Source organism: Arachis hypogaea, chromosome 19 (assembly GCF_003086295.3).
Source record: "Arachis hypogaea cultivar Tifrunner chromosome 19, arahy.Tifrunner.gnm2.J5K5, whole genome shotgun sequence".
Lineage (NCBI taxonomy): Eukaryota > Viridiplantae > Streptophyta > Magnoliopsida > Fabales > Fabaceae > Arachis > Arachis hypogaea.
The window spans coordinates 59,489,818-59,633,996 of NC_092054.1; the positions used below are offsets into that span (position 1 = coordinate 59,489,818).

The window sequence follows — 144,179 nt, forward strand, 5'->3', positions numbered from 1 at the left end:
GAAATACGGGTATCACGTCTTCACTCATCTAAACTAACAAAATAAAAATCTATCACAACTTAAACAAGCAACGAAGACATTACAAAAACATTAAAACAGAATCCAATTTTTTAACACCCACATTGGTAATGTTATTATGAAACGTCACAAACTAAATCACTTTACAACTCTGACTTAACCTACACTTGCAAAACAATGTCTTTGATCTACCCTACACATGACATGCATGTTCATCATACTTGAATTTTCGCCTCTAAATTAATTCAGAAAAGAAATTAGAAGACTTACCTCCAACAATGGCGATATGCACGACACACCACCGCCACCACCCAGTTGCCGTCAGCTTTGTCAAACCACTATTACAGACTTCAGTCAACGTTAATGGATTTGAGGAAGATGAAGGGTTACCTTGTAAAATCTGGGTAAGGGTTTGGGGTTTCAGGTCATTTAACAGAGCCAAGGGAAAAGGACGTGCATTTTTATACTAGGTCCCTATTCACAACGTTGCCGTTTTATCACATTGATTTGATAAAGCTTGGGGACTAATCTGTCCCACTCAAAACAACGTCGTTTTGAAAAGCCCTTAAATGACGTCGTTTTTGCCACGTGTACAAGGACCTACGTGTCCTGGAAGCCTTTAACCTGATACGTCATACTGATCACCTCCACGTAGGAGAGAGAGTGTTCAGTTAACCGGCTAAACTTGGAGCAGGGACGTATATGGCACATATTTAACAATTTCGGGGACTGGGGACTTAGTTAATTTTTCTGGGGGACAAATCTGTCGTACGGCCAAATCCTTGGGGACCTATTTGGGGTATTACTCATTATTTTATTTTTGGACGGAGGCCTGTTATGTTTAATAGAGAGAAACGTTGGGATTGATTTGTACATTAATTTTTTTGGGAGACTAAAATGTTAATTTTTAAAATCTTTGGGGACTGATATGGGTAGTTACTCTGCAGGAAAATGAACTGGGGACTGATTTGTCTACCGGAGTAAAACTTTAGGGATTGATCTGTGTATTAATTTTTTTAGGGACTTAAATGTCCGTTTTTAAAATCCTTGGGGACTGATTTGGGTAATTACTCTATATATTAGGTTTGGGCTCAATTTGGTCCGGTCCAACCCATTAGCATTTTAAGTTCGTTTAGCCTAATATCGGACCAAAATCTTTTAAAATTAGTGTCTGATTTTTAATTCTAAATTATTTTTAACCCTTCTAATTAATAAATTCAATTTTTTAAATATATTCACTCATAATTTAATTTGTTTTGTCACTCACAGTGCTAGCCCAATTAGAGCCGATACGCACTTTTTACGTGATAAATGAGATTTTTATGCTAAATTCTATTTTTTCATTAAATTTTCTATTTTAATATTCCTTATCATTGTCAACCTATTCCAAACAAATAAATTATATTTTTATTTTATTTTAATTATTTTCGGTTCTTATAATCCAATCACTCTTAGGTTGGCTATTATGGATGATGACAGTATTAACTTTAGGGTAGATGATAAGACATTACCACTAGAAGACGATGATATTTAAGAAGAAGTGATTGATAGAGATGAAGAAGAAGAGTTCGATGACCAAAAAAATTACCTTAAAAGAGGAGGATGCACCAGAGGAAGAACATGATGAATCTGAATAAGGTTAACCTAAATATAGTTTAAATAGCTTGTTGTATGTTTAAATTTTATTTGGTAAGCTCATATAATTACGACGCACACTACCCTTTGTTCTATCTTATATATTTCTTTGTCAAACTTTGATTAGATTATGATATAATTACATTGTTTTATGTAGGCATGACAATAGGTTGACGTGTCACGAGCAGGCCTTGTTTTGATTACGATGACAATGACTATCAAGCTTCATAGTCATTAAGGCTTTGTTTAGGGCTTTGTTTTGATTTGTTTAGTAGCATTTTATTCTTTTATGTTCTTATTCTTTATATTTGATATTTCACATTATATGTAAATTACTAGTTTATTCTTTACTAATTGGGAGTTGACTATTAATTATTAAATATCGGAGTCCATTATAGGTTCGAGAGAAAAAAATTAAAACTACCGTCGGATTTACTGTCGGAATCACTCGACGGTAACGATAATCCAATTTAATAAAAAAAATAAAAAGACTACCGTGAGATTTACCATTGGAAAATGTGGCGTGAAATCACAATGCGTGGAGCCAAATTTGCCGTTGGATAATTTTTTACGGTAACTGACATCAGATTTTCGTAACCTTAATATCATAATCCGACGTTAATTCTGCCGCAATTGCTGTCGAAAAAATAAATTCGCCGGTAATTAGTTATTAGCGAGATTTATGTCGGATTTAATTCGGCTCAAAATCTAACAATAATCGATTTACCGGTAGATTATTTTTGTTATTTCACTTGTAAATTTGACAGTATTTAATATTTTTCTTGTAATAAATAACAGACACATGCCATTGAATTTGACAATAGATTGAGAACATCTCTTGCAAACTTGCATCATCCGTGACGTATATAGCATGAAATTTAATAAATTCAACAAACATTAATATAAGACACTTAAATAAAATACTCGCTACCTTCTTTAGTATTTGAAAATCTATATTATGACAAATAACACTCTTCAGCTCCTTAAGTGATTTTACAAGAAAAACAACAAATATACATAAATTATGATCCACAAATATTTCGTCTTCAAGTGTTTGTGATAAAATCTGATTATTATAATATATTCTTTAAACTAGCATCATATTCAATTTTTTTCCTTCAAAATATTTGCTAGCTCTCACTTAGCACATAGGAATAAGAAAAAAAAAATTTGTAGCGACAAAGGTTGAATATTTAGCATGACGAAAAAAAAAAGGTGGAGAAGTGACGAATATAAAGACGAACGGATTTTCTTATACAGGTAAACTTTTAACAAATTATAAGCCGCAATCACAATTTATAAAACTTATGAAATTAGGATTCACGATTTATGCCTTTTTTTTTTGTTTTTTTTTTTTAATATTTTTTGTAAAATCGTTCATCACATTTTCAAGTTCATTTAATCATTCATGTATTAATGTATTTAACCAAAATAGTCTCCTATTAAAGTGAATCACACCTCTGTTTCTCAATATAAAAAAAAATAGCCCAATAATTGTATCTTTTAAAAAATGCTTAATTATTTTGTCAAAAAAAATAAAAATTGAATTGACTGAACAAACAAATTAAAATAGGTATTGATTTTGTTTTCCGAAATCCACAATGCCACTTGGCACGCCATCGTTCAAGTTGGTGGAAAAGTGCCAACATCATTATCAACAATTTGCGACGGGTACAAGGATTTTTTTACTCTTATAAATTAAATAAATACTAGATTTACCAAAATAAAAATTTTTGAGTATTTACCGTTTTAAATAACTCTATCATATCTTATTTATACTGTGAACGAAATTATTTTGCACGTATTTTGTTTACAGTGTAAACGAGATATGACTTGTATGGCTGGGACGTGTGTAAACGATATATATATATATATATATATATATATATATATATATATATATATATATATATATAAGACTTTACTAAGCATCTATAAAAGGGTGTATAATTTTTGGTATTTTTCACACACAATTAATATCCTTTTTCTATCTCGTTTCTCTAAAAACAAAGCTGAATAGACAGTAACAATTCATTTATAGTTGTGGAGCTTTATCCGAATTGTCGTATGAAAAATGGTGACAACAGGGTGACATTCGAGTGTCAGGATCCGATATTGTTTCGCAATCAGCGTGTGGAGACGTTGTCGGATTTGAAGAGTTTGATATTGAGCAAGCTTGGGAGGACACAAACCAGGAAAAAGAAAGGATAAAGATGTCGAGAAAGTGAAACTGGGGCCAGGAAGTCAACTGTAAACAGCTTCTATATATAGGGACGTACTGGCCATATCTCATTTACAGTGTAAACGAGATGGCATTGCACATATCTCGTTCACACTGTAGACAAGATATACACGTGTCACGCTGACGTGTCATATCTCGTTTACAGTGTAAACGATACGTGCAATCCCATCCCGTTTACACTGTAAACGAGATATGACAGGAAAATTTATTTCGATAATTTCTCCAAATATTATTTATTTTCGTAAATATTACATTTATTTTATTTATAAAAATAAAAAATTCCGTGTACAATGATATAATAATTATTAATTATTTTATATAAAATTTAATTTTAATGTACTTAGTTTGTAAAAAAATTTATATAATTATATAATTAATTATATATTTAAATAAATTTTTAAATAATAAATTTAAAAAATAATTATCTTTAGATAATGTAATAATATATAAATATTTGTATTTGTATAAATTTATCTATACTATTAGTATACAAAATTAAATCTATTTTATATTTATTATGAAAAAATAAGATATTAGTGTCTCAAATAGATATTAGACCACATTTGTTTAGAAGTACAAAATATTAAGATAGAGATACTAATATATAAAATCGTATTTATTAGATAAGGCAAAAATAGAAATATTGTGTTTAGAGATATTGAATTAATATATTTTGTATTTATCTTGATAAAAAAAATACAAAAATATGAACAAAAAATACAATTTATTTTTCTATTATTCTTATTAATCATTTATAATTATATAGTTATTATTATATTTTTTTCAAAATTTTTTGAATAAAAAAATAAAAATAAATTAGATTTTATGATTTGTTCTAATTTATCCCCAAACAAAATACAAAATACTAATTTTTTTATCTCTATTATTTGTGTCTTATTTTCAATATCTTATCTTATTTTTTGTCCTATTCTCAGAACCAAATGCGAAAACTACTTCTAATTTTTATATATCATAATAAATACAAAAAGAACTATAATTTAGTGGTTAAAAATCAATTAAATATAATTTAAAGGCTTTATATTAGTAATGTATCTAAGGAGAGGAAATTTTTTTAAATAAATAATTTAATTATTTTAATTATTAAAATATGTAATTTATAACATATAATTTATGTCGTTTATACTGTATACGAGATATATGTATTTGTAAATATAAAAATATAACTTTTAAAAATAATAAAAATATTAATAATTTAACAGTAAATGAGATATGTGTATTTGTAAATATAAAAATATAACTTTTAAAAATAATAAAAATATTAATAATTTAAATTGAAACAAACTTTTAAAAATAAAACGTTTCAAATAATAGAGAAGATTAGCGATTTCATATAATAGAAAAAATGGAGGGTTTCAAAATAATAAGAGAAATAGGCGATTTTAACTCTCTGATTAATAGATGACTAGGCATATCATGTAATTTAAAACTGCCTTTTAAAATAGGCACATTATTTTATTAAAAACTAATTCATTATTTAACTGTCAATAAATATATAAAAAATAGATCGAATTGGATTAATTTAAATTTAAAAAAAAAAAATTTAAGGTCGAATGACTCATTGAATTCCTAACCAATTCATTTCAGAAAGCATACATTCATGTTCCTTATCTCGGTGCTATTCATTTCTCAGCCACAAAATGATGCCATTGAGAGAGAGCTCTATAAGCTCATGACTATGCAAATTAGAGTATTTGTTGTTTACATGACACCCCGTCTTGTCTCTCTCTCGTCTCTTTGCCATTCGCAAAGACCTCGAGATGATGGATGAAGATGATCTTAGTTTTTTAAAAAATAATGTGCTAATTTAAATGAATAATTTTAAATTATGTAATATATTTAGTCGTTTATTAACCATTTAGTTAAAATCGCCCTGTAGTTTAGTCGCGGCTCCTCGTCGAGGATTCCTGAACCTGTTGCAGAAACAGAAGATCTGTAGATGGTGAGAACGTCGTCCTCACATGTTCTCAGTAGGAATAGTGAATGCCGTAAAAATACAGAATAAATACAAATAGTTAACTCATATCCCAAACACAATTTTCTTTATTAAACCCTTAAAATTCTTCCTAAGTCTTACTAAGTCTTACTTTAAGCTGTTTAAACCTTTCTTTAAACCACATTAGTAAGTTTGCCGCATAACAAAATAACCAATTAAGCATACAAGCAAGACACCAAGGCAAACAGCACAAGCAAACAACACAATCACAGGAAAATAAAATAAACAACCACAGTCAAATGCAAGTGTGCAAACAATTCATGATGTATGCCTGTTCCTAGCGCAGACCATCAGCTCATGCGTTGGTTGTCTACTCGCAACCCGATGTTACTCGGAGTGAACCCCGAATATGGTTCCTTTACTGTGTCAGTTAGACACCTTGGCATTACGGTTACCCGTGTCAGTTAGGCATCATCATAATAGCATTTTAATGTGCATCACAGTAAGTAATAGTGCTATCAATTAGATGAACATTCTCGCATTAGCAATCTCAAGCTATCAGTTAGACGGGCACTTTCGCATTAGTAGTTTAGCGCAAGGCCCGTTTAACATATAATTCTCAATTATTTATTTCATTCTTTACTTCCCTTTTCTTTTCATCTAAGTATCCTTTCCAATCTTTAATTCCCACTTTCTTTTCTTTCCATTATGCCTCCATTTCACCTTATATCTAAGCATACCTCCGCATCACCAAGAAACTTAAAAGTACCTCCGCATCACTGTGAAACTAGGCGTACCTCCGCATCACCGCTTAGCTTTAAACGTGTCCTAGGAATAACCTACACACCTTTGTTTAACTAAGCTCTTACATTCTGCCAAATTTGGACATATCCTTTGGGTCTAAATCAAGTTTTACCACGTTTGGATTAGAATTGAATCCGATAGCCAACTTAATAAAATCTGCTGCCGCACTAAAGAGAATTCAGAAAAAATATAGCAAGCAGCTCGGTTTTTGATAAATCTATAATAAATTCAATTCTAATCCATTACTTCTAAATTTTGGTGAGGATACACTCGACACCCCTAAGTTTTAGAACAAACAATTTTCAGATTCTTAGCGCCTTGTTTGGTTAATTAAATATCAATTGGAAGTACTGCCCTGTTTCTTTAATTTGGTTCTGAAGTTCCTGAGAACAGCCCAGCTTCCAAGAGACATAACTAACTCTACAAAATAGCTATGGACATGAAATTTGTACTCACTTAAAATAGGCTTTCAGATCTTAAAAATCCATTTGGAAGCAACTCAAAATTCCAAATAAAACAAAAGTTATAGCGGCTAAAAGTTGGTACTGCAAAATCAGAAAACCAGAAAATTCTACGGCAACCACTAAACTTCAAAAATTCATATCTTCCAAACCGCTTGGCCAAATTCTCTGAAAATTTTATGGAGAAATCTTGACTTGAAATTTATAGAAAAATGGATTGGTTCGAAAATCATGTCTAGATTGCTCCCAGATTTTATTTTGAGTTGCTGCCAATTATGCAGAAAATTCTGCATTAAGTAATTTAACAACCCTTCATACCAAACTATATATTCAAGCCTAAAATTCCTCTAAAACCACAATTCCGACTTTCTTTTGACTAATCAAAGTTGCAAAAGTGTTTAGCACAGCCCCAGGAGTTCAGACTCTTCCATTCACCCCTTTTCACAAGTGCACATATACTTAATTGAACATGTACTTAGTCATAATCAAATTCTCACTTTTCTGCACTATGTCAACCATAACTTTTCATTTATACATCATCATTCAAACATATAATAAGTCTTTATTCCTCATCAATCAAGCATATGATAAATTATTAATTCTCATCAGCAAGCACAGCCACAAAAATAACAATCTATCTGTCCTATTCCTTACTTCCACAATTTCAATTTAGCAAGCAACACTAAAATTATCAACATTCACAATCATCAATTCAATCATAGTAGCGAATCGTTCACAACCAAAATTCGAACTCAATAACAGTATAATTATTAACATATTTGCAATTATCTACTATACTTTTGAGTATTCTTAAATCGAAAATTCTTAATTTTAAAATAAAATCCCCTACCGTAAATCGACTCAGCCACGCGATTTGGACCAGCAGCGATAACCCATCTGCGGCAATGACAGCAGCATTCATTTCTTATTGCAACGTCAATGACCACAGCACCCGGAGGAAATATTGGATCTAAATTGAATGAAAGACAACAAGAAATAGTGCTGGAAAAATCCAAGGTAAAGCAGAGGCTCAATAAAGTCAGAATGGTAGAATACCGAAGTGAAGCAGATCCAAGGAAAAAGAGCGAACCAGAATAGTTCCAAGTTAGTGCCACCGGTGGTTCTAGTATTGTTTCTTCGGTGAGGAAAAAGGCAGGACATGGCTAAGCAAGGGAGTTACAGTGACCCCAAACAGCTTCAACAACAAGGACGATAGTTTGGTTCACCACCATCAGCGACGCACAGCTCAACAGCAGACTCCACCTGCGGCAATGGCGGTAGCAACGGCGACGTCAATGGCTCCGGCGGCTGACCGTAGCAACAGCAGCAGTGCTACCCTCCTTCCCATCATTCTCTCTTCTTCGTCATTATTCCTCTTCTTCTTTGCCCTAATCGGCGTCGACGGCAGCAAGGTGTGGCGGTGACGATGCGAGACAACGCCCCTTCCTCTTCTCCTCGATCGCGCCTTCTCTCTCGATCTTTGCTTCTCTTCTGCTCGATCGCCCCTTCCCTCTCTCTGTTTCTCTCTCTCGACGGCGACGGCGGCCCCTAGCCCTGCCTACGCTGTCCGCTCCCTCCTCTCCCTCTCGCGTTCTTTTGATTCCCCACTCTCCATCTCTGATTTCTGGCTGTTTCTTTTCTGATTTCTGATTTCTTCTTTTTCTGCTGTGTCGGATGGTGTGAGGGGTGAGTGAGGAGGGTGTTACCGTGTTTATGGTGAGGTTGAGGGAAAGACAAGTAAGGATATACGTGTAAGGGAGTGGTGTATGTAAAACTAAGGGAAGATGTTCACATGTACTGTTGTACTTGAGTGAAACATGCTATTCCATTACTTTTAGCCATAGAGATATATATTAAAATATGTAGATGGTGGAGATTTTGATAAATTTTATAGAGTAAACTCCATTTTTCTAAGTGCATGGAGGAAAAGAGATGCGTTGATTCAGTATCCCATTTTATAAGAGTAAAAAAGACACTTTTGTGCCACTTACTTGGCTAATGAATAATGACTGATGAGCCATGCGTTACTTTATTAAATAGAAGTTACAGCTTAGCTAAAATTTTAATGAGTCCTTGACCCAAAATAAAATAGTAGATAAAATAGATAAAATTATAAATTGTATTAATACAACTTACCGTAATAATAATCACAAAAAGATATAAGTCTTTTTTTTCTTTTTGATTGCAAAATAGAACTTGTTAATAACTTTATATGTCATGCATTTTTAAAAAAAATATTATAGATAAATATTAGAGAATTATTTAAAAAAAAATTCACTAGATTTTTTTAATTTGTTAGGTTGTGGTGAAAAAATTTAACAAACTTAGTTTAGATATTTTTAACATTTTATAAGAAGTAAAAAATATCTATAACAACTGAATTTGTTAATATAGAATTTAGGACATATGAAATTATATTTTAAAATAAATAATTGTTCATTAATTATATTATAAAATTGAATAAATATGCTATTTGTTTTCAATATTTTTATAATATAGAATTTATTACTTTCATATTATTTCAAGAATTTTGTTCAATGTTATTTTTGACTCTTTAAATATATTTTACTTATAACTTTAGAGATTGACAATACTAATAGAGAATTTAATAATGTATCAATACTAACATAATTTATTGTTTGGACAAGCCAAAACTAGAGTTTATATAAAGTTAGCATCTAAAAATATAATTAAAACAATTTTAAAATATTAGAGATAAAATTAATATTAGAGATACTTTTAAAGATAAAAAAATATATTTATTATTAAGTTTATTTTCATTTTTTTATATTATGATTGAATATCCTTAAAAATCATGCCATCTTTGTAAAGACTAATCATTTATTATAGTATGGTTTTCATTGAAAATAAATATGAGAATATGATAAATATGCCTCTTTAGACACCTACAAAATTAGATGGTTTGACAAACTTTGTATTAATACCTTTGCTAATAGGTTTAGCTTAAAATGTGATATAGAATTATAGATAATAAATTTTGGAAGTTATATAAATTTTAAAAGGATAAAATATATCTTTTGTCTCTAAAGTTTGGTAAAATTTTTAAAAATACTCTTAAGTTTTATTTTGTTTCAGTTTTGTCTCAAAAGTTTTTTATTTGCATTAAATATACCTTCGACGGCTAAATTTTCAAAAAATTTAAGACCAATCTAACAATAATGTATGAAAATTATGCTTGATTTGCTTGTGTTGAGGGTTACTCTTATGAAATTGTTGTTGAATTGACCTTAAATTTTTTGAAAAATTAGTCGTCAGGTGTATATTTGATACAAATTAAAAACTTTTGGACAAAATTAAAACAAATGAAACTTAGAAAATTTTTAAAACTTTTGTCAAATTTTAGGAACAAAAAATATACTTTACTTATTTTAAAATAATATTAATTTTATCATTTATTACAAAAATACAAATTTATTTTGCTTGTGGTATTTTCATAATTAAGTTCAATGCTTCATAATATAAAAAAAACTTATAATATAATACAAATTTCAAATTTCAGTCGCTCATCATTTTCATATAATTATATTAATAAAAAAATTATACTATACATAAGAAAACAAATTAAGTTGTACACTATTCAAAATTCAGTAATTATATATCAAATTATACCAACAAAAAAAATTAAAAAACAAAACCAATAAAACTGGTGCAATAATTAATTAAGCAAAAGCTACAAAAAATCAATATTCAACTGTTCTTTTTTATCTTTAGTTCTTTAACTAAAGGGATATTTTTGTCATTGAGAGATATACTAAAAGACAAAATTATACCCGCTACCTAATCGTACATCGGAATTTCATGTTCCATAAAAGTAAGCGAAACATGTGATAATTTTCCAAAACTAAGAAACTTAGTAATAAAAGCAGGTTGAGTTAAGCCTCAAAGTATTCCTGAACTTGCACTCAAGCCTTAAAGTGATTCCTAAACTTAATAATTTTTTAAATTCGTTTCCGAAATTGTACTCCGGGTAGGGGTGGCAACACTACCCGAACCCGCGGGTACCCACCCCGCCCCTACCCGCTCGGGGCGGGTAATTACCCGCCCCCGCACCGGGGCGGGTTTTAACGGGGCGGATTCTTCTGCGGGGCGGGGTGGGGTCGGGTTTAGGTTAAACCCGCCCCGGTATATATAATATATATATATAAATATATATATTTTTAATATATAATATATGTAACATATATAAAATAATTAGTAAAATGATTAATAATATTATATCATATATACATTTTTACTTTAATTTATGTTATGTATGTAAATGGTGGTTATATAATTTTTAAAATTTTATTTTATTTGTTGGATTTAATAATTATAGGGGCGGGTAGGGGCGGGGCGGGTACCCGCAGGGGCGGGTTAGGGTTTAACATTTTACTACCCGCGGGTAGGGCGGGGCGGGTTTCATGCGGGTTTTATGTCAGGCGGGGCGGGGTCGGGTAGAGCAAAAACCCGCCCCTACCCGCCCCGTTGCCACCCCTAACTCCGAGATTCATAGTAGTCCCTGAGACATTTTCTGTTCATCAGAACCTTAAAACGACGTCGTTTTGAACAAAAAAAAAAAGGTGCAGCGTAGACTCCCAACAAAAAAAAACAGAAAAAAAAAAAGAAAGTGTAGCGTAGAACCACCCCCTCCCCTCTCAATCCCCATCTGTTCCATCCATCCCCATCCCCAACCTTCCCCTTCCCCTTCCCCTTTCCCTTCTCCTTCTCCTTCTCCATCCCCATCCCCATCCCCATCCCCTTTTCCTTCTCCTTCTCCTTCCCCTTCCCCTTCCCCTTCCTCTTCTAATTAAATGGATCATGCAACTAGCTTCATTCCAAAACATTCAACTCATCTGTCTCAGAAAATCATTTCACAATTTCTTACTATCAACGACCACCACTGCAATCCAAAAAGAAATGGCAAATTTAATAACAAAATCCCTGAAATCAATAAAATTTCGATCACTACTCTTTCCACTCTCATCATTACTCTCACACTGTCTGCCGCTCAACCTCCGCCGTGCAGCACCAACAACCACCCGCTTCTGACTCCTCCTCCTCTTCCATCTTCACCTTCTCATCTAGCGGCGATAACAATAACAACCAGAACATATATGTGAAAGAAAAAGTCACCTATTAGGAAAGCAAAAGAGAAAGTGGACGGGAAAGGGAAAGGAGAAGGGGTTGGGGATGGGGGAGGGGAAGGAAAAGGGAAAGGTTGGGGACAGGGATGGGGATGGAACAGATTGGGAATTGGGAGGGGGTGGTTCTGCGCTAAGGGGAAGGAAAAGGAGAAGGGGAAGGGGAAGGGGAAGGTGGGGATGGATCAGATTGGGAATTGTGAGGGAGGGGGGAGGGGGTTTTCTACGCTATACTTTTTTTTTTCTTTTTTCTTTTTTTTTGGTTCAAATTGGAGGTGTCTACGCTGGGCTTTTTTTTTTATTTTTTTTTTGTTCAAAACGACGTCGTTTTTAAGTTTTGGTGAACGGAAAATGTTTTAGGGACTACTATGAGTCGCGGAGTGCAATTTCGGAGATGAATTTGAGGAATTATTAAGTTTAGGGATCACTTTGAAGCTCGCGTGCAAGTTCAGAGACTACTTTGAGGCTTAACTCAAACACGTTAGTATAGTATAAAAATTTTATAAAGTATTTGAAATAAAATTATAATTTAGATATAAACTATAATACCATGAAATTATTTTGGGAACACATAAAATTTAATAATATACTAATAAATTTAAATAATTATTTTTAATTTAATTTATAAAATAAACATACTAATCATATTTTATAAAATATAATTTAAATTCAAAATATCAATTATTCAAATTAAATCAGATAAATTTTTTATTTTTCTATTACCAAAATCTTAATTTTAAATTATATAAATAATTAATTATAATAAAATTATTCAAAAATATTAATTAATTTAAATTTGAAGTATTTAAAAATTAATTTAATTATTTTTAATAAATTAATTTTTGAAAATAGGGAGCTCAAATTAATGAAATAGATTATAAGATTTTTAAAAATACGGGTGTTATACTAATCTTCTTAGTCAATGAAGACTTTTGTCCTCTACAATCTTTTTGTAAAAATAGTTTAATTTTATAAATTTTTTATATCATAATTTATAATGTCAGAATAAAATCAACATAATTTTTAAATATTTATATTTCCGTAATGTAATTACAGGTAAAAATACTAGTAATTATATACCTTCTTTATATTTTAATATTTAATAAAAAGATTCCTGATATGAAAAAAAAAAATCGTATATGACTTTTAAAAGTTATTTAATTTTAGTTATATTTATTTGTTAAATTTTAAATAGTGATGCATTTATTTGACTACATAATAAATATATGTTTTTTTAATAACATTAAATTACGTTTAAAAAATTATATATAATATCAATTTTTTTGAAAATTATCATAAAATTTGTGTATCATTTATTTTTTGATGCAAATTTAACATCACTGGCGAACAGAAAACTTTTATTCAATTTCTGAACAAAAAAAAAAATTCTTGTAAGAACAACGTCAAAGGCCTAATTGACAGTCCATTTTAAACAAAACGAGTAATTAAAAATTTGTTCAACACCCGATGTATATTTATATTTTTTTTCCAAATCAGTGACAAATTTAAAATTACATATTTACTTGTTCGAACAAATCATAGGTCACAATTCACACGTAAATCTGACATATTGATACACGTGTCACGCACTTCACCTGTCAATATCACAAAAAGTACGAGAGGTGCTACACGCCTCATTTGGAGGCTCATTTTTTTGGTTATGGGGACCACGGTTGTGTTGTACATGGTTATGGGTTACAAGGGAACTAGACCATTGTGTGGGGCAACTTTTTACTCAGCTGCAGGTTGGAGAACTCAGACCGTGCGAGTTCTTTGCAACGAAAATAGGGTGATCAAATCAGAGGGTCCGATTTGAAGGGAGGGAAAATTTGAAAATTTAGCAATGCCAAATCGGACCGTCCGTGTTGTGCGTGTATTTAAATTTTATTAGAAATTCCTATAACAAGTCGTATTGTCCGATTTGAGTATTATAATATCTTTTTGAGTCAGAAGCAAGTAATCGCTGGGTCCGAGTATATATATATTTTTTAAATTTTTTATATCATAATTTATAATGTCAGAATAAAATCAACATAATTTTTAAATATTTATATTTTCGTAATGTAATTATAGATAAAAATACTAGTAATTATATACCTTCTTTATATTTTAATATTTAATAAAAAGATTCCTGATATGAAAAAAAAAATCGTATATGACTTTTAAAAGTTATTTAATTTTAGTTATATTTATTTGTTAAATTTTAAATAGTGATGCATTTATTTGACTACATAATAAATATATGTTTTTTTAATAACATTAAATTACATTTAAAAAATTATATATAATATCAACTTTTTTGAAAATTATCATAAAATTTGTGATATATATATATATATATATATATATATATATATATATATATATATATATATATATATATATATATAAGTGTGTGGGCTCGTGAAGAAGATTTCAGATTTGGTTCTTCTTCTTGCTCGACCTCTTCTTCTCCTCTCTTCTACCTGTGTTCTCCCTTCTGTAAAATGAAGTAAAAAATTTTGGTTTTGAAGTTTCTGTTCTTATTTAGGTGAGTGAGAGAAATGGATGATAGAGTTCTTTTAAAAGTGTATTACTTTGGTCAGATTTTGTTACAAACTTCTGAAGGAGTGAAATTTATTTGTGAAAATCCGTTAGATGTTGTTATTCTCTTCACAATCTCATTTGAAGAGCTCAAAAGTGTGATCTGTGAGAAGATTGATCTTGAGATGTCGAGAAAAGTATCTTGTATTTTATACAGATATCCCATACCGGTGTTTGGTAGATTCATCCAATTTGAAACCAAATATGTAACAGACGAAGCGAGTATGCAAGAGATATTTTCAATGTATATTGAAAGTCATACCTGAATCTCGTTCATCGAGTTGTACATTGAATTCGAACAATCTGAGGCGGACCAGAATATTGTACGAGAAGATTACAATAGTGACAGTGAAGAAGAGTTCGAAAACAATTATGAAGTTGTTGGTCCAGACGGAGATGAAGATCAAGGTGATGGCACTGTGGCCCCAAATGTGACAGACGTGGCAAATGTACTCGTGAATGAAGTGCCGTTTGAGGAGCCATCTTTCATGCGAGTGTTGGATTTGGATGCCATGCATGTTTCGGAGTTTCCGGAATATATAAGTGTAGGTACGTAATTGGCTATATTTATTAAAAAGATTAGAATTTTCTAATAATTTATGTGGACGTGAATGTTAGATGACATGTGAATATATACCCAATTAGCAATTTTTTATTGTGTTTATTTAGGTAAGTTTATGATAATAGTTTTTTTTAATTAGTTATTGGTTTAGTTAAATATAAATTAGTATGTAGTTAATTATTTAGGTAATTATGTGTTTAGGTTTTTATTTTGTTTAGACTGAGATAAAACCTGTTATAAAGTTTATTTATATCATAACTGATGCAGTGAATATTGATCTACCTTTAAATTTGGTTATTAAATATCTGTGTAATAATTTTTTTGTATGGTTGTCGTCGTGGCAGAAATTTTTATTATCGCAAATGGTGAATTTGCCGTCGGGATGGAATTCAGTTCTAGGGAAGTTGTTATTAAGGCGATGAAAGAGTATAGCATTCAAAGAAGTGTAGACTACCAGGTGTATGAGTCGGAACCGTTGACATTTTATGCGAAGTGTACACAGTATGGGTCTGGGTGTGATTGGCTTATCAGGGTTAGCATAATCAACAGGAAGCATTGTTGGGTTATACGGAGGTATAATGGTAGTCACACTTGTACCAGAGCTACCATTTCTCAGGATCATTCGAAGCTGGATTCAAACACAATTGCAGAAGCAATAAAGTCGTTGGTTGAGGCTGACCCCTCATTAAAGGTAAAATCAGTTATTGCAGAAGTGCAATCGAAGTTCAACTATACCGTCAGTTATCGGAAAGTTGGCTAAGAAAAAGGAAGTAGAAAAAATATTTGGAGGTTGGGAAGCATCATACGAAGCGTTGCCTATATGGTTTGAGGCCATGTGTCATAAGGAGCCATCAGTTGTCGTCCATTTTGAGACTATGCCTGCATATCAAGGCGATGACTTGGTGATTGATTTTCGGGTATTGCATTGAGTCTTTTGGAGTTATTACACCTGCATTAGAGCATTCAGGCATTGTAAGCCAGTTGTGCAGGTGGATGGGACTCACTTGTACGGAAAGTATAAGGGTTGTCTGTTAGTGGCAGTTTCACATGATGACAACAACAACATCGTCCCAATTGCATTTGCTATTGTGGAGGGAGAGACTTCTGATGCGTGGAACTTCTTTCTCAATAACCTGCGACAACATGTTGTCACTCGGGATGGTGTGTGACTGATATCCGACCGACACGAATCCATCAATGCAGTTGTGGAGCGGAGTAACGGAGCTTGGTCACCTCCTAGAGCTTTCCACATGTTTTGCATCAGGCATATTGAGTCGAACTTCCTGAGAAAATTCAAGGCACCGTACCTGCAAAAACTTGTCGTTAATATAGGTAACATTGAGTAATTCGAGGTTTGCTATTAATAGCGTTTCATTCATTAAGTGTATGTAATTCCCATTTTTTGTTTGTTTTTTGGTATTCTGCAGGATATTCGCAGACGGTGCGCGAGTATGAAGTGCATTACCAGTGTTTACGAGAACGGGGCGAGACTAACACTAGCTGGTTAAACCGAATCCCCCGTGAACAGTATGCATTGGCATTTGATGGTGGTTATCGATGGGGTCACATGACGATAAACCTAGTCGAATGCATTAATTCCGTGCTGAAGGGTGCACACAACCTCCCAATCACTGCACTTGTCAAAGCAACATTCTACAGGCTTAACGAGCTGTTCACCCGAAAAAGAGCCGAGGCGGAGGCTCGGATTAATGCTGGCCTTGTATTTTCGGAGCTTGTGACCACGAAAATGCATGCAAACCAACTTGCATCAGGAAACATCCAGGATAATTGCTTCGATAGGCAGAATGAGGTATTTGAAGTGCGTGAGATGCCTAGTGGACTGGAGTATGCCGTCGACCTCTGTCGGCATCAATGTGACTGTGGCAAGTTTCAGGTGGACCGGATTCCGTGTCGACATATTTTTGCATGTTGTGCAAATCAACGACTGGACTGGCAACTATATGTGCATGATGTGTATAAGATGGAGCAAGTTTGACGGGTTTACCGAGCTAGGTTAGGCCACTGGAAAATCCTTCTACGTGGCCTGCTTACAACGGGCCGTGATTCGTACCCAATCCATTCCTAAGACGCGTGACCAAAGGTCGCCGCAGGATGACCCGCTTCTTGAACGAGATGGACACGGGAATGTTGCGTCTTCCATGGCGATGTAGGCAATGTGGTGCTAAGAGATTGAAATACCTCAAATTGTATTGAATAGAAAATTGAATCTAACATGAAGAATTCATATATTAAATTGGGAAAATAAATAAACCAACAAGAGAAATAGATAAACTAAAGTGATAGAATAAATAAGAGTAAAAGAGAAACTAATTAAACTAAGATAGAATATGAAATTGAAGATAACTAAACCTAAGAATCCTAAAGCCTTAGAGAGATGAGAGAGCCTCTCTCTCTCTAGAAAACTACATCTAAACCTAAAATTATGAATAATGGGAAGTGTCAATGTGTGAATGGATTCCCCCACTCTATAGCCTCTAATCTGTGTTTTTTGGGTCGAAAAATGGGTCAAAAATAGCCCAGAAATCGCCTCCAACGGTTTCTGATATGTCCAGCACGTCGCTTTGTCACGCGTACGTGTCGTCCACGCATACGCGTGATCCACGCGTGTGCGTCTCTTAACAGCATGACAACTATGGCAAATTATATATCATTACAAAGCCTCAGATGTTAGCTTTCCAACGCAACTAAAACCGCCTCATTTGGACCTCTGCAGCTCAAGTTATGGTCGAATTAGTACGAAGAGGTCAGGCTGGACAGCTTAGCAATTCCTTCAGTTTCTTGTATTCCTTCCACTTTTGCATGCTTCCTTTCCATCCTCTAAGCCATTCCTGCCCTATAAACCTTGAAAATACTTAACACACATATCACGGCATTGAATGGTAAACATAGCAAATTTAAGGCCAAAGAAGCATGTTTTCAATCATAGCACAAAGTTAGGAAGGAAAATGTAAAACATGCGAATTATATGAATAAGTGTGAGTTTAGTGGATAAAATCCACTCAATTAAGTACAAAATGTACCACGAAATAGTGGTGCATCAGGGACATAGCCGTAGTAGATGCTGTCGGTCAGCTGGTGCACCTGCCGATCATAATGCTCAGTAGAATTATATATTATTATGCTCAGTAGAATTATGTATTAATATGCTATTTGAAACATTGTAACTTATATCAATATACTCTTATGACATATGCAACTTAAGATCATGTCCAGTAAATTAACAACATGTGAAACATTGTAACTTCTCCAAGTACTTATTAATCATGCATAGTAAGTTTACATGTCCCAGTTAACAGATACATAGATTCGTTAAGTAATACATTGAAAAGTTAACTAATACATAGAAAATGTTAACAATACAACATCTACTTTCTGATTGCCCACTTTACATCTTTCACAAGATTCTTGCATTTCTTGGCGGTCTTTTTGAACACAGATGGAGTGAATCGATTAGCGCTATGACGGGGCGGATCAACCCTGAGATTGTAGCCTTTGCCTGTTTCATCTGGAGTACGTGCCTCACCTGTACACAATTTAATTAGACAAACCATCGTAACATGAATATAATTACATAGACTGAGTAAACAAGATATGAGTACCATCAGTCTCAACAGAGATACCACACATGAATATAATAACATTAATTTACCAAACAAGTATATATGAGTCACGTCATATGAATATAATATAATCAATTGACCATAGAAATAAGGCAATAGTAGGACCTGCATCATCACCATCATCAGATGCATCATTACGAGATTCTTCATCCTCATCAGTGTCCTTATCTTCCTCGTCATCTGGTTCATCTACAAGATACTCATTACTCTCTTGCTCAAGTGTTTGGGCATTTTCTTCAATTAGACTCATTGAAACACGGTGAAGGTTTTGACTATTAAGAACTCCTCAACCACCTTCACTTCTACTAGAGTCACCAGAAACCAACCCTCCCGATGCACTCGAGGAAGTGATGCCCGGGTACCTCACGTCCAAGGAATACGTACCCGCCATGATATCATACTGATGGCCATATTGTGATTGGCCTGCATCTGTAGCCATGAACCCAAACAACTGGCTAAAAGAACCTCCTTCTCCTGAGTCATACTGTGGTACACTCCAATATTGCTGATAGATTGGGTATGATGAGGTAAACTGTGTCTGAGGTACATATTGGCTTGAGGACTAAGGTTGTTCTTGTGGAGGTAGAGGTGGAGGTGGTGGTGGAGGTGGCGGTGAATGTGATAACTGTTCTTCAGTCTCAGGATCATTCTCTTCATTTTCCTCATTCCCTTCAACCACATCATCCATGACCTGATCACCCTCATCATTCTCTTGAACCACACGATCTGACAACTTCAAGTGGTGGCCATATTTATTACGGTACTAGTGCATGTAAATATCTAAGGGATTCTGTGGAGGCATTGGAAGCTCTGTAAGAACGTGATTATACCTGTTTGTCCATTGCATAACCCAAAATGAATGACTCGTGGCTGTGGCCAGTTAAAATTCTTAGGCCCAGTTAGGACTTCACCGTGTGCCTTGTCTAGATTCCATTCCTAATAAGGAACTCCCTGAACAAAACCGAACTGTCGCCTAAACCGATCGGTAGCATGCCACTCAATGCATTCAAAAGACACCAATGGCACCGTAGCACTCCACACAACCGAATGCATGTAAATGTCAGTAGGAATTATGTCCGGATCCACGCGATCCACAGCATAAGCAACCCACACAAACTGGTGAAAATTAACGAGACTCATGATTACAATCCAAATAACAATAACATTAAACCAAAATCAGATACTTCTGAACCGAAAATATACCTGGCCTTCCTGAAGATCATCGAATGCCTTCCTAAAGTGAGCAAGTGTAAGATACCTAAATCGTCGGTTTCCACGCTCTCAGTTACGCCACCTAATATGACGCATTTCATTAATACCAATTGATTCTAAATATGAAGATACAGAGTCAACGTAAGATAATGTTACCTATTTACAAGCAGAAAACTGCAAGATTTCCTCAAAACCGGTGCTAGATACGGCATTCGGATAAAAGCCCAAACGAGCAAGAGTGTGAGTGGACCATCGATCTCCTTACAGTCATAACGAGATGCCCTGTAAAGGTGGGCTAGGCATGCCGAACCCCAACTGTATTGTCCGATACTGACAAAATCACTTAGCAAGGACAGAAACTTCCAGTGCACAGATACCCCCAGACTTGTCTCCAAACAATATTGTACCGATCAACAACATAATGTGGTACTTCACGTACCTCTGTATACTGTTTTCATCAATCAACTGTAAACGTTCTTTCAGATCACGAAGCCATGTCAGTTTTATGTAGCTCCCTCTACAGTCTGACTTTCTTGGTGCAACCCCAAATTGATGCAGACACTCCGCCTCTAAGGTTTCAAAACTACTAATAGTCATCCCTGTGACTGGAAGACCGTCCGTCGGAAGACCGAGAATTAAGGCCACATCTTCGAGCGTCACAGCACATTCACCAACCGGAAGGTGAAAGGTATGTGTATCTGGATGCCACCTTTCAACTAAAGCATTCACCAGTGCTTTCTGACATTGGACTATTCCAATCTGGGACGCATGGTAAAAATCAGTAAACCATAAATGCTCCTCTACTCTATCATCATCCGATCCAGGGGACAGGATGATCAGACGTCAATATCCGTAAACTCTACAAAAACATAAAGTACTAGTCAAATTATTAACAATTACTAATTTACTACTAAAACATCATAATTTTCTAACTAGAGCAACTAATTAAGTAAAATCACGCTAAATTTTTGGTTAATTACCAAATTTAGTCATTACCACCCTAACTTACTAATTAATTACCTATCATTATTAATCATTTATCACCAGTAACTCAACAAACAAATATTAAATCAAATCACACCACACAACTATCATACATAATTTTACTAAATTTAATTAAGACAAATAATTTTACTAAATCCAATTTACTAAGTAATAATATTTTAACTTCTAAATTTAATTGATTATCTGAAAGCTAACACGTTGTATTATATTTTACAAAGTCTAATTGTTAATCAAAATCCTCTACATTATTTCCAAAAATTCGGCACCCTATTACTTTCTTTATTTACTGTTACGAAAAATTTCTATCACTTATACTGTTATAACTTCTAAAATTAATTATAAAAGTTAAATAATTAATTATAATTTCTAAAATTATTACAAAAAATTTTATACATATATTTTTGATTAATCTATAATTACTCTAACTCAAATATTATGATTGATTAAAATATTCTCCAACCATATTTACATATTATAATAATAATAATAATAATAATAATAATAATAATAATGTCACACTCATATATGCTCTTAACTTGAACTACTAACAACAACAATTTTAATTAAATTTCTAGCAATAATCAGTGTATTTCTAAATAATAATAATAATAATAATAATAATAATAATAATAATAATGATGATGATGATGATAATGATAATGATGTCACTGACATATGCTCTTATCTTGAACTTCTAACAACAACAATCTTAATTACATTTCTAGCAATAACCAGTATATTTTTAACTAATAATAATAATAATAATAATGTCACCGATATATGTTCTTAACTTAAACTACTAACAACAACAATCTTAATTAAATTTCTAGTAATAATCAGTATATTTCTAAATAATAATAATAATAATAATAATAATAATAATAATAATAATAATAATAATAATAATGTACTATGTTAAAACTACAAGCAACAACTATAATTAACAGTCTAACAATTATAATTATAATTTTAAATAATAATAATAATAATAATAATAATAATAATAATAATAATAATAATAATAATAATAATGATAATGATGAGGTTGCTATATATCTCCTAGGCTGAATTATCTCCTACATTAACTATAATTACATTTCTAATAACAATAATAATGATTCTGAAATATAAAAAAAGATTAATAAATACACTTACATAATCATCATAGCTGAGATAATTTAATTACAATATAAAATTCAAGACGATCAACATCTCTATATTTTTCTTCTTTGACATCTTGATCTGTTTTGAATGAAAGAGTTCGAACAGACCTTGTTGAATGATGAAGAAGAAGGAAGAATGTGGCTGCTGGGTGGGTGGAGATAGATGAAAATGATGGCTTGAGTGGGATTTAGAGGTAGGGGGTTGAAGTAAAGGGTTCATTGCTGGTTAAAGGGGCATCGTGCTGGGGAGCAAGGGGCTGCGACACGTGGAAGCCACTATACAACTCGCACAGTCCGTGTTGTGTGTGCAAGTTGGACCGTCCGATTAGCCACTCCCCACTCGCAAGGTCCGATTTCTAGCTACACTGACACCACATACAGGTAAAGCACACCTGCTCCTCATAACGGGATCCTACCCCATTCTTTCCTCCATATGAAAATTAAAAACCGTCATTTGGATGCATGCATGTTAAAATTTACCGTCTCTCTTTCTCTCGCTGAATATATAGTCGCTTTCATCTCCATTTTCATGGTAAGTTTTAGGAAGCACCGGTTTAAAAGAGGCTTTCCATATGCCTGATGAGCGGATAATTTATACCCTTTTTGGCATTGTTTTTACATAGTTTTTAATATGTTTTAGCTACTTTTTATTATATTTTTATTAGTTTTTATTCAAAAATTATATTTCTAGACTTTACTATGAGTTTATGTATTTTTCTGTAATTTCAGGTATTTTCTGGCTGAAATTGAGGGACCTGACCAAAAATCTGATTCAGAGGCTGAAAAAGGACTGTAGATACTGTTAGATTCTGACCCTCTAGCACTCAAACTAGATTTTCTGGAGCTATAGAAGCCCAATTGGCGCGCTCTCAATTGCGTTAAAAACTAGACATCTTGGGCTTTCCAGCAATATATAATAGTCTATACTTTGCTCGAGATTTGATGGCCCAAACTGGCATTGAAAGCCAGCCAAAAACTCTCTAGCGTAAAACGCCAGAACTGGCATAATTCTTGGCATTAAACGCCCATTTTGGCACCCAGGGTGGCGTTTAACTCCAACTTGAGGCATATGCACGTGAAAGCTTGAGAGCTCAGCCCAAACACTCACCAAGTGGGTCCCAGAAGTGGATTTCTGCACTGTCTGCACTTAGTTACTCATTTTCTGTAAACCTAAGTTACTAGTTTAGTATAAAAACTACTTTTAGCACTACAAAAAAGGGGGTTAAAATGGCATTGATATTAAGGCGGTTTTAAAGAACCGCCGTAATATCGAGACGTTATGGCAATTGTTGCTGCTGCCGTAATTGGCTATATATATTTTGGCGGTTCTGGTGATTATGGTGGTTTTAACCGCCATTTTCACACACATATAAAAAGAAAAAAATTGTAATCCCTGACTCATTCAACGCCATTCTTTGTTCTAGCTAGGGCTTCTCCTCTCTGAAGTCTGAACAAACGACGCTCTCATCTCCTCCGTGTAAAGAAGCTCTCCGACAACGCCGTTCTTCCTTCTAGGGCTTCTCCTCTCTCCCCTGGTTACGATCTCTCCAGGTACCTCTCCCTCTCAAGTTAAATTGAAATGCTGTTTTATTTTGTTTTTTCTTTTGTGCTGTGGAGACGAAGATTCCGGCGAGAGGCAAGGTTCTGGTGGCTACTGACCTCAGCATTTCGATTCCAGAAGGCACCGATTTTTTTGTTTTTGTTTGGGTTAGGGTTTCAAAATCGCTTTTGGTGCTGATTTTTTGGGGGTTTTGTTTCTCTGCAGCTCTGTTAGGAATTTTTGGGTCTTCCGTTGAAGCATTGACGTTGGTGCAGGGTGATTGACGATGATCTCAGGTCTTCTTTCTTAACTTTACTCCCTCCTCTCTCCCTCTCTCTCTCTCTCTCTCTCTATTAAGGTGTTTCGCTGATCTCCGATCTCAAATCTTAGATCTCAGAAAAACTGCTCCAATCTCAATTTCTCTATTTGCCTCTTTGGTTCTTTTTTGGTTCTTTTAAGCAAAGCTATAAATGAGTAATCTCTGTAGTTGTTTAGCTCTACTGCCCTTGCTCTGCTCAATGTTTTTTGCATTAACTGAACCCTTGCTCTGTCCTTGAAACTTGCACGTACCTCGTTAGATGCATGATGCACACATGCACATTTGTCACACTCACATAAGATCCTCGTTTTATTTTACTAAAGAAATCAGGTTTAGTTTTCTATCCATTTGTATGTTTATTAAAAATTAAGATGTTAACATTTTTGATGTCTCAGGTTTTGTTTCAGCCATAAATCATATATAAGATTTTACTTGGACAATCATTTTTGGGAATTCTTTGAAGTTAAAGTTTTAAACAAATTTGTTCAATCTCTCAGGGGCTGGAACTATTAACACAAGAAAATATTTATATCAGCCATGTGACATTCATAATCATTGATAGATAGAGTGAGCTGGTTCAAGAAACAAGCTATCTTTGTGTGTAAGTTGGTGAATTTGCTAGACTTGGTTCTGGAAGTTTTAGTGTTTTCTTTGTGTGTCTTGCTCATTAATCATTAAGTTTTAGTGTTTTCTTTGTGTTTTCTAGATTTGTTTCCTGCTTTAAATTTGACCCCCTCTAAATCTTACGCTTAAATTTGACCCCCTCATTACGCTTATTTGCAGCATTCTAATATTGTTTTTGCCTTTGTGAATTTTATACACAGGCTGTTGACAAATTACCAATTATCCCTACTGCACTAGAATTAATTGGGATACTATTTACTACGGTAAATGAATACAGATTAAATCTTCTATTTATATTCTTAATGTGCTTAATGTTGTATAGTAATATAAACTTCTCTTTTTATTTTAGTGGTTTACATATCGATATCTCTTGTTCAAGCCCGACCGGTAAGTATTATTGCTTACCTTCATCTTGATATTGACTACATCATAATATTAATAGCATTGGTCGAAATCTACGTCAAAGGACTAATTAAAACCATGCAAAATTGGTTGATGATTAAAGCTACCTTGTAAAGAGACTAACCTGTCTCAATTATAGTGGTTAATGATTTTTTTTCTACAATACTTTCTTAAATCGGATCTTTTTTGCTTGTCCTTTGTGACAGAGATCTCAATAAATTGGCTAGTATTGTACCTAATTTGCAAGCAATTTCATTTGAATGTTTTTTACTTACACAGGGAAGAGCTCTTTAGAATCCTGAACAAGTCAGTATCAGATATTTGCTAGACTTGGTTCTAAAAGTTTTAGTGTTTTCTTTGTGTGTCTTGCTCATTAATCATTAAGTTTTAGTATTTTTTTTTGTGTTTTCTAGATTTGTTTCCTGCTTTAAATTTGACCCCCCTCTAAATCTTACGCTTAATTTAGCAGTGACTATATGTACCTCCTCACAATTCTTTATCATTCGATGCTTTGTGTATTTGTTTGATGTTAATTCTGTCATTCTTAAATTAGGTCTTATATTTGTTTCTCCTTTGTTCTAGCTGATTGGATTTGTTATTGATCAGGGCCTAGCTGCCTTAATTGGATTTGTGTTCTTGTGGTTTAATTGGCAACCTATAAAGTGAAAGATTCTTAATAAGGTAATAGCTTCGTGTTCTTTCTTATCAAGTTACTAACCATTTTAATTTGTTATTGCCTTAATTAGCATTAGCTGGTTCCCTTTTTCCAGTACAAAATATTTAGTTCAGAAACCGTGACCAATTTAATGGAGTCTTCATGGATTAGTTGCATAAGGTTTACTAGTCCAATCCCTTTTGTTAACCGATATTACATCAATCTTATTTTCTTAGAAATATTAATTATGTTAGTAGCTAGATTGGCATATCGTACATTATTTGGTGGCCTGGTGGGGGAAGAGATTTGGGAGGGAAAATAACTAAATCAAATTGAACATATATTTAGAGGCTTAAATACATTAGTAGATATTTGTTATCTATTTCTTCATCTTACCAAATACAACATTAATGTAATAATGTTGTTCCCTTCAAGTCTTCAACTAAGCCATAGCAATGAATGATACCTTTCTAGAATTAAAAGTACATGAATGTAGGGAGGGAAAAAAATTAGAAAGAAAGAAAAGAAAAGAAGCAAATTTTCATATATTTTTGTGTAAACACACAGCATCATTTCCAATTTTTAGTAGCTTGTTTTCATTAATTTCCTTCTTAATTACCTTTAACTGTTCCATTACTTGGGGCAGGGGCATTGACTTTATACATAGCTTAATAATTAAGAACATCTCAGATTGTATATAGAAATTCTATGAATATAAATTCATGTCTTAGATAATGTACATATTTATATCTATATTTAGATCAAAATCATCTTCATCAGCAGTCAAGTTATCATTATTAGCTGCCTCGGAGGGAAAATTCGCATTCGAAAAGATTACCGAAAGTTCCTGGATAGTTTAATAAAGTTTATTTTCATGCTAAGTTATATAAGTTACTTTGCAGTTTGCATATCTCTCTTTATATTATTAATTTTATCATCATGGACAATATGGTCACTTTGTTTTTAATTTGATCACTTCTGATTAATTTTAAAATATATGATGTCAGTTAGGCCAATATGTTATATACATGAACATGCTTGCGTGAACCACCTAGCTAGCTTCCTTGGGATTTCGTGTACATTAATTAGTTATATATTTAATTTAATTTATTAGGTATATTTATTTATTATACTAAATTATTAGATATATTTATTTATTATACTAAATAAAAAGTTAGGACTCTATATATAATGAATTATATTTTATAAATGTTGTATTAATTAATTCTTATTGTTCAAATTCGTTAATAATATAATTTGATATTAATCCTAAATTATCAAAAATACAACATTCATATATTTTTAGTTGATTATACATTTAATTTTAATAAATCTGTTAGATATTTAATTTCGTGTACATTAATTAGTTATATATTTAATTTTAATAAATCTGTTGGTGATAATTTTTCATGTGAAATAGGTTTTAGATCTTCTTCAACTCTTGCTGCTAGCTACTTTACTTTGAAAAAAGAAGAGAAATTATCATTTGAAAGAGGTAATTATAATTTTCTTATATTTTCTTTTAAATACTATTTAAGTTTTTAATATCTAATTTGCATATAAAAGAATAAATTTCTTGCCTTTAGAATATATATAGATTTTTAATGAATAAATTTTTTAAAATCCTTATTTGTAATCCCTCTTAGTCATGTCAATCGATAAGTCATGGATTGGAAAACCACGAACCACGCATGAGTATAAAGATGGTTTAAACAAGTTTTTGGATTTTGCTTTTGAGCATCGATCTCTCGCGGGTCGTCAGATTAAATGCCCTTGTCCGGTGTGTGGTTTTGGCAAGTGGCAAACAAGAGAGAAAGTTTTTGAACATTTAATAGTCAAGCCATTTCCAGAAAACTACAAAGTTTGGTATTGGCATGGTGAAGAAGTAGTTGGAGTTGGGTCACAAGTTCATCAAACTAGTCACATTGTACAAGATGATTCGACATCTCAGCATCCAATGGTAACAATGCTCAATGACGCGTTTGGAGTTGCTGGACCTGACTTGAATGAAGATGGAGATGGAGATGAAGACAACATAGAAGATGGAGACGGAGACAATGTAGAAAATGAAGAGCACAATGGAGAAAATGTAGAATTTTACAAGTTGTTAGAAGATGGCAATGAACAATTGTATGAAAGGTGCACAAAGTATTCAAAATTGTCTTTCTTAATTAGTCTGTATCACATAAAGTGCTTATATAGAATAAGCGACAAAGCCATGACCGAAATTCTCAAGTTATTAAAAGATGCCTTTGGAAATGCAGAGATTTCAAATATATTCTATGAGGCCAAGAAAACCATAAATAAACTAGGGCTTAATTATACCAAGATACCTGCTTACCCTAATGATTGCATATTATATTGGGGGAGGAGGAAGATTTGCAAGAATGCAAAAGATGCAAGACATCTAAATGGAGCGATGCTAAAAAGAAGAAACCAGCAAAGATCTTGCGATACTTTCCACTAAAACCGAGACTTCAACGATTATTCATGTGTTCTAAGACTGCTCAATCAATGCAATGGCATGCTTTGGCAGAAAAGAAAGATTCGAAGATAAGGCATCCGCGGGATTCTGAAGCTTGGAAGACATTTGATTTACTTCATGATAGGTTTGCCGAAGATCCTCGAAATGTACGTCTTGGTCTTGCAGCTGATGGATTCAACCCCTTTGGAGCTATGCGTACAAACTATAGCGTTTGGCCAGTGGTGCTTATTCCATACAATCGGCCTCCATGGGAGTGCATGAAGCCAACATCACTTATCTTGTCAATATATCCTGGTAAAAACGGCAGTTAAAAAATGCCATTTTAATCGAAAAGGATGCCATTAAACCCTGGTAAAAACGGCGGTTATAAACGCCATTTTAAACGAAAAGGATGCCATTAAATACAGGTAAAAACGGCGGTTATAAACCACCATTTTAACCGCCAAAAACCGCCGTATTATCCATTGGTTATTACGGCGGTTTTTGAAAACCGCCGTAATAACCAGAATGGCGCCCAGAATTCTGGCGTTTCTTGGGGGTGCCATTTTCGGTAATAATGGCGGTTGTAACCGCCGTAATTACCTTAAAAAACCGTCATTTTAACCCTTTTTTTTGTAGTGTAGAGATTCAGTTTACAACTCATGACATTTTACACTTCTTATTGTATCTTCTATGGCATGAGTATCTAAACCTCATAGGTGGGGGTGAAGAGCTCGGCTGTGTTTCAATGGATTAATGCAATTACTACTGTTTTCTATTCAATCATGCTTGATTCTATTCTAAGATACTCACTCATACTTCAATATAGAGAATCTGATGATCTATGACACTCATCATTATTCTCAACATTATGAACGCGTGCCTGACAACCACTCCCGTTCTATCTGAGCTCAACGTAGTCATTGGGCAACAGCTTGAGTGCGTATCTCTTGGGTCTCTGATTCACGGACCGAGTCCGTGAGATCAGAACCTTCATGGTAGAGGCTAGAACTAATTGGCAGAATTCCTAGGATCCGGAAAATATAAACCTTGTCTGTGGTATTCCGAGTAGGATCTGGGAGGGGATGACTATGATGAACTTCAAACTCGCGAATGTTGGGCGCAGTGACAGTGTGCAAAAGGATAGAGAGATGCTATTCCGACGCTAGTGAGAACTGACATATGATTAGCCGTGCGGTAGCTGTACCTGGTATTTTTCATCCAAGACGAGACATCCGACAGTTGATTAGCCGTGCAAAAATCGTACCTGATATTTTTCATCCGAGAGGATCATACAGCCTGCCATTGAAGGAAGCCATGCGTGTTTGGAGAAGAAGACAGTAGAAAAGCAGAGATTCAGGTGACAGAACATCTCTGGAACCTCAACCTGTTCCTCATTACTAAATCACAAGTACCATTTATTTCATGTTATTTACTTTTCATAAACAAAATCAATTTAATCATTAATCTCCTGACTAAGATTTACAAGATAACCATAGCTTGATTCAAGCTGACAATCTCCGTGGGATCGACCCTTACTCATGTAAGGTATTACTTGGACGACCCAGTGCACTTGCTGGTTAGTTGTGCGGAGTTGTGAAAAGTGTGATCACAATTTTGTGCACCAAGTTTTTGGCACTGTTGTCGGGGATTATTCGAGTTTGGACAACTGACGGTTTATTTTGTTGCTTAGATTAGGAAAAATTTATCTTTTTAGTTTAGAGTCACTAAAATTGAGTCTTCTATTATTGTTTTTGGTTAAAATCTCAAAATCCAGTAAAGAATGCTCAAAACTGAGACTAAATTAAAAAGCTTAGTAAAGTCCAGCTAAAGACAGTAAAGAAGCGCTTGCTGGGAGGCAACCCAGCCATTATAAAAAAAATTAGATGTTTATAACAATTATATAAGTCCATTTAATTTTTTTGTTCGTGTTTATTAATGCTTTTCAGTGAACAAGTCAAGGATATGAAGGTTCAGAACATAAAGCAGAGGAATCACAGAAAAAAAGGCTCACAGGCATTAAAACACCAGTAAAGAGAAAATTTGGGCGTTAAACGCTAGAATGGCTACCATTCTGGGTATTTAATGCCAGTAAAGGTATTGGTGCACGAATTGTGAATCACACTTTTCACAACTAGTACCACTAACAAGTGCACTGGGTCGTCCAAGTAATACCTTACGTGAGTAAGGGTCGAATCCCACGGAGATTGTTGGTTTGAAGCAAGCTATGGTTATCTTATTATTCTTAGTCAGGATGCCAACAACAGTGTTTTTCAACTTCAATTGTAAAGAGTCAAAGGGCATAAATATAAATACTTATTGTGCAATGATGGAGAATATGTTGGGGTTTTGGAGATGCTTTGTCTTCTTTATTTCAGTTTTTCTCTTGTACTCCTCTTCACACACGCAAGGCTCCTTCCATGGCAAGCTGTATGTAAGGTGTCACCGTTGTCAATGGCTACTTCCCGTCATCTCAGTGAAAATGGTCCAAATGCTCTGTCACTGCACGGCTAATCATCTGTTGGTTCTCGATCATGTCGGAATAGAATCCCTTGATTCTTTTGCGTCTGTCACTACGCCCAACAATCGCGAATTTGAAGCTCGTCACAGCCATTCAATCCTGGAATCCTACTCGGAATACCACAGACAAGGTTTAGACTTTCCGGATTCTCATGAATGCCGCCATCAATTCTAGCTTATACCACGAAGATTCTGATTAAGAAATCTAAGAGATACTCATTCAATCTGATGTAGAATGGAGGTGGTTGTCAGGCACATGTTCATGGATTGAGGAAGGTGATGAGTGTCACGGATCATCACCTTCTTCATAGTGAAGCGCGAATGAACATCTTAGATAGGAACAAGCGTGTTTGAATGGAAAACAGAGATAATTGCATTAATTCATCAAGACGCTGCAGAGCTCCTCACCCCCAACAATGGAGTTTAAAGACTCATGCCGTCAAAGAGTACAAAGTTCAGATCTAAAAATGTCATGAGGTACCAAATAAATCTCTAAAAGTTGTTTAAATACTAAACTAGTAACCTAGGTTTACAGAAAATGAGTAAACTATGATAGATAGTGCAGAAATCCACTTCTGGGGCCCACTTGGTGTGTGATGGGGCTGAGACTTAAGCTTCTCACGTGCCTGGGCTATTTTGGGCGTTCAACGCCAGGTTGTAACCTGTTTCTGGCGTTGAACTCCAACTTGTAACTTGTTTCTGGCGCTGGACGCCAGACTGCAACATGGAACTGGCGTTGAACGCCAGTTTACATCATCTATCCTTGAGCAAAGTATGGACTATAATATATTGCTGGAAAGCCCTGGATGTCTACTTTCCAACGCAATTGAGAGAGCACCATTTGAAGTTTGGTAGCTCCAGAAAATCTACTTTAAGTGCAGGAAGGTCAGAATCCAACAGCATCAGCAGTCCTTTTTCAGCCTGAATCAGATTTTTGCTCAGCTCCCTCAATTTCAGCCAGAAAATACCTGAAATCACAGAAAAATACACAAACTCATAGTAAAGTCCAGAAATGTGATTTTTAATTAAAAACTAATAAAAATATACTAAAAACCAACTAAATCATACTAAAAACTAAGTAAAAACAATGCCAAAAAGCGTATAAATTATCCGCTCATCAGGTATCATTTTGGGCGTTCAGAAAAACACCCAGTAAAGAAGGATTTCTGGCGTTTAACGCCCAAAATGGCCACCAGATGGGCGTTAAACGCCCAGAAATAGCCATTCTGGCGTTTAACGCCAGAACAGCAGAGGGGGAGGTAATTTCGTTTCCAATTCAAATTTTTTCAAATTTTCATGTTTTAATTCATAATTTTCTGCATAAAAATGTTACAAATATTCATCTTTCAATTTCCAATCCCAAAAATTCATAATCTTATAAATTCTTCTCAATTCTTTTTCAAAAGTCATTCATATCTTTTATCAATCATATCTTTCAAATCATATCTTTTTCAATCATATCTCCAGTTTCTTTTCAAATCTTTTTAACTCATTCATATTATCTTTTATTTCTTAGATGCATAAACAAAAATTCAGATCTAACTTCCTTATATCTTTTTCATATCTCCTAAATTTTGAAAACAATCTTCTCTTTTTCATATCATGTTTATCTTTTATCAATCATATCTTTCAAATCATATCTTTTTCTAAAATTTCGAACCCATTCCCTCCCTCCCCTTTATTTATACATTCGGCCATCCCCTTTCCTCCATCATTCGAATCCTTCTCTCCATCTATTCATCTTCTTTCTTTTTATTTTGCTTGAGGGTAGGCAAATCACTAAGTTTGGTGTGATTTCCGTGATCCCTGAGTTAAAACAAACTAATCTCATGGCACCCAAAGGAAGATAAACCGCTTCAAGAGAGAAGAAAGAAAGCAATCCAAAACCACGTTGGATGCATGAGAACTTCTGCACCAAAGAATATGCAGACCATTATTTCAAAATTGTGTACAGAAGATCAGTGATCCCGAAAGTTAGGTTCAATCTGAAAGAAGATGAATACCCGGAGATCCAAGAGCAAATTCAAAACAGGGGCTGGGAAGTCCTGGCTAATCCTGAGATACATGTTGGAAGAAATATGGTCCAAGAATTTTATGTAAATCTGTTGATGACAGAAAAGCAAATATTAGAGGGAACTGCTTTCTACTCCTTTTGGACTATGGTCAGAGGGAAGATTATTTACTTCTATTTTGACAAAGTGAGAGAAGTTCTCAAACTTCCTCAACTACAAGATGATCCAGAGTCCTTTAATAGGAGAATGGCCAAGGATAAAAGGCTAGCTCAAGTTCTAGAGGACATATGCCTCCCTGGAACCAAGTGGATTACTAATTCAAAAGGTGTCCCAAACCAACTAAAGAGAGGTTATCTCAAACTAGTTGCTAGAGTTTGGCTGGATTTCATTGGGCGTTCTATACTCCCAACCAGCAACCGATCTGAAGTCACTGTCAAGAGGGAAGTGATGATTCACTGTATTATGCTGGGGAAGGAGGTAGAGATTCATCAGCTGATCCCTGTTGAAATTTACATGTTTGCAAACAAGGAATCCACTGAGGCCAAATTGGCCTACCCAAGCTTGATTAGTCTGTTATGCAAAGAGACGGGGGTACAGATGGGTGTGGATGAATATATCACAGTTGAACGCCCAATCACCAAAAAAGTGATGGATGGACCTCAAATTCAAGATAACCTCATCAAGAGGGGAGGGGGAGGCGCATGAGCTCCTCCCAGAAATTCCTCAATTTGACTATTGGGCCCACTTAGAAGTATCTGTCACCAAGATGCAAGAAGCTGTGAATCAACTCAAAGAAGAGCAGCAGAATCAAAACAGCATGCTTTGCAAAATACTTATAGAACAAGAGAAACAAGGGCGTAAAATACAGGAGCTAAAACGTCAGAAGCTGTCCCTTGAAGAGTTGGACGTCCCACAGATTGAAGGAGCACCTACCCCTCAAAATCAAGGTTGTTGAGTCCTTACTCTGTGATAACTTTTATTATTAGAAACCTATTTTAAGAGTTATATAAGCATTAGTATTAGAGTCATTTATTTTTATGTCTTTAATTTCCTTTCTTTTAATATTATTTGTCTGCTTTTATGTTTATTTTATGTCTTATTTTTATTCCATGATCAATAAAGTTTAGAGTCTATGTCTTAAAGCTATGAATGATTCCATGAATTCCTCACCTTTCTTAAATAAAAATTGTTTTTAACTGCAAAAGAACAAGAAGTGCATAATTTCGAATTCTATCTTGAAAATGGTTTAATTATTTTGATGTGGTGGCAATACTTTTTGTTTTATGAATGAATGCTTGAACAGTGCATATTTTTTATAGTGGAGTTTATGAATGTTAAAATTGTTGGCTCTTAAAAGAATAATGAAAAAGGAGAAATGTCATTGATAATCTAAAAAAATCATAAAATTGATTCTTGAAGCAAGAAAAAGTAGTAAAAAAAACAAAGCTTGCGAAAAAAAGAGTGAAAAAAAGGCAAAAAAAATGAAAATAAAAAAAAGGGAAAAAGCAAGCAGAAAAAGCCAATAACCCTTTAAACTAAAAGGCAAAGAAAAAAAAAAGAGATCCAAAACTTTGAGTATTAATGGATAGGAGGGCCCAAAGGAATAGAATCCTGGCCTAAGTGGCTAAACCAAGCTGTCCCTAACCATGTGCTTGTGGCGTGAAGGTGTCAAGTGAAAAGCTTGAGACTAAGCGGTTAAAGTCGTGGTCCAAATCAAAAAGAGTGTGCTTAAGAGCTCTGGACACCTCTAACTAGGGGACTCTAGCAAAGCTGAGTCACAATCTGAAAAGGTTCACCTAGTTATGTGTCTGTGGCATTTATGTATCTGGTGGTAATACTGGAAATAAAATGCTTAGGGTCACGGCCAAGACTCATAAAGTAGCTGTGTTCAAGAATCAACATACTGAACTAGGAAAATCAATAACACTATCTGAGTTTTGAGTTCCTATGGATGCCAATCATTCTGAACTTCAAAGGATAAAGTGAGATGCCAAAATTGTTCAGAAGCAAAAAGTTACTACTCCCGCTCATCTAATTGAAACTAATTTTCATTGATAAGTTTGGAATTTATTTTCTCTTCTTTTTATCTTATTTTATTTTAGTTGCTTGAGGACAAGCAACAATTTAAGTTTGGTGTTGTGATGAGCGGATAATTTATACCCTTTTTGGCATTGTTTTTACATAGTTTTTAATATATTTTAGTTACTTTTTATTATATTTTTATTAGTTTGTATTCAAAAATCACATTTCTAGACTTTACTATGAGTTTGTGTATTTTTCTGTGATTTCAGGTATTTTCTGGCTGAAATTGAGGGACCTGAGCAAAAATCTGATTCAGAGGCTGAAAAAGGACTACAGATGTTGTTGGATTCTGACCCTCCAGCACTCGAAGTGGATTTTCTAAAGTTACACAAGCCCAATTGGCACGCTCTCAATTGCGTTGGAAAGTAGACATCTTGGGATTTCTAGCAATATATAATAGTCCATACTTTGCCCGAGATTTAATGGCTCAAACTGGCGTTGAAAGCCAACCAAAAACTCTCTGGCGTAAAATGCCAGAACTGGCATAATTCTTGGCGTTAAACGCCCATTTGGCACCCAGGGTGGCGTTTAACTCCAACTTGAGGCATATGCACGTGAAATCTTGAGAGCTCAGCCCAAAAACTCCCCAAGTGGATCTCGAAAGTGGATTTCTGCACTGTCTGCACTTAGTTACTCATTTTCTGTAAACCTAAGTTACTAGTTTAGTATAAAAACTACTTTTAGAGATTCAGTTTACAACTCATGACATTTTACACTTCTTATTGTATCTTCTACGGCATGAGTCTCTAAACCTCATAGGTGGGGGTGAGGAGCTATGCTGTGTTTCAATAGATTAATACAATTACTACTGTTTTCTATTCAATTACGCTTGATTCTATTCTAGAAACTCACTCGTACTTCAATATAGAGAATCTGATGATCCGTGACACTCATCATTATTCTCAACACTATGAACGCGTGCCTGACAACCACTCCCATTTTATCTGAGCTCAACGTAGTCATTGGGCGACAGCTTGAGTGCGTATCTCTTGGGGATCTGATTCATGGATCGAGTCCGTGAGATCAGAACCTTCGTGGTAGAGGCTAGAACCAATTGGTAGCATTCTTGGGATCCGGAAAGTCTAAACCTTGTCTGTGGTATTCCGAGTAGGATCGGAGAGGGGATGACTGTGACGAGCTTCAAACTCGCGAATGTTGGGCGCAGTGACAGTGTGCAAAAGGATAGAGAGATCCTATTTCGACGCTAGTGAGAACCGACAGATGATTAGCCGTGCGGTAGCTGTACCTGGTATTTTTTTTCCGAGACGAGACATCCGACAGTTGATTAGCTGTGCAGAAATCGTACCTGGTATTTTTCATCCGAGAGGATCATACAGCCTGCCATTGAAGGAAGCCATGCGTGTTTGGAGAAGAAGACAGTAGGAAAGCAGAGATTCAGGTGACAGAGCATCTCCGGAACCTCAACCTGTTCCTCATTACTGAATCACAAGTACCATTTATTTCATGTTATTTACTTTTCATAAACAAAATCAATTTAATCATTAATCTCCTGACTAAGATTTACAAGATAACCATAGCTTGTTTCAAGCTGACAATATCCGTGGGATCGACCCTTACTCACGTAAGGTATTACTTGGACGACCCAGTGCACTTGTTGGTTAGTTGTGCGAAGTTGTGAAAAGTATGATCACAATTTCGTGCACCAATGCCTTTGGCACTCTGGCATAAAAAGAAATGGTTTTAAGGGTTTCTTTTGCTTTTTGATATCACCTCAGTTGGTAAAATTTATTTCAAAAGTGATTACATGTTTTGTATTTATTGCATAAATAGGATTTTTAAATTTCTAATTGTTTACCATAGATTACTACCCTCGTTCATATAGGCCGGTCTAGTAAAAAGTTTAAATCTATTAATTTTTCTAATTATTTATGATTTAGAACAAAAGATAACTTTGAAAATTAGCTGATATTAGCTAAAAAATAGGTTTCTAATTAAACTCTTAATTAATATATAACTTTTAAAAAATATAATTTTATATCTTAAAATTTTAAACTACTTTATTTTTCAATAATATTGATCAATTTTTTTCAGGTAATTTTTTAAATTAAAATGTAAGTTTTACATTGCCAATGTATTATTTTATAATTTTTTTACATAAATATAAATATTTTTTAGTTAAATATAGTCTTTATTTGAATAAATATAAATATTTTTAAATTAAATTTAACATATATCATAAATGTTAGCTAGTATAAAATTAACAAATTCTCTCTCTCAGTCTTCATTTTTATCTTTCTCTTTCTTTTCTTTCATTGTCTATTTTTTTTTATCTTTTTGTAATACAAAAAATAAAATTAACAAATTAATATAATTCAAATAAAAATTATTATTATTATTATTATTATTATTATTATATACATATTTTTTAAGTTTTTTTATTTAGTTTTAAATTTTTACTGCTTATTTTTTTAATCTATATTTTCATTTTTCTTCTTTTAAATATTTATTAAATATAATTTGGAGAGAATACTAATGTTATGATTAAAAGTTAAAATCAAGATTTAATTGTTTAAAAAAATTAATTTTGAATTAATTTTATAACTATCAATATAATTTTTTATACTAATATCTAATTATATTTTTATATACATAGAGAGAAAAAAATATTATTTTAAAATAGCACGCATAAAAATGAATTATCTAATCAAAACTATACAAGTTATATCGTTTTAAATTTTAGATAACGAATATTAAAATTAATTATTCGTAATAAATTAAACTCTTTCACATAAAAATAATAACTAAAAATCTTATTATTTAATTTTTTCATCTACGGAGATCCTAGTCTTCTTAGTCGATTGGGACTTTTGTCCTCTACGATCTTTTTGTAAAAGTAGTTTGATTTTATAAATCTTTTGTGTTATAATTTATAATGTCAAAATAAAATCGACGTAATTTTTAAATATTTATTTTCCCATAATGTAATTACAGGTAAAAATACTAGTAATTATATATTTTATATACCTTCTTTATATTTTAATATTTAATAAAAATATTCCTGTTATGAAAAAGAAAAATCGTGTATGACTTTTAAAAATTATTTAATTTTAGTTATATTATTTTGGTTAATTTTAAAGAGTAATGTATTTATTTGTTTACATAATAAATATCTACTTTTTTAATAGTATTAAATTATATTTAGAAAATCATATACAATATTAACTTTTTAGAAAATCACCTTAAAATTTTTGCATTGTTTTTTTTTGTTTAAATCCAACATCGTTGATGAACAAATTTTTTTTCAGCATTCATCTTTTGAAGAAAAACAAAAATTTTTGCAAGAACAACACCAAAGACCTGATTGACTGCCCATTTTAAACGAAACGAACATTTAAAAATTTGCCCAACACACCATGCATATTTATGTTTGTTTCCCAAAATTAGTGACAAATTTAAAATTACATATTTACTAGTTTGAACAAATCAAAAGTCATAATTAACACGTGAATCTGACACACTGATACACGTGTCACGCACTCTGCCTGTCAACATCACATAAAGTATGAGACGTCCTACATGCCTCATTTGGATGCGCGCATGTTAAAACTTATCATCTCTCTTTCTCTCGTTGAATATACAATGGCTTTCATTTCCATTTTCACGGTAAGTTTTAAAAAGTGACAGTTTAAAAGAGGCTTTCCTGGCGCCTCTAGCACTCTATGTAAAAAGAAACGATTTTAAGGGTTGTTTTTTACTTTTCGGTATCACCTCGATTGGTAAGATTTATTTCAAAAGTGACTACATGCTCTGTATTTATTGCAAAAATAGGTTTTCTACATTTTTAATTGTTTACCATGGATTGGTGCCCTCATTCATATAGGTCGGCCCAATGAAAAGTCCACATCTATTAATTTTTATAATTATTTATGATTTAGAATAAAAATTAACTTTAAAAATTAGATGATATTAGATAAAAAATAATTTTCTAGTTAAACTCTTACTTAATATTTAACTTTTAAAAAATATAATTTTATATCTTAAAATTTTAAACTACTTTATTTTTCAATAATATTTATTAATTTTTTAATTAATTTTTTTAAATTAAAATGTAAGTTTCACATTGCCAGTATATTGTTTCATAAATTTTTTTTACATAAATATAAATATTTTTTAATTAAATATATATTCTTTAATTAAATATAGTCTTTATTTAAATAAATATAAATATTTTTAAATTAATTTTAACATATATGATAAATGTTAGCTAATATAATCTTCCTAAAAATTATTCAAAGAAGTGGACAATTACTAGTTACATTTCCTATAATAATTAACTTGCCTTTGACATCACTAATGCATTTTGGACCGCATGTAAGACAAGAAATTAATTGACTTGTTTGTTGTCTACAATAAGATTAGTATCTCTTATATTAATATTAGTTGTATGTATTATATATTACTAATTTTACAATTAAGATATGTCACATGTTACTTTTTCATTGTAATTGAAATTAAATCTTTTCTTTTAAAATTAAAGAGTTCTACTCTCCTCCCTACTAATTTTACAACCAAAATATGCTACATGTCATTCTCTTATTGCAATTAAAATAAAATTTTTTCCTCCAAAATTAAAGAATTCTTCCCTATTTTCTACTAATTTTACAATCAAAATGTGCCACATGTCACTCCCTCATTGCAATTAAAATAAAATCTTTTCCTCCAAAATTAAAGAGTTCTTCTCTACTTTCTACTAATTTTACAATAAATATGTGCCACATGTCATTTTCTCATTACAATTGAAATCAAATCTTTTCCTCCAAAATTAATAAACTCCCTTCCTAAATTCTATCATCTACCTCTCTCCATTTTTTCTATTTCTCTCCACCCTTCTCACTCTATATATAATTTATTATATATTTATGTATTATTATCTAATTTAATAATCAAATATGTCACGTGACATTCTCTTATTAAAATTGAGAAGAAATATTTTCCTCCCAAATTAATAAACTCCCTTCCTAAATTCTCTTATTTATCTTTTTCTCTTTTTCTATTTCTCTCTACCCACTACAAGAAAAACACCCATTCAGCCACACTTTTTTTAAGCTACATTTGAAAAGCATAGCCTATTCATAGAATAGTCTATTCATAGAATAGGCTACGCTTTTCTCCGTGTTTCCCTTTTATAAGAGAATAGGAAACACAATTGTGGCATCATTTAAAAAGTGTAGCCTTAGATACAATAGAAATCACTTATAAACCGTAGCCTTATGCTGATATCTATGGATACACTTTTCATACCAAAGGAAGAGCTTTTAAAGAGTAACATATTTGTTATATTTTGAGTGCACTTTAAAAGCGTAGCCTAATGTATCTAGGCCAAATGCACCCAAACACTTAGTAATTTTTCTTTTCCTTATCACCAAATCACACTCACCTTCGAACACCCTCACTTTCGCCATCTGATCAGGAAAAGTTTTGCCCCTCACCTTCGTAAATCACCTTCGAATTAATTGTTCAAAACCCTAACCCTAACACACCCACACACTCACACTTATTCTCACCATCACTCACCACCGCCACTACGCCCCCTTTCACACACACACACACACCCAGATCCGAGAGAAAGAGTGAACCAGAGGGAGGAGAGGAGGGAGACGGAGATGAGAGAGCGCGATCGAGAGAATAGAGAGTGAGAGGGGGTCACTGCCGCAACGTCGCTGCAGCCGCCGCCATTGCCGTCGCGGAGCAGGGAGCCCGGAGGGGAGAGAGAGACAATTTGCAGACGAGATGGAGAGAGAGGATGAAGATGCAACGCAAGAGAGGAGGCTGTTCCGCCATGCACTGTCATCGCTCCTGGGGTCGATTGAAGCCGCCGCCGCAGCTAGGGCTTGCCGTGCTCCTGTTCGTACTCCTAACCTCTATCTCTCTCTCTTATTCTTCAACTTTCATTTCATTCTCATTTCAATTTCAATTTTGATGTCTCTGCAGGCAACAATATATTTTAGAAGTTGTATTGGACTGGAAGAGAGGGAAGGGGAGCGTTTGAACTTTCAATTTCATTAATTTTTGTTGAATTTCTGTGCCTGTGGGTGAATACTGGATTGTGAAGGATGGTTAGGATTGTGAATGCAGAAGTTTAGACCTCTTCATATATGGTATCCCTTCTTTTTTTAATTCCCACAAGAGCTTAGGATTGGTTAAACAGAGCAAATTGAAACTTTGAATGTTCCCCTCATGCAGGGAACAATGTTGATCGATTCCTGAATTGGAGCACTAGGTTCCAAATTGTTCTAGGCGTGGCAAGGGAATTACAGTACTTTCATGAGGATTCACATCTAAGAATTGTTCACCGAGACATCAAAGCAAGCAACATTCTTCTTGATCATAAGTTTTATACCAAGATTGGAGACTTTGGCCTTGCCAGGTTCTTCCCTGAAGACCAAGCTTATCTTAGCACACAATTCGCTGGAACATTGTAAGTCCAATTATTAAATATTTTAAATTACTATGTATGCTAGCTGCATATTCACCATATTACTCGTGTTATATTTCAGTTTTCTATTTATGTTTTTTTTTGTCATAAATTGAATAGCCTATAATTTTAAGTATTATAATATCACAACACACACCTATACTACACACAGAGTTATACACAAAATATTAAGAGTTCTCATCCACTATTGACCCTAATCAAGTCTCAAACCTGAGTACGCAACACATATCATAGGGGAGTGGTGTGAGCTTATGAATGAATCTGGTTTGCTATGTTACCAGGTTTAGTTATTAAGTAATTGAGCTGAGCTGTAAGTTTGACAAATGAAATGGTTTCCTACCAGCGCCAAAAGGGCTGTTTTCGCCGGAGCCAGAACATTATCAAGGACCAAAGCTGAAAGTTTCCATCATTGGAGCTGGGCTTTCTGGCATGTCAACTACAGTGGAACTCTTGAATCAAGGACACGAGGTTCAGCTCCTTTAATCTTTAATATCACACTTCCTCCATTTCATATTTTATAAGTCATTTTGATACTTTGATTTATGAATATATGTGAAAAGTCAAAGCGACTTATCAGTATGGAACGAAGAAAATATTATTTTGAAATTAGATGTTATGGTGTACATGGTAAACTTGATTTTTGAAGCAAAGGGGAGTGATTTGGTCAGTTTCTTAACACAATTATGGTGTTAAATTTATTAGGATATTCTAGCTAATGCATTTTATCTAGTATGTTTACTTCTAATTGCTCTCGATTAGGTGGATATATATGAGTCGAGGACTTTTATTGGTGGGAAAGTTGGTTCTGTTGTTGATAAGAAAGGAAACCAAATTGAAATGGGATTTCTCTCAAATAGAAGTTGGTAAACTGACTTGATTGATCCTGTCTTTGAAATTCTCCAGCCCCTCTGTTTATTTATGGTCTGAGAAGTTAAAAAATATTAAATATATAACCCTAGGAAACTTTGCCTAAGCAAAATTGATCAATTTTTCATGCCCATTGTGTTTAGGGTTTAAAAAGCCATGCTTTATAGATGAATCCTTTGTTTTGCTTTTTTATCATATTATCCTTCTCCTTAAATCTTAATGAAATTATTCTTTTATAAAAAAGATAAAAAAATGTCTATTGTATTTAACTTATAATATGTTTTACTAATCCATCATATTTTTTCAAAAACTCTGCTGATCTGAGCTTATTTTCTAATGTGCAGTCCCAGAAGAATACACAGGTGTTGCAGAAACTGATTTTCTGGTATTTCTTATTAGAAAAAATACCATTTTTTTCATTTTCAAGTTTTCCCTTGTTGACTTTAGTAATATTAGTCTTTGTAAATTTATTATAAATTTTAAAATTTTAAATTTACAAACTGTAGATAAAGGTTGAAGACTTCTTTAGATACTTTTTCTCAGATGATGCTGTAAACTTCCATGAGTCTTTCCATAAAAAATGTGGTGATAAAGGTAGCCTGCATGAAACAACTATGAAACCTCTGCATTTGAAAAATTATCTTTAATTTTGTATGCTTTGCTGGTTGTGAGTATGGTTTAATGAGAAAAATTTAAGATGACTAATACCTGTCAATACACCTTAATGTTTTGTCGAGGATGATTTTTTCATTTTTTCTCCCTCCCTTTTAGACTTCAAGTGTAGTTTGTGGCGTCTTCAACAAAAATTTGGGTATGCTCGTGAACTATCTTTCAACATTCAATAAGACTTTATCTTGGTATGTTTCTGCCAGCTTTATTTTTCTTTTCTATCTGAGGTTCAACTAAAATTTTGAATGAAGCCAAAGTGAATGCCTAATATGGGGGCTTATTTACAGAGAAATATATGAACATATTGATGAGTTACAAAATTCCATTTCATGGAAAAAATGATTGAGCAGTGCATGCTTTAAGTAGTTAAGTTTGAAGTTATTAATTCAAATTAAGTAAATATAAGATAGAAAAAATTGTTAAATCCAAGATCCTGAGCATATGTCCTTTGATGAAGCAATAATAAGATCTTTGATGCGTCCCTATGATTTTTAAAAATTTAGTAAACTGTTCCTATGGAGACCTGCCAGTGGACATAATTGTGTTTCCTTTTCAGGAGCAAAATTTGGTGGCTCACCCAGCACCACCAGCGTCTACTGTCTTTGCCGCCGCTCCTCTGTTTCACAAATTCCTTTTCTTTGATTCTGCCTGCTGCTCTTCTGTCCTGTGCTATCCGGTTCTGCCCTAATTTTTACCTTCTTCTAGGTCGCCCTATTTTGTTGTTTTTCTGTTATCTCTTGAATGATTTAATTGCTGCTGCTGCTGCTGGGTCCCAAATCTGTTTGATTATATAAATTTAATTCTTGATAAATGATGATTGTGCTGAATTTGTGGTTAAATGGTTGCATATGTCAATTACAATTTTTTTTGTAATTTTTACAGTTATTTTGGTTTAGTTGTTTGAGCTGGTAGCAGTGTTGTGCTAACTGTTAAGAATCATTTAATACATGGATTAATTCTGGAATCTCGATAAATAAACCTATAAACAAACCTTTTCATATTTGCTCAGGGGCTGTTATTTCCAACAAGGTATGGAGGTTAAGATGGAAATGAAGGTGGAAGATGCATATAGGAAGTCAATGGAGACAGTGTTGAATTGGATACAAGATACTGTAAATCTTAACAAGAGTCAAGTTTTCTTTCGTATATATGCACCCGTGCACTTCAGGTTTGTAATTTGTTGCAACAATTGTTATGATTTATATTTTGCCTTCCAAGTTTTACATATATTTATCCAATAATGTATGAACAGAAGTGGAGATTGGAGAAGCTATGGAAGTTGTCATTTGGAAACACTGCCAGAGCTTAACATGTCATTGGTGCCTAATGATAACTGGTCACAATTCAAAATAGGCAATTCATTGCTATCATCACACAAAAACAACACTGAACTTGTCAAGTTGAAAATATTGAATATAACAGAGATGACAGCTCAGAGAAAAGATGGACACTCATCAATCTACTATCTTGGTCCGAATGGCGGCACGGCAGCACTCCATCGGCAAGATTGCAGCCACTGGTGTCTGTTGGTGTACCTGATACATGGAATGAGCTGCTTTATGCAATGTTCATGAAACATGAAGGCTTCTTATAGCAAGGAACTTCAAAGAGTCATGGAAGCATTATATACATCAATTCTTTTTTATTTGTCTTGGGCAGCAAGGACTCACAAATTGTTCTCAGCAGTCTCAAAAAGAGGCTAACATGTAGAATAGAATTATGTATTTATTTAAAGAAATTATTTAGTATAATTATGTATTTATTTTTATTTTATAATATTCAACTCATTCAAATAAAAATGCAGAATTATTATATATGTAATCATATTAACTATTATGTTGTATTAATAATTATTTTATATATATATATATAAACGAAAAAATGAGACCCAAGGCTATACTTATATACAATAGTTATAGTATACAAAAAAAAAAAAAAATAAGGGACCTAAGGCTACACTTATAAAAAGTAGCCATGGTATACAATGTGGCTACGCTTTACATGTGATGTAGTAGCGTTAAAAAGCGTAGCCTATTCTGGCAAAAATAGAAATTGAAAAGCGTAGCCTTTGATCCTGAACAGCTGATGCCAGGGCATTTTGGCCAGTTTCACTGACCTTTTCTTTACTGTTTTTAGGGTAGTTTCATGCATTTCCTTAGAAAATAAGCTAGTTTTGGGTAGATATTCACTTACATCTTGATTCAAGCATACATTGTGCACTTTACATGATTTCATGAGGATTTTGCATGAATTTAATGACAAATTGGATGTTGTACTTCCCATGACTTGGACTAGAACTTTGATGCACTCTATTGCTTGATTTCAGGACAAAAGAAGCAAGGAAGAACCACGTTAGCAGCCACGTTAATCTAATTAACGTAACTTCTAACGTGAAATGGGAGTAACTTGCAAAGTTAATGAGAAAAGTAATCGCCAATAACACTCTCGAAGCCATCATTGCCCACGTTAAGAGTCACGTTAACTAAGTTAACGTGAACTCTAACGTGGAGGAAAGGAAATGGAGCCAACGTTAGTGACACTTACCTTTGTCACTAACGTTGGACCAAGCTCATAAGTGGCCACGTTAACTTAGTTAACGTGGCCTCTAACGTTAAGAAGTAAAGGGGAAGCCAACGTTAGTGACATTCAACTTTGTCACTAACGTTGGCCAAGTCACAATAAGCCACGTTAACTCCCACGTTAACCTAGTTAACGTGGAAGCTAACGTGAAAAAAGTAGGTGATCGACAATATTAATGACACCAAACATTGTCACTAACGTTGGGATTAACCCACACAAGCCCCAATAAGCCACGTTAACTCCCACGTTAACCTAGTTAACGTGGAAGCTAACGTGAAGAAGGAAGGTGATCGCCAACGTTAGTGACACCTAACATTGTCACTAACGTTGGAAGGAGCCCACACAAGCTACAATGAGCCATGTTAACTCCCACGTTAACTTAGTTAATGTGGAAGCTAACGTGGATAAGGGAATGATGAGCCAATGTTAGTGACACTCAACTTTGTCACTAACGTTAGAGATGGCTAGCATGGCCACGTTAGAAGCCACGTTAACCTAGTTAACGTGAGAAATCGGGGCACATTGGAACGTTAGTGACAAAGGTAAGTGTCACTAACGTTCTCGAAGGTTGGCAAGCCTACGTTAAAAGAGCCACGTTAACTAAGTTAACGTGGACTCTAACGTAGGAAAGGGGGAGACTTCTCAACGTTATTGGGAAAGGTAAGTCCCAATAATGTGTGCGAAGGACAAAGATGCAACGTTAGTAGCAACGTTTGTGCCACTAATGTTGGAGTTAACGTGGCTCTTACTTTGGTGAGGAACGTTAGTAAAAAAGGTGATTGTCACTAACGTTCTCGAACCCACATTTCCACTTAAACGTTAACACCACTAACGTCTTGAGCTAAAGTCTCTGCCCACTTCACACTTTCTCTCTGCAAGTAAAACTAAGCCCAATGAAGAAGATAACTGCTTCAAACTCAAGATCCAAAGGCCCATACCCAAGACTTGAAGAGCCAACTAGAAGATCAGAAGAGTAGTATATATAGGAGTAGCTTTAAATTAAAATGAGAGTTGGAAATTATAGGGAACCTCTTGGCATAGAACTACTCTCTATATTTTACTTTCTCTGCACTTCTAGTTTCATTATGTATTCTCCATCTTTGTTTTCATTTTCCAGAGCTATGAACAACTAAACCTCTTTCATTGGGTTAGGGAGCTCTGTTGTAATTTGATGGATCAATACTAGTTTTCATTATTCTTCTTCTATCTTTTCTCTTGATTTTACTTGAAAGCTTTCGATCTTCATCCAATTGGGTAGTTATCTTGGAAAAGAAGCTATTCAAACTTGGATCTCTTCTGAACCTTGAAAGAGGAATGAAGAGATCATGCTAGAAATTCTTTCTCATGCTAGACCAAATTGGGTTTGGATGGATATGTGACTATAATCCTCTCAACACTTGATTTGGGAAATGCATGTGGTATAATCAGTGACCATACTTCATCTCTTCTCATGAGCAATTGACCAAGGAATTGGCTATTGATCAAGATTTGAGAGATTGAATTACAAGGAATTGTAATTCGATCACTTAAGATTGCCAAGGAGATCAATGAGTGCATTGATTGAGGAAGAGATGAAAATAAAATTGATCCGGAGAATGCAACATCTCCTGAGCCCAATGAACTCCCCATTTCTGATCTTACCCATTCTCTTTAATTTCTGTCATTTACTTTTATGAGCAATTACCCCATTCCCATTTAAGATTCTGCAATTTACTTTCCGTCATCTACATTCAGCTCTTTATTTCTAGCATTTACTTTTCTGTTATTTAATTTTTCGCCGTTTAATTTTCTGTAATTCTCAACTCAAATTCTGATTCGCTCAACTAGAACATTCCTCTAATTAAAATTGCTTGATCAATCAATCCTTGTTGGATTCGACCTCACTCTATTGTGAGTTTTTACTTGACGACAAATTCGGTACACTTGCCGAAGGAAATTTGTTATGAGACAAGTTTTCCGTGCATCAAGTTTATGGCGCCATTGCCGGGGATTGATTGTGCATCAACAATGATTAAATTGGAGGGTAACTAGATTGAGCATTTTATTTTTGTTTGATTTAATTTTCTGTTTGAGTAATTTACTTTCAGTTTTAGTTAATTTCTTCCCTTCCCCCTACTTTTTTGTTTTAGTTATTTACCATTCATTTCACTAACCCACTAACTGTTTGATATATTGCATCACTCACACTAACAGTCATTCTGATAGAAATACTTTCTGCATCTATTTTCCTTGCTTGTACTTGTGGGTTGTATGACAGGGAGAAGAAGCGGGGCTTCAACTTTCTTTGATTCTGAACCTGAGAGGACCTTCCTTAGATTAAGGAGGGAAGCAAGAGGAAAGAGAGTAGTTGGTGCTAAGGAAGAGGAGGAATACTTTGAACCAAACATGGATGAAAACATGGAAAACCATCATGAAGAAGAGACTCACAACCATGGCGGAGGAGGTCGAGCAAATCATGCTGGGGAGGATAGAAGAGTTTTAGGCTCTTACATCAATCCAAACCCAGGAAACTATGGAAGTAGCATTCAAAAGCCAACCATCCACACTGACAATTTTGAACTAAAGCCACAGCTCATCACCCTTGTTCAGAACAATTGTTCGTTCGGAGGAGGTGTCCAAGAAGACCCCAATCAACATCTAACCACCTTCCTGAGAATATGTGACATAGTGAAGTCTAATGGTGTTCATCCTGACGCCTATAGACTGCTCTTATTTCCATTTTCACTCAAGGATAAGGCAGCCAAGTGGCTGGAGTCTTTCCCAAAGGAGAGCTTGACAACTTGGAAAGATGTGGTGAACAAATTCTTAGCAAGATTTTACCCCCCTCAACGAATCAATAGGCTGAGAGCTGAGGTCCAAACTTTCAGGCAACAAGATGGTGAGACTCTGTATGAAGCATGGGAGAGGTTTAAAGACCTAAGAAGGAGGTGCCCACCAGATATGTTCAATGAATGGGTGCAACTGCACATTTTCTATGAAGGGCTCTCTTATGAGTCAAAGAAGGCCGTAGACCATTCATCCGGAGGATCTTTGAACAAGAAGAAGACCATTGAGGAGGCCATAGATGTCATTGAAACTGTAGCAGAGAATAACTACTTCTATGCTTCCGAAAGAGGGAACACGAGAGGAGTGATGGAGCTAAACAATGTAGATGCTCTGCTGGCTCAGAACAAGCTCATTGCCCAGCAGCTGGCTGACCTCACCAAGAAGATGGAGAGGAACCAAGTAGCAGCAATCACTACTTCATCAACAACCCAAGAAGGAGTGAATGAAGAAGCAGAGGGTAGTCAGGAGCAAGCCAACTACATTGGGAATTCACCTAGGCAAAACCATGATCCATACTCTAAGACCTATAACCCTGGATGGAGGAATCACCCAAACTTTGGGTGGGGAAATCAACAAGACCAAGGCATAGATCAAAGACGTTCAAATCCCAACAACAATGCAGCCCACCAACATTTCACATCTAGACCATATCAGCACCCACATAACCAACCCTCTCAACACCTTTACCAAGGCCAAAATAACCCTCTTCATCCTTCTACCTCTAATCCCAATCTACCATCATTTGATGACAGACTCTCAAGGATTGAGAATCTACTTGAAAGCATAGGCAAAGAGATTCAAGACAACAAGGCATTCAAGGAGGAAGTGCGAGCAAATTTTAAGAACCAAGGAGATACAATCAAGAGGTTGGAATCTCAAGTGGGGTATCTCTCTGAGCAGATTCCCAAACCCACAGATGGATTCCCAAGTGACTAACGAGAAGATTTTTACCAGTAAAGAGATTCATAGAAACAGTCGCGTTGTAGATATAGTCTCTAAACCGACAAAAATCCCTTCGTACAAACGTTTTGGGTGTCACAAGTAACAAACCCCTTTAAAAATTGTTAACCTCGGGTCATCTTCTCAAGGAACTGCGAGGAAGTATGTTCTTATTATTGGCTATAGAGGTTGTAATCGGGGTTTAGAAGATGAGAAGCAAGTAATTTGAATGACAGGTAAAGTAAATGGCAATTAAAAATAAATAAATACTGTAAAGCAAACTTTTGGCAAGGTAAGAGAAGTTGGAGGTCCAACGTAGTTATCTCTCTCAACTATAATGAAAGTTGAATCTAAACTCCACTTGATCAACCTGTACCAGGGCAAGGAAAGTCAAGGGACTAATTAAATTGACCTTTGAATCCTATTTATTTCCTAAGAAAAGGTTGGGATTACTTAAGTTCAGCTCAATTAGCAAGATAACGATTATCAATTATGTTGAGTTTAATAACTGTTGAGTTACTAAATTCTTAACCAGAACCAAAAGGGAAAAAAGTAAAATTGCTGGAATGATAAAAAATGTCCTTAGATGGGAAGCAATGGTAAGTTAAATCAAAGAGAACAATCATAAACTGAAAATACCTCAATTATCATTAATTCAAATAATAGTCTGTAACATGGAAGAATTCTTAGATCAAATTATAATAATCAATTCAAATGTTAGAATAAATAAATAGAAGTAAAACTAAAATAAAAGAACATTAAACCTGGGATCCAGAGTTACTCTTAAAACAAGAAGAAATCCTAAATCCTAAAAGAGAGAGAGAAGATCTCCCTCTCAACTAAATCTAAATCATTGAAAGGTAAAATATGCGAGCTCCCTTTGAATGGGTGCATTCCCACACTTTATAACCTCTGGTCTATGCTGTCTGTACTTGGATCTGGGCCAAAAAGGGCCTCAGAATTCGCTGGGGGCGTATTCTGTAATTTCTGGTAAGTGGCCTCTGTCACGCGTCCGCGTGGGTCACGCGGTCGCGTCATTTGGAGCTTTTCCTTGCCACGCGGTCGCGTCAGTCATGCGACCGCGTCATATGCGTTCTGCTTAAGGCGCGCGGTCACGTTAGTCATGCGGCCGCGTCGCTGCTGATTCGTGCTTGGCACGCGATCGCGTTATTCATGCGATCGCGTGAATACCAGTTTCCTTCAAAGCTCCGTTTTGCTTTCTCCTTCCATTTCTGTATGTTTCCTTTTCCGTCTTTTAAGTCATTCTGCCTTAGAAAATCTGAAACTACTCAACACACTGATCACGGCATCGAATGGGAATAAAGGTAATTAAATTAATTAATTTTAAAGCTTAGGAAACATGTTTTTCATTTACATCACATAATAAGGAAGGGAAAGTAAAATCATGTAATTAATGTGAATAAGTAGGTGAAGGATTGTATAAATGACTCAAATTAAGCATAAAAGAACTCATGAAATATGGGTTTATCAACCTCCCCATACTTAAACACTAGCATGTCCTCATGCTAAATCCAAGGTAAATAATTAAGGTTAAAGTGATGGAATGTCATGCAATGCAACCTAATTTAAATGCAACTACCTAAATGAATGATGCATCATGCAACTCTAATTTATTCACTCATATATAAAGCTTACATGTAGCCAAGTTAATTCATATTCTCAAGGAGTCATGTATATATACATAGCCAACCCTTAAATAATAAAGCAATTTAGCAAATGAGATGGGAAAGAAAACACTTGTATAAACTTGCAAAACAATTAGTAAATTAAGTACAGATATATGTTGATGAGTTATTGAACCCTCACTGGATTTTGTGTTTACTCTCTAGTCACTCAGTGTTTATTGGGTTTATTCACTCTATTTTTCTTTTTATTCTTACTTTCTATAGCTTTGTTCTTTATCTAAACAATCAACAATTATAGAATATAGTCATACCAAAAAGTCATGAGGTCTTTAATTGAGGTTGTAATGGGGCTAAGGTAAGGGTAAGGATTTATGTATAGGGTTAAGTGAGCTAAATAAGTGAATCCTTAATTAGACTAAGATATCACCTAACATACATATTTAGTAAAATAAAATCTTTTTTACCTATTTTCCCATATTATCCCACTTATTGTTACATGCTCATGTTTCACTTTTTATTTTTATCCCATGTGCATTGTTTTTATTTTGCATTGGGGAATTTCTTTTGTATCCCCTTTTATTTAGATGCTGAAAAATAACTCTCTTTTTTTTTTCAATGCACATGGTAATTAAATCACTTAGATTTTCTCATGAGCATGCTTCCCAAATTTTATTTTTATTCCTTTAAACTTTTCTACCCTTTTGTTTCTATTACCCATGTTCCCAAAAGGTTTTCCACATTTAACTCTATTCATAATTTTCTATCTTAAGCTAACTAAGGATTCACTTGGGATTTTCTTTTATTTTTCTGCTTAAGGCTAGTAATTTGGCTAAATAGAATAAAGGGGTTTTAAAAGGCTCAAGGGGACTAACAAGGGTGATGTAAAAGGTAGGCTAATTTGGGGTAAGTGAGTTGAAATCAAATGATGGCCTCAATCATTCTCTTGGTATGTATCTATTCTATATTCTATAATTGGACATATAGATTAAAGCAAAGGAAAGAACATCAGAATAAAAAGAAATGTAACACACAGAAATGAAATTATGGTTTGAATGCAACCATACAATTTAAACTCAAGACTCACAGGCTGTGTGTTCTCTAACTCAAGCATCATATATCATTTATATATTGTATGCAGGTTTAGTTAAAAATTCCCATTATTCTCATAAAAAAATTAATTAGGGTAGCTTTTAAGGTTTTAATGTTCCTCCTTGATGAAATGTTGTCGGCTTAACTACATCATGTAATGCTATATATAAGGTTTGTGGATTTAAATCTGTTATGTTCAATTTCCTAGCTTACTTCCTTTTTATATTTTTCAATTTTAAACTTATACTATCTTATGCTAAAAAGGGTAAGCTATACTAATTAATCCACTAATAAATCAGAATTGCAAAATAAACTAAATAACTAAAATAAACTAAATGGCTAAAGTATGAACTAAAGATGCAAAATGCAGAAAATAGAGTAAAACTACATAAAAGCAATGTATATAAGTACTCAGAAAATAACAGTAAAAGGAAAAATACAGAAAAATATCCAAAATAAAAGAAAAAGTATGTAGTGGTTCACCAAAATAAACGCCAGAGATGGCGACCTCCCCACACTTAAAAGGAAGCATCGTCCTCGATGCTCAATCAAGCCGGGTGTGAAGGAGTATCATCACTGGGAGGGATGGTAGCTGGAGTCTCAGTGGTGGTGGTGGGCTGAGGGTCTGGCTGCTGTGGAGGAGGGGCTGACTGGATCGGGATCTCAAGATCCGCAGCCTCAATCTGATGTGGGACCGCTGCCTGTGGTGCGGCTGGTGCTGCCTCCTGGGAATGGGTCTCTGCCTCGGGCGCATCCGCCTCCTCCTCAGATGCCTCGGATGGTGTGTCGGGCTCGGAGGGGATATCGCCGGATCGTATCATCAGCTTTAGGTGCTCATAGCGCCGCTTGTTGCGATGCTCCATCTGGTCAAGTCGTCGGAACAAGTGGTGCACCAGATGATAGACGGGCTCTGTGGCAGGTGGAGGTGCAGTGGTGGTAGCAGGGGTAGGTGGTGCAGCAGTGGAGGAAGAGGGTCTAGCAGACTGTGGGGCTGACTCATCAGTAGCAGTGAATGGTGCTGGTCTGTGGCCCAGGGCTAAGAAGTTCTGGCTGTGCGGAATGATCTTCCTGCAATCTGCCGCTGGTGGTCTCTCATCGGCATCCTCCCATGGCACGTCATCTCGATGGCCAAGCTGTGTAACTAGATATGGAAAGGGGAGGGTGCCTCGGACGTGGACCCTGGCCATATAATGCCGAATGAAACGTGGCAGATAAAGGTCCTTACCCTCCAGCACACACCAAAGGAGGGTGATCATAGCAGCCGGGATCTCCGTCTCATGAGTACTCGGCATCACATAATTACTCAAGATCTGATGCCATAACCGAGCCTCATCGGTCAAGTATGCTCTCTTGATCCCTCTAGGCATGGTAGTGTCCTGACCCATCTCCCAAGGGACTTTCGGGTCGAGAGCTATCCGTGCCTTTACGGTATCCCAATCAAACTTCATCCGGCGCATGTCCTCCTCAGCCTTTGAATAACCATCAGGCTGATCGGACTTGGCTGGGAGCCGGAGAATGTCCTCTAAGGCCTCCTCAGTGACCAGAATTTGTTTTCCTCTCAGGTTCACTGCATCTAGGGTGGTGAGGTAGTAGTTGCAGTAGAATTCCCGTACCCAAGATGAATTGACCTCTGTCAGTGTTCGCTCCAGAAAGAACCAGCCCCTTTGCTTAATTTGCTCAGTGGTGTACTGCTGGAGGGCTTCTGGAATCTTCAGAGTTCGTTCCAGGTATAGATTTCTGGAGTTTGCAAAAGCCAGGTACTTCAACTCACAGTACCGGTTTGCAAATTTTATAGGATCAGTCACAGGGAGCAGCTGGTCAGCTTTTTCCTGCTATGTGAAGTTCTTCTCCTGCCATGAAGAATCATGCATTAGAGCAATGATGGACTGGGAGGAATCTCCTCTCTTGCGCTTGCCAGTAGCCTTGCCTTTTCCTTTCCTCTGTGAGGTAGACATCCTGAAAAACAGAAAACCAGGATATGGATAAAATAGGAAAGCAAATAGGCAATTAAACAAAGGAAACTCAAAGCTGCAAGGGAGAAATAAAATAAGGAAAATGAGTAAATAAAATGTGATTGAATTCATGTTAAATGGAAAAATAAACAATATGCCATGGGTAGAAAGTTAGAGGAAAGTGAAAATAATCAGAAAAGAGATTAAAAGGGTTAATATGGTTAGAATTTGAAAAAGAAATTAGTAAATTAAAATTAGTGAGTTAGTAAAGTGCGGGTTAAAGTAAGTGGCATAGAAAAATTCCACATAACAAGGATTCACAGGTAAGAATAGAAGTACTCATAATCGAACAAGGAAAACAGGGCGATGCTGATTCGAATAGAAATAAAGAAAGTAAAAATTGGAATCAGTGAATCACAAATGCAGTTTATGAACCAGGAAATCAAAGAGGATAAGAATGTCTGCCATAGCATTCATGAAATGGTGTGGGTAAAGCAGAGTGAAACAGAGATCAGAAATTCCAAACCAAAACATGAATGAAAACAATTTTTTTTAAAAAAATTTGGGCAGCATTCCGGCTAAAATTGGATTATCCCGGAAAATAAACAGCAATCATAGCAGTTCATATGAATTTAAAAACTAGCTGCAGTTACCAGCAATGAATAGAAACAGGAAAATTTAGAGTAACAAGCAGCAAGTGCAAGAAATCATAGCATATGAATGAGGTCACAGGAACAGAAATTGCAGTTATGATAAAACATAAACAGGAACAGTGCAAGTAAACAGACCTAGATCCACTAACCACAGCCTAAGCTACCTAACAACCTAAAAATCCACTACAGAATGCATATCTATCTATCCTAATGATGAACAGAAACGGAAAAAGTACAGAAAAAATGATGAACAGAAAAAAGGGGGTTGCGTTTTACGGAACCTGGTAGGCGGAAGGGGTGGAACGGGGAAGAAGGTGGCTGCGGCGGCGTCCGGGGCGGTGGCGGGGCACGGTGTCGCGGTGGTGGCTGGTGGGGGCAGTGGCGGTGAGGGTTTCGGGTTAGTGATAGAAGAAGGGGGGTGCGGGTGGGTGGCGGAGAGAGAGGGGGGGCGCGGCTGGGTGGCCAGCGGTGGGGGCGGTGGTCGCGGAGGCAGTGGTGGAGAGGGGAGGAGAGAGGAAGAAGGGAGGGGAGGGGGTTGCGGCGGCGGCGTCCGGGGTGGTGGCGGCGTCTGGGTGGCTGGCGGTGGCGGCTGGGTGGTGGTTGGAGGGAGAGGGAGCAGAGAAGGAGAAGAGGGTTGGGGGTGGGGGGGGCTCGCGACTGATAGGGTTCGCGGGTTGGGGGGGTTATATTTTTGAATCCACGCGGCCGCGTGGGGCACGCGGTCGCGTGGTTGGGGTGAAAATGGGAGTGACGCGATCGCGTGGGGCGCGCGATCGCATGAGAGGGGGGAAGGAAGGGTGACGCGATCGCGTGGGTCGCGCAATCGCGTCGCTGGAATTTGTGCTAAACGCACGACTCCAGCGCCGTTTTAGCGCAACTCTCTGTCTCCTTTTGGGGTGATGTGCAATCCATGCGACGCGATCGCGTCACTCACGCGATCGTGTGGGATTGGTATTGTGCAAGTGACGCGGTCCCATGGGGCATGCGATCGCGTGGGCCAATTTGTGCGAAACGCACAAGGGCCGCACGATTCCAGCCTAACTTTCTGTTCGTTGGATCCTTACGCCGATATATATATCACGCGGCCGCGTGGGTCACGCGGTCGCGCGGGTGGCGTTTTCCGCGATATGGCGCGATCGCATGGGGCATGCGGTCGCGTCGTGCATCCCTTTTTTTTTATACATGAAAAATGCAGAATGCAATGACTAATATGAATGTTATGCATGATTCCATGTTTAATAAATTAAAATGAAAAAGGAAAAATAAAAGCAATTAACAAGAAATAAATTGAAAAAAAAGCGACCATACCATAGTGGGTTGTCTCCCACCTAGCACTTTTAGTTAAAGTCCTTAAGTTGGACATTGGAGGAGTATCCTGTTATGGTGGCTTATGTTTAAATTCGTCCAGAAATCTCCACCAGTGCTTGGAATGCCAATAGCCTCCGGGGTCCCAAACTAGGCACACAAAGCTTTCGAACAACTTTAAATATATTGTTAGGCTCCCGAGATGACAAATGTCAGAATAAACTCTAGGATTCCAAGCCTTGCTTTTAAATCCGCCTCCGTCTTGATCTACATGTCTCCATTCGGGCGGGTTAAAAAGTAGAATCTCACCTTGGTGACCAAACGTTTTCCGTGATCGATGTAATTGAGCATGATACTAATCCGTGTACTTCGAGGTGAAGCGTGGAACCTTATTGAACCTTGTGCACCAGCTCTGAGTACGAGCCATTTCCCTCTTACTCTTAAAGCCGCAGAGAGCTCTAAGCTGGCCATCTGTTTCAAGCAAACCATATTCAAGTGAATAAGTAAAATTACAAGTTAAGGATTATACCCACTTGAAGCTTGTATTAGGTGTTTTTGGTGGTTCTGCAAGTTCTGTTTCCTTGTGCTCTTCTGTGAATTCCTCCACTTCTTTGCAAAGATCTTCAATTGTATCTGTGTCCTGGTCAAAGTCTTCTATGTCTTCCTCACCACTTGAGTCATAGATTGGAGGTTGAGAGAAATCTACCTCTGCATCATCTTCATATTCACTTGGGAAAGATTCTTCTATCTCAGAGAATTCACTTGCGGATGCAAGTTCATCACTAAGAGAGCTAGACTTGTGACTATTATCATCAAGGGAATTTATTTCTTAGATTATTCCGTCTGATTCTTCATAAACGATTTGCCTTGGAGAAATATCCTCCTTAGCATCAACTGTAGCATCCTGGATGGAGTTTTCCTCAATTCTGGATTCCCATGGAGGTTCAGCATCTCCTAGATCTTCAACCAACTCTTCTTCTTGAACAAAGACAGCTTCTTCTAATTGTTCCAGTACAAATTCATGCTCTGTCTTGTCCACTGGAGTTTCTGGCACTTCCTTCATGCTCTGCTCTTCATTGGGCTGTCCACATGGAGCTGTGGTTGATCCTTGTATATTTGAGTGCCTAGAAGCCCATTGAATCATCGCTTGTTCCAGTTGTTTAATGGTTGTTTGGAATTTAATTATTGTTTCCCTTAGGCGATCCTCTACTTCTCGGGTTGCTGGACTTGGACATGCTACAAAGGAAAGTGGTGGTGATTGGGAGCGATTGGATTGGTATTAGGGTAAGGATGGATCATACGGTGGCGAATGGTGAAGAGAAGCTTGTGAGTGTGGTGGTTCAAGGTTATGTTGAAAGGGTGGTTTATATGCACGGGGTGGGGCTTGTTGGCAGTCACAAGGTTGTCCACCATGTCTTTCAGCTGGGTATGCATTGTGGAATGGTCTTTGTCAAGGATATCTCGGAGGGTGTTGCTGCCAAAAGGGTTGATTAGATCCTCTTGGTTCCATCCATCCTTGATTGGTCTGACCTTGATGCACATTCCTGTTGTAACTTTTATTTCCTTTAACAACATTAGAACCAAACTCAAAGCGAGAGGGGTGAGAGTTCATAGTAGCAAATAAAGGTAAAAAGGGAAAACAAAAATAAATAAACAAGCAAAAGAAAAATATTTACAATAACCAATAATAAGGCACACGTTAGCAGTTCCCCGGCAACGGCGCCATTTTGACGAGAAGATTTTTACCAGTAAAGAGATTCATAGAAACATTCGCGTTGTAGATATAGTCTCTAAACCGACAAAAATCCATTCGTACAAACGTTTTGGGTGTCACAAGTAACAAACCCCTTTAAAAATTGATAACCGAGTATTCAAACCTCGGGTCGTCTTCTCAAGGAACTGCGAGAAAGTATGTTCTTATTATTGGCTATAGAGGTTGTAATCGGGGTTTAGAAGATGAGAAGCAAGTAATTTGAATGACAGGTAAAGTAAATGGCAATTAAAAATAAATAAATACTGTAAAGCAAACTTTTGGCAAGGTAAGAGAAGTTGGAGGTCCAACGTAGTTATCTCTCTCAACTATAATGAAAGTTGAATCTAAACTCCACTTGATCAACCTGTACCAAGGCAAGGAAAGTCAAGGGACTAATTAAATTGACCTTTGAATCCTATTTATTTCCTAAGAAAAGGTTGGAATTACTTAAGTTCAGCTCAATTAGCAAGATAACGATTATCAATTATGTTGAGTTTAATAACTGTTGAGTTACTAAATTCTTAACCAGAACCAAAAGGGGAAAAAGTAAAATTGCTGGAATGATAAAAAATGTCCTTAGATGGGAAGCAATGGTAACATAAATCAAAGAGAACAATCATAAACTGAAAATACCTCAATTATCATTAATTCAAATAATAGTTTGTAACATGTAAGAATTCTTAGATCAAATTATAATAATCAATTCAAATATTGGAATAAATAAATAGAAGTAAAACTAAAATAAAAGAACATTAAACCTGGGATCCAGAGTTACTCTTAAAACAAGAAGAAATCCTAAATCCTAAAAGAGAGAGAAAAGATCTCCCTCTCAACTAAATCTAAATCATTGAAAGGTAAAATATGCGAGCTCCCTTTGAATGGGTGCATTTCCACACTTTATAACCTCTGGTCTATGCTGTCTGTACTTGGATCTGGGCCAAAAAGGGCTTCAGAATTCACTGGGGGCGTATTCTGTAATTTCTGGTGCGTGGCCTCTGTCACGCGTCCGCGTGGGTCACGCGGTCGCGTCATTTGGAGCTTTTCCTTGCCACGCGGTCGCGTCAGTCATGCGACCGCGTCATATGCGTTCTGCTTAAGGCGCGCGATCGCGTCAGTCATGCGGCCGCGTCGCTGCTGATTCGTGCTTGGCACGCGATCGCATCATCCATGCGATCGCGTGAATACCAGTTTCCTTCAAAGCTCCGTTTTGTTTTCTCCTTCCATTTCTGTATGTTTTCTTTTCCGTCCTTTAAGTCATTCTGCCTTAGAAAATCTGAAACTACTCAACACACTGATCACGGCATCGAATGGGAATAAAGGTAATTAAATTAATTAATTTTAAAGCTTAGGAAACATGTTTTTCATTTACATCACATAATAAGGAAGGGAAAGTAAAATCATGTAATTAATGTGAATAAGTAGGTGAAGGATTGTATAAATCACTCAAATTAAGCACAAAAGAACTCATGAAATATGGGTTTATCAGTGACACAGAGAAGAATCCGGGAGGTGAAACAAGGAAAGTAAGATGGGAAGATTGCAAGATGGTCACTATAAGTGATAAGGAGACTGAGGACAAGTCAAACGAGTTGGTAGAACAACCTGGAGACACCTCAATAGAGAAGGAGGAAAAAGATCACCAAGAACCAGAAATCTCACAACAGGAGCTGCTGAGGCTTTATGCACCCTTTTCCCAACTACTCAAGGGTGCTGTTGAGAAGAGAATATACTCAAGATTTCTTGACTTGTTTGCATCTCTGAATGTCAACATACCATTCATCAAGACCATCCAACAAATGCCTGCATACATCAAATACATGAAGGAACTGCTCCCTAGGAAAAGCTCACTCAAAGGAGGCCAAACTATAGTAATGAACAAGGAGTGCAGTGCCCTCATTCAACCACAGTTGCCTACAAAAAGAAAAGATCCAGGGAGTTTTCATGTCCCATGTGCCATAGGAGAAATAATGTTTGATAAAGCACTCTGCGATTTGGGAGTAAGCATCAACTTAATGCCCTTATCCCTGGTGAAGAGGCTGAAGATCAATGAGATAATGCCCACAGATGTAGTCATCAAGCTGGCTGACAAAACTCAAAAACAAGCAATAGGAGTGGTGGAAAATGTGTTGGTAAAGGTTGGGAAATACTTTCTTCCCACAGACTTCGTCATCCTGGACATGGAAGAGAGTCACACTCACCCAATCATATTGGGAAGACCATTCCTAGCTACAGCCAGAGCACTCATAGATGTTGAGCGAGGGGAGCTAATATTGAGGATCCATGATGAATGACTCAGTTTTAATGTCTTCAAACTCTCACAAGAAGCAGACCAAGAGAACAAAGAACCAAGCAAAGATCATAATGAGATACTGAAAGAGGAAGCAAGCATTGAAGCACAACCAGCCCAGCTGGGAAAGCCCTTGCTTGATGAACAAGGAAATAAGCAGTTGTCACAGCTCAAGGAAAAGCTGGAGGAACCTAAACCACCAGAGACATGTGAAGACAACAACAAAATTCCCTTAGAAGAAGAAGTCACAAAGAGCAAGGCAACATCAAAAGGAACAAAGAAGAAGGTACCAAGGAGGTGGAGGAACAAGAAGATCCCTACCGAGGACTTCTCTCCAGGGGATAAAGTGATCTCAGCTTACTTCCCAGATATCCCCCCTGATCTCCCCACTGTACCATCTCAGTTACCTAAGGTCTTCACTATCAACAGAGTTCTCTCCTTGGAACATGTAGAGATCATTGATACAACCAATGGATATAAGTCCAAGGCAAGAGGGGAGGACTTGAAGCACTATCAACCTCCCTGATGAAGAAGAAACGTCAAGCTAGTGATGCTAAAGAAGCGCTTCATAGGAGGCAACCCATGTTTTATATGCCTTTAATAGTGAATAAGTCAATATTCATGAATTCCAACCCAAACTTGACAAACACTTGGTGAAATCCTTATTATGCAGTATATAGTGAAGAACAAGTTTGGTGTTCAAAGCATGCCAAGAAAGCATGGATGCAACTCAGAGCATGCTAGTCTTGGAGCTTTGAACAAAACTTTTCATCACAGTGCTCCAAACTAAGTTTGGTGTCACCCAGGGTGCCACAAATATGCATATAAGGATGCACAGTTAGTTAGTTAGTTGGTGTTCATGAATAAACAACCTAATCCTTTTTCTTTACTATACTAGCCGTAAAGTTTAATTTTTATGATATTGAATTTTCTTATTTTATTTTTATAGGGAAAAGGAGAGGAGCATTGAAGGGGATTGATTGGACAATTAAATGAAAAAGGTTCGGCCACTCCATGAAGAGAAACTACACCCTTGTCTCAAGAAGGAATGCATTGGAAATTGTTGCCATGCAACATTGAAAAAAGGAGACCCTTGGAGACCGAACCAATAACCTTCATAAAGTGATGATCCTTGTCCTTTCTCCATGCACAACCCCAACCGTCCATCAAGCAACCATTCCATCAATCCACACCCTCCACTCACTCATAATCTCCCTATATAAATGAGTCCTAGTGCATACTTACCCCTCACATTCAAATTCCCACTCTCCACACTTCACACTTTCGGCATCCAAAACCCCTTCATCACACCTCGTCTTAACCAACCAAATTCCTCATCTATCCTTACCTTCCAATCCCCTCACACAGCAACTCAAATTCATGGCATCTTCAAGCTCCAAGAGGCAAAAGAGGAAGGAACCAATGGAGAACATTCCTTTCGATGAGAAGAGATTCAAAACTGCCTTCCATGAACAAGAATTTGAAAGGATCAAGATCAAGAAGATATTGCCTGAGTTAACCTTCCAAATCAATGAAGACGAGTGCCCACAGATTCGGGAGAAAATTGAACAAAGAGGGTGGCAAAGGCTCACCAATCCAGAGGGGAAGATCAATGCAAACCTCATCAAAGAGTTCTACGCAAATGTGGTTAGAGAAGACAAAACCAGGGCCCCAACCTTCAAAAGCTATGTACGAGGAAAGGAGGTAGACTTCAGCCCAAATGCTATAACAGGAACTCTTCACTTGAAATCACCACATTTTGATGAGTGATGAGAGGATATTTTATACGCTTTTTGGGGTTAATTTCATATAGTTTTTAGTATGTTTTAGTTAGTTTTTAGTTTATTTTCATTAGTTTCTAGGAAAAATTCATATTTCTAGACTTTACTATGAGTTTGTGTGTTTTTCTATAATTTCAGGTATTTTCTGGCTGAAATTGAGGGAGCTGAGCAAAAATCTGATTCAGGTTGAAAAAGGACTGCTGATGCTGTTGGATTCTGACCTCTCTGCACTTGGAATGGAATTTCTGGAGCTACAGGAGTCTAAATGGCGCGCTTCCAATTGCGTTGGAAAGTAGACATCCAGGGCTTTCCAGAAATATATAATAGTTCATACTTTACTCAAGGATAGATGACGTAAACTGGCGTTCAACGCCAGTTCCATGTTGCTGTCTGGCGTCCAGCGCCAGAAACAAGTTACAAGTTGGAGTTCAACGCCAGAAAAGGATCCAAAGCTGGCGTTGAACGCCTAAAACAGCCCTATGCACGTGATTAGCTTAAGTCTCAGCCCCAGCACACACCAAGTGGGCCCCAGAAGTAGATTTCTGCACCATCTATCATAGTTTGTTCATTTTCTGTAAACCTAGGTTACTGGTTTAGTATTTAAACAACTTTTAGATGTTTATTTCGCATCTCATGACATTTTAGATCTGAACTTTGTACCTTTTGACGGCATGAGTCTCTAAACTCCATTGTTGGGGGTGAGGAGCTCTGCTGTGTCTCGATGAATTAATGCAAGTATTTCTGTTTTCCATTCAAACATGCGTGTTCCTATCTAAGATATCCATTCGAACTTTAATATGAATGTGATGAACGTGACAATCATCATCATTCCTCCACGAACGCGTGCCTGACAACCACTTATGTTCCACCGTAGAATGAATGAATATCTCTTAGATCTCTTAATCAGAATCTTCGTGGTATAAGCTAGATGATGGCAGCATTCAAGAGAATCCGGAAAGTCTAAACCTTGTCTGTGGTATTCCGAGTAGGATTCAGGGATTGAATGACTGTGATGAGCTTCAAACTCGCGAGTGCTGGGCGTAGTGACAGACGCAAAAGGATAGTAAATCCTATTCTGGTACGATTGAGAACCTGCAGATGATTAGCCGTGCGGTGACAGCGCATCTGGACCCTTTTCACTGGAAGGATGGATGGTAGCCATTGACAACGGTAATCCACCAACACACAGCTTGCCATAGGAGGACGTGCGTGCGTGAATCAGAAAACAGAGGAAAGCAGAATTTCAGAAGACAAAGCATCTCCAAAACTCCAACATATTCTCCATCATTGCATACAAGTATAATTTGTGTTCTGCCCTTTTATTCCTTGCAATCAAATTTGATAAGTGAATTATTTTATTGTCTTCTTGACTAAGAGTTACAAGATAACCATAGATTGCTTCAAGCCAACAATCTCCATGGGATCGACCCTTACTCACGTAAGGTATTACTTGGACGACCCAGTGCACTTGCTGGTTAGTGGTACGAGTTGTAAAAAGTGTGATTTACAATTCGTGCACCAAGTTTTTGGCGCCGTTGCCGGGGGTTGTTTGAGTTTGAACAACTGACGGTGAATCTTGTTGCTTAGATTAGGAAATTTTTGTCTTTTGGGTCAGAGTCTTTTATTTTCTTTTCAAAAATTTTTCAAAAAAAATAATTTTTCTATTAAATCTCGTACCAAACTTTAAGTTTGGTGTTTTCTTGTTGATTTCCCTTTGTTTTTCGAAAATTTTATTTTGGTTTTCTAAAATTTTAAGTTTGGTGTTCTTTCTTCATGTTCTTGTGTTCTTGTGAGTCTTCAAAGTGGTCTTGAGTTTTCCTTGTGTCTTGATCTTAAAATTTTTAAGTTTGGTGTTCCTTGGTGTTTTCCCTCCAAAATTTTCGAAAACAAGGAGCATTAGATCTAAAAATCTTAAATCTTGGGCTATCTTATTGTTTCTCTCTTTCCTCTTTAAATTCAAAAATATCTTTTCTCTCTTTTTTTTTAAAAAAAAATTTTCGAAATTTATTTTAAAATTCAGACTTTTTTTCAAATTTAAAATCTTTTTCAAATCATATCTTTTTCAAAACTTCCTGACCACTTTCTCTCTCCTCATTTTTTTCGAAAATCTTCACCTATTTTTATTTATTTTATTTTAATTTATTTTATTTTTGAAATAAATAAATAAATAAAAATAAATTTTTTATTTTACATCATCTCCCTTTCTCCATCATGGATCTAAGTGGAAATGAACAGTCCAGGAGGACTCTGGGGTCATATGCTAACCCCTCTACTGCTTCATATGGGAGTAGTATCTGCATACCCTCCATTGGAGTCAGTAGCTTTGAGTTGAATCATCAGCTCATTATCATGGTGCAGCAAAGCTGCCAGTATTCCGGTCTTCCACAGGAAGAACCTACAGAGTTTCTGGCACAGTTTTTACAAATTGCTGACACAGTACATGATAAGGAAGTAGATCAGGATGTCTACAGATTATTACTGTTTCCATTTGCTGTAAAACACCAAGCCAAGAGGTGGTTAAATAACCAACCTAAGGCTAGCATAAGGACATGGAAACAGTTGACAGAAAAATTCCTGAATCAATACTTTCCTCCAAAACGGATGACACAGCTAAGGCTGGACATCCAAGGCTTTAAACAAGGAGATAATGAATCTCTTTATGATGCCTGGGAGAGATACAGAGAGATGCTACGAAAATGCCCCTCTGAAATGTTTTCAGAGTGGGTTCAGTTAGACATCTTCTATTATGGGCTTACAGAAAGAGCTCAGATCTCTCTAGATTGCTCAGCTGGTGGATCTATCCACATGAGAAAGACAATTGAAGAAGCTCAAGAGCTCATTGATACAGTTGCTAGAAATCAGTATCTGTACCTAAGCAGTGACTCTTCCATGAAAGAAGAGGCTAAAACAGTAACTGCTGAACTTAGTCCTGCAGAGCAAGCTGCTGAATTCAATCAGCAATTGGATTTTCTAACAAAGCAGTTAGCTGAATTCAAGGATAAACTACAAGAGACAAGGATGGCTAATATAAACATGGAAGTACAACTAAAGCAAACAAAGCATCAGCTGTCAAAACAAATAACAGAAGAATGCCAAGCAATTCAATTAAGAAGTGGGAAGCACTAAATACCCCACTTCAAGGCAGCAGGAAACCAAGAAATGAGCAAACCACCCAAAATCCATCTGAGGACAGTAAGAGCCCAGGGAAAAATAATTCTGGCGCTAAAACGCCAGAAGTTGGGTGGAAGGCTGGTGCTGAATGCCCAGACCATGCTCAAGACTGGCGTTCAACGCCAGAAACAAGCAAGGATCTGGCGTTGAACGCCCAAAAGAAGCTCAGTTCTGGCGTTCAAACACCAGGAATAGATGAGGAGCTGGCGTCTAACGTCACTCCAGCTTCTAACTCTGGCACTCAATTACCAGTGAGGGATCAGACACACACGAGTGCTGATAACAACCCATCTAAAAAGGCTTCTTCAACCACTTCTGTAGGAAATAAACTTACAGCAACTAAGGTTGAGGAATATAAAGCCAAGATACCTTATCCTCAAAAACTCCGCCAAGAGGAGCAGGATAAGCAATTTGCTCGCTTTGCAGATTATCTCAGGACTCTTGAAATAAAGATTCCATTTGCAGAGGCACTTGAGCAAATACCTTCTTATGCCAAGTTCATGAAATAGATCCTGAGTCATAAGAAGGATTGGAGAGAAACTGAAAGAGTTCTCCTCACTGAAGAATGCAGTGCAGTCATTCTGAAAAGCTTTCCTGAAAAGCTTAAAGACCCTGGGAGTTTTCTGATACCATGCACATTAGAAGGTAATTGCACCAAGACAGCTTTATGTGATCTTGGGGCAAGCATCAACCTAATACCTGCATCCACTATCAGAAAGCTTGGTTTAACTGAAGAAGTTAAACCAACCCGGATATGTCTCCAACTTGCTGATGGCTCCATTAAATACTCATCAGGCGTGATTGAAGACATGATTGTCAGAGTTGGGCCATTCGCCTTTCCCACTGACTTTGTAGTGCTGGAAATAGAGGAGCACAAGAGTGCCACTCTCATTCTAGGAAGACCCTTCCTAGCAACTGGACGAACTCTCATTGATGTCCAACAGGGGAAAATAACCCTGAGAGTCAATGATGATGAGTTTAAGTAGAATGCTGTTAAAGCCATGCAGCATCCAGACACATCAAAAGACTGCATGAAAGTTGATCTTATTGACTCTTTGGTAGAAGAGATCAACATGGCTATGAGTCTCGAATCAGAGTTGGAAGACATCTTTAAAGATGTTCAGCCTGATTTGGAGGATTCAGAGAAAATGAAAGAGCCTCTGAAATTTCCTCTGGAAGAGGAAAAACCTCCTAAACCCGAGCTCAAACCATTACCACCATCCCTGAAATATGCATTTCTGGGAGAAGGTGACACTTTTCCAGTGATCATAAGCTCTGCTTTAAATCCACAGGAAGAGGAAGCACTTATTAGTGCTAAGGACACATAAGATAGCTCTTGGGTGGTCCATAGGTGACCTTAAGGGCATAAGCCCAGCTAGATGCATGCACAAAATCTTATTGGAGGATAATGCTAAACCAGTGGTTCAACCATAGAGGCGGCTAAATCCAGCCATGAAGGAAGTGGTGTAGAAAGAGGTCACCAAATTACTGGAGGCTGGGATTATTTATCCTATTTCTGATAGCCCCTGGGTGAGCCCTGTTCAAGTTGTCCCCAAAAAGGGAGGCATGACAGTGGTTCATAATGAAAAGAATGAACTGGTTCCTACAAAAACAGTTACAGGGTGGCGCATATGTATTGACTACAGAAGGCTCAATACAGCCACCAGAAAGGATCATTTTCCTTTACCATTCATAGACCAGATGCTAGAAAGATTGGCAGGTCATGATTATTACTGTTTTTTGGATGGCTACTCAGGCTATAACCAGATTGCAGTAGATCCCCAGGATCAAGAGAAAACAACATTCACATGTCCATCTGGAGTGTTTGCTTATAGAAGGATGCCATTTGGGCTGTGTAATGCGCCTGCAACCTTCCAGAGATGCATGCTCTCTATTTTCTCTGATATGGTGGAAAAATTTCTGGAAGTCTTCATGGATGACTTCTCAGTATATGGAGACTCATTCAGCTCCTGTCTTGATCACCTGAAACTAGTTCTGAAAAGATGCCAAGAGACCAACTTGGTTTTAAACTGGGAAAAATGTCACTTTATGGTGACTGAAGGGATTGTCCTTGGGCATAAAATTTCAAACAAGGGAATAGAGGTGGATCAAGCAAAAATAGAGGTAATTGAAAAATTACCACCACCTGCCAATGTTAAGGCAATCAGAAGCTTTCTGGGGCATGCAAGATTCTATAGGAGGTTTATAAAGGATTTTTCAAAAATCACAAAACCTCTGAGTAATCTGCTAGCTGCTGACACACCATTTGTGTTTGACACAGAGTGTCTGCAGGCGTTTGAAACGCTGAAAGCCAAGCTGGTCTCAGCACCAGTTATTTCTGCACCAGACTGGACATTACCATTTGAGCTAATGTGTGATGCCAGTGATCATGCCATTGGTGCAGTACTGGGGCAGAGGCATGACAAGCTTCTGCATGTCATTTATTATGCTAGCCGCGTTTTAAATGATGCCCAAAAAAATTACACAACCACAGAAAAAGAATTGCTTGCAGTGGTTTATGCCATTGACAAGTTTAGATCATACTTGGTAGGATCAAAGGTGATTGTGTATACTGACCATGCTGCTCTTAAATATCTACTCACAAAGCAGGATTCAAAACTCAGGCTCATAAGATGGGTGTTGCTTCTGCAAGAGTTTGATATAGAAATAAGAGACAAAAAAGGGACAGAGAACCAAGTGGCTGATCATCTGTCCCGGATAGAGCCAATAGAAGGGACGTCATTCCCCTCTCTTGAAATCTCTGAGACCTTTCCGGATGAGCATTTGTTTGCCATTCAGGAAACACCATGGTTTGCAGACATTGCAAACTACAAAGCTGCAAGGTTCATTCCCAAGGAGTACAGCAGGCAACAAAAGAAAAAATTAATTACTGATGCAAATTACTACTTGTGGGATGAACCCTATCTCTTTAAGTGATGTGCAGATGGCATAATCCGTAGGTGTGTGCCTAAAGAAGAAGCACAAAAGGATCTTATTGATGCGCATAAACTTGTTATGCTACGATTTAGGAAATTGCACGATCGGCAAAATTCCTTCCGGCAAGTGCACCGGTTATCGTCAAGTAAAAACTCACAATAGAGTGAGGTCGAATCCCACAAGGATTGGTTGAATGAGCAATTCGGATTAGAAGTATGTTCTAGTTGAGCGGAATCAAAATTTAGATGAGAATTGCGGAATGTAAAATTGCATGAATTAAAGAGTGAGAAGCTAAATTGCTGAAATTAAAAGGGATGGGGTGATTGCATGAATTTAATAGCAGAATGTAAAGAGAAAGTGGTAGATCAGAAATGGGGAATTCATTGGGTGTTAGGAGATATTGATATCTCCGAATCAAAACATTTTTATTTCTTCCTCAACCAATGCATTCATTGAATTTTGCTTGGCAATCTTATATGATTGGATCCCAATCCCTTGGCTCACCAATTCTCTCTAAAAACGAACAAATTCCCAATCCCTTGGTTTAAATGTTCATAAGAAGAGATGATGCTCGATCACTGATTATACCACACAGTTTCATGAACCACAATTTGGTAGGATTACATGTCACAATATCCACCCAAACCCCAATCCAATTCACTGTGAGAAAACTTCTCTAGCATGAATCCTCCATTCCTTTCCCAAGGTTCCGAAGGATTCCAATTATGGGTAGTTTCTTTCCCAAGACAACTACCCAATGGAATTAGATCGAGAAGCTTTCTAACAAAATTCAAGAGAAAAGATTGAAGAAGAAGATAAAACTATTATTGATTCATTGAATTACAATAGAGCTCCCTAACCCAATGAAAGGGGTTTAGTGAGTCATAGCTCTGAATTCAATTACAAAACTAAAAGAAAATCATCCAAAGTTCCCCCTCAGGGGCTGGATTCCCCTTCAATCCCCCCCTCTCAAATGCAGAAACTAAGGCCTTTAAATAGGCTCCCTAAATTACAAAATGAAAATGAAATTCAAAGCAAATTACAATCAAATGAAAATAAACTATTCTAGATGATTCTTGTGGCCTTGATTTGGTGTTGTTGATGGGCCTTGCTTGCTTGAAGGGTAGAGTGACATAATTGATCCAAAAAGGATAATGATCCATTAAACTACACTCAAACGTTGCACTCCCCTTTCTTGAGTCGTCACTTTGTTCTCTTGTCAACCTTGCCAATTTGATGCCAAATATAGACTATTATACCTCGTTGGAAAGCTATGGATGTCAGCTTTCTAACGCAACTGGAAGCACCTCAATTGGATCTCTATAGCTCAAGTTATACTCCATGGAAGGTGCTGAGGTCAGCTGGCCTGATTGCATGTTGGTACTATGCTCTTCTATGCACATTACGGGGCTGTTTTCTCCCTCAATTTTTAGTATCCACCATGCATGCCATATATGCTTGGAAATCTCTAGATGTCTTCTTTCCAATGCATTTTGAATCACCTCATTTGGAGTTTTGTAGCTCAAGTTATTTATGTTTGAAGAAGGCATGGTCAAGCTGTTCCATATAACACGTTTAAGCTCCAGTTTAAGCTTAAACTGGAGCTTAAACGCTGGCACTCCCTGGAGGCACAAGCTCGAGCACGTTTAAGCTTCAGTTTAAGGTTAAACTGAAGCTTAAACGTGGAAATGGAAGAAGGCAACCCTGGAGTGTGGAATTGTCGAACACGTTTAAGCTTCAGTTTAAGGTTAAACTGAAGCTTAAACGTGGAAATGGAGGAAAGCCATCCTGGTTCATTTCTCAATTCTGGCGTTTAACCTCCTGGTGAGATTCTCACTTCTGGCGTTTAACCTCCAGTTTAAGGTTAAACTGGAGGTTAAACTTCAATTCCAGCATTTCTTAGCCTTCATGATTCTGGCGTTTAAGCTCCAGTTTAGGCTTAAACTGGATCTTAAACTCCACATGTGATATTCAAGCTTCCTTTATTGATTTTGTTGCTTCCTTGCCTAGCCTCTTCTTCCCTGAAATCATCCAAACAATTGCATCAAAGTCTTGCAAAAATTCATGAGAATTCTTCCATTCATAGCTTTCAAGGAATATAACTAAAAACTCATGGAATTTGCATCAAAATCTTCATGTTGAATGATTTAAGACAAGCATGACTATTTGGCCCAAATGATTACTTAAGGCTCAAGAAAATGCATAAAACAACTAAAAATAAAAGAAAAAAGGCTAGTGAAACTAGCCTAAGATGCCTTGGCATCACAACACCAAACTTAATTCTTGCTTGTCCCCAAGCAAGTTCTGAATTATTGAGAAGAAAGAATGAAACAGAAAGTAAATTCATTAGCCATATCAGTAAGTAATTGACATTGATTAATGGCGTGTTCATGCAGAAAGTTGTTGCAGCATCACTTTATTGTTTCTTAGGTAAGAATGTCACTTTTTATGTTTCCACTAAAACACTGCTTATGGCCTCTTGTTATTCACATATCCTTGGCAAGTTTCTTTTCTTTGTTTTTCTTTTTCTTTGAGCTTATTTGCTCCTTGTTGCTCAGTGTCATGTGTTGCTCAAGCCTTTGGCATTTTCTTTTTCTTATTAGTGCACTACACATATCCACTACAGGCATTTTAGTTCACATTTCTTCTTGAGACATTGGTGCCCAGCACCTCTTTGTGTGACTAAATGTTTTGTATTTAGGTTGCTCTTGATAATGGACTTTTGGTTGATAATCCCGGGTTAGTTAACCCAAGTTACCAAGTGTTGAAACACTCCTCAGAACCTATTCATCCAAGCATATCCTTAATACATAAACACCACAGGCATTTGTCTCAGAAGTTCAAACCATTGGTGCCTAGCTTATTTTCTCAATTTTTTTGCTTTTTGGTTGCCCTTTTTCAGTGGCTTTTTCCTCTTCTTTTTCTTTCTTTTTCATGGCCAAAGACATTTATTCATCAAGATCCATAGACAGCATCCTAATTTCCACTAAAAGTGACAATTCTAACTTTATTTCTTAGTGAGCTGACTATTCAATCAAACATGCATACCACCACTTAATCTTATTTGATTTCTTACCAAATGGAATTGAGTTACTTTTGTTCAAACATTTCTTTTATTTTATGGAAACAGAACAAGCATGGCAAGCATTTGTTTAAGAAGATGAAGTTATCCAGACACTTAGACTATCACTTATTTGAAAATTAAACAAACAGACAAACAAAAACTGCAATGACTCAAACTTAAAGCAGGGGTGCATGCAAACTTCAAATATCAGCAATTCAAAGTACAAGCAATTAAGTGACAATACAACCTTTTAGCATCTTCTTTGTTGTTCATCATCCTTCCTAGCCTTGGTGTTCTCTTTGATGATGATGTATATTCCTTCCATGAGATTGATTGTCTTCCTGCAAAGCTATTAGAAGTTGCTTGTTCCCCAAGCACTTTGAGAATTGGTTAGCATGCATGGATGTTTGTAGGCCTCTGAACTTAGATTGGTGTGTGAACACGAAACTTAGTTCCTTGCCATATGCAGCAATTGGGATCATATGCAGAAAACCTCATGTGCTTTTATTAAGAAAATAACTATGAACTAGAAAAAGAAACTATGAACTAGAAATTAAACTATTGTTTAAGTAGTTTCCCTGATTGGTTGGAGCTAGTGACTAGTCATGCTGAGGTAGAAATGTGCTTTTAATGAAGTTTTTGGTGGAACACCAAACTTAGAATCTCACATTCACCCTTGAATTGTTTTGGTGTGCAACACCAAATTTAGCTCCTTGCAATACAGATAAATCTACTTAACTCTTTTATTGAAATAACTAGAAAAGAAAAACTACCTTTGGTTGGGTTGCCTCCCAACAAGCGCTTCTTTAACGTCATTAGCTTGACATGCTGTTCCTGACTTTCTTCCTCTTCCTCCAGTTTGTTAAGAGGAATGACTTCAAGTGGATAAAGGAGCTAGTTAGTGCCCCTTGTTGTGAATGCTTCTTTCCAGCAAGCTTTCCCTTGTGATTGGCTTGAGTGAACTTGCTTGTTGGCTCAGGAGTTGGATTGTTCTTCGACCTTCTCTTCTTCATGGATATGGTCCTTTGTTTCTCGGTCACAATCCTCATTTTGGTGCTTGTTTCTACTGCCTTCACATCCTTGATCTCAGAACTTGGTTGTTGTTGGACATTTGGAGTATCCTGTTCATCAAAAGCTTCCTGAATTTGTGGTTCAATGAACCCTTCCTCTTTGCAACTCTCTGTTTCATTGGAGTGTGATCTCCCTTGATTGACTTTCTCCCTTTCTTGTTCTTCTGATTCCTCCCTTGGGTTTGCCATGGTATCACTAGAAGAATTGTGGGTAGGGATTTGCTTTGATAGATATCCAATTTGTGCTTCTAGCTTTTGAATGGCAGCACCTTGATTTTGTAAGTTGGATATCACTTCTTCCTTAAAGCCTTTCAAATCGGCCACATCTCTGCCCATAGTTGCAATCATTCCTTCTATCCTGTTTAATTGATCTTGAAATTGTTGGTTCGGATTGGGTTGATGAGGTTGATTATCTTGGCTGTGATATGGTGGCTGGGAGTATGTGTTTTGTGTGGGCTGATAGAGTCTTTGGTTGGAGTGTTGGTAGTGGTATGACTCTTGTGTGTAGTGGAATGAGTCTTGTGGATAGTGGAATGAATTGTATGAATTTGAGAAGGAATTTTGTGCTGAGAAATGCTCAAGTGATGAAGAATTTGGATATGTAAAACTAGGAGGTGAGGTTGGATAATTCAGAGTTGATGGCTCTTGATGAATGGGGTGTGAATAAGTGAAATCTCTTTGGTTTTGATCTTCCCAGCCACAACTTGAGTAGTGATCAAATTCACCAAAACATGGACCATTTTGTGGCTCTGGGAAGTACCCCGTTTCCTGTTCCTGATACTCCCACCCACCATGAGCATAATAACATGAATCATTCTGTGGTGGTGGAGAGTTTCTCATGAATTTTGATTGACCAAAAGATGATGGATACTCCTTTCTTTTTTGCAATGTGCTCAGTCTCAAACAATACTCATCCAAAGATAGTGGAAATTCCATAGTGAGGCAATATCACAAACAGCTAGTGGTTAGTATGCTAACAAGTGAATAAGCAAAGAAAACAAATTAAAATTTGCAGAAATTAGCAGTAATAAACTGAAACAAAAACTATTAACAAAAGAAAAGAAAAATTGCTCAATCTAGTTAACTTCCAATTGGAGAATTGTCAATCGAAAACCAATCCCCGGCAACGGCGCCATAGACTTGATGCGCATAAACTTGTTATGCTACGATTTAGGAAATTGCACGATCGGCAAAATTCCTTCCGGCAAGTGCACCGGTTATCGTCAAGTAAAAACTCACAATAGAGTGAGGTCGAATCCCACAAGGATTGGTTGAATGAGCAATTCGGATTAGAAGTATGTTCTAGTTGAGCGGAATCAAAATTTAGATGAGAATTGCGGAATGTAAAATTGCATGAATTAAAGAGCGAGAAGCTAAATTGCTGAAATTAAAAGGGATGGGGTGATTGCATGAATTTAATAGCAGAATGTAAAGAGAAAGTGGTAGATCAGAAATGGGGAATTCATTGGGTGTTAGGAGATATTGATATCTCCGAATCAAAACATTTTTATTTCTTCCTCAACCAATGCATTCATTGAATTTTGCTTGGCAATCTTATATGATTGGATCCCAATCCCTTGGCTCACCAATTCTCTCTAAAAACGAACAAATTCCCAATCCCTTGGTTTAAATGTTCATAAGAAGAGATGATGCTCGATCACTGATTATACCACACAGTTTCATGAACCACAATTTGGTAGGATTACATGTCACAATATCCACCCAAACCCCAATCCAATTCACTGTGAGAAAGCTTCTCTAGCATGAATCCTCCATTCCTTTCCCAAGGTTCCGAAGGATTCCAATTATGGGTAGTTTCTTTCCCAAGACAACTACCCAATGGAATTAGATCGAGAAGCTTTCTAACAAAATTCAAGAGAAAAGATTGAAGAAGAAGATAAAACTATTATTGATTCATTGAATTACAATAGAGCTCCCTAACCCAATGAAAGGGGTTTAGTGAGTCATAGCTCTGAATTCAATTACAAAACTAAAAGAAAATCATCCAAAGTTCCCCCTCAGGGGCTGGATTCCCCTTCAATCCCCCTCTCTCAAATGCAGAAACTAAGGCCTTTAAATAGGCTCCCTAAATTACAAAATGAAAATGAAATTCAAAGCAAATTACAATCAAATGAAAATAAACTATTCTAGATGATTCTTGTGGCCTTGATTTGGTGTTGTTGATGGGCCTTGCTTGCTTGAAGGGTAGAGTGACATAATTGATCCAAAAAGGATAATGATCCATTAAACTACACTCAAACGTTGCACTCCCCTTTCTTGAGTCGTCACTTTGTTCTCTTGTCAACCTTGCCAATTTGATGCCAAATATAGACTATTATACCTCGTTGGAAAGCTATGGATGTCAGCTTTCTAACGCAACTGGAAGCACCTCAATTGGATCTCTATAGCTCAAGTTATACTCCATGGAAGGTGCAGAGGTCAGCTGGCCTGATTGCATGTTGGTACTATGCTCTTCTATGCACATTACGGGGCTGTTTTCTCCCTCAATTTTTAGTATCCACCATGCATGCCATATATGCTTGGAAAGCTCTAGATGTCTTCTTTCCAATGCATTTTGAATCACCTCATTTGGAGTTTTGTAGCTCAAGTTATTTATGTTTGAAGAAGGCATGGTCAAGCTGTTCCATATAACACGTTTAAGCTCCAGTTTAAGCTTAAACTGGAGCTTAAACGCTGGCACTCCCTGGAGGCACAAGCTCGAGCACGTTTAAGCTTCAGTTTAAGGTTAAACTGAAGCTTAAACGTGGAAATGGAAGAAGGCAACCCTGGAGTGTGGAATTGTCGAACACGTTTAAGCTTCAGTTTAAGGTTAAACTGAAGCTTAAACGTGGAAATGGAGGAAAGCCATCCTGGTTCATTTCTCAATTCTGGCGTTTAACCTCCTGGTGAGATTCTCACTTCTGGCGTTTAACCTCCAGTTTAAGGTTAAACTGGAGGTTAAACTTCAATTCCAGCATTTCTTAGCCTTCATGATTCTGGCGTTTAAGCTCCAGTTTAGGCTTAAACTGGATCTTAAACTCCACATGTGATATTCAAGCTTCCTTTATTGATTTTGTTGCTTCCTTGCCTAGCCTCTTCTTCCCTGAAATCATCCAAACAATTGCATCAAAGTCTTGCAAAAATTCATGAGAATTCTTCCATTCATAGCTTTCAAGGAATATAACTAAAAACTCATGGAATTTGCATCAAAATCTTCATGTTGAATGATTTAAGACAAGCATGACTATTTGGCCCAAATGATTACTTAAGGCTCAAGAAAATGCATAAAACAACTAAAAATAAAAGAAAAAAGGCTAGTGAAACTAGCCTAAGATGCCTTGGCATCACTTATGGCATTGCCATGGGTCACAATATGGAGGTCATTTCGGAGGTGAGCGAACAGCCACCAAGGTCCTCCAATGTGGCTTCTACTGGCCTACACTCTACAGAGATTCCCGAGAGTTTGTACGTAACTGTGACAGTTTCCAGAGAGCTGGTAATTTGCCTCACAGTTACGCCATGCCTCAACAAGGAATCTTGGAGATTGAGTTGTTTGATGTATGGGGTATTGATTTCATGGGGCCTTTCCCACCATCATACTCAAATACTTATATTCTGGTGGCAGTTGACTATGTATCAAAATGGGTTGAGGCCATTGCCACACCCACCAATGATACTAAAACAGTGCTGAAATTCCTCTAGAAACATATATTCAGCAGGTTTGGTGTCCCCAGGGTACTAATCAGTGATGGGGGCACTCACTTCTGCAACAAACAGCTTTACTCTGCCATGGTCCGGTATGGGATTCGCCACAAGGTGGCGACTCCATATCATCCACAGAGAAATGGGCAAGCTGAAGTCTCTAACAGAGAACTAAAAAGAATCCTGGAATGGACTGTAAGTACCCGTAGAAAGGATTGGGCACGAAGCTTGGATGATGCTCTGTGGGCTTACAGAACAGCATTCAAGACTCCTATAGGGACCTCTCCATACCAACTTGTGTATGGTAAGGCATGCCACCTGCCCGTGGAACTAGAACATAAAGCCTACTGGGCAACCAGATTCCTAAACTTTGATGCCAAATTAGCTGGAGAAAAAAGATTGCTCCAGCTAAATGAGCTAGAGGAATTCAGATTCACTGCTTTCGAAAATGCCAAGCTTTATAAAGAAAAATAAAAAAAGTGGCATGACAGAAAGCTGTCATCTAGAATCTTTGAACCAGGACAAAAGGTTCTGTTGTTTAACTCTAGGCTCAGGCTGTTCCCCGGGAAACTGAAGTCCCGGTGGAGGGGACCATATATGATTACAAGTGTATCACCATATGGTTATGTGGAGCTTCAAGATATTGATTCTGACAAGAAGTTCATTGTTAATGGACAGAGAATCAAGCACTATCTTGAAGGCAATGTTGAGCAAGATGCTCAAGGCTGAAGCTAGATTAAAAGCTCAGAAAGGTCCAGCTAAAGACAATAAAGAAGCGCTTGCTGAGAGGCAACCCAGCCATGGGGCATCACTTCCTCTAAGCATTTTGCCCTATTCTTGATTTTATTTGTTTATATAAAGTTTACTGATACTAAGGTAAAGACTCAATTGTATAAGTTCACAGGGTTACAGAAGGATTCTGCACACAAAACAGAGAAAAAGAGCTCACTGGCAAGAAAACACAAGTAAGAGTCTGTTTTGGGCGTTCAACGCCCAAAAGAAGCATCCACTGGGCGTTGAACGCCAGTAAAGATAGCCATCTGGGCGTTAAACACTAGACAGAAGCATCTTCTGGGCGATGAACGCCAGAAAGAAGCTCCTTCTGGGCGTTTAACGCCAGATTTACAGTATCCTGGGCGTTTAGAAAAACGCCCAGTGACAAAGGAGTTCCTGGCGTTCAACGCCAGAAAGAAGCAACAGCTGGGCGTTGAACGCCCAGGAGAGGCAGCATTTGGGCGTTGAACACCCAAAACATGCAGCGTTTGGGCGTTCAGACGCCAGGATGGTGGGGAGGAGGTGAATTCGTTTTTACTTCATATTTTTCATTCTAAATTTAATTTTCATGTTTCAATTCATGATTTCTTGCATAAACATGTTAAGAACCCTGATTTCGAAAATCCTTAATTTCTAAAAACCCCATTTTAAAAAAAAATATCAAATATATCTTAATCCATAAGCACAAATCCTTTTTTTTTATCCAATTCAACCCTTTTTCAAAATTTTCAAAACAAATCTATCTCTTTTCATTCAAAAATCTTTTCAACTAATCAATATCTTTTTCAAATTTCCATACTATCTTTTTCAAAAATCCAAATCTATCTTTTTCAAATATCTTTCATATCTTTTCAATCTTAAATCATATCTTCTATCTTATCTTTTTTTGTATTTTCGAAATAACCCACCCCCTTCTCCCTTTAAATATGGGTTCGGCCTCCCTCCTCTCTCATCCACCATCCTACACTAGCTCTCCTTCTATCCCTCTCTTTTCTTTTCTTTTGCTTGAGGACAAGCAAACCTCTAAGTTTGGTGTGTTTATCCGTGATCACTAAACCATACCCACTAAGATCATGGCTCCTAAAGGAAAACAACCCACTCCAAGAGGCAAGAAAGAGAGTGTTCCAAAACCACTTTGGAATCAAGGAAAGTTCTTAACTAAAGAACATTCAGACCATTATTACAAAATAATGGGTCTAAGATCAGTGATTCCGGAAGTTAGATTCGATCTGAAAGATGATGAATATTCGGAGATCCAGGAGCAAATCCGAATCAGGAACTGGGAGATCCTAGCCAATCCTGAAATAAAAGTGTGAAGGAATATGGTCCAGGAGTTCTATGCTAATATGTGGCATACAGACAGGCAAAGACTATCTGGATTTGCTATCTATGACTATCGGACCTTGGTCAGAGGAAAGATTGTTCATACCCACCCTGACAAGATCAGGGAGATCTTAAAGCTACCTCAACTGAAAGATGATCCAGACTCCTTCAATAGGAGAATGATGAGAACAGACAAGGGCCTGGATAAGATTCTAGAGGATATATGTATCCCTGGAGCCAGGTGGACCACTAGCACGAAGGGTGTCCCAAATCAACTCAAAAGAGAATATCTCAACCCAGTCGCCAGAGGATGGCTGGACTTCATTGGGCATTCTCTGCTGCCAACTAACAACCGTTCTGAAGTCACTATTAGAAGAGCAGTGATGATCCATTGCATCATGATGGGAAAAGAAGTGGAAGTTCATCAACTGATTTCAACTGAATTCTACAAAATTGCAAACAAAAATTCCAAAGATGCCAGGTTGGCTTATCCAAGCTTGATTTCTATGCTCTGCAAGGACGCTGGAGTAAGGATGGGAATAACTGAGTATATCTCAGTTGAGCGGCCAATCACCAAAGCATCAATGGAAAAACAACAATCACAGGATGACCCCATCAAGAAGAGAACACAGGAAATTCTCCCAGAAATCCCTCAATCTGAATACTGGGAGTATCTTGAAACATCTATTACCAAGATGCAAGAAGCTATGGAACAAATACAAAAAGAACAGAAGGAACAAAGTAGCATTCTGTGTTCTTTATTTGCTTAAAGAACAGGAGGAGCAAGGGCGTGATTTAAGGGAATTGAAGCGCCAGAAATTATCTCTTGAAGGACCAAGCACCCCGCAGATTAGAGGAACATCCACTTCCCAGAACAAAGGTTGTTAAATTCCAATCTTAGCCTTAACTCTGTGATAGCTGTTTTTATTTTAGTTTTACCTCAGGAGTCATATAGTAGTAATTAGTATCTATATTTTTGATTTTATCCCCAATTAAGCTATAATTTAATCTTATCATCATCATTAAACATGAATAAAATAGAAGAATTTCTTTAGAATAAGAGGCAATATTTTTTTCTAGTTTTTAATAAGATAAATTCTAATTGTTTACATGTGGTGGCAATGCTTTCTGTCTTCTGAATGAATGCTTGAACAGTGCATATGTCTTTTGAATTTGATGTTTAAGACTGTTAAATATGTTGGCTCTTGAAAGAATGATGAACATGAGACATGTTATTGATAATCTAAAAAATCATAAAAATGATTCTTGAAGCAAGAAAAAGCAGCAAAGAACAAAGCTTGCAGAAAAAAAAATATAGAGAAAGAAAAAGAGAAAGCAAGCAGAAAATGCCAAAGCTCTTAAAACCAAAAGGCAAGAGCAAAAAGCCAATAACCCTTAAAACCAAAAGGCAAGGGTAAATAAAAAGGATCCCAAGGCTTTGAGCATCAGTGGATAGGAGGGCCTACAGGAATAAAATCCTGGCCTAAGCGGCTAAACCAAGCTGTCCCTAACCATGTGCTTGTGGCGTGAAGGTGTCAAGTGAAAACTTGAGACTGAGCGGTTAAAGTCAAGGTCCAAAGCAAAATAAGAGTGTGCTTAAGAACCCTGGACACCTCTAATTGGGGACCTTAGCAAAGATGAGTCACAATCTAAAAAGGTTCACCCAATTATGTGTTTGTGGCATTTATGTATCCGGTGGTAATACTGGAAAACAAAGTGCTTAGGGCCATGGCCAAGACTCATAAAGTAGCTATGTTCAAGAATCATCATACTGAAATAGGAGAATCAATAACACTATCTGAATTCTAAGTTCCTATAGATGCCAATCACTCTGAGCTTCAATGGATAAAGTGAGGTGCCAAAACTGTTCGGAAGCAAAAAGCTACTAGTCCCGCTCATCTAATTAGAATCTGAGCTTCACTCAAAAACTCTGAGACATTATTGCTTCTTTACTTATTAATATTCTATTTTATTTATCTAGTTGCTTGGGGACAAGCAACAGTTTAAGTTTGGTGTTGTGATGAGCGGATATTTTATACGCTTTTTGGGGTTAATTTCATATAGTTTTTAGTATGTTTTAGTTAGTTTTTAGTTTATTTTCATTAGTTTCTAGGAAAAATTCATATTTCTGGATTTTACTATAAGTTTGTGTATTTTTCTGTAATTTCAGATATTTTCTGGCTGAAATTGAGGGAGCTGAGCAAAAATCTGATTCAGGCTGAAAAAGGACTGCTGATGCTGTTGGATTCTGACCTCTCTGCACTCGGAATGGAATTTCTGGATCTACAGGAGTCCAAATGGCGCGCTTTCAATTGTGTTGGAAAGTAGACATCCAGGGCTTTCCAGAAATATATAATAGTTCATACTTTGCTCAAGGATAGATGATGTAAACTGGCGTTCAACGCCAGTTCCATGTTGCTGTCTGGCGTCCAGCGCCAGAAACAAGTTACAAGTTGGAGTTCAATGCCAGAAAAGGATCCAAAGATGGCGTTGAATGCCCAAAACAGCCCTATGCATGTGATTAGCTTAAGTCTCAGCCCCAGCACACACCAAGTGGGCCCCAGAGGTGGATTTCTACACCATCTATCATAGTTTGTTCATTTTCTGTAAACCTAGGTTACTGGTTTAGTATTTAAACAACTTTTAGAGGTTTATTTTGCATCTCATGACATTTTAGATCTGAACTTTGTACCTTTTGACGGCATGAGTCTCTAAACTCCATTGTTGGGGGTGAGGAGCTCTGCTGTGTCTCGATGAATTAATGCAAGTATTTTTGTTTTCCATTCAAACATGCGTGTTCCTATCTAAGATATCCATTCGCACTTCAATATGAATATGATGAACGTGACAATCATCATCATTCCTCCACGAACGCGTGCCTGACAACCACTTATGTTCCACTGTAGAATGAATGAATATCTCTTAGATCTCTTAATCAGAATCTTCGTGGTATAAGCTAGATGATGGCAGCATTCAAGAGAATCCGAAAAGTCTAAACCTTGTCTGTGGTATTCCGAGTAGGATTCAGGGATTGAATGACTGTGACGAGCTTCAAACTCGCGAGTGCTGGGCGTAGTGACAGACGCAAAAGGATAGTAAATCCTATTCCGGTACGATTGAGAACCTGCAGATGATTAGCCGTGCGGTGACAGCGCATCTGGACCCTTTTCACTGGAAGGATGGATGGTAGCCATTGACAACGGTGATCCACCAACACACAGCTTGCCATAGGAGGACGTGCGTGCGTGAATCAGAAAACAGAGGAAAGCAGAATTTCAGAAGACAAAGCATCTCCAAAACTCCAACATATTCTCCATCATTGCATACAAGTATAATTTGTGTTCTGCCCTTTTATTCCTTGCAATCAAATTTGATAAGTGAATTATTTTATTGTCTTCCTGACTAAGAGTTACAAGATAACCATAGATTGCTTCAAGCCAACAATCTCCGTGGGATCGACCCTTACTCACGTAAGGTATTACTTGGACGACCCAGTGCACTTGCTGGTTAGTGGTACGAGTTGTAAAAAGTGTGATTTACAATTCGTGCACCAATGAGCCCAGTTATCATGCAAGGATAAGTAAGAGCCCTGACAATGATGAGCTCACAGAAATCGTGACTGACATCTGTGTTATAGCAGCTGATTGGGAAAGGTATGCAGATGGAAGACCCCGGTTCATCAAGAGGGACACAAGGAGGACAAGCAAGGAGGAGAGCATGGGCAACCACATGAGTAAAAGGTGGTGGAGTTCCTTCTTTGGTCCATCTTTCTCTATGCTTTAAATAAGGAAGATCTCGTATGAAATAGAACTTGCTTCCATGTTAGTTTGAACTTTTTTTATTTTGTCTTTTAAGCTTTTTGTTGAATAGGTCTATGCTTGCTGGTCTTTATGACACTGCATCCTTACTTTGCTTATTTGTATGCTTGTCCCTTTGAATCAAATGAAAAGAGAATGAGTGTTTTGCAAAAGACCAGAGTGGAGTGCATACTATGGAGTAAGTTCCTGAGTTTGTGGTGTGGTCATAAGTTAGCTAAGTTGGTTCAATCACAAGGTGGGAAGACAACTATCTGTCCTAAATCATATGCTTTGAACACACCCCATGAGACTAGCTAAATAACAAGATCCTAATAAGAAAAAGGGAAAGAACAATAAAGGTTGAAAAATAAAAGAAAAAGAGTAAGCAATAAGGCTAGGCACCAATGGTTTTAATCTTGAGGCATGTGTCTGTGGTGCTCCTGTGTGAGGGATCTACTTGGATGAATAAGCTCTTAGGGGTGCCTTATCACTTGGTAATTTGGGTTAACTAACTCGGGATTATCAGCTGAAAGTCCACTATCAAGAGTAACCTTCACTACAGAGCATTTAGTAACCCAAAGAGGTACTGGACACCAATGTCTCAAGAAAAGAAAATAAATAAACTATATGCCTGTGGTGTGTATATATGGGGGAACGAGACTTGAGGGAGTAAGTCCTTAGGGGTGTCTTAACACCTAACACCTTGAACCAACTGGTTCGGGAGTGTTGGCTGAAAGCTTATCTTAAAGAGTCGCCCCCTTACAGAGCACTTAGCCTAAGAACACAAATAAGCCCTGAAATAACAATAAAAGGATCAATGAATAAAAGTCTCATGGGATGCGATCACAGTGAGTATTCTAGGACATGATAAAGGTCTGAAAGCCAGTAAAGGAATGAATCTAAGTTGCTATGCATGAAACCACCATAAAACCAAGGACATGACCTCCACAAGAATGACTCATTTCTCTTGGCATTCCATTCATCATTCTCTTGTTCAAGTACTTGCTTAGGGACAAGCAAGCTTTAAGTTTGGTGTTGTGATGCCAGGGCATTTTGGCCAGTTTTACTGCCCTTTTCTTTACTGTTTTTAGGGTAGTTTCATGCATTTCCTTAGAAAATAAGCTAGTTTTGGGTAGATATTCACTTACATCTTGATTCAAGCATACATTGTGTACTTTACATGATTTCATGAGGATTTTGCATGAATTTAATGACAAATTGGATGTTGTACTTCCCATGACTTGGACTAGAACTTTGATGCACTCTATTGCTTGATTTCAGGACAAAGGAAGCAAGAAAGAACCACGTTAGCAGCCACGTTAATCTAATTAACGTAACTCCTAACGTGGAATGGGAGTAACTTGCAAAGTTAATGAGAAAAGTAATCGCCAATAACGCTCTCGAAGCCATCATTTCCCACGTTAAGAGTCACGTTAACTAAGTTAACGTGAACTCTAACGTGGAGGAAAGGAAATGGAGCCAACGTTAGTGACACTTACCTTTGTCACTAACGTTGGACCAAGCTCATAAGTGGCCACGTTAGTTGCCACGTTAACTTAGTTAACGTGGCCTCTAACGTTAAGAAGTAAAGGGGAAGCCAACGTTAGTGACATTCAACTTTGTCACTAACGTTGGCCAAGTCACAATAAGCCACGTTAACTCCCACGTTAACCTAGTTAACGTGGAAGCTAATGTGAAGAAAGTAGGTGATTGACAACGTTAGTGACACCAAACATTGTCACTAACGTTGGGATTAACCCACACAAGACCCAATAAGCCACGTTAACTCCCACATTAACCTAGTTAACGTGGAAGCTAACGTGAAGAAGGAAGGTGATCGCCAACGTTAGTGACACCTAACATTGTCACTAACGTTGGAAGGAGCCCACACAAGCCACAATGAGTCACGTTAACTCCCACGTTAACTTAGTTAACGTGGAAGCTAACGTGGATAAGGGAATGATGAGCCAACGTTAGTGACACTCAACTTTGTCACTAACATTGGAGATGGCTAGCATGGCCACGTTAGAAGCCACGTTAACCTAGTTAACGTGGACTCTAACGTGAGAAATAGGGGCACATTGGAACGTTAGTGACAAAGGTAAGTGTCACTAACGTTCTCGAAGGTTGGCAAGCCTACGTTAAAAGAGCCACGTTAACTAAACTAACGTGGACTCTAACGTAGGAAAGGGGGAGACTTCTCAACGTTATTGGGAAAGGTAAGTCCCAATAACGTGTGCGAAGGACAAAGAGGCAACGTTAGTAGCAACGTTTGTGCCACTAACGTTGGAGTTAACGTGGCTCTTACTTTGGTGAGGAACGTTAGTGAAAAAGGTGATTGTCACTAACGTTCTCGAACCCACATTTCCACTTAAACGTTAACACCACTAACGTCCTGAGCTAAAGTCTCTGCCCACTTCACACTTTCTCTCTGCAAGTAAAACTAAGCCCAATGAAGAAGATAACTGCTTCAAACTCAAGATCCAAAGGCCCATACCCAAGACTTGAAGAGCCAACTAAAAGATCAGAAGAGTAGTATATATAGGAGTAGCTTTGAATTAAAATGAGAGTTGGAAATTATAGGGAGCCTCTTGGCATAGAACTACTCTCTATATTTTACTTTCTCTGCACTTCTAGTTTCATTATGTATTCTCCATCTTTGTTTTCATTTTCCAGAGCTATGAACAACTAAACCTCTTTCATTGGGTTAGGGAGCTCTGTTGTAATTTGATGGATCAATACTAGTTTTCATTATTCTTCTTCTATCTTTTCTCTTGATTTTACTTGAAAGCTTTCGATCTTCATCCAATTGGGTAGTTATCTTGGAAAAGAAGCTATTTAAACTTGGATCTCTTCTGAACTTTGAAAGAGGAATGAAGAGATCATGCTAGAAATGCTTTCTCATGCTGGACCAAATTGGGTTTGGATGGATATGTGACTATAATCCTCTCAACACTTGATTTGGGAAATGCATGTGGTATAATCAGTGACCATACTTCATCTCTTCTCATGAGCAATTGACCAAGGAATTGGCTATTGATCAAGATTTGAGAGATTGAATTACAAGGAATTGTAATTCGATCACTTAAGATTGCCAAGGAGATCAATGAGTGCATTGATTGAGGAAGAGATGAAAATGAAATTGATCCGGAGAATGCAACATCTCCTGAGCCCAATGAACTCCCCATTTCTGATCTTACCCATTCTCTTTAATTTCTGTCATTTACTTTTATGAGCAATTACCCCATTCCCATTTAAGATTCTGCAATTTACTTTCCGTCATCTACATTCAGCTCTTTATTTCTAGCATTTACTTTTCTGTTATTTACTTTCCCGCCATTTAATTTTCTGCAATTCTCAACTCAAATTCTGATTCGCTCAATTAGAACATTCCTCTAATTAAAGTTGCTTGATCAATCAATCTCTATGGGATTCGACCTCACTCTATTGTGAGTTTTTACTTGACGACAAATTCGGTACACTTGCCGAAAGAAATTTGTTATGAGACAAGTTTTCCGTGCATCAACAGCATCACTTGAAAAGCGCACCCTATTCCCAAATGCCAAAACCGTAGCGCTTGGTGCAGAAAAGCGTAGCCTTTGAGAATAGGCAATGGCCGAATAAGAATCACCCCAAAAAGCGTAGCCATAGCCCAGAAAGCGTAGCCGTAGCCTAAGGCATCATTTTTTTTCACTTTTGGCTACACTTTTCAAGTGTACCTGAATGGGTGTTTTTCTTGTACCTTTTTCATTCTATATATAATTTATAATTTATATTTTATATTAGTTGTAACACCTTACCACACAAAACTTTACACTTAAGCCGTAAAACAGAGGTGGTGTGGTATTACAACCTCTAAAATAAAATATATTCATAATAATATGAAAAAGGATACAGTATACAAGGATCCTTGAAAAATGGATAAAGCAAAATCACGAAATAAAAAGCACAACGCTCAGGAAATGTGATTACTTGCTGTAAAGAAATCTAAAGTTAACAAACATAGGATAACAGAAACTAGGAATAGAGAGCCAAAAGGTACAAGATAACAAGCTCCTAACTCAGCCTGCAAAGCTAAGGCTAGCCGGAGAATATTTACATACATAATATACCACTTTTAGCCCAAAGAACATGTTTAAAAGCCCTAGTTCTCCAAAAACTTCTAAGAGGTACAAAAGTAAAGTAGTAATATACACATGAGGAGAGTCTAATACATATACATATCAAAATATCAAAAGTAGGGCCCCAAAATGATCCATTTCGCCGCAGAACTCCAGTCGCCTAGCGAGGTGCTTCTCGACATGCATCTGAAAAGCAACAACATAGCATGGGATGAGAACTGGGAGTTTTCAATATAGTAAAGGTGCTACGCACATAAGTTATAAGGTCCTGGGAATGCCAGAGGCAATCTTAGAATGCCGACACTTAGATATAAAAGCTTAAGGTACAAAAACAGAAACCATAATTGGGTGGTCTTCTAAGAATATCTAAGCCTAGCTTAAACATAACCTTAACACTAAGTCTTTCCACCTTTCCTCCGTTCCTCCATCTCCGGTGAGTTAGCAAAGACAGACAAATAGACAAATGCAAGCACAAGTAGGGAACAAGTAGTGCAAGTAGCAAATATAACAGTTAGCATAATATATTCAATTAGGCATTCCCAACTAATGTATAGCAAACAAAGCAAACAATATGCACATGATGTATGCCTGTCCTATGGTTGATGAGGCTTATCTGTCGGTTATCAAGCCAACCCGACAAGTCCAGCTGCTAAACCCTGGACTGTCCCCTATTGTGCATCCCAAGAGTCTATGCATAATTTTTTCACAGAAATGTACATCAATTTTCTCAATGGGGGTACCATTTCCGGGAATTTATATGTGCTCAGTCACCCTTACGACGTAGGGTCAACAGAGTATCGAGTCTCGACCTAGAACACGTGGTGGCAAGTCACGATACTTTACCCAGGGAAACTTGTATCTTAGATAAAATTGAGTGTATAAGCCAATAAACATTCATATTCACTTGTAATCATTGCATAATCATATCATTTAAGCTATGGTACCATATATACTCCCAGTATACATATTTTCATATATAACTCATCACTTTTCTAACTTTACTTCACTCCTAAGTTACCTCCATTTCCTAGCTTCAACTTATGATACACCACTATTTTATGATATATTTTGGACTGAATTGAGTAGGTTTTGTCAACTGCTCTCACACTTATTAATGTAAATTGCATGTTTTTATGTTTCCTTCCTAATTTTGTGCTATAATTGAAAACATGCCTCCTAAGCCTTTAAATCACTAGTTTTTAATCCCCTGTTATTATCATTCGATGCCATGATATGTGCATTAAGTGATTACAGGATTTATAGAGTACGAATGGCACAGAGGATGAAGAGGAAGCATGCTGAAGGGGAATGAACACAAGAATTTGAAGATTTGAGAAGGTGGAGGCGACGCGCGCACATGGCTGACACGTATGCGTGATCAAGCCATTTTCCACTAACGCGTACGCGTGGCTGACTCGTACGCGTGACGAGCATCACGTGCTGCAATTTTCAGAACTCGCTGGGGGTGATTTCTGGGCTGATTTGGACCCAGTTTCAAGCCCGAAAGTGCAGACTAGAGGCTGGGATGGAGCTGAGACTGAAGACACTTTCACTTTAGCTTAGTTTTTCATTTTTGAATTCTAATGAGAGAAACTCCTACTTCTCTCTAGGATTTTTGGCATTCTTAGTTTTCTTGCAATTGGATCTTGAGAGAGCTGTTGCTACCTTCAATTGGAGTCATTTTTCTTATAGTTTTCTTCTCTAGTTCCTCTATTACTCTTTTACATTTGATTATTTTGAATTCATGTTTGGATCTTGTTATCTTTGGATTTTATTAATGCATTGAGTTGTTTTCATATCTATTATTATTGCTTGTTTTGTTATTGTTGATTATTGTTAGTGGTAATTTGGATTGAGTTATTTTATCATTTGTTATCATGTCTTTTATCTTTGCTCACCAAGTGTTTGAGAAAATGTCATCCAATATCATGGAGTAGATTTCCTTGCTTGGTTGCGGGTTGATAATTGGAGCCACTTGAATTGTTATACTCAAGTATTAATCTGTAATTGAAAATTGCTAATTAGCCTGAAACTCACCCACTCTAGTTCTTCTCTATGAAGTAACTAGGACTTGTGAGCTAAGGTTAATCATTTCACTTGACTTTTCTTCACTTGTTAGAGGATAACTAAGTGAGAGCAATGAGCTTTTACCATCACTCTTGGGAAAGACAATAAGGATAGAATTTCCAATTCTCACCCCTAACCAAGGCTTTTAATATTGATTATTTTACAACTCTTGCTAATTATTCATTGCTTTAATTTCTAGTTATTTATTTTCCTGGTTCTCAAGCTCAAAAAATCTCCAGGAAAATCACAACCAATAATTTGCATTTTGTGTCAACTCCTAGGGAAAATGACTCGGGATTCTACTCCCGGTTATTTATTTCACTTGTGACACATTTTAAATTCAATAGCGGAAATCTCGTGGGTCAAGACTATACTTGCAACGTGAATTTGGAAAAATACTTTTGGTAATTCTTGACCAGAATTTATCTGTGTACGCAAAAATCCCAGACACGTGGGGGTACGTTTTATCAAAAATTTTAACTAATTCTGAAAACGTACAGAATTTCAATTTTGAATCCTAAACTTCCGACGGGCATAACTTTTTCGTTTTAAATCATTTTTCTTCTGTTCTTCGAAGGGCGTAAACCTCGCGGACCCAATTTTTATATAAAACATATTTAACACCATTTGGGGGTCCGGAAGCCAAGTTATGACCCGCCGAAATTTGGATAAAAACCAACGTTACATAAAAACCCGAAAACCTCCATCTTTTCTAAAATTCAACTTCAATTCAACTTACCATACCCATAACCATCAACACAACTTATCTTTCTCAACACTACAACAACCTCCACGTCTTACCATTTCTCAATTCAACCATATCATGCATCAATCTCTCAAATACATCAATAAGATTATCATTCACCTATCCTAGGCATATACATTCATGTCATCAAGTCAATAATAATCAATTCATTAATTCACATCCTATTATTATCAGCAATAGCAATCACCCAATCAAATATACAACTCATATCACAAATCATCACCAAGGGTACTAAGCATTAAACATTCCTTTACGTTCCAACCTATCCCATGGTCGTCTAGCATAAGTTTTCACAGAACATTATATATTAAATACGAGAAACCTAAACCATACCTTGGTCGATTTCTATGTATTTTCCGAGACACCACCAAGGCAACAAACACAACCCCAAAAGGTCCAAAATCTCCAAGACAATGCTTCCTAAACTCCACCTAGCTTCCAATTTACTTATACACAACCCTAATTCATACATATCACACATACATACTTAAAATTCAATATCTAACATACTAAATCAAAGAATTGACTAGGGTTAGTGATTCTTACCATATATATGCCTTGATTAAACAAAGGCCCATAAATTCTTCAAGCTACTCTGAGCCTAAACATCAAGACATCGAATTTTAATAACCAAAACCTCAAAATTTCGAAAATCAAAGGGAAGAGAGGCTGAGATCAAAATCAAGGTTTTTTTTTTTACCAAAATTGGGTACCGGGCTTTGTAGGACTCAACGCGCTGGACGCGTGGCCATGAACGGTACGGCGATCGGAGCTTCGGATAAAAAGTTATTGAGATTTGATTATATGAGTGAGGGTTTGGGGTTGTCACATGTTCTTCCCCCTTTCTTAGAATGTTTCCAGTGTGAATGAGGATGAAGGGAGAAAAGGGAGCTGAGCTGTTTAAGTGTGGTTGGGTTTAATTGGGCCCACTTTGGGCTCGGTTCGACCGATTCGGCCCGTTCGACCCAATCTTGGGCCAAATTCTTTGAAATTAGTGTCACAATTTTTGTTTTGATGAACTCTTTCCCATTTTAATATAAAATTCACATTTATAATTTCCTTTTTTAAAATTTAATTTATTGACTAATTATTCGCTAATTTTACGGGGTTTACATCCTACCCACCTAATTAAGAATTTTGCTCTCAAAATTCAGATTTAGTTACCTGAAAAGAGGTGTGGGTAGTCCTTCCGCATATCCGAATCGGGTTTCCACGTATGCTCTTCTATACCAGCTCGACTCCAAGCCACTTTCACTAATGATACCTCCTTCCCACACAAACGCTTGATGTTGGTGTTGTCGATCCTAACCGGGATTTCTGGTAATGTTAGATCTTCCCTCACTTGAACTGATTCCGACTCCAGAACATGGCTTTCATCAGGAGTAAATTTACGAAGCTGTGACACATGAAACACGTCGTGCAGGTTCAAAAGATGCGGTGGTAAGGCAATCCTATAAGCCACCGGCCCAATCCTCTTTAGAATCTCAAACGGCCCGATGTAATGAGGATTCAGTTTCTTGGTGTTGATTGCTCTACCCACTCCAGTTGTTGGAGTAACCTTCAGAAACACATACTCTCCTTCAAATTCTAAAGGCTTTCGCCTTTGATCATCATAACTTTTTTGACGGTTCTGAGCGACAAGCATTTGGCTTCGGATTTTCTTTATCTGCTCAGTGGTTTCAGATATCATTTCAGGCCCTAACAAACTCCTCTCTCCGGTCTCATACAATCATAGCGGAGATTGACATTTTCTTCCATACAGAGCCTCATACGTAGCCATCCTGATGCTCGCATGGTAGCTATTGTTATATGCAAACTCCACTAGAGGCATATATCAATCCCAGGTCGTCGGCTGGTCCAGAATATGGACAATGATACAGTATACGAGGAGTCTTGAAAGACGGATAAAGCAAAATTGCGAAATAAAAAGCGCAATGCTCAGGAAACGCGATTACTTGCGTGTGAAGAAATCTAAAGTTAACAAACATAGGATAATAGAAACTAAGAATAGAGAGCCAAAAAGTACAAGATAACAAGCTTCTAACTCAGCCTTCGAAACTAAGGCTGGCCGGAGAATATTTACATACATAATATACCACTTTTAGCCCAAAGAACATGTTTAAAAGCCCTAGTTCTCCAAAAACCTCCAAGAGATACAAAAGTAAGGTAGTAATATACACATGAGGAGAGTCTAATACATATACATATCAAAATATCAAAAGTAGGGCCCCAAAATGATCCACTTCGCCGTAGAACTCCAGACGCCTAGCGAGGTGCCTCTCGACCTGCATCTGAAAAGCAACAACATAGCATGGGATGAAAACCGGGGGTTCTCAACATGGTAAAGGTCCCATGCACATAGATATAAGGTCCTGGGAATGCCAGAGGCGATCCTAGAATGCCGACACTCAGATATAAAAGCTTAAGGTACTAAAACAGAAACCATAATTTGGTGGTCTTCTAAGAATATCTAAGCCTAGCTTAAACTTATAACACTAAGTCTTTCCACCTTTCCTCTGTTCCTCCATCTCCGGTAAATTTGCAAAGACAGACAAATAGACAAATGCAAGCGCAAGTAGGGAACAAGTAGTGTAAGTAGAAAATATAACAGTTATCATAATATAATCAATTAGGCATTCTCAACTAATGCATAGCAAACAAAGCAAACAATATGCACATGATGTATGCCTGTCCTATGGTTGATGAGGCTCATCTGTCCGTTATCAAGCCAACCGGACAAGTCCGACTGCTAAACCCTGAACTGTCCCCCGTCGCGCATCCCCAAGAGTCTATGCATAGCTTTTCACATAAATGTACATCAATTTGCTCAATAGGGGTACCATTCCCGGGAATTTATATGTGTCCGATCACCCTTACGACGTAGGGTCAACAGAGTATCGATTCTCGACCTGGAAAACATGGTGGCAAGTCACGGTACTTTACCCAGGGAAACTTAAATCTCAGATAAAATTGAGTGTATAAGCCAATAAACATTCATATTCACTTGTAATCATTGCATAATCATATCATTTAAGCTATGGTACCATATACATTCCCAGTATACACATTTTCATATATAACTCATCACTTTTCTAACTTTACTTCACCCCCAAGTTACCTCCATTTCCTAGCTTCAACTTATCACTAGACTAATTACTATGCTATAAGGTTAAGAGGATGAAAATAGAGGTTTAGAGGTTGAAATTTGAGCTTTAAAACATGAAAATACATTTTTTCTGAAACAGGGGTCACGCGTACACCGTGGGCCACGCATACGCGTGGGTGCCCGCTTGGACCAAGACGCGTACGCATATCCCTTCATGCGTATGCCTGCGACTAGGCAGAATTGACTGGTCGCGTATAAGGAATTTCGCGTACGCAAAAACCCCATGTCACGCGTACGCGTGGGTGTACATTTTGGCCCATTTCGCGTATGCAACGCCCTTTACGTGCACGCATGTGCGTCAAACAGAAACGCATGGTCGCATAAGGGAGTTTCGCGTACGCAAAAATCCTATGTCACACGTACGCGTGGGCGTACGTTTTTATCAAAAAATTTAACTAAGTCTGAAAACCTACAAAATTTTAATTTTGAATCCTAAACTTCTGACGTGCATAATATTTTTGTTTTAAATCATTTTTCTTCCGTTCTTCAAACGGCGTAAACCTCGTGGATTCAATTTTTATATAAAAAAGATTTGAAACCATTTGGGGGTCTGAAAGCCAAGTAATGGCTCACCGAAGTTCGGCAAAAACCAACTTTACACAAAACCTCAAAACCTCCATTTTTTCTAAAATTCAACTTCAATTCAACTTACCATACCTGTAACCATCAACACAACTTATCTTTCTCAACATCACAACAACCTCCATGTCTTACCATTTCTCAATTCAACAATATCATGCATCAATCTCTCAAATACATCAAGAAGATTATCATTCACCTATTCTAGGCATATACATTCATGTCATCAAGTCAATAATCATCAATTCATCAATTCACATCCTATTATTATCATCAATAGTAATCATCTAATCAAATACACAACTCATATCACAAATCATCACCATGGGTACTAAGCATTAAACATTTCTTTACGTTCCAACCTATCCTATGGTCGTCTAGCCTAAGTTTTCACAGAACATTATATATTAAATACCAGAAACCTAAACCATACCTTGGCCGATTTTCACGTATTTTTCGAGACACCACCAAGGCAAACAACACAGCCCCAAAAAGTCCAAAATCTCCAAGACAATGCTTCCTAAACTCCACCAAGCTTCCAATTTACTTATACATAACCCTAATTCATACATATCACACATACATACTTAAAATTCAATATCTAACATACTCAATTAAAGAATTGTCTAGGGTTAGTGATCCTTACCATATACATGCCTTGATTGAACAAAGGCCCACAAATTTCTCAAACTACTCTGAGTCTAAACATCAAGACATCGAATTTAATTAACCAAAACTTCAAAATTTCAAAAATCAAAAGGATGAGAGGCTGAGATGGAAATCGAGGTTTCTTACCAAAATTGGGTACCGGGCTTCGTAGAGCTCGATGCGCTGGACCAAACTTAAACTTTGCTTATCCTCAAGCAAACAAAGAATCATGCAATATAAATTGACAATCCAAGGTGAGAAGAATAGCAATTTTAATGTTTATGCTTGGCTAGTTAACTAGGCATGCAACACTCACAAAAGAATTTCAAATGATTGATGATTTTATCTTGATCACTTTATGAAATCTTTTCTTATATTCCTTCTTTGAAACAAGCTTTTCATTTGTTTCTTTTCTTAGCTTCTTGGATGCTTTGCACTATTTGTTTTTATAGCTTTGACTCTAAATGTTTTGTTTTCAAGTATTACCACCTGATACATAAGCACCACAAGCATATAACTAGAGAACTCTTTAAGCTTTGCTTTTGTTTCTTTTCTTTACTCTCTAATCATTGATGCTCAGAGCCTTGAGTTTTGAGGGAGGTGTTTTACACTTGAGCCTAGCCTTGACTCTAAGTGTTTTATTTTTTTTCAAGCTTTTTGCTTGATACATAAATACCATAAGTACTTGACTAATGAGTTGTCATTGGTACTCAGAGCCTTCAGCTTTCTCATTTTCCCCTTTCTCTTCTTTTTTTTCTTTACTTGATCATTAATTGACAAGCTTCTTCAAGGTTTTCAAAATTTCAAAGATTTTATAAAGTTTTCTAGATAAAAATTTCAATCAAACATAATTCAAATGTGTTAGAGCAAAAATAGTCATGCTAGCCTTCTAATACTCATATGCTCATGCTAGCTTCTTCTTTAATTACCCTGTTTATTGATGATCATGATGCTTAATTGCTTTGGCTCACAAATTTCAAGATGATAATCATGATATAAAGGAAATATGTTACAATTCAAAGTTATATTATGCTTATCTAAAAGGAAGAACACACATGCATATAATTAAAAAGAAAGGAAACAACCTTAGCTCTCTCTGCCTTTCTCTTCATCATCTTCTTCTTTATCCCCTTTTAAGCTATGTAGAGTATAGCTTCCAATGCCAAATTTAAAATGGTTGCTTGTCCTCAAGCAACAAAGAAAGAGAAATAATGGTGCTGAAAATAAGAGTAAATAGGACTAGCAAGTGAAAGGAAATCAAGCAATGCAAAGGCCTTATTCAAAATAAATTAATCAAATTAAAACAAAACTCAAGAAAAACTAAAATAGTATAAAATAGCTAGATTGTTAATGTGTTTCATGGTGATTTTGGCAACACCAAACTTGGTGTGAGGACACCAAACTTAGTGTGATACAATCTATGTGAAACTAAGCCAAGTACCCAGTGGGATGCAAATTTGGTGTAGCACACAAAACTTAATCCATGAATACATACACAACCTTAAGCAAACCAAAAAAAGAGAATGAAAAGAAAATACCAAACGTTGGGTTGCCTCTCAACAAGCGCTTCTTTAACGTCGCTAGCTTGACGGTTGTTCTTGAATTTTCTTCCTTTTCTTCCAGTTGGTTAAAAGAAATGACTCCAAGGGAGAAGAGGAGAAAATTAGTTCCCCCTGATATAAATTTCTCCTAACAAACTTTCTTTTATTGTTATTAGCTTGATTCACCTTGCTTATTGGGGTAGAGGTTGGATTGCTTTTTGCTGACCTTCTCTTTTTCATGGATATTTTTTTTGTTTCTTGGTCACAATCCCCTTTTCAGTGCTTTCTTTGGCTGCCTTCACTTCTTTGATTTCAAAATTTGGGTGTTGTGTGATGGTTAGAGTGTACCCTTCATAAAAAACATCTTGAATTGGTGGTTTACTAAACTCACCCTCTATGCTACTCTCTGCTTCATTGGAGTGTAGATTCCCATAATTGTTTTCATCCCTTACAACCTCCTTTGTTTGTTCATCTTCCTTCTTTGTTTGTGCATCTTCCTCTTCTTCCAAGTGTGAGGGTGGAGAGTTCTCTAATTTACTGGAGTATGAACTCTTTTGATTGATTTCCTCACTTTCTTTCATAAGATCTTGCATGGTATCTCTTGGGAAGGAATTTGCTTGTTCCTCTTCCTAGGGCTTGATAATCAACTCCACATATTTTTCTATATTTTTTAAACTCATCCTTATATCATGTATACATTCTTTCATGACAAGCTCAAGAGCTGATGGTTCTTGATATGAATAAGGAGATGATGGTTCTTGGTAAGAGTAAAAAGATGATGGTTCTTGGTATGAATAGGGAGATGGTGGCTCTTGACATGAGCAGAAAGATGATGGTTTTTGATATAAAAAGATAGGTGGTGTTTCTTGGTACGAATATGGAGATGGTGGTTCTTGATAGTTGAAACATGGAGCACTGAAATTTCTTTGGTCTTGACTTTTTCAACCAAAATTCGAGTAGTTCCTCCATCCACAGTAATATGAATCACTCCTTGGGTGTGAGTAGTAAACCATGTGATCTCTCTCTATTATTTTCTTTAGCACAAAACACCAAATAGAATTAAACGCACCATGTGGTAAACAGAAAAGCTAAGAAAAAAGAACAAAAAGAGATATTAATTTTTTTTAAAAAAAATTCAGAAAAGGAAAAAAAATATAATGTAAAAATAAAATAAGAAAATTAAACAAAAAAAGTCTAATATAGGTAATCAATCAACTGATAGTTGTTAATCACAATTAATCCCCGACAACGGCGTCAAAAACTTGTTTTGGAATTTGAATACCACAAACTAACTGGCAAGTGCACCGGGTCGTACCAAGTAATACCTCAGGTGAGTGAGGGTTGATCCCACGAGGATTAATGGATTAAGCAACAATAGTCAATTGATTATTCTAGTCAGACAATCAAAATTTAGGGTTTTAATAGCAAATAACATAAAAACAGAGAATTAAATAAAAACAAACTAAAATTGGTTAAGAAAATAATATGATAAAAATAGTTAAGGTGTCAGAAATATTTAAATTTCTGGATTAATATTCAATGTTAACTACCTTGATCATGCAAAGATTATGTTTATGGAAAACTATATGTGACTAAACCCCAATTTCTTAGACCTTTTTAGTCTCCTCTAACCTTCATCAACCGCCAATTCCTTGGTCACTTGATTCCGATTAGAGGGTTAAGTTCAAAACTAGTTTATGAGCCACACAAACCCTAGATACCCAAAAATAAGATGATTATATGTCACGTATCGCGTTAAATCCAGATAAATAGAGAATTGTGAGGAATTGATTTCAAGATGTAATTCTAATGATATAACTTTTCCAAGATTCAAATAGAATTCAAGTTGAATTAGAGTTATTTCCCAATAATCACTAATTCTTAGGATGAAGAAGGAAACCAATTCTTAAACAATAATCAAAACATTAATCAAGAGTAGAAGAACAAATAATTATTAATCCATCAAAGTAAATAGAGCTCATAACCTTCACAATGGAGGCTTAGTTTCTCATGGAGAAAATAAATCCTAGTAGAGAAAAGTATAAAAGTGTGGAATAACAATTCGGAGAGAGGAGCGTAGGTCAAGATCTCTTCTCCTTTTATATCTAATCCTAATTAATGTAAGATATATTTTCTAAAACTAAATAATATCTTTTCCTATTTGTAAATAAAATAAAGTTTTAATCAAAATTAATAAAATCTTAGTTGCCATCATCAATATAGACGCGAGGACCACTTGATTCTCTTAGGCTGGCGCCTAACTTCACAAATGTGAAGTTAGAATTGGGTGAGGAAGCACGCAATTGTGGTTTTTCCTTTGATCCTGGTGCTAACTTCAGGATTCTGAAGTTAGGCGCTGCCTTGGCAGCAAGCAGTTGAAGCTTAGTTCTTCTTCCAGCGCCTAACTTAGGAGTATGGCCGAGCATGCTGGAGAAGAAGTGTATACTATTATACATCGTTGGAAAGCTCTGAAAGTTAGCTTTTCAATATCACTGAAATCACATCAATTGGACCTCTGTAGCTCAAGTTATTTCTATTGGAGTGCAAGAAGGTCAGAATTGACAACATCACTTACTTTCTTCTCTTTTTTCTACAAAACTCCATCAAATTCATCTGAATGCTACCTGAAATAAACAGAATTATACACAACTCAAAGTAGAACTCATAGTGGCTAAGAAGTATTTAAATCTTGATTAAACTTAACAATTCGAATGTAAATTTACTAGGAAATGATAGAAAAGATGCTCACGTATCACTGGACGCGTGGCCGCGAACGGTGCAGCAATTAGAGCTTCGGATCAAAAGTTATTGGGATTTGATTATATGAGTGAGGGTTTGGGGTTGTGACATGCTCTTCCCCCTTTCTTAGAATGTTTCCAGTGTGAATGAGGATGAAGGGAGAAAGGAGAGCTGTGCTGTTTAAGTGCGGTTGGGTTTAATTGGGCCTTGGGCCCACTTTGGGTTCGGTTCGATCTGTTCGGTCCGTTCGGTCCAATTTTGGGTAAAATTCTTTGAAATTAGTGTCAAAATTATCGTTTTAATGAGCTCTTTCCTATTTTAATATAAAATTCACATTTTTAATTTTCGTTTTAAAAATTTAATTTATTGATTAATTATTCGCTAATTTTATGGGGTTTACATTAGTAATTTGAGAAATCAAAACGTGTCATCCGATATTTTTTTATTATAATTAAAATAAATTTTTTCTTTCAAAATTAACAAACTCTCTCTCTTTCTCTCTCTCACTCAGTCTTCATCTTTATCTTTCTCTCTCTTTTCTCTCATTCTCTATTTTTTCTATCTTTTTGTTTTACAAAAAATAAAATTAAAAAAATAATATAATTTAAATAAAAAATATTATTATTATTATTATATACATATTTTTTAGTCTTTTTATTTAGTTTTAAATTTGTACTGCTTATCTTTTTAATATATATTTTCTTTTCCTTTCTTTCAAATATTTATTAAATATAATTTGGAGAGAATACTAATGTTATGATTAAAAGTTAAAAACAAGATTTAATTATTTAAAAAAAATTTTGAGTTAATTTTATAACTATCAATATAATTTTTTATACTAATATCTAATTATATTTTTATATACATATAGAAAAAATATTATTTTTAAATAGCAAGCATAAAAATTAATTATTTCTATTTATGAAATAGACTTAAAAACTAATCAAAAGTATACAAGTTAAATCGTTTCAAATTTTAGATAACGAATATTAAAATTAATTATTAGTAATAAATTAAATTTTTTCACATGAAAATAATAACTAAAAATTTTATTATTTAATTTTTTATCTACGGAGACCCTAGACTTCTTAGTCGATGGTTTATATACATATAGAAAAAATATTATTTTTAAATAGCAAGCATAAAAATTAATTATTTCTATTTATGAAATAGACTTAACAACTAATCAAAAGTATACAAGTTAAATCGTTTCAAATTTTAGATAAGGAATATTAAAATTAATTATTAGTAATAAATTAAATTTTTTCACATGAAAATAATAACTAAAAATTTTATTATTTAATTTTTTATCTACGGAGACCCTAAACTTCTTAGTCGATGGTGACTTTTGTCCTCTACGATCTTGTTGTAAAAGTAGTTTGATTCTATAAATCTTTTGTGCCATAATCTATAATGTCAGGATAAAATCGACGTAATATTAGTAATTATATATTCTATATACTTTTTTTTATATTTTAATATTTAATTAAAAGATTCTTGTTATGAAAAAGAAAAATCGTGTATAATTTTTAAAAATTATTTAGTTTTAGTTATATTTATTTTGGTTAATTTTAAACAGTAATGCATTTATTTGTCTACATAATAAATATCTATTTTTTTAATAATATTAAATTAAATTTAGAAAATCATATACAATATCAACCTTTTAGAAAATTACCTTAAAATTTGTGCATCGTTTTTTTTTTGCAAATCCAACATTGCTGACGAACAAAAAATTTGCCCAACACACCATACATATTTATGTTTGTTCTCCAAAATCAATAGCAAATTTAAAATTATATATTTACTAGTTCAAATAAATTAAAAGTCACAGTTAACACGTGAATCTAACACATTGATACATATATCACACACTCTACCTATCAAATTCACATAAAGTACGAATCGTGTTACACACTTCATTTAAATGCGTGCATGTTAAAACTCACCTATTTTTATTATAAGTGAGTAAATTTTTTTACCAAAAAAAGTGAATGAGAAAGAAAAATGCACAAAATTAACCATAAATAAAGAAAAAAAATATAGTCTATAATCTTACTAAATTCAAAAAATATATTATTGAATATTTACATAATTTTAAATATATAAATTATTCTTTTTAATATTATCTTGGATAGGTGTTTGTTAGCGTAGTTTATAGACTATTATTTGTTATATTATTGTGAAGAAATACTTTAGTTGTATAGTCGTATAAGTATAGGAATATTATTGTAAAATGTTATTGAATTCAGTATTGTAACTATTGTTTATTTGTTATATTGTATTATATCTAATTAGATATAATAATAAAAAATGTATGTGTTGTTGAAAATGTACTTTAATTTTTTTAATATATTTAGAAATATGTTTAGGAAAAATAAATAATTTTGTTGTTGGGTTACTTTTATATTTAGGCTAAATCATTTAGTAATATATGTAATGAAATGTATGTGATTAGCTTTAAATTTACCGTAAGGTTTTTGTTATATTTAGTAATTTTTTTGGGTGCTAATTTGATACTTATAGTAAATTTTTTAGTTGATAAATGTAAATTTCCGTACGATCGATTGATTAATAAGTGTAAAAAATTAAAGTTACAATTAATCTTTTTTAGAAAATATTTTTAATAAATTTTAGTAATATGTATGAACAACTAGTATAATTTTTAGAGTAATTTTTTAGTTGTAATAATTTATGTATGAATAATTAGTATAATTGTTCATGTAAGTTTCTTTAAATTTATTGTAATTTTTATTTTGTTTAGTAAAATCTTTAGGAATAAAAAACTGAAAGTTACTAAAATTTATGATTAAATTTTTTAGTAAATAATTTTATTAAATTTAGTATTATGTATGGATAATTAGGAGATGTTACATTGTAATACATAGAAGGTAATACTCGATTAATGAGAACCTACCGCTATAATTTATGTAATTTGTCTTAATTGTTTAAACATAATATGTAATTACAGACTATACGTAACAAATGTTGGACCAAGTGGGAGAATGCTAGAATTTTTATTCTAATTATGGTCCAATTTATTAATATAGAAATTAGTTTGGGTGGTGTTATAATTATTCATTAATTATATTGGCAGTTGGTCTGTTCTTTGATGGAAAGAACACGACTGTTCATCATAAACTTCATAAAATTTGGGTCCCCAATTCTGATCATATAACAACAAACACACCTTGATTCCATCCGGCTTTGTGATTCAAAAATTGAAAGTTCCAAATTGAATCAAAGAATTTATTGACAATGACTGGAGGTATGTAAATTACTGAAGCAAAATTGTCTCTGCCGTTGCCATTTCAAAATTTAATTACTGTGCATTATTTTGATTAATTGTTTTCAAAAGAAAAATGCATAGTATATAAATTTTGGAATAAATAAGAAAAACCATTGAAATTGAAATTGACGCATCATAAGAAAAAAAATAATAGAAAATACTCCCGGAAAGAATTATCCAAATTTGTGTGGTAGTTGTTCTTCATAATAGCATGATTTTCATGATTCCCATAGGTTTGCTTATTTTTGCATTAAAAAAAAGGAGAAGAAAGGGAAGACCCTAGAAGAAAGAAAACAGAAAAAACATATTGAATGCTTGCTACTTTCAAGTTGAAGTTGTTGGTTTCGAAATTTAAATTTATTATAAAAACTCAAATTTTGGTAGGAGTGAGGTTTGAATTTGGATCTTATAAATATTGACAAAATAGTTATCCACTAGAACATCTTCACTTTTGATATTATTCATGTTATTGAATTTATTTATTTAATGATTATATTTGCATGCAATATAAATTCTTCCGCTACATATCACATTGTGATTAATAAATGATTTATTGAGGAGTAGCCACAGCATCCTTGATAATAATTATATTTAAAAAAATCACAAATATTAATATGATATATTTGTAATTATTGTGAATTATATAATAAACTTACCCATAGGAATTTATTATGTTATTCACATATAATTAGATTGAAATAGAAAATATTTCTTACTTCTTAATTAGCTTATAGGTATTAAGAAGTGGTATTTTATTTTCTAGTTTCAATACTTTAGGTAATATAGTGAATATTATGTTTGTTAAAATCTTTTTCCATAGGTAGATTTTAATGACACTATGATTCATATTATTTTGATATGACTTACATTGCCATGTATTATCATATGTTATGGATTTTGATGTGCCTATTTAAAGTTGAGTAATGTTAGCATGATTTATTATTTGCAACAGTAATGATATCTGAAACTGTATCTGAAGTTCATTTGTTAAGTGGCGACAACTATAAATAATAGAAAGATAAGATTCTCTTTCATTTAGGGTGTGTAGACCTTGACTATGCTCTTCGTAGGGAAGAGCCTCCGGCACCTACTGATGCTAGTTCTCAAGGCGAGGTAGCATTATACGAACGGTGGGAGAAATCCAACCGTTTAAGTATGATGTTCATTAAGTCTCGTATCTCAGCTAGTATCCGAGGTTCAATTCCTGATTGCAGGAATGTCAAGGATTATATGAAGGCTATTGATGAACAATTTGAGACTTCTAGTAAGGCACTTGCAAGCACCCTAATGTCACAATTGTCATCATGAGGCTTACCGGCATAAGTGGTGTGCGTGAATACATCATGAGGTTGAGAGATTAATAAACCACTATTTTATGATTTATCTTGTGCTCAATTGAGTAGTTTTTATCAAGTCTTTGTATACTTATTGATACAAATTGCATGGTTTTACAATTCCTTCCTAGTTTTGTTCTATGGTTGAAAACTTACTAACTAAGCCTTTAATTTGTGTATTTTAAACCCCTTTATACCATTCGATGCCGTGATCCCTGTGTTCAGTGTTTCAGGCTTTGTAGAGCAGGAATGACTTAGAGGATGGAGAGGAAGCTTGCAAAAATGGAAGGAGCACAAGAAATAAAGGAGACAATCAGCGAGGAGCGACGCGCACGCATGGCTCACGCGTGCATGTGATCTGGAGATTCTCACAGCGACGCGTGCGCGTACCCGACGCATACGCGTGGATTGGAGTTCTGCAAGACGACACGTGCGCGTCAGTATGCGCACGCGTGACACGCGAAAATGACCAGCGATGCGTACGCGTGACATGCGTGATATACGGAAATTTTAGAAAACGCTGGGGGTAATTTTGATCCGAGTTTGGACCCAGTTTCCGGCCCAGAAACACAGACTAGAGTCAGAGAACAGGCAGAGACTCAACACACATTCACATTAGCATAGTCTTAGTTTTTAGATCTGAATCTAGAGAGAAAATTACTCTTCTTCTAGGTTTTCTTTACAGTCATAGATTCTAGTTTTATGCTTTTGCTTTGGATATTGAGAGAGTCATCACCTCCGTTGAAGTTACTATTCTAGTTTGTTTTCTTATTCCTTTACTCTTTTGATTACTTATTAATCCTGTTCAGATAGATATGTTGCATTTTGGATTTATTAATACAGAGAATTAATTTTTCCTTTAATTGGTTTTTAATCCTTATTTTATTTAATTTATCATGTCTTCTTCTTACACTTCTGTGAGCGTTATAATCATGTCAATGGAGTAGATTCCTAACTTGACATGGGGGTTGATTAAGAGGAGACACTTGAGTTGGAATGCTAAAGTGATTTGTTAAATTGGAAGTTATTGGCTAATTCTCTATTTACTAACGCTAGTCCTTCCCAAGGGAGAGGACTAGGATTTGCGAATAAGAGTTAGCTCAATCACTTGACTTTCTTTTATTTAGTAAGGGTTAACTAAGTGAAAATAACAACCTCTTTATACTACACTTGAGAGAATTCCAACAAGGATAGAACTTCCAATTAATCATTCCCCCAATCAAGGCTTTTTATTTTGAATAATATAAATCCCTTTTAATTTTCATTACGCTAATTTACAATTATTTATTTTTCTGTCATTCAACTCTCAAAACAATTTCTCGGAAATCTCCTGATTAATAAGATAGCACCCTTTTGTCAACTCGTTGGGAGACGACCTGGGATTCATACTCCCAGTTTTTTATTCTAATTTTGTGACAACCTTTCTAAATTGATGAGTGGATTTTTGCTGGTTAAGAACTATACTTGTAACGTATTTTTATATTGATTTCTTAATTGGCTGATTTCCGCCTCACATCAATTTTTGGCGCCATTGCCGGGGAGTTGCAATAGCGTGCTAAATTATTAATTGCTGTATATATTTTAATTTTTGCATATTTTATTCTATTTTATTACAATGAGCTGTATGTTTCTTTTATTGAATGACGCGTTCACTGCCTGATCCGAGCTTAGCCGCATTTGATCCTGAAATTTAAAGAACTCTTTCACGTATTAGGCGAGCTCGGCATTGGTTAGCCTCTGAGGGTGGTGAAGCGATTACTATCAATTCACCAGTCTCATCTGAGGGCGAATCTGAATCGCCATCTGAGGCAGAAACCAGCTCCTCTACTACTGACTCTGTTAATTCACGTGCAGGTAACATGGCAGAGCCCAGAAGAATCACTCTCCAGGAAGCTGGAGCTCCAGACTTTACACTGCAACCGTATCAAGTGCACCACCCAAATCTGGCTGCAGATTTTGAACTGAAGACTGCACTAATCAACTTGATGCCTAAGTTTCATGGCTTACCTGCTCAGGAGCCTATAAAGCACCTCAGAAATTTTCAGACAGCCTGTTCTACTATTAGGCGTCATGGTGCAGATGAGACTTCCATTCTGCTAATCGCCTTCCCATTTTCTCTTGAGGGAAAGGCGAGGGAGTGGTACTACTCCCAACCTGAGGCAGTTGTTGCCAACTGTGATACGCTCAGAAGAGAATTTTTTGAAAAATACTTCCCAGCTGAAGTGACAGATAGACTGAGAAAAGAGATTTTCTGTATCATTCAAGGTGAATCGGAGACTCTTTATGAGTACTGGGTGTAATAACCCTGATTTTCGAGTATGCGAGATCTTTTCCGAAGGCAGAAATTTCGCCAGAAGATCAGTAAAGGGAACACCTCTTCTATATCAACAAGTATCTCAATCGTCATTGTCATTATGTCATCCTTAAGCTAGAACCTTTTCCGAGGCAAGCTCGATAACGCGGTCACGAAGAACCTAGTTTTTGAACCGTATCGTTTGGCAGTTTTGATTCTAATTTTCGTAAATAGTCTCTGTTTGACGAACCGGACTCGATTCATGAGAGGAGAGAGATAATAGTATAATATTATCATTATATTAGTATTAGAAAATGTTTGAATGATATTATAAGGTTACCTAGTCCGTTTTAGTTAAAAACAGAAAATCTGTTTAACCGAGTTTACGGTTTACTGGTGCAGCTTAACACCAGTACTCTCTGATGACTTTAGCAATGCTAAGGCCTCATCATACATGTTATATTCTCATAATAAATATGTTACTAGTGTCATTTATGCTAGTAGCTCAGAAAATAATTTTTAGAGATATTTTTACGAGTGTTCTAATACATCTAGTTTTAGTAGTTATACACCTGAGATATTTTAATATTATTTTAACCCACCTCCAAGCCAACCAATCACAACTCACCTTACACCCCCAAGACCTCCAAGGCTGTCTCATTTCATCATTTTGACTGAAAATAACAAGAGAGAAAAGAGAGAAACTTTCATAAACACTTAATCTTCAAAGCTTGATTTCTTCTGAACTAAAACTCAAATCAAAACTTTGATTTCACCAAAAAGATCATCTCTTCTTCCTCTACATAACCATGTGACTTATCAATGCTGGAAATTAGGTGAGATGCCTATCTCCCTCCCTCTTCAATTTGGTTTTCAAGGAAACATGCTTAAACAAGTGTTTTCTTGATGTTCTTCCTTAGATCTCTTGCTTAGCTTGACTTGTCGGCCAAATATCTTTGATTTCCTGCACGTTTAAGGTGAGGATAACCTTCCTAAGATGCTGCTGAAGTTTGTTTAGTTGATGGTTTAGAGTTTTAAAGTTGTTCTTGATGTATTTTAGGAGGAAAAAGTGCTTTAAGAACACTTCAAAGAGTAACCGGATTTGGAGCATCAAATCAAGGTAGGGTTTGGTAAAATTAATCTTGATTGATTGTGTTTGAGTTGTGTGATTATGATATGGTTTGGTTATGCTTGAAATTGATTGTTTATATGAGTGATTCTTGTTGAAATTTTGGTGAAAATTTGACGAAATTTGATGATATTCAACTTTGAATTTGTGTTCTTCATAGCTGCTGGAAAAAATGAACCCTAGGATTTAAGTTGGGGTTGAATTTATTTTGAAATCAAGTAGGAAATAAGGGGCTTTAGTGGCTGCAATTTTATTTTGAATTATGGTAAAAATCGGTTGCCGAAAAGACTGAAAAAATGGTGAAAATAGAGAAAGAATCTGAAAAATTTACGAAGAACACTTTGAGTGTCATGAAGAACATTGAAGAACACCTTTTAGATCTTAAAAAGGGCAAGGTTATAATTATTTTGGTGTTTGAGGGGTTATTTGGTAATTTCTGAAAGTTAGGGTGGTTAAAGTAGAAATATTAAAAGTTACTAGGGTAAAAAGTGAATTTTAAAGGTTAAAAGATAAAGGCAAGGTAATTTTTGAAAATTTAGTAATAAAATAATTAATAATAATAAAATATTAAATAATAATATTTATTTAAAATAATATTTTAATAAAAATAATAAAATAATGCGAAAAAGGCAGTTTTCTGTAAAAGCTTTAGAAAGGCAACTTTAAGCGCAGAATCTCATAATTACCTTCATAAAACACTTAGGGAGCGGTAAGAACATATTAGTGAGGTAAAGATAAAAGAAAGATAAAAGTTGAAGAAAAGATAAAAACCAACAAAAAAGTCTGTAAAGTTTTAATTACAGAAAAACAGACAGAGATTAGTGAACGAACTAGGGCAACATTGTTAGTTCTTGAGTTCTGACTAGGGTTAGGTATTATATGAAAAGTTAAAATGTTTTAGTATAGACTTAATGAACCTATACTTGGGACAGGCTAACTATTCATACCAAAATTTACATAAGCTTTAAATATATACGTTAAGCAGAGAAACCAGAGCAGAGTAAAGAGATACAGAGAAAAAGTAATCAGAACAGAGTAATAAGACAAAGAGAGAAGAGTAATATAATAAAGAGTTAAGCCTTGTGGCATGATATTCTATTGTATGTTTATCTGCTGTTTTTCTGTTGGCCCTAGAGGTCCTGTAGGCCCAAGTTTACCTACAGTAAGTTGTTATTCTTGTAGGCCGAAGTTTACCTACAGTGAATATCAATTGTGTAGCTCAGGGTGTTGCTTCTGTAGGCCGAAGTTTACCTACAGAGAGTTGCCATTTCTGTAAGCCGAAGTTCACTTATAGGAGTGCTATTTCTGTAGGCCGAAGTTCACCTACAGAAAGTTGTTGTGTTGTGTTTATATTATTCCTGTAAGTCGAAGTTCACTTACAGGGGCAGTATTTCTGTAAGCCGAAGTTTACTTACAGAGATGCCATTTCTGTAGGCTGAAGTTTACCTACAGAAAGTTGTTCTGTTGTGTTTAGACTATTCCTGTAAGCCGAAGTTCACTTATGGGAGTGCTGTTTCTGTAGGCCGAAGTTCACCTACAGAGATAAAGCCATATCTAGGACTATTTCTTGGGTAATGTCGGGATGCAGGGTGTAAACCGACATGTAAGCTCATGGCCTGCATAGGACAGACATGCATCATACTTGGTTGCGCATTTCCTCTATTATGATTGTTGTTTGAATGTATGCTTTCTTTGTTTTCATTCTATTCTCTGTGTCTGTGTTTTATTTTCTTGTATTCTTTTGTTTGTGTTTTGCTTTTTATTTTCTCTATTTATCTGTTTCTTCTGTCTACTGCTTCTCGGTATTCTGCTATTTATCTACTAAACAACATGGAATTAATGAACTTAACTAATAACCCCGGCCCTACTAAGAACTCCATAGTTCTTATCCCTTTTCTCTCCTTTCCCCCTTCAGATGGAAGCATGAGTTCCCTTCCGTAATTCGCTGACGATCGTACGCAAAAAAAGATTCCGCTCTAGGTAGTCTTCTGAGTCTAGAGTGAACTCCGTTTCTGTTTATATGTATATACTGTAAGACCAGCCAACGTCTGCACCCCATTCGTATGCGCACTTTAGCCTAAATCCTGTGTACGAGACTCCTGTTGTGTGGCTACTTGATGAGGTACTAGAGAGACGTTATATGGCAATGTCTGACCGTGCAAAGGAGTAGTAGATGATGTTCTACCTTTTGATGACGTTCCACCTGACTTGAGTTTTGAAGACCTAGAACGTACTTTCCCTCGCTTTAGTAATTTAGAGGGACTAAGTGAGTATAGAGTCTAGGCTAGCCTAGGTACCAGCTTAGAAACCTCTTGAACAGGTCAGGACCTGGGATGTTGTATGTATGTATATGTATATAGTTATTATCTAGCTATATCTAGGGGTGTTCTAACTAAAGGTCTATACTCTAATAAAGGCTGGATCACTGAATGTTGCTTGCTACTTGTGATGTATTTATGTGTGGTTGCTTATAATTGTTTTATCCGTTATCAGTTGTGAGTTGATTATGAATGATTCCGTCTATTAATCCAAACATTTAAAAAGAAAATATACCTCGCAAATTAACTACGCTTTTAACAATGAATCAGGCTCATATGATAAATAATAGATAATAATTAGGAAGACAAATTAGTAGTGCTCAGTTTCTAGTATGATCTAGACATATTGAATATTGGGTCGTTACAATTTGGTATCAGAGCAGTTCGTTCCCAATAGAGCTTGGGGAGTGGACTGACTATGCTTCATTCCATACTCTGCTTGTGTGTCTCATGCTGTTAGGGTATCTTCAAGATACATTTGGTATGAATGTCTATGAGTGCTCATTTTGGGAATGTTCGTGCCTAACTTGAGATATTAAGACTGATCACCTTAATATTAATTGTTTGGTGCGGATAAGACCTCAATGACTGTGAATAGGCATGGTTTAATCGAGTTTCGAACGACAAATTCGTGTGAGGCACAACTATTCTTATAGCTGTTATGATCTCCATGGCCATGGCTATGTGATATTTAGATGCTGTAAGGAACGAACTGATATCTTCGTCAGGATGGCTTGAAGGAAATAGACTGCTTGAAGATGGATTCTTGCATGCAGCTGAAATTTTGAGGGAAAAATTTTTTTTAGGAGGGTAGAATGTAACAACCCTGATTTTCGAGTATGCGAAATCTTTTCCGAAGGCACGGATTTCGCCAGAAGATCAGTAAAGGGAACACCTCTTCTATATCAACAAGTATCTCAATCCTCATTGTCATTATGTCATCCTTAAGCTAGAACCTTTTCCGAGGCAAGCTCGATAACGCGGTCACGAAGAACCTAGTTTTTGAACCGTATCGGTTGGCAGTTTTGATTCTGATTTTTGTAAATAGTCTCTGTTTGACGAACCAGATTCGATTCATGAGAGGAGAGAGATAATAGTATAATATTATTATTATATTAGTATTATAAAATTCTTGAATGATATTATAAGGTTACCTGGTCTGTTTTAGTTAAAAACAGAAAATCGGTTTAACCGGGTTTACGGTTTACTGGTGCAGCTTAGCACCAGCACTCTCTGATGACTTTAGCAATGCTAAGGCCTCATCATACATGTTCTATTCTCATAATAAATATGTTACTAGTTTCATTTATGCTAGTAGCTTAGAAAATAATTTTTAGAGATGTTTTTACGAGTGTTCTGATACATCTAGTTTTAGTAGTTATACACCTGAGATATTTTAATATTATTTTAACCCACCTCCAAGCCAACCAATCACGACTCACCTTTCACCTCCAAGACCTCCAAGGCTATCTCATTTCATCATTTTGACTGAAAATAACAAGAGAGAAAAGAGAGAAACTTTCATGAACACTTAATCTTCAAAGCTTGATTTCTTCTGAACTAAAACTCAAATCAAAACTTCGATTTCACCAAAATGGTCCTCTCTTCTTCCTCTACATAACTATGTGACTTATCAATGCTGGAAATTAGGTGAGATGGCTGTCTCCCTCCCTCTTCAATTCGGTTTTCAAGGAAACATGCTTAAACAAGTGTTTTCTTGATGTTCTTCCTTAGATCTCTTGCTTAGCTTGACTTGTGGGCCAAAGATCTTTGATTTCCTGAATATTTAAGGTGAGGATAACCTTCCTAAGATGCTGCTGAAGTTCGTTTAGTTGATGGTTTAGAGTTTTAAAGTTGTTCTTGATGTATTTTAGGAGGAAAAAGTTCTTTAAGAACACTTCAAAGAGTAACCGGATTTGGAGCAGCAAATCAAGGTAGGTTTTGGTAAAATTAATCTTGATTGATTGTGTTTGAGTTGTGTGATTATGATATGGTTTGGTTATGCTTGAAATTGATTGTTTATATGAGTGATTCTTGTTGAAATTTTGGTGAAAATTTGATGAAATTTGATGATATTCAACTTTGAATTTGTGTTCTTCATGGCTGCTGGAAAAAATGAACTCTAGGATTTAAATTGGGGTTGAATTTTTGTTGAATTCAAGTAGGAAATAAGGGGCTTTAGTGGCTGCAATTTTATTTTGAATTATGGTAAAAATCGGTTGCTGAAAAGACTGAAAAACGGGTGAAAATAGAGAAAGAATCTGAAAAATTTACGAAGAACACGAAGAACACTTTGAGTGTCATGAAGAACATTGAAGAACACCTTTTAGATCTTAAAAAGGGAAAGGTTATAATTATTTTGGTGTTTGAGGGGTTATTTGGTAATTTTTGAAAGTTAGGGTGGTTAAAGTAGAAATATTAAAAGTTACCAGCGTAAAAAGTGAATTTTAAAGGTTAAAAGGTAAAGGCAAGGTAATTTTCGAAAATTTAGTAATAAAATAATAAATAATAATAAAATATTAAATAATAATATTTATTTGAAAATAATATTTTAATAAAAATAATAAAATAATACGAAAAAGACAGTTTTCTGTAAAAGTTTTAGAAAGACAACTTTAAGCGCAGAATCTCATAATTACCTTCATAAAACACTTAGGGAGTGGTAAGAACATATTAGTGAGACAAAGATAAAAGAAAGATAAAAGTTGAAGAAAAGATAAAAACCAACGAAAAAGTCTGTAAAGTTTTAATTACAGAAAAACAGATAGAGATTAGTGAACGAACTAGGGTAACATAGTTAGTTCTTGAGTTCCGACTAGGGTTAGGTATTATATGAAAAGTTAAAATGTTTCAGTATAGACTTAATGAACCTATACTTGGGACAGGCTAACTATTCATACCGAAATTTACATAAGCTTTAAATATATACGTTAAGCAGAGAAACCAGAGCAGAGTAAAGAGATACAGAGAAAAAAGTAATCAGAACAGAGTAATAAGACAAAGAGAAAAGAGTAATATAATAAAGAGTTAAGCCTTGTGGCATGATATTCTATTGTATGTTTATCTGCTGTTTTTCCGTTGGCCCTAGAGGTCCTGTAGGCCCAAGTTCACCTACAGTAAGTTGTTATTCCTGTAGGCCGAAGTTCACCTACAGTGAATATAAATTGTGTAGCTCAGGGTGTTGCTTCTGTACGCTGAAATTCACCTACAGAGAGTTGCCATTTCTATAAGCCGAAGTTCACTTACAGGAGTGCTATTTCTGTAGGCCGAAGTTCACCTACAGAAAGTTGTTGTGTTGTGTTTATATTATTCCTGTAAGTCAAAGTTCACTTACAGGGGCACCATTTCTGTAAGCCGAAGTTCACTTACAGAGATGCCATTTCTGTAGGCCGAAATTCACCTACAGAAAGTTGTTCTGTTTGTGTTTAGACTATTCCTGTAAGCCAAAGTTCACTTATGAGAGTGCTGTTTCTGTAGGCCGAAGTTCACCTACAGAGATAAAGCCATATCTAGGACTAGTTCTTGGGTAATGTCGGGATGCAGGGTGTAAACCGACACGTGAGCTCATGGCCTGCATAGGACAGACATGCATCATACTTGGTTGCGCATTTCCTTTGTTATGATTGTTGTTTGAATGTATGCTTTCTTTGTTTTCATTCTATTCTCTGTGTCTGTGTTTTGTTTTCTTGTATTCTTTTGTTTGTGTTTTGCTTTTTATTTTTTCTATTTATCTGTTTCTTCTGTCTACTGCTTCTCGATATTCTGCTATTTATCTACTAAACAACATAGAATTAATGAACTTAACTAATAACCCCGGTCCTACTAAGAACTCCCCAGTTCTTATCCCTTTTCTCTCCCTTCCCCCTTCAGATGGAAGCATGAGTTCCCTTCCGTAATTCGCTAACGATCATACGCAAAAAAGGATTTCGCTCTAGGTAGTCTTCTGAGTCTAGAGTGAACTCCGTTTCTATTTATATGTATATACTGTGAGACCAGCCAACATCTGCACCCCGTTCGTATGCGCACTTTAGCCTAAATCCTGTGTACGAGACTCCTGTTGTGTGGCTACTTGATGAGGTACTAGAGAGACGTTATATGGCAATGTCTGACCGTGCAAAGGAGTAGTAGATGATGTTCTACCTTTTGATGACGTTCCACCTGACTTGAGTTTTGAAGACCTAGAACATACTTTCCCTCGCTTTAGTAATTTAGAGGGGCTAAGTGAGTATAGAGTCTAGGCTAGCCTAGGTGCCAGCTTAGAGACCTCTTGAACAGGTCAGGACCTGGGATGTTGTATGTATGTATATGTATATAGTTTTTATCTAGCTATATCTAGGGGTGTTCTAACTAAAGGTCTATACTCTAATAAAGGCTGGATCACTGAATGTTGCTCGCTACTTGTGATGTATTTATGTGTGGTTGCTTATAACTATTTTATCTGTTATGAGCTGTGAGTTGATTATGAATGATTCCGTCTATTAATCCAAACATTTTAAAAAAAATATACCTCATAAATTAACTACGCTTTTAACAACGAATCAGGCTCATATGATAAATAATAGATAATAATTAGGAAGATAAATTGGTAGTGCTCAGTTTCCAGTATGATCTAGACATATTGAAAATTGGGTCATTACACTGGGAGCGCTTCAAGAATCTTCTGGATGCATGCCCCTACCACATGATTGACAAGTTGGTGTTGATCAGCTACTCACTCAAGGCATGAAGCCTCGGGATAAGACTACATTGGATGGTGCTAGTAATGGTTCTCTGAAAAAGTACAAGACCGCAGATGAAGCGTGGTAACTGATCAGCGATCTAGCTGAGTCCACTTTGAATCACAGGCATAGGAACAGCCACTAAAGGGCTGTTGCAGAAGTTTCCTCTAGCAGTGAGAGTACAACTTTCACACAGGCTATATGTGAGATGACCAACCTACTGAAGCAGATACAGCTAAATCAACAACAATCTCAGCCTCCCCCACCACAACAAAGTTAACAGTTAGTCCCTCAGAGAGTATGCAGAATATGTGCTGATTATAGTCATTACACTGATGAGTGTCCACAGCTCCAACAAGAGGACAACACCTTGGCAGCTACTCATAATTTCTATGACCGCCCGAATCAAGGGTACAATCAACAAGGCGGCAATTACAACCAAGGTAGAAACTACAACCAAGGTTGGAAAGACAACTCCAACCAGGGATGGAGAGACCATTCCAACCAGGGATGGAGGGATAATTCCAACCAAGGTTGGAGGGACAACTACAACAGAGGAGGCAGAGACAATAATAGAAATCGGAGGTGGAATAACAACAACAGACAGCAGAACCAAAACCAGCCCTACAAAGCACCTTACTTAAGGCAGTCCCAAGCGCCTCAGAACAACCAACAGCAGGCCCCTCACATCACATACTCTTCTTCTTCTTCTCATGACGAAATGCTTCAGTCTATTGAGCAAAGACAAAAGGCCATGGAGAACACACTTAGCTCCACCTTGAACGGTCTAACCTCTGCTGTACAAGCTCTTGCCTCACAGATTGGATCAATGAATACTTCCAATAATCAGCCTTCAAGCTCCAATGGAATTCCTTCTCAACCCTTACCCAACCCCAAGGGTGGCATCAATGCCATCACTTTGAGGTCCGGAACAACACTGCAAGAGAGGAATCAGGAGGAGCCAAGCCCACAAGAACACGCCCCAGTTGAAGACATAGTTGAAGTGGAAGATGCTGAAGAGGAAGAGGAAGTACAGGACATGGTTGAAGAAGAAGTAGCTCAGCCAAGGAATGGAGCACCAAAGGACGCAGAAGCTGCAAGTGGCGCCATCCCTATTCCATTTCCACACCTTGCAAGGAAGTCTAGGAAGCAGATGGAACTTGATCCCAAAATGGTAGAAATCTTCAAAAAGGTTGAGGTAACTGTTCTCCTTTTTGATGTTATTCAACAAGTACCTAAATATGCAAAGTTTCTGAAAGATTTATGCATACATAAAGATAAAATTAATTAATTAGAAACTATTCCTTTAGGTAGTTCTATATCTGCTTTAATGGGAGGTATACCTGAAAAATGTAGTGATCCAGGTCCATGCATGGTTAACTGTAACATTGGGGGTCTAATATTTTCTGATTGCATGTGTGATTTAGGAGCATGCGTGAGTATTATGCCATTGTCTATATATGATGCTTTGAGCCTCCCTCCCTTAAAAAAGTCGGCATCTTATTTTGTTTTAGCAGTTAAAAGCATCATCACAGTGGTTGGAATTGCTGAAGACGTGCTGGTGAGCATTAAGGGGCTCACATTTCCCATTGACTTCTATATCTTGGAAATGCCCCCTAATGACTGATAAACCACTATTTTATGGTTTATCTTGTGTTCAATTGAGTGGTTTCACCAAGTCTTAACCCACTTATTCATATGATTTGCATGATTTTACAACTCTTTCCCAGTTTTGTTCTATGGTTGAAAACTTGCTTCCTAGAGATCTTTAATTAGTATATTTTGATTCTCCTTTATACCATTCGATGCCGTGATCCGTGTGTTAAGTGTTTCAGGCTTTATAGGGCAGGAATGGCTTAGAAAATAGAGAGGAATCTTGTAAAAATGGAAGGAACACAAGAAACTAAGGAGATGACCAGCGAGCATCGATGCGCACGCATAGCTCACGTGAGCGCGCGATATGGAGAAATTTGCAGCGATGCGTGCGCGTGACTGACGCAAACGCGTAACAAGAAAATTCGTCAAATGATGCACACACGTGACTGATGCGTACGCGTGACTTGCGCGATCTGCAGAAATAACAGAAAATGCTGGGGGCAATTTCGGGCCAAGTTTTGACCCAGTTTCCGGCCCAGAAACATAGACTAGAGCCAGAGAACATGCAGAGACTCAACACACATTCTCATTAGCATAGTTTTAGGTTTTTTAGATCTGAATCTAGAGAGAAAATCACTCTTCCTCTAGGTTTTCTTTACATTCATAGTTTATTGCTTTTGCTTTTGGATATTAAAGAGTCATCACCTCTGTTGAAGATACTATTCTAGTTTGTTTTCTTACTCCCTATTTATTTATTCCATATTCTTAATTCTTGTTTAGAGTGGTAATTGAATTATTTTGGATTTATTAATGCAAATGATTACTTTTACTTTTAATTAATTTTGAATCTCTATTTTATTTAAATTATCATGTCTCTTTTCTATTCCAAACCCCCAATAACGAAGATGGTATCCATGTCAATAGAGTAGATCCCCTACTTGACATGGGAGTTGATTAAGAGGAGACACTTGAGTTGGAATGCTCAAGTGGTTAGTTAAATTGGAAGTTGTTGGCTAATTCTGTATTTACTAACGCTAGACCTTCCCAAGGGAGAGGACTAGGATTTGCGAATAAGAGTTAGCTCAATCACTTGACTTTCCTTTATTTAGTAAGGGTTAACTAAGTGAAAATAATAACCTCTTTATACTACACTTGAGATAATTCTAACAAGGATAGAACTTCCAATCAATCATTCCCCCGGTCAAGGCTTTTTATTTTGAAAAATATAAATTCCTTTTAATTTTCATTGCACTTAATTATAATTGTTTAATTTCTGTTATTCAACTCTCAAAATTCTTGGAAAACTCCTGATTAATAAATTAGCACCCTTTCTAGCAACTCGTTGGGAGACGAGCTGGGACTCATACTCCCAGTATTTTTATTCTAAACTTTTGTGACAACCTTTCTAAATTGATGAGATGGATTTTTGTGACAACCTTTTAGCTTATGTATTGCACCGGCTACTTTCCAAAGATGCATGATGAGTATCTTTTCAGATCTTATCAAAAGCTGTATGGAAGTTTTTATGGATGATTTTAGCATATATGGTGATTCCTTTAACCTTTGCTTGGATAGTTTAGCTTGAGTATTAGACAGGTGTGTTAGTTCAAATCTTGTATTAAATTTTGAAAAATATCATTTTATGGTAAAAATATGGGATTGTTCTAGGACATGTTGTTTCTAATACTGGTATTTCTGTAGATCCAGCAAAGGTAGATGTCATTTCTAGTTTACCTTACCCCTCCTCCGTGAGGGAAGTCCGTTCGTTCCTTAGTCATGCAGGTTTCTACCGGAGATTTATTAAGGACTTCAGTAAGGTAGCATTGCCTTTATCCAGACTGTTGCAGAAAGATGTTGAGTTCGAGTTCAGTGAGGATTGCATGCAAGCATTTGATAAGCTGAAAATCGCCTTGACTCAAGCTCCGATTATGAGAGGACCAGACTGGAACCAGCCTTTTGAGATTATGTGTGATGCCTCCAACCATGCAGTAGGAGCGGCGCTAGCTCAGTGCGAAGGTAAGGATCCTTTCGTATTTACTTACGCTTCTAAGACTTTAGACGCTGCTCAGTCTAATTACACCTCCACTGAAAAAGAGCTTCTGGCTATTGTTTTCGCTCTGGATAAATTTTGAGCCTATTTACTTGGTACTAAGGTGGTAGTGTACTCAGACCATGCAGCTTTAAAGTATTTATTAGCTAAAAAGAAGTCTAAACTAAGGCTAATACGTTAGAAATTGCTGCTGCAAGAATTTGATTTAGAAATTAAGGATAGGAGTGGTTCCCAGAATTTAGTGACAGACCACTTGAGTCGCTTTGAGCACATTAAGACTGTCTCCACTCCTATCAACGATGCTTTTCCATTTGATAGCTTGCACGCAGTATCTGAAGTAGTTCCTTGGTATGCACCTGTAGCTAAGTATCTAGTTAGCCATACTTTCCCTCTTAATTTTGCTAAGCATCAAAGAGACAAGCTGAAAAGCGAGTCCAAATATTATATATGGGATGATCCATATTTATGGAGGTATGGTGCTGACGAGGTAATTAGAAAGTGTGTGCCCCAATCAGAATTCCAGTCCATTTTAGAGGCCTGCCATTCTTCTGAGAGTGGAGGACATTTTAGCCCTCAAAGAACAGCTAGAAAAATTTTAGACTGTGGATTTTGGTGGCCAACTCTTTTTAAAGATGCTGCTGCCTTTTGTAAATCTTGTTCTCCATACCAAAGGTTTGGTAATATATCCAAGAGGGATGAGATGCCCCAACAGATTATGCTATTCTGTGAAATATTTAACGTTTGGGGCATTGACTTCATGGGTCCATTTCCAAACTCTAGTGGTTACCTTTATATACTGTTAGCTGTAGATAATGTTATTAATTGGGTGGAAGAAATTTCTACCCGTACTGATGATGCTAACACTGTTGTTTCCTTTGTTAGAAACCATATTATCTATCGCTTTGGATCACCACGAGCAATCGTGAGTGATCAAGGCACTCACTTCTGTAACAGGAGATTAGCAGGACTATTGAAGAAACATGGGATAGTTCACAAAGTGGCAACAGCCTACCATCCCCAGACCAATGGGCAAGTGGAAGTGTCTAACAGAGAAATAAAACACATTCTGGAGAAGATAGTAAAGCCTCATAAGAAGGACTGGAGCACCAGACTTGTTGATGCGCTCTGGGCGTATCGGACAGCGTACAAGACACCCATTGGAATGAGCCCCTTCCGCCTAGTATACGGAAAGGCTTGCCACCTTCCAGTGGAGGTGGAACACAAGGCTTTTTGGGCTGTGAGGGAGTGCAACATGGGATTTGAGAAAGCTGGCGCTGAAAGGAAGCTGCAACTAGTAGAACTGGAGACCCTTCGACTCGAAGCTTATGACAACGCCAGATTATACAAAGAGAAGGTGAAGGCTGTGCATGACAAGCATATTAAGAGGTGAGAGTTCAGACTTGGAGATCTGGTTCTCCTTTACAACTCCAGGCTGAGACTCATGCTAGAAAAGCTGATATCCAGATATGAAGGCCCCTATAGAGTAGAGAAGGCAGAGCCATATGGAGTCTTCCACCTGAGTCATCCTTCTAGTTCCAATTTCATCAAGGTCAATGGAGATCGCCTAAAGCTTTATCATGGTGAGAAGATGAAGGAACACAAAGAGCTAGAGGTCTTCCTCTTGGAGGACCCACCAACAGAAGCAGAATGAGCCTGAAGACCGTCCAACTTAAGGACGTAAAAGCAAAGTGCTAGGTGGGAGACAACCCACCACAGTATGATTGTCCCTTTTTATATTCAGTCTTATTTTATTTTCTTTTTATTAGCATTCATCCATAATGTCTGCATATTCATCTGCATGCTGCATTCTACATTCTGCATAAAAAAAGGAAGTACACGATGCGCGTACGCGTCGTTTTTCCAATTCAGGCCATTCACGTGTATGCGTCCCTGACGCGCACGCGTCGCCTCAAATTTTGGCAAAGGTGCGTATTGAACAGAGAGTTGTGCGTGCGCGAGGCTACCTCCGCGCCAATTGCACAACCCCTGTCACGCATACGCATCCCTGACGCGTACGCGTCGCTTGAAAATAACGCAGCCCACGCAAACGCGTGATGCACACGTACACGTCGCAAGCGACGCACAGCTAAACTACCTCAGCGCCTGATTTCAAATCTCCCACCCCCCAATCCTACTTATCTTTCTCTCATCATTCTTTCTTCTATCTTCTCCCTTCTTTCTTCTTTCTTCTTTCCTACTTTCTACTACTTTCTCCCTCCTTCTTCATCTTCTTCATCAAGGTTCTTTTCTTCTTCCCCTTTTACTCTTCCATTATTACTTTAATTTATATTCCCTTCTTCTTTTTCTTTTTTTTTAATTTCATTATCTATGTTTTCTTTGTCTTTTTTTTCTTTTTACATCCTTCTAATTGGTGTTAGAAATTTAATTGGGTGATTATTTTCTTCTATATTTTGCTTGTGGATTATTAAGGAGCTGTTTGACAATTATCACTAATTATTTTTGGGTTGCTTGCATGTTCAAATTTAATACTTTCAATAACATCTTTACCATGCACGCTAAGTGTTTGTGAAAAAGCTCGTATGGCATTGTGCATTTATAATTATTCTATCCTTCTACTCTAATGCCTGTTTTTCACAAAACCCCTTAAATATTTTATTAATTGAATATAATTATCAATACAAATGTGACTGTTAGTTTGTTACGAGTGATAATACATTTAAGCTATTGATGCTTGATCTATTCTACTCATGCCTTTGCCGGCATGCTAATGAATATCTCGCATCTACTTGCCATAACATGCACTTGCTATATTTCCATTGATGAACTGATCACATGTAGTAGCAACTGGTGCACGAATTGTAAATCACAATTTTCATAACTCATACCACTAACTAGCAAGTGCACTGGGTCGTCCAAGTAATACCTTACGTGAGTAAGGGTCGATCCCACGGAGATTGTCGGCTTGAAGCAAGCTATGGTTATTTTGTAATTCTTAGTCAAGAATTCAATAATAAGAGTTATTATATTTAAGAATAGTAAAAAGCATAAATTAAATAGTACTTGTTATGCAATAATGGAGAACAGATTGAGGTTTTGGATATGCTCTGTCTTCTGAATCTTTACTTTCCTACTGTCTTCTTCTTCACGCACGCAGGTTTCCTTTCATGGCAAGCTGTATATTGGTGGATCACTGTTGTCAATGGCTACCATCCGTCCTCTCAGTGAAAATGGTCCAAATGCGCTGTCACCGCACGGCTAATCATCTGTCGGTTCTCACTCATGTTGGAATAGGATCCATTGATCCTTTTGCGTCTGTCACTACGCCCAGCACTTATGAGTTTAATCTCGTCACAGTCATCCCATCCCAGATCCTACTCGGAATACCACAGACAAGGTTTAGACTTTCTAGATCTCAGGAATGGCTGCCAATAATCCTAGCCTATACCACGAAGACTCTAATCATGAACCAAGAGGCTAAGAGATACACTGTCAATCTAAGGTAGAACGGAAGTGGTTGTCAGGCACGCGTTCATAGGTTGAGAATGATGATGAGTTTCACGGATCATCACATTCATCACGGTTAAGTACAAGCGAGTATCTTATAATAGAAACAAGCTTGATTGAATAGAAAACAGAAGTAATTGCGTTAATTCATCGAGATACAGCAGAGCTCCTCACCCCCAACCATGGGGTTTAGAGACTCATGCCATCAGAAATACAATATGAAATGTGTAAAATGTCATGAAGTACAAAATAAATCTCTAAAAGTTGTTTAAATACTAAACTAGTAACCTAGGTTTACAGAAAATGAGCAAACCATGATAGATAGTGCAGAAATTCACTTCCGGGGCCCAGTTGGTGTGTGCTGGGGCTGAGACTTGAGCTTTACACGTGCCACTGTTTCTGGACTTAAACGCCAGGTTGTAACCTGTTTTGGGCGTTTAACTCCAACTTGTAACCTGTTTCTGGCGTTTAATGCCAGAATAGGGCAGAAAACTGGCGTTGAACGCCAGTTTGCGTCGTCTAAACTCGAGCAAAGTATGGACTATTATATATTGCTGGAAAGCTCTAGATGTCTACTTTCCAACGCTATTGAGAGTGCGCCGTTTGGACTTCTGTAGCTCCTGGAAATCCACTTTGAGTGCAGGGAGGTCAGAATCCAACAGCATCTGTAGTCCTTTTTCAGCCTCTGAATCTGATTTTTGCTCAGGTCCCTCAGTTTCAGCCAGAAAATACCTAAAATTACAGAAAAACACACAAACTCATAGTAAAGTCTAGAAATGTGATTTTTATTTAAAAACTAATAAAAATATAATAAAAAGTGACTAAAACATATTAAAAACTACCTAAAAACAATGCCAAAAAGCGTATAAATTATCCGCTCATCACAACACCAAACTTAAATTGTTGCTTGTCCCCAAGCAACTAAAAACAAAGTAGGATAAAAAGAAGAGAATATACAATGAATTCCAAAAATATCTATGAAGATCAGTCTTAATTAGATGAGCGGGACTATTAGCTTTTTGCTTCTGAACAGTTTTGGCATCTCACTTTATCCTTTGAAGTTCAGAATGATTGGCATCTATAGGTACTCAGAATTCAGATAGTGTTATTGATTCTCCTAGTTCAGTATGTTGATTCTTGAACACAGTTACTTTATGAGTCTTGACCGTGACCCTAAGCATTTTGTTTTCCAGTATAACCACCGGATACATAAATGCCACAAACACATAACTGGGTGAACCTTTTCAGATTGTGACTCAGCTTTGCTAAAGTCCCCAGTTAGAGGTGTCCAGAGCTCTTAAGCACATTCCTTTTGCTTTGGACCACGACTTTAACCGCTCAGTCTCAAGCTTCCCGCTTGACACCTTCACACCACAAGCACATGGTTAGGGACAGCTTGGTTTAGCCGCTTAGGCCAAGATTTTATTCCTGTGGGCCCTCCTATCCACTGATGCTCAAAGCCTTGGATCCTTTTTATTTTACCCTTGCCTTTTGGTTTAAAGGGCTATTGGCTTTTTCTGCTTGTTTTTTTTCTTTTTCTTTCTTTTTCTTTTTTTTTCGCCTTTTTTTTCTCAATTCATTGCTTTTTCTTGCTTCAAGAATCATTTTTTTATTTTTCAGATTATAAATAACATTTCTCCTTTTTTATTATTCTTTCAAGAGCCAACAATTTTAACATTCATAAACAACAAATTCAAAAATATGCACTGTTCAAGCATTCATTCAGAAAATAAAAAGTATTGCCACCACATCAAAATAATTAAACTATTTTAAAATTAGAAATTCATGTACTTCTTTTTCTTTTTCAGAAAACATTTTTCATTTAAGAAAGGTGATGGATTCATAGGACATTCATATCTTTAAGACATAGACACTAGACACTAATGATCATGTAATAAAGATACAAATATAGATAAAACATAAAGCATATAAATCGAAAAATAGAAAAATAAATAGACAAGGAGATTAAGGAACGGGTCCACCTTAGTGAGGGTGGCGTCTTCTTCCTCTTGAAGAACCAATGGTGCTCTTGAGCTCCTCTATGTCTCTTCCTTGCCTTTGTTGCTCCTCCCTCATGGGTCTTTGATCTGCAGTCAAATGCTCTACCACTGAACTATGGACCCTTGAGATGAACCTCTCCATCTCTCATGACTTGGGGGTAGAAGCAACTACCTTCCTTTTCCTCTTTCTAGAGGTTTTTCTGGCCTTAGGTGCCATAAATGGTTATAGAAAAACAAAATGCAACGCCTTTTTCCACACCAAACTTAAAAGGTTTGCTCTTCCTCGAGCAAAAGAAGATAGAAGGGAGTAGAAGGAGAAGGTGGGGATCCTGTGGGGTCCACAGATCCTGAGGGGTCAAGGACTTAGCATCCCTGCTCCATTGAGGCATGCAAAATGCCCTTACTGTGCAATCCTGGCGTTTAACGCCAGACTGCTGCTTGTTTCTGGCGTTAAACGCCAGCTTTTTCCCTTTCTTGGCGTTGAACGCCAACTTGGTGCTTGATTCTGGCGTTTAACGCCAGCTTGATGCTTCTTTCTGGCGTTAAACGCCAGTCTGATGCTTCTTACTGGCGTTTAAATGCCAGTAAGCTCTTCTTCCGGGTGAGCTGTTTTAATGCTGTTTTTGACTTTGCTTTGATTTCTGTGACTTTACATGATCATCATCCTAAAGAAAACATAAAATAAAAATGGAAAATAGAAAATTAACATAGATAAGTAAAAATTGGGTTGCCTCCCAATAAGCGCTTCTTTATTGTCAATAGCTTGACAGTGAGCTCTCATGGAGCCTCACAGATAATCAGAGCAGGGTTGGGGCCTCTCAACACCAAACTTAGAGTTTGGTTGTGGCCTCCCAACACCAAACTTAAAGTTTGAATGTGAGGGTTTTGTTTGACTCTGTATTGAGAGAAGCTTTTCATGCTTCCTCTCCATGGTTACAGAAGGAGAACCTTGTGTCTTATAGTTTGCAATGTCTGCAAACCACAGAGCTTCCTGAATAGCAAACAATTGCTCATCCGGAAAGGTTTCAGAGATCTCAGTAGGAGGGAGGGATGCTCCTGCTACTGGTTCTATCCGGGACAGGTGATCAGCTACTTGATTCTCTGTCCCTTTTCTGTCTCTTATTTCTATATCAAACTCTTGCAGAAGCAACACCCATCTTATGGGCCTGGGCTTTAAATCCTGCTTTGTGAGTAGATATTTAAGAGCAGCATGGTCAGTGTACACAATCACTTTTGATCCTACTAAGTATGATCTAAACTTGTCAATGGCATAAACCACTGCAAGCAGCTCTTTTTCTGTGGTTGTGTAATTTTTCTGGGCATCATTTAAAACACGGCTAGCATAATAAATGACATGCAGAAGCTTATTATGCCTCTGTCCCAATACTGCACCAATGGCATGGTCACTAACATCACACATTAGTTCCAAAGGTAATGTCCAATCTGGTGCAGAAATAACTGGTGCTGTGACCAGCTTAGCTTTCAGGGTTTCAAACGCCTGCAGACACTCTGTGTTAAACATAAATGGCGTGTCAGCAGCTAGCAGATTGCTCAGAGGTTTTGCAATTTTTGAAAAATCCTTTATAAACCTCCTATAGAATCCTGCATGCCCCAGAAAGCTTCTGATTGCCTTAACATTGGTAGGTGGTGGTAATTTTTCAATTACCTCTACCTTAGCTTGATCCACCTCTATTCCCTTGTTTAAAATTTTATGCCCAAGGACAATTCCTTCAGTCACCATAAAGTGACATTTTTCCCAATTTAAAACTAGGTTAGTCTCTTGGCATCTTTTCAGAACAAGTGCTAGATGGTTAAGACAGGAGCTAAATGAGTCTCCAAATACTGAGAAGTCATCTATGAAGAATTCCATAAATTTCTCTACCATATCAGAGAAGATAGAGAGCATGCACCTCTGAAAGGTTGCAGGTGCATTGCACAGACCAAAAGGCATTCTTCTGTATGTAAATACTCCAAATGGACATGTGAATGCTATTTTCTCTTGGTCCTGAGGATCTATTGCAATTTGGTTATAACCTGAATAGCCATCCAAAAAGCAGTAGTATTCATGACCTGCTAGTCTTTCTAGCATCTGGTCTATGAATGGTAAAGGGAAGTGATCCTTCCTGGTGGCTGTATTGAGCCTTCTGTAGTCAATACACATACGCCACCCTGTAACTGTTCTTGTAGGAACCAGTTCATTTTTTTCATTATGAACCACTGTCATACCTCCCTTCTTATGGACAACATGGACAGGGCTCACCTAGGGGCTATCAGAAATAGGATAAATAATCCCAGCCTCTAGTAACTTAGTGACCTCTTTCTGCACCACCTCCTTCATGGCGGGATTTAGCCGCCTCTGTGGTTGAACCACTGGTTTAGCATCATCCTCCAATAGGATCTTGTGCATGTATCTGGCTGGGCTAATGCCCTTAAGATCACTTATGGACCACCGAAGAGCTGTCTTGTGTGTCCTTAGCACCTGAATTAGTACTTTCTCTTCATGTGGCTCTAAAGCAGAGCTTATGATTACAGGAAAAGTGTCACCTTCTCCCAGAAATGCATATTTCAGGGATGGTGGTAGTGGTTTGAGCTCAGGTTTAGGAGGTTTCTCCTCTTCCTGAGTTGTTTTCAGAGGTTCTTTTATTTCCTCTGGTTCCTCCAGATCAGGATGAACATCTTTAAAAATGTCCTTTAGCTCTGATTCGAGACTCTCAGTCATATTGACCTCTTCCACCAGGGAGTCAATAATATCAATGCTCAGGAAGTCTTCTGATGTGTCTGGATGTTGCATAGCTTTGACAACATTCAACTTAAACTCATCCTCATTGACTCTCAGGGTTATCTCCCCTTTTTGGACGTCAATGAGGGTTCGTCCAGTTGCTAGGAATGGTCTTCCTAGAATGAGAGTTGCACTCTTGTGCTCCTCCATTTACAGCACTACAAAGTCAGTAGGGAAGGCAAATGGCCCAACCTTGACAATCATGTCCTCAATTATGCCTGATGGGTATTTAATGGAGCCATCAGCAAGTTAAAGACAGATCCGGGTTGGTTTGACCTCTTCAGTCAAGCCAAGCTTTCTGATAGTGGATGTAGGGATTAGGTTGATGCTTGCCCCAAGATCACATAGGCTGTCTTGGTACAAGCACCCTCTAATGTGCATGGTATCATAAAGCTTCCAGGATCCTTAAGCTTTTCTGAAAAGCTTTTCAGAATGACTGCACTGCATTCTTCAGTGAGGAGAACTCTTTCAGTTTCTCTCCAATCCTTCTTATGACTCAAGATCTCTTTCATGAACTTAGCATAAGAGGGAATTTGCTCAAGTGCCTCTACAAACGGAATCTTTTTTTCAAGAGTCCTGAGATAGTCTGCAAAGCGGGCAAATTGTTTATCCTGTTCCGCTTGGCAGAGTTTCTGAGGATAAGGTATTTTGGCTTTATATTCTTCAACCTTAGTTGCTACAGGTTTATTTCCTACAGAGGCAGGTTGAGAAGCCTTCTTGAGGGAGTTAGTATCAGCACTTGCAGGTGTCTGATTCCTCCCTGGCGTTTGAACGCTAGACTTATTCCTCTCTGGGCTCTTACTGTTCTTAGAGGGATTTTGGGTAGCAGGTTGCTCATCCTCTGTCAGCTGTTCTTTTCTTTGCTTTCTGCTACTTTGAGTTGAGGTATTTAATGTTTTTTCACTTCTTAATTGAACTGCTTGGCACTCCTCCATTATCTGTTTTGATAACTGCTATTTTGTTTGATTCAATTGTGATTCCATATCCTTGTTAGCATTTTTTGTTTCTTGTAGTATCTCCTTAACTTCTGCTAACTACCTTGTTATAGAAGATAGTTGCTGATTGAGTTCAGCAACTTGTTCCTGAGGACTAAAGTTAGTTGATACTGCCTTAACTTCTTCTTTCATGGAGGACTCATTACTTATGTACAGATGCTGATTCCTAGCAACTATATCAATAAGCTCTTGAGCCTCTTCAATAGTCTTTCTCAGGTGTATAGATCCACCAGCTGAGTGGTCTAGAGATATCTGAGCTCTTTCTGTAAGCCCATAGTAGAAGATGTCTAATTGCACCCACTCTGAAAACATTTCAGAGGGACATTTCCTTAGCATCCCTCTGTACCTCTCCCAGGCATTATAAAGGGATTCATAATCCTCTTGTTTAAAGCCTTGGATGTCCAGCCTTAGCTGTGTCATCCTTTTTGGAGGGAAATATTGATTCAGGAATTTGTCTGATAACTGTTTCCATGTTCTTATGCTTGCTGTGAGTTGGTTATTTAACCACCTTTTAGCTTGATTTTTTACAGCAAACGGAAACAGTAACAGCCTGTATACATCCTGATCTACCTCCTTGTCACACACTGTGTCAGCAATTTGCAAGAACTGTGCCAGAAACTCAGTAGGTTCTTCCTGTGGAAGACCGGAATACTGACAATTTTGCTGCACCATGACAATGAGCTGAGGATTTAGCTCAAAACTGCTTGCTTTGATAGGAGGTATACAGATACTACTCCCGTATGCAGCAGTAATGTGGTTAGCATATGACCCCAGAGTCCTTCTGGACTGTTCATTTCCACTTAGGTCCATGATGGAGAAAGGGAGATGATGCGGATTGCAAATAAATTTTTTCTTTGAAAACCGAAATTGAAATAAAATAAATAAAAAATTGACTATAATTTTGAAAATTAGAAGAAAAAGAAATAAAAGAAAATTGAAAACTAAATTAATTAATTAAAAAGATTTAAAAAAGATGTGGGTGAGGATTTTCGAAAAAATGAAGAGAGAAAAATTGGTTAGGAAGTTTTGAAATAGATATGTCTTAAAATTAAAGATATTTGTAAGAAAATAAAATAAAATAAAAAAAGAAAAGATATGAAAAAGATTTGATTTTAAGATTTGAGATTAGAAAAGATAAGATAAGATAGGTAAGAGAAGATAAGGAATTTAAATTAAAAGTTTTGAAATTTAAATTTGAAATTTGAAAATTGAAAATTGAATTTTGAATTTTCGAAAAAGTCAACAATATAAGATAAGGATTTGAAAAAGATTTAAATTTCGAAAAGATTTGATTTTTAAATTTGAAAATTAAATTTTAAATTTTGAATTTTGAATTTTGAATTTTGAATTTTGAATTTTGAAATTTTGAATTTTGGAAGTTGAAATTTGAAATTTGAAATAAGATAAGATAAGATTTTGAAAAAGATATGATTTTTTTGAAAAAAATTTGAATTTTGAAATTTTTTTAAAACTAAGATAAGATAAAATAGAAATTTTAAAATAAAAATCTGAAATTCTTATGTAAATTTCGAAAATTAATTAGAATAAAGTGGAAAAATATTTTTGAATTTAATGAAGAAAGAGAAAAATAATAAAAAGACACAAAACTTAAAATTTTTTAGATCTAATGCTCTTTATTTTCGAAAATTTGGAGGAAAAACACCAAGGAACACCAAACATAAAAATTTTAAGATCAAAACACAAGCAAGACTCAAGAACACCTTGAAGATTCACAAGAACACAAAGAACAAAAATTGAAAGACTCAAAGGACTCAAGAACATAAAAAAAAAAGAACACCAAACTTAAAATTTTTAGAAAACCAAAAATAAATTTTCGAAAATTAAATAAGAACTAACAAGAAAACACCAAACTTAAAACTTGACACAAGATTTAATCAAAGAAAAATTATTTTTGAAAAGATTTTAGAAAGAAAGACTCAAAGGAGCAACTATTCACAAGAATATAGACACATTCAACAAATGCAAGGATTAAACAGAGAAAAACTATTTTTTTTTCAGATGACAAAATCACAAAGGACACCAAATTTAAAACATGCAACTAGACTCAAACAAAAAACTCTAAAGATTAATAAAGAAAAATAATAAATTTTTGAAAATTTTTTTTTAAAAAGAAAATAAAAGACTCTGACGCAAAAGACAAAATTTTCCTAATCTAAGCAACAAAATAAACCGTCAGTTGTCCAAACTCGAACAATCCCTGGCAACGGCGCCAAAAACTTGGTGCACGAATTGTAAATCACACTTTTCATAACTCGTACCACTAACCAGCAAGTGCACTGGGTCGTCCAAGTAATACCTTACGTGAGTAAGGGTCGATCCCACGGAGATTGTCGGCTTGAAGCAAGCTATGGTTATTTTGTAATTCTTAGTCAGGAATTTAAAAATAAGAGTGATTATATTTATGAATAGTAAAAAGCATAAATTAAATAGTACTTGTTATGTAATAATGGAGAACAGATTGAGGTTTTGGAGATGCTCTGTCTTCTGAATCTCTGCTTTCCTACTATCTTCTTCTACACGCACGCATGTTTCCTTCCATGGCAAGCTGTATGTTGGTGGATCACCGTTGTCAATGGCTACCATCCGTCCTCTAAGTGAAAATGGTCCAAATGCGCTGTCACCGCACGGCTAATCATCTGTCGGTTCTCACTCATGTTGGAATAGGATCCATTGATCCTTTTGCGTCTGTCACTACGCCCAGCACTTGTGAGTTTGAAGCTCGTCACAGTCATCCCATCCCAGATCCTACTCGGAATACCACAGACAAGGTTTAGACTTTCTGGATCTCAGGAATGGCCGCCAATAATCCTAGCCTATACCACGAAGACTCTGATCATGAACCAAGAGGCTAAGAGATACACACTCAATCTAAGGTAGAACGGAAGTGGTTGTCAGGCACGCGTTCATAGGTTGAGAATGATGATGAGTGTCACGGATCATCACATTCATCACAGTTAAGTACAAGCGAGTATCTTAGAATAGAAACAAGCATGATTGAATAGAAAACAGAAGTAATTGCATTAATTCATCGAGATACAGCAGAGCTCCTCACCCCCAACCATGGGGTTTAGAGACTCATGCCGTCAGAAATAAAATATGAAATGTGTAAAATGTCATGAGGTACAAAATAAATCTCTAAAACTTGTTTAAATACTAAACTAGTAACCTAGGTTTACAGAAAATGAGCAAACTATGATAGATAGTGCAGAAATCCACTTTTGGGGCCAACTTGGTGTGTGCTGGGGCTGAGACTTGAGCTTTACACGTGCCTAGGCTGTTTCTGGAGTTAAACACCAGGTTGTAACCTGTTTTGGGCGTTTAACTCCAACTTGTAACCTGTTTCTGGTGTTTAACGCCAGAATAGGGCAGAGAACTGGCGTTGAACGCCAGTTTGCGTCATCTAAACTCGGGCAAAGTATGGACTATTATATATTGCTGGAAAGCCCTGGATGTCTACTTTCCAACGCAATTGAGAGCGCGCCATTTGGACTCTGTAGCTCCAAAAAATCCACTTTGAGTGCAGGGAGGTCAGAATCCAACAGCATCTGTAGTCCTTTTTCAGCCTCTGAATCAGATTTTTGCTCAGGCCCCTCAATTTCATCTAGAAAATACCCGAAATCACAGAAAAACACACAAAATCATAGAAAAGTCCAGAAATGTGATTTTTATTTAAAAACTAATAAAAATATAATAAAAAGTGACTAAAACATATTAAAAACTACCTAAAAACAATACCAAAAAGCTTATAAATTATCCGCTCGTCAGCAACCTTGTGTTAACGACATCCTTCTTTACCTTGAAATTAATTATCACTTGTACTGCCCTCTCCCTTACTTTAACCCTTAGCTTTACATGTTACTTTCTTTTCCCCTTTTCAGGATGGCCACCAAGAAGGGTAAAGAGAAAGCTACTCCCAAACCACCGGCAAGGAGAGGAACAAAAAGAGCGCTAGCTGCAGAACCATCTTCAACACCAGTCAAACCAACAACAAAGAGGGTCAAAAGGATCATCAAGATCGATGAAATAGAGAAAGCCTTTCCAGCAAGGGACACTTCGCGGTTCCCTAACTGCTACTGTGAGCAGATGTTCCCCATCCTGGCTGAGCGAAACTAAAACAATGAGCACCTACTCATCCTCCCTGCCCACATCATTGAGTTTGTAGAGCCCCGGATTGAGCGCAGACAATGGAGATTCTTACGGAGACTGCCACGGTAGGTTAATCTCTCATGGGTAGTTGAATTCTCCTCCAATTTTCACATGCCAACCCTGCAATCTGTCTATGTCCGTCAGAAGCAAGTCCCCATAACTGAAGAGGCCATTCAGTGAGCTTTAGATCTTCCCCTTGCTCTAGAAGGATTGGATGCATTCCAAGAAGCCTCCTTCAAGCGCCAGACATACTAGTTTGACTGGGACACCGTCCTCAGAGTTATAGCACAACCTGGCAGCAAATGGATCTATGGATACCATCAATCCCGACCTAAGGGCGTATTGGCTTCAGCACTCACCTTGGAGGCTCGAGTATGGGCACATATTATGTCCTATTACATCTTTTTGAGCACTCACGAGTCCTCCTTCACTGTAGATATGGCTGTTCTCCTCTGGTGTATCCTTACAGACCAGCCTCTCAACTTACCAAGAAACCTCCGGCATACCATGGGACATGTACAGATTACGGGCATCCTACCCTTCCCCGCCTTGGTTTCAAATCTAGTCTTAACAGTCGGAGTCTCCTACAGAGCTGGGGACACCAAGGCCATGATTCTACGGGATGATCAGTATGTTCCTAACGGAAAGTACATTAGACCCCCAGCAGCCACAACCAGCCGGCCTACAGACCTGGCCGGAGATATTCCCCCTCCTTCCACATCACAAGCACCTTCAACAAGTCAACTGCTCCTACAGATACTTGAGAGGTTGGACCGGCTTGACCGGCAGGGAAAGCGAAGGAAACACCGTAACAAGCGCCGATTTACATACCTCAAGGAGCTGATTGTTGGCAACCACCCACCTGAAGAAGACCCAGACATCCCGGACTCCACTTCATCCACCAGCATAGGGAGCCATGACAATCCCGATTGTGGAGATGCTGTTACTAGCCCCCCTTTGTTCCTGACTGATGGCACCGAGGATGGTGCCAAGCTTTAAGTGTTGGGAGGTCAGTCAGTACCTGACTTCCAGAGGTAATTGCTCTTTCTTAACACCAATAGCTTATTTTTCTTTTGCTAGGATAGGATAAATTACATAGTAATAGGTGTTTGCATGCATGTTCTATTTGGTTGAAAAATAATAAGTTTCTTTTCAATACTCTATTTTGAAAATTTCACTAATCTAAATTAAAACTTTTGTGTTAAAACTTGTTTGAAGATTGTAATTTGGAACATAAATGATAGCTAGAATATACACAACCTGTGAGAATTGAGCTTAATTACATGGTTACATTATTTAACCATAATATTTTATTCTTGTGTGTTTGCTTCTCTATGATTGTAATCTATATTTTGTTCCATCCTATATGTCTAATGTTTAATGTGTTATATGCATGCATATGATTGAGGCCATTTTTTGATTATTAAATCACTTATCCCAGATAGCCTACCCTTCCATTCACCTTTGTTAGCCACTTTGAGCCTTTTAAATCCCATTTGTTCTATATTTTACCACATCACTAGCCTTAAGCAGAAAAATAAGTAATACCCCAAATTGAATCTTTGGTTAGCTTAAGATAGAGATTGTGTGTCAATCAAGTGTGGAAAAACTGTGGGAACATGGGTTAACAAGGGAATGTGTTATGTTTTTACAATTGATAAAATATAGGGAATTTGGGTACCTACTCATGTGAGACCAGAAAAATTATAAATCCATGTACATTGATAATGCTATGTTTACTTCTAAAAAAAAACCAAAAATATTCAATTGAGTAAATAAATAAATGAATAAGCGGACAAAATTATCCCAATACTAAGTTAAGTTTAATGAAAAATCAATGCATATGTGATACAAGTTAAGAGAAAAGTTGATGCATGAGTATGTAATGCAAAAGTGGGAAAATTCTGGGTAGCTAGGCATGAATTTAAAAGTATATAGTGTATGTATAGGTAAGAGCTTAGGTTAATCAAGGATTCAATTTATAGCTCACTTAGCCATATATATATACCCTCACCTTTACCTTAGCCCCATTACAACCTGTCTAAAGACCTCATGATGTTTGCATTGGTACATTAAATACTTGTTGATTGGTTAGGTGAAGAACAAAGTTTAGAAAGCATGACTAGAGAAGAGTAGAGTGATTACCTTATACACTTGAGTGATTAGAGTGCACATATACTATCAGTGAGGGTTCAATGCTTGATTCTATGTTCCCTACTTTCATGAGCTGTCTTCTTACAAGTTTACTTGTTTTTACTATATAATTTTAATTAGTGATATCTGATTTATGTTTTTCTTGAATAACTTATTTACTTTTAACCAAGTAGGCAAAATCATTTTAGCATATAGTTGCATTCATAGGGCATTCCATTGCATGAGTCTTACTTTCCTTTATTTAGTCTTTTAATCTTCTTGAGCTAAGCATGAGAACATGCTAATGTTTAAGTGTGGGGAGGTTGATAAACCACTATTTTATGGTTTATCTTGTGTTCAATTGAGTGGTTTTATCAAGTCTTTACCCACTTATTCATATGATTTGCATGATTTTACAACTCCTTCCCAGTTTTATTCTATGGTTGAAAACTTGCTTCCTAGAGATCTTTAATTAGTATATTTTAATTCTCCTTTATACCATTCGATACCGTGATCCGTGTGTTAAGTGTTTCAGGTTTTATAGGGCAGGAATGGCTTAGAAAATAGAGAAGAAGCTTGCAAAAATGGAAGGAACACAAGAAACTAAGGAGATGACCAGCGAGCATCGACGTGCACGCATGGCTCACGCGAGCGCGCAACATGGAGAAATTTGCAGCGACGCGTGCACGTGCTTGACGCGTACGCGTGGATTGGAGTTTTGCAAGATGACGCATGAGCGTGACTGACGCGAACGCATGACAAGGAAATTCGTCAAATGACGCGCATGCGTGACTGACGCGTACGCGTGACTTGCGCGATCTGCAGAAATAACAGAAAATGCTGGGGCAATTTCGGGCCGAGTTTTGACCCAATTTCTGGCCCAGAAACACAGACTAGAGCCAGGAAACATGCAGAGACTCAACACACATTCTCATTAGCATAGTTTTAGGTTTTTTAGATCTGAATCTAGAGAGAAAATCACTCTTCCTCTAGGTTTTATTTACATTCATAGTTTATTGCTTTTGCTTTTGGATATTGAAGAGTCATCACCTCTGTTGAAGATACTATTCTAGTTTGTTTTCTTACTCCCTATTTATTTATTCCATATTCTTAATTATTGTTTAGAGTGGTAATTGGATTATTTTGGATTTATTAATGGAAAGGATTACTTTTACTTTTAATTAATTTTAAATCTCTATTTTATTTAAATTATCATGTCTCTTTTCTATTCCAAACCCCCAATAACGAAGATGGTATCCATGTCAATAGAGTAGATCCCCTACTTGACATGGGGGTTGATTAAGAGGAGACACTTGAGTTAGAATGCTCAAGTGGTTAGTTAAATTGGAAGTTGTTGGCTAATTCTGTATTTGCTAACGCTAGACCTTCCCAAGGGAGAGGACTAGGATTTGCAAATAAAAGTTAGCTCAATCACTTGACTTTCCTTTATTTAGTAAGGATTAACTAAGTGAAAATAACAACCTCTTTATACTACACTTGAGATAATTATAACAAGGATAGAACTTCCAATTAATCATTCCCCTGGTCAAGGCTTTTTATTTTGAATAATATAAATTCCTTTTAATTTTCATTGCACTTAATTATAATTGTTTATTTTCTGTTATTCAACTCTCAAAATTCTCGGAAAACTCCTGATTAATAAATTAGCACCCTTTCTAGCAACTCGTTGGGAGACGACCTGGGACTCATACTCCCAGTATTTTTATTCTAAACTTTTGTGACAACCTTTCTAAATTGAAGAGGCATATTTTTGCTCGTTAAGAGCTATACTCGCAACGCTGTTCTTATATTACAATCTTTTAATTGGTCTAATTTCTGCCACGCAACAATGACTCAGGAAAACCATCATCAATCCTGCTTGGAAGGCCATTCCTGAAGACTTCAAAGATCAAGCTAGATGCCTTCTCATGAACTTACTCCTTTGAGATAGATGGCAGAGCAGTGAGTTTCAATTTGAATGAAGTTATGAAGGACACTCCGGAAGTTCATTCCATCTTCCATTGTGACACCATTGATGAAACTGTAGCTACAGTTCACTAAGAAGAAGTAGAAGAGAGGCACATGGAGCAAGGTCCAAGTGTGGGGACACCCTCTGAATCACAATGAGGACACTTTGCCATTATCACTAGCTCCAGATGATCCAGAGCCTAGCCATGAGCAGAAATTGGAATTAAAGCTCCTTTCACCCCACCTCAAGTATGCTTACCTTGAGGATAATCAGAAGCTTCCAGTTATCATTGCAAGGGAACTCACTTCCCAACAGGAGGAGCAGCTACTTAGTGTGCTGAGAAGACACAATTGGGTGGAGCTTGGCGGATATAGTAGGCATCAGCCCTCAAGTTTGTGAGCACAGAATATTCTTAGAAGAGGGAGCAAGGCCTGTCCGTCAACCCCAAATATGATTGAATCCCACCATCTTAGAAATTGTCAAGAAAGAAGTGACCAGTCTACTTGAAGCACATATCATTTACCCCATCTCAAATAGCGAATGGGTCAATCCAGTACAGGTGGTGCCCAAGAAGTCTGGAGTCACAATAGTGAAGAATGAGCATGGAGAGCTCCTGACAACTAGTATGCGAAATTCATGGAGAGTCTGCATTGATTACATGTGTCTCAACCAAGCCACTCGCAAGGATTATTACCCCTTGCCATTTATTGATCAGATGCTTGATCGCCTGTCAGGTAAATCCCATTACTGCCTTTTAGATGGTTATACAGGCTATTTTCAAATTCATATAGCTCCTAAAGATCAGGAGAAGACTACTTTTACATGTCCCTTTGGAACGTATGCATACAAGAGGATGCCTTTTGGCTTATGTAATGCACTGGCTACTTTCCAAAGATGCATGATGAGTATCTTTTCAGATCTTATCAAAAGCTGTATGGAAGTTTTTATGGATGATTTTAGCGTATATGGTGATTCCTTTAACCTTTGCTTGGATAGTTTAGCTAGAGTATTAGACAGGTGTGTTAGTTCAAGCCTTGTATTGAATTTTGAAAAATGTAATTTTATGGTAAAACAAGGGATTGTTCTAGGACATGTTGTTTCTAATACTGGTATTTCTGTAGATCCAGCAAAGGTAGATGTAATTTCTAGTTTACCTTACCCCTCCTCCGTGAGGGAAGCCTGTTCGTTCCTTGGTCATGCAGGTTTATACCGGAGATTTATTAAGGATTTCAGTAAGGTAGCATTGCCTTTATCCAGATTGTTGCAGAAAAATGTTGAGTTCGAGTTTAGTGAGGATTGCATGCAAGCATTTGATAAGCTGAAAATCACCTTGACTCAAGCTCCGATTGTGAGAGGACCAGACTGGAACCAGCCTTTTGAGATTATGTGTGATGCCTCCAACCATGCAATAGGAGCGGTGCTGGCTCAGTGCGAAGGTAAGGATCCTTTTGTAATTGCTTATGCTTCTAAGACCTTAGACGCTGCTCAGTCTAATTACACCACCACTGAAAAAGAGCTTCTGGCTATTGTTTTTGCTCTGGAAAAATTCCGAGCCTATTTACTTGGTACTAAGGTGGTAGTGTACTCAGACCATGCAGCTCTAAAGTTTTTATTAGCTAAAAAGGAGTCTAAACCAAGGCTAATACGTTGGATATTGATGCTGTAAGAATTTGATTTAGAATTTAAGGATAGGAGTGGTTCCCAGAATTTAGTGGCAGACCACTTGAGTCGCTTTGAGCACATTAAGACTGACTCCACTCCTATCAACGATGCTTTTCCATTTGATAGCTTGCACGCAGTATCTGAAGTAGTTCCTTGGTATGCACCTGTAGCTAATTATCTAGTTAGCCATACTTTCCCTCCTAATTTTACTGAGCATCAAAGAGACAAGATGAAAAGCGAGTCCAAATATTATATATGGGATGATCCATATTTATGGAGGTGTGGTGCTGACCAGATAATTAGAAGGTCTGTGCCCCAATCAAAATTCCAGTCCATTTTAGAGGCCTGCCATTCTTCTGAGAGTAGAGGACATTTTGGCCCTCAAAGAACAGTTAGAAAAATTTTAGACTGTGGATTTTGGTGGCCTACTCTTTTTAAAGATGCTGCTGCCTTTTGTAAATCTTGTTCTCCATACCAAAAGTTTGGTAATATATCTAAGAGGGATGAGATGCCCCAACAGATTATGCTATTCTATAAAATATTTGATGATTGGGGCATTGACTTCATGGGTCTATTTCCAAACTCTAGTGGTTACCTTTATATTCTATTAGCTGTAGATTATGTTTCTAAATGGGTGGAAGCAATTCTTACCCGTACTAATAATGCTAACACTGTTGTTTTCTTTGTTAGAAACTATATTATCTGTCGCTTTGGATTATCACGAGCAATTGTGAGTGATCAAGGTACTCACTTCTATAACAGGAGATTAGCAGGACTACTAAAGAAATATGGGATAGTTCACAAAGTGGCAACAACTTACCATCTCCAGACCAATGGGCAAGCAGAAGTGTCTAACAGAGAAATAAAACGCATTTTGGAGAAGATAGTAAAGCCTCATAAGAAGGACTGGAGCACCAGACTTGTTGATGCGCTCTGGGCGTATCAGACAGCGTACAAGACACCCATTGGAATGAGCCCCTTCCGCCTGGTATATGGAAAGGCTTGCCACCTTCCAGTGGAGGTGGAACATAAAGCTTTCTGGGCTGTGAGGGAGTGCAACATGGCATTTGAGAAAGTTGGCACTGAAAGGAAGCTGCAACTAGCAGAACTGGAGACCCTTCGACTCGAAGCTTATGACAACGCCAGATTATACAAAGAGAAGGTGAAGGCTGTGCATGACAAGCATATTAAGAGGAGAGAGTTCAGACCTGGAGATCTGGTTCTCCTTTACAACTTCAGGCTGAGACTCATGCCAGGAAAGCTGATATCCAGATGGGAAGGCCCCTATGAAGTAGAGAAGGCAAAGCCATATGGAGTCTTCCACCTGAGTCATCCTTTAAGTTCCAATTTCATCAAGGTCAATGGACATCACCTAAAGTTTTATCATGGTGAGAAGATGAAGTAACACAAAGATCTAGAGGTCTTCCTCTTGGAGGACCCACCAACAGAAGCAGAATGAACCTGAAGACCGTCCAACTTAAGGACGTAAAAGCAAAGTGTTAGGTGGGAGACAACCCACCACGGTATGATTGTCCCTTTTTATATTCAGTCTTATTTTATTTTCTTTTTATTAGCATTCATCCATAATGTCTGCATATTCATCTGTATGCTACATTCTGCATTTTGCATAAAAAAAGGAAGCACACGATGTGCGTACGCGTCGTTTTTCCAATTCAGGCCATTCACGCGTACGCGTCCCTGAAGCGCACATGTCGCCTCAAATTTTGGCAAAGGTGCGTATTGAACAGAGAGTTGTGCATGCGCAAGTCTACCTCCGCACCAATTGCACAACCCCTGTCACGCGTACGCGTCCCTGACGCGTTCGCGTCGCTTGAAAATAGCGCAGCCCATGCAAACGTGTGATGCACGCGTACGCGTCACAAGCGACGCACAGCTAAACTACCTCATCGCCTGATTTCAAATCTCCCACCCCCCAATCCTACTTATCTTTCTCTCATCATTCTTTCTTCTATCTTCTCCCTTCTTTCTTCTTTCTTCTTTCCTACTTTCTACTACTTTCTCCTTCCTTCTTCATCTTCTTCATCAAGGTTCTTTTCTTCTTCCCCTTTTAATCTTCCATTATTACTTTAATTTATATTCCCTTCTTCTTTTTCTTTTTTTAATTTCATTATCTATGATTTCTTTGTCTTTTTTTTTTCTTTTTACATCCTTCTAATTGGTGTTAGAAATTTAATTGGGTGATTATTTTCTTCTATATTTTGCTTGTGGATTATTAAGGAGTTGTTTGACAATTATCACTAATTATTTTTGGGTTACTTGCATGTTCAAATTTAATACTTTCAATAACATCTTTACCATGCACGCTAAGTGTTTGTGAAAAAGCCCGTATGGCATTGTGCATTTATAATTATTCTATCCTTCTACTCTAATGCCTGTTTTTCACAAAACTCCTTAAATATTTTATTAATTGAATATAATTATCAATACAAATGTGACTGTTAGTTTGTTACGAGTGATAATACATTTAAGCTATTGATGCTTGATCTATTCTACTCATGCCTTTGCCGGCATGCTGGTGCACGAAATTGTGATCTCAGGCAACGGCGCCAGAAACTCTGTACGAATGTCTTAATAAATCGTTTTTCATTCACAACTTTGATACAACTGACCAGCAAGTGCACTGGGTCGTCCAAGTAATAAACCTTACGTGAGTAAGGGTCGATCCCACGGAGATTGTTGGATGAAGCAAGCTATGGTCACCTTGTAAATCTCAGTCAGGCGGATATAAAATAGTTATGGAGTTTTCGAACATAAATAATAAATAGAAAATAAGGATAGAAATACATATGTAATTCATTGGTTAGAATTTCAGATAAGCGTATAGAGATGCATTCGTTCCTCTGAACCTCTGCTTTCCTGCTGTCTTCATCCAATCAGTCTTACTCCTTTCCATGACTGGCTTTATGTAAGGACATCACCGTTGTCAATGGCTACTTTTTATCCTCTCTAGAAAATGGTCCGATGCGCTGTCACTGCATGGCTAATCATCTGGAGGCATCACCCTTGTCAATGGCTGCATCCCATCCTCTTGTGAAAATGGTCCAAATGCTCTGTCACAGCACGGCTAATCATCTAAGGTTTTCGATCATACTGGAATAGGATTCACCCTTCTTTTGCGTCTGTCACTACACCCAGCACTCGCGAGTTTGAAGTTTGTCACAGTCATTCAATCCCAGAGTCCTACTCGGAATACCACAAACAAGGTTTAGACTTTCCGGACTCTCATGAATGCCGCCATCAATCTAGCTTATACCACGAAGATTCTGATTAAGAGATCCAAGAGATACTCATTCAATCTAAGGTGGAATGGAAGTGGTTGTCAGGCACGCGTTCGTGGGGGAATGATGATGATTGTCACGTTCATCACATTCAGGTTGAAGTGCGAATGAATATCTTAGAAGCGGAATAAGTTGAATTGAATAGAAAAACAGTAGTACTTTGCATTAATCTTTGAGGAACAGCAGAGCTCCACACCTTAATCTATGGAGTGCAGAAACTCTACCATATGAAAATACATAAGTGATAATGGTCCAGGCATGGCCGAATGGCCAGCCCCCATGAAAGTCTAAGATAGCATAAAACTGATCAAAGATGATCTAATACAATAGTAAAAAGTCCTATTTATACTAAACTAGTTACTAGGGTTTACAGAAGTAAGTAATTGATGCATAAATCCACTTCCGGGGCCCACTTGGTGTGTGCTTGGGCTGAGCTTGAATGTTACTCGTGTAGAGGTCAATCTTGGAGTTGAACGCCAATTTGTAACGTATTTCTGGCGTTCAAGTCTGGCTTGTGACGTGTTTCTAGCGTTTAACTCCAGACAGCAGCGTAGAACTGGCGTTCAACGCCCTTTTACGTCGTCTAAACTTGGCCAAAGTATGGACTATTATATATTGCTGGAAAGCCCTGGATGTATACTTTCCAACGCAATTGGAAGCGCGCTATTTTGAGTTCTGTAGCTCCAGAAAATCTACTTTGAGTGCAGGGAGGTCAGAATCCAACAGCATCAGCAGTCCTTCTTCAACCTCTGAATCTGATTTTTGCTCAAGTCCCTCAATTTCAGCCAGAAAATACCTGAAATCACAGAAAAATATACAAACTCATAGTAAAGTCCAGAAATGTGAATTTAACATAAAAACTAATGAAAACATCCCTAAAAGTAACTAGATTCTACTAAAAATATACTAAAAACAATGCCAAAAAGCGTATAAATTATCCGCTCATCACAACACCAAACTTAAATTGTTGCTTGTCCCCAAGCAACTGAAAATCAAATAGGATAAAAAGAAGAGAATATACTATAAATTCCAAACTATCAATGAAACATAGCTCCAATCATATGAGCAGGACTTGTAGCTTTTTGCCTCTTGAATAGTTTTGGCATCTCACTTTTTCCATTGAGGTTCAGAATGATTGGCATCTATAGGAACTCAGAGTTCAGATAGTGTTATTGATTCTCCTAGTTCAGTATGTTGATTCTTGAACACAGCTACTTTATGAGTCTTGGCCGTGGCCCTAAGCACTTTGTTTTTCCAGTATTACCACCGGATACATAAATGCCACAGACATATAATTGGGTGAACCTTTTCAGATTGTGACTCAACTTTGCTAAAGTCCCCAATTAGAGGTGTCCAGGGTTCTTAAGCACACTCTTCTTTTGCTTTGGACCTTGACTTTAACCGCTCAGTCTCAAGTTTTCACTTGACACCTTCACGCCACAAGCACATGGTTAGGGACAGCTTGGTTTAGCCGCTTAGGCCAGGATTTTATTCCTTTAGGCCCTCCTATCCACTGATGCTCAAAGCCTTGGGATCCTTTTTATTTACCCTTGCCTTTTGGTTTTAAGGGTTATTGGCTTTTTGCTCTTGCCTCTTGGTTTTAAGAGCTTTTGGCTTTTTCTGCTTGCTTTTTCTCTCTTTTTTTCTATTTTTTTCGCTATTTTTTTCTTTCTGCAAGCTTTGTTCTTTGCTGCTTTTTCTTGCTTCAAGAATCAATTTTATGATTTTTCAGATTATCAAATAACATGTCTCCTTGTCATCATTCTTTCAAGAGCCAACATATTTAACATTCTTAAACAACAACTTCAAAATATATATGCACTGTTCAAGCATTCATTCAGAAAACAAGAAGCATTGTCACCACATCAATATAATTGAACTAAGTTCAAGGATAAATTCGAAACTCATGTACTTCTTGTTCTTTTGAATTAAAACATTTTTCATTTAAGAGAGGTGATAGATTCATAGGATATTCATAACTTTAAGACATAGTTACTAACTACTAATGATCATGTAATAAGACACAAACATGGATAAGCACTTAACATTAAGAAAATGAAAAACAGAAAATAAGAACAAGGAATGAGTCCACCTTAGTGATGGTGGCGTTTCCTTCTTGAGGAACCAATGATGTCCTTGAGCTCTTCTATGTCCCTTCCTTGTCTTTGTTGCTCCTCCCTCATTACTTTTTGATCTTCTCTTATTTCATGAAGGATGATGGAGTGCTCTTGATGTTCCACCCTTAATTGTCCCATGTTAGAACTTAATTCTCCTAGGGAGGTGTTGATTTTCTCCCAATAGTTTTGTGGAGGAAAATGCATTTGAGGCATCTCCGGGATCTCATGGTGATGAGCTTCATGCGTCTCTTGAGATCCATGAATGGGCTCTCTTGCTTGCTCCATCCTTTTCTTAGTGATGGGCTTCTCTTCCTCAATGGGAATGTCTCCTTCTATGAAAGCTCCAGCTGAGCAACATAGATGGCAAATAAGATGAGGAAAAGCTAGCCTTGCCCCAGGAGAGGGCTTTTCGGCTATTTTGTAGAATTCAAGGGAGATGACTTCATGAACTTCTACTTCCTCTCCAATCATGATGCTATGAATCATGATGGCCCGATCCACAGTAACTTCAGATCGGTTGCTAGTGGGGATGATGGGGCGTTGGATGAATTCCAACCATCCTCTAGCCACAGGCTTGAGGTCCAGTCTTCTTAATTGAACCGGCTTGCCTTTGGAGTCAATCTTCCATTGAGCTCCTTCCACACATATGTCCCTGAGGACTTGGTCCAACCTTTGATTAAGTTGACCCTTCTAGTGTAGGGGCGTGCATCTCCTTGCATCATAGGCAAGTTAAATGCCAACCTCACATTTTCCGGACTAAAATCTAAGTATTTCCCCCGAACCATTGTAATATAATTCTTTGGGTTTGGGTTCTTACTTTGATCATGGTTGCTAGTGATCCATGCATTGGCATAGAACTCTTGAACCATTAGGATGCCGACTTGTTGGATGGGGTTTGTTAGAACTTCCGAACCTCTTCTTTGGATTTCATGTCAGATCTCTGGATACTCATTCTTCTTGAGCTTGAAAGGGACCTCGGGGATCACCTTCTTCTTGGCCACAACATCATAGAAGTGGTCTTGATGAGCTTTGGAGATGATCTTCCATCTCCCATGACTCGGAGGTGGAAGCTTTTGTCTTCCCTTTCCCTTTTCTAGAGGATTCTCCGGTCTTGGGTGCCATCAATGGTAATGGAAAAACAAAAAGCTTATGCTTTTACCACACCAAACTTAGAATATTGCTCGCCCTCGAGCAAGAGAAGAAAGAATAGATGAAGAAGAAGAAGAAAATATGGAGAAGAGGGGGGAGGGGTGTATTCGGCCAAGAAGGGGAAGAGAGGATTGTGTTGTGTGAAAATGAAGAAGAATGGAGGGCTTTATATAGGGAAGGGAGGGGGTAATTTCGGCCATATAGGGTAGGTTTGGGTGGGAAATTGATTTTGAATTTTGAAGGTAGATGGAGTTTATGAGTTAGGTTTATGGGGAAGAGTGGATGGATGTGAGTGGTGAAGTGGTGATAGGGAAGAGAGATTGAGGTGATTGGTGAAGAGTTTTGGGGAAGAGTGTTTATGGGATTGTGTGAAAGAGGGGTGAGAAGAAGTGAGTGGAGGTAGGTGGGGATCCTGTGGGGTCCACAGATCCTGAGGTGATCCTGTGGGGTCCACAGATCCTGAGGTGTTCAAGGATTTACAACCTTGCACCAAATTAGGCATGCAAAATGCCCTTGCACACAACTCTGGGCATTCAGCGCCAGATTGGTGCTTGTTCTGGGCGTTAAACGCCCATTTGTTGCCCATTTCTGGCGTTGAACGCCAGAACCATGCTTGTTTTGGGCGTTCAACGCCAGCTCTTATCCAGGGTGCAATTCTGGCGTTCAAACGCCCAGGTGCTGCCCATTTTGGGCATTCAGCGCCAGAACCATGCTCTGTTCTGGCGTTGAATGCCAGCCAGATGCTTCTTACTGGCGTTTAAACGCCAGTAAGATCTTTCTCCAGGGTGTGACTTTTCTTCTGCTGTTTTTGATTCCGTTTTCAATTTTTATATTTATTTTGTGACTCCACATGATCATGAACCTAATGAAACATGAAAGAACAAGAAAAATAAAATTAGATAAATAAAAATTGGGTTGCCTCCCAACAAGCGCTTCTTTAATGTCAATAGCTTGACAGTGGGCTCTCATGGAGCCTCACAGATGTTCAGAGCAATATTGAGACTTCCCAACACCAAACTTAGAGTTTGGATATGGGAGTTCAACACCAAACTTAGAGTTTGGTTGTGGCCTCTTAACACCAAACTTAGAGTTTGACTGTGGGGCTCTGGTTGACTCTGCAGAGGGAGAAGCTTACTGTGCCTCTTTTCCATGTTTACAGAAGGATAACCTTGAGTTGTAAACACAAGGGAGTCCCCATTCAATTGAAGGACTAATTCACCTCTGTCAACATCAATCACAGCTCTTGCTGTGGCTAGGAAGGGTCTTCCAAGGATGATGAATTCATCCTCATCCTTCCCAGTATCTAGGACTATGAAATCAGCAGGGATGTAAAGGCCTTCGACCTTTACTAATACGTCCTCTACTTGTCCATAAGCCTATTTTCTTGAATTGTCTGTCATCTCTAATGAGATTTTAGCAGCTTGCACCCCAAAGATTCCCAGTTTCTCTATTACAGAGAGGGGCATGAGGTTTATCCCTGACCCAAGGTCACATAGAGCCTTCTCAAAGGTCATGGTGCCTATGGTACAAAGTATTAAGAACTTTCCAGGATCCTATTTCTTCTGAGGCAATGTCAGTTGATCCAGATCACTCAGTTCATTAGTGAACAAGGGAGGTTCATCTTCCCAAGTCTCAATACCAAATAATTTGGCATTCAGCTTCATGATTGCACCAAGGTACTTGGTAACTTGCTCTTCAGTAACATCCTCATTCTCTTCAGAAGAGGAATACTCATCAGAGCTCATGAATGGCATAAGGAGGTTTAATGGAATCTCTATGGTCTCTAGATGAGCCTCAAATTCCTTTGGTTCCTCAAAGGGAAACTCCTTATTGATCACTGGACGTCCCAGGAGGTCTTTCTCACTGGGATTTACGTCCTCCCTTTCCTCTCCATGTTCGGCCGTGTTGACTATGTCAATGGCCTTGCACTCTCCTTTTGGATTTTCTTCTGTATTGCTTGGGAGAGTACTAGGAGAGATTTCAATGATCCTTTTACTCAGCTGGCCCACTTGTGCCTCCAAATTTCTAATGGAGGACCTTGTTTCATTCATGAAACTTACAGTGGCCTTAGATAGATCAGAGACTAAGTTTGCTAAATTAGAAGTATTTTGTTCAGAGTTCTCTGTCTGTTGCTGAGTGGATGATGGAAAAGGTTTACTATTGTTAAACCTATTTCTTCCACCATTATTAAAGCCTTGTTGAGGCTTTTGTTGATCCTTCCATGAGAGATTTGGGTGATTTCTCCATGAGGGGTTATAGGTGTTTCCATAAGGTTCACCCATGTAATTCACCTCTACTATTGCAGGGTTTTCAGGATCATAAGCTTCTTCTTCAGAAGATGCCTCTTGAGTACTGTTAGATGCAGCTTGCATTCCATTTAGACTCTGAGAAATCATATTGACTTGCTGA

General features: G+C 36.8%; 3 protein-coding genes, 1 long non-coding RNA gene and 1 other non-coding gene across 15 annotated transcripts; 1 reads left to right on the forward strand and 4 right to left on the reverse strand.

Annotated features, from left to right (window-relative positions):
• Nucleotides 1-5,455: 5,455 nt before the first annotated feature.
• Nucleotides 5,456-8,887, reverse strand: LOC140181823 (uncharacterized). The gene is made up of 3 exons (XR_011877305.1): nt 8,205-8,887; nt 7,965-8,116; nt 5,456-5,826 (listed from the first exon to the last, which is right to left on the reverse strand). It is a non-coding gene; the product is annotated as an uncharacterized lncRNA (long non-coding RNA).
• A 10,716-nt stretch (nt 8,888-19,603) lies between these two features.
• On the reverse strand, nt 19,604-21,280 carry LOC140182273 (protein MAINTENANCE OF MERISTEMS-like). The gene is made up of 7 exons (XM_072228424.1): nt 21,274-21,280; nt 21,096-21,112; nt 20,693-21,012; nt 20,410-20,583; nt 20,245-20,299; nt 20,068-20,157; nt 19,604-19,774 (listed from the first exon to the last, which is right to left on the reverse strand). The coding sequence occupies exons 1-7, from the start codon at nt 21,278-21,280 to the stop codon at nt 19,604-19,606; spliced, it is 834 nt and encodes a 277-aa protein (XP_072084525.1).
• A 2,359-nt stretch (nt 21,281-23,639) lies between these two features.
• Nucleotides 23,640-44,846, forward strand: LOC112778390 (protein trichome birefringence-like 10). Of its 11 annotated transcripts, XM_072227253.1 has the most exons (12): nt 23,640-23,972; nt 24,187-24,257; nt 25,105-25,167; nt 25,254-25,291; nt 25,913-25,987; nt 27,382-27,456; nt 42,708-42,748; nt 42,870-42,957; nt 43,135-43,220; nt 43,589-43,708; nt 44,042-44,200; nt 44,285-44,846. In XM_072227253.1, the coding sequence occupies exons 8-12, from the start codon at nt 42,925-42,927 to the stop codon at nt 44,604-44,606; spliced, it is 720 nt and encodes a 239-aa protein (XP_072083354.1). In that variant the 5' UTR covers nt 23,640-23,972; nt 24,187-24,257; nt 25,105-25,167; nt 25,254-25,291; nt 25,913-25,987; nt 27,382-27,456; nt 42,708-42,748; nt 42,870-42,924; the 3' UTR covers nt 44,607-44,846. The 11 variants fall into 11 exon arrangements, 4 of the variants coding, with proteins under 4 accessions (XP_072083354.1, XP_029151812.1, XP_072083355.1 ...); XM_072227254.1 differs by lacking the exons at nt 23,640-23,972; nt 24,187-24,257; nt 25,105-25,167; ... (1 more) ...; nt 25,913-25,987; nt 27,382-27,456 and adding exons at nt 40,429-40,904; nt 40,992-41,158; nt 41,244-41,478; nt 41,840-41,964; XM_029295979.2 differs by lacking the exons at nt 23,640-23,972; nt 24,187-24,257; nt 25,105-25,167; ... (2 more) ...; nt 27,382-27,456; nt 42,870-42,957 and adding exons at nt 40,388-40,904; nt 40,992-41,158; nt 41,244-41,478; nt 41,778-41,964.
• Nucleotides 44,847-48,450: 3,604 nt separating this feature from the next.
• Nucleotides 48,451-48,557, reverse strand: LOC112781297 (small nucleolar RNA R71). Its single transcript, XR_003192081.1, has one exon. It is a non-coding gene; the product is annotated as a small nucleolar RNA R71 (small nucleolar RNA).
• A 40,287-nt stretch (nt 48,558-88,844) lies between these two features.
• Nucleotides 88,845-90,325, reverse strand: LOC140182274 (uncharacterized). Its single transcript, XM_072228425.1, has 2 exons — nt 89,866-90,325; nt 88,845-88,912 (listed from the first exon to the last, which is right to left on the reverse strand). The coding sequence occupies exons 1-2, from the start codon at nt 90,323-90,325 to the stop codon at nt 88,845-88,847; spliced, it is 528 nt and encodes a 175-aa protein (XP_072084526.1).
• Nucleotides 90,326-144,179: the final 53,854 nt, after the last annotated feature.

Coding starts and splice junctions, on each gene's coding strand:
- LOC112778390 (XM_029295979.2), top strand. CDS start 41,820: ATGAAATGGTTTCCTACCAGCGCCAAAAGGGCTGTTTTCGCCGGAGCC. Junction 42,749..43,134: donor TTGCAGAAACTGATTTTCTG/GTATTTCTTATT, acceptor CCTCCCTTTTAG/ACTTCAAGTGTAGTTTGTGG. Junction 43,709..44,041: donor CTTCTGTCCTGTGCTATCCG/GTTCTGCCCTAA, acceptor ATATTTGCTCAG/GGGCTGTTATTTCCAACAAG.
- LOC140182274 (XM_072228425.1), bottom strand. CDS start 90,325: ATGATATCTGAAACCACTGAGCAGATAAAGAAAATCCGAAGCCAAATG. Junction 88,913..89,865: donor AGTGGCTTGGAGTCGAGCTG/GTATAGAAGAGC, acceptor AACTTATGCTAG/ACGACCATGGGATAGGTTGG.
- LOC140182273 (XM_072228424.1), bottom strand. Junction 20,584..20,692: donor GATGAAAACAGTATACAGAG/GTACGTGAAGTA, acceptor TGATTTTGTCAG/TATCGGACAATACAGTTGGG. Junction 19,775..20,067: donor CGGTTGTGTGGAGTGCTACG/GTGCCATTGGTG, acceptor CACCACTTGAAG/TTGTCAGATCGTGTGGTTCA.